Source organism: Temnothorax americanus, unplaced genomic scaffold, assembly GCF_048541705.1.
Source record: "Temnothorax americanus isolate GAGA-0224 unplaced genomic scaffold, ASM4854170v1 Scaffold102, whole genome shotgun sequence".
Taxonomy (NCBI): domain Eukaryota; kingdom Metazoa; phylum Arthropoda; class Insecta; order Hymenoptera; family Formicidae; genus Temnothorax; species Temnothorax americanus.
In genome coordinates this window covers 61663-197500 of record NW_027509234.1, presented here as the reverse complement: position 1 = coordinate 197500, position 135838 = coordinate 61663, and the positions used below count along the sequence as shown (strand labels likewise).

Here is a 135838-nt window from a genome sequence, read left to right as displayed (position 1 = left end):
CCATTGTGGACCTCACCCGTAGCCTTGGGTAAGGCGACTGTGTTATTGTCTACAACACTAGGACTCCGGTACAACTTAATCATTTTATAAAATATCATCTTGTTCTTCATCTTCGTAAAGCATGATGTTTATTTGATTACTTCTTGCTTTCTTCAGTATTTTTCTGTTTCTTAAAATGTTGATGAAGTTGTACTTTTTTGTGGACGACATTAATGTCGGCGGTACTCGTTGTTTTCAAAAAAATATAAGGTTAACTTTAAAATAGCATTTGATAAGATTATTCTTTGAAAAATTTAAGAAATAATGTTTTTAAGAATTTTATATTTTATTAGAATTGCAATAAAATTTGCAATAAAAATTGTACTTCAATAGACAACAAAATATGCATTCTTTAAATATATTTTTAGTAGAAGAAAGAATATCTTAATAATAAATATTGATAAAGAATAAAATGATTCCTATTTGAACGAAGTATTTGACGAGGATTCAACGTATGTACATACAATGAATAATAAATTAAAAACGTTATTTTCGGAATATTAAAAAACTCTTAAATTACAACTTTTTTTCATATAAAACGTCTCTTTTCAAATTGCTTTACATTTTTATTCACAAAATCACATAATTTTAAATAAGATATACCTTGGCAAAATATAAACATAATTCCCTATTTTGTTTTAATAATAAAATTTAATTACTTTTTCTATTTTAAATACTTGCATTATATTAAGTCAAACATGAATTCTCTCTAAATTTCTTGGAATAAAATTTCACTCGAAACCAGTGAGCTTCATTTAAAGCAAATGATGTTATGCTGATAATACTGTCTTCAAACGGAATAACATTTCATTTTTTATATAAGACCAAATATTTAACTACATCCATAGAGGAAACTTTCAATCCATACAAATCAATGTTCCAGTCAATTAGAATGGATTGCTCACTCTTTTTCAAGTAAATTGTTGAATATATCATTTAGACTGAACAAATTCGCTCTTAAAATGAGTATAATTGTAATAAAGAAAGAATTTTACTTTATAGGAGTAAAAGTCACCCTACCTTGAGTGACGGATATTATTTTATTTTTCGAGTGAATTTCGTAAAAATTTGATCCAAGAAATTTAGAGAGAAAAAGCGAATAAATGGAACATTTAATATTTTTAAAATAATAATATGGATATACAAAGTTCAGGTAGTGTCAAAGGTAAAGATCAGGACCCCGTGGTTCGTCACTCCCACAGTATTTTATGACTCCAAACCCTCTCTGTCTGTGTATTCTGACTTTGATATCCATACATTATATATTATATTATATGAATAATAATGTTTAAAAAGAGAAAGAGAGAGAGAGAGAGAGAGAGAGAGAGAGAGAGAGAGAGAGAGAGAGAGAGAGAGAGAGAGGAGAGAGAGAGAATTATTTTTTAAACATTATTATTCATGTAATATATGTATAATAATGTCCAAAAGATAATGTTATTATCTTTTGGACATTATTATTGCGTATCATTAGACGAGGAGGGGCCCGCAATATTTGGATCATCTGCAGCGTATAATGTCAAACTGCTTTTTATTTTTCTTTTTGCAGGAGCATATAATGTTTTTGTTGACATACGCTGCAGATGATCGTCATCAATAATCATATTTAAGGCTGTTTCCCCCCTCGTCTTCAACGCTGATTTAAATACACAATTTGCATTTATCGTGGTCGACGAAAGTCTATTACGTTTCTTTGTTTTCAGACCGGTTAAGATAGAAAATGCCCTTTCGGGATCTGCATTTGAATTCGGAAGTGTTCTTACTGCATTTAAAAGTAATTTTAAATTTGGATACTTAGGATGATTACTGGATGAACGTTTCAAAATGTCTTTCCACATGTTATCAAAATTGAGTTTTGCAAGATTTTCTTTTTCTTCTACAGTAAAATCGGAATGCAGCGTAAGCCATTCTTCTTTTAACCCATTTTCATTAAAGCCACTTAAAGTTTTTGCGATAAAAGTAACATCGTTAAAGGATATTTCTCGGTTAATATCAAATAAAGCTACGTGCGGTTGAAAAACTTGTAATTTATGTAAAAATACGTTATCTACAGGTAATCTGTTTCTAATTTCCTCGGCAGCAGTGACGTAAAACTGCAAACAATTTTGTCTAATAGTTGTGACATCTGCATGTCCTTCTTCCACTAAATTGCAAAGATATTCTTCGCATTCTGATCCCAAATTTATATCAATAAGAGATTTGTGATTCTGTTTTTCGCGAAATGAAATATTTGTAAGCGAATGTTTTAATAAATCCGGCTTTAAAAAGTTTTCAGAAATTTGCATGAGAAAATTAACAGATTTAGATTGCAATAAATGAATTCGTGTCTCATAAGCTTGAAAGTACGCATTAAATGAATTGAAGAAATTTAAAATATATTTTAAAAATAAAAAGTACGCTTTTGTATTTGCATTTTCCATTAAAGATAATAAATATTCCCCAGACTTTGCTTTCTCAATTACGACCATTTCATAAAGAAAATTTTTTAGTGAATTCCATGACTCAAGAACTCTATCAATACATGAATAACGCGAAAGCCACCGAGTTTCGCATAATTTCAAAATTTTGTGACTGGTATCTTGAAAACATTCGCAAAATTCATTAAAAATAGCTAAACGCTTTGGACTACTGTTGATATAACTTGCAATTTTTCGGAGAAATTCTTCGCAGAAATCAGGCATTTTGGCGCATGCAGCGTGTGCAGCCAGTGCAGCGGAATGGCAAGGACATGAACATGTTAATAAGTTTTTGCATTCTGATTCAAGTTTGGTTTTAAAAGATAAATGTTTTCCTGTCATAACAGACGCATTGTCGCATGCTAATGCAATAATATTGGAAAATGGTATCTCATGTTTATACATTTCATTTTTAAATGCATTAAATAACTTTTCTGCACTACAATCTTTGGCATCAATATTAATTAACTTAACTAACTGTGACCGAATGTCTAACGTTTCGGGATCAACATATCGAACAAAAAACGTCATCCATTTGTCATTAGTTATATCAGATGTTTCGTCAATAAAAACAGAAAATTTCGTATTCTGAATATTTTTTATCACGCGTTTTTCCTCAACCGGGCACAAAACATTCGAAAGGATATTTGTGCATTTTGTTCGACCAAGATTCAAATTTTTCAAAACTTTGGGATCATCTCCAATTTTTTGGCAAAGCTTGACAAGTCCATTTGCAATTTGAAACGGAATATTATTTTCCGCAATGTATGCGGATACTCGGATCTCCGCTGCTTTTATTTTCTTGTCGTATGTCAAATTTTGCTCTTCATCATTTTGTGTATTTAAATTTTTGTTCGATTTATTCGCTTCTATATCACTTTTTTTTTTGTGCATTTCGGATTCTGCGTGTCGATATATGTGTGATAGACCGCCAAAAATTGTTCTATCACAAATCAAGCAAAAGAATGATTGGGGATCATTTGCTTCACGTAACCATAATTTAAACTCTGGTATATCGAGCCATTGTGGTCTAAATGTTCTTGTGTACTGTTTTTTCTTATCTTGTACATTTTCATTATTAGTACACAAAACGTTTTCTTTCATATTATTTTTATGACACGCAGAATCCGCATGCCTGGAAACACATGATGAACATGAGAAATTTTTATTGCATATATTGCAATAAAAAAGGGTGTTATCCGATGACACTTGGCGTATCCAAAGTTTATAGCGATCGTCGCTAAGCCAAGCTTGTGAAAACTTTGGCTTCGGCCTTTTTCTCACTTCATCACATGTTTCCATGTTGAATAAGAAATGTAATAGAAAAAGTAGAATAGGAAAGATAGAAATAAAATAGCAAAAGAATTGTGAGAAGGGAGAAAGACAGAGAAAAATGAAAAATACAAGTGCAGAAATATAAACAAAAAAGAAGAAAAATTAAGAAAAGAAGTAAAAGAAACAGAAATTGGAAATATTGGAAAATACCGTGAGAAGATTTGCGAGACTGGAGAAAACCTACAGTACGTGGCGATCAGCAAGGACAGCAAGACAACAAAACGTTCCTTTGCAATGCTACGTAAACTTTGGTTTATTTATATTTTTTTAAATACTTGTATTTTTTCTAATGTATACCAATCAAAACGAGTAACGACAAATAAACATAAACAAAGTCTTTTAAACATTTAACTTAGTGACTTTTTGTTTAATAAATAATAATTCAACTCAAGAGATCAATTTATTACATCATACAATGAAATAGAATTATATAAATGTGATTTAGGCCAGTATTTATAATCTGTTCTCATTTTTAAGATAATCTAAAGTATATCTTTCAGACATTATTATGAAAAGACTATGTTATTGCCTTAAGATTCTACTTAAAATAATTTTAAAATAAGAAACAAAATACGAACTGATCTTTTATATTGTGCCTAAATATACATTTATAAATTATAAATATTGCTGATGACATATTAAAAAATTTGATGATAAAAATTGCAGTATTATAAGCATAAAACTTAAATGTACACATTTTATAAATAAATATTAAATAATTTTAAGAAAAATAAATATTTTACAACTTTCCATTTTTCTTTATTAATTTATTATAATAAACCAAATATAATAAACAAATTATAGTCATTATTTAATTATTTAATTTTTTTATTACAACAATATGTATAGTGTGTGTGTGTGTGTGTGTGTGTGTGTGTGTGTGTGTGTGTGTGTGTGTGTGTATGTATGTATGTCAAAATTAATAACATAATTTTTTTTAGAAAACAGCGTACATATTGGCCAAGAGTGGATTTCAATTATTTACGCTTTTTCTGTTTATTTCTTTACTTAATTTATATTTTATTTACAGAATAAATTACAATTTTACTAATTTATTTAATTAATAAATTTTACTAACAATTTTTTTAATTTTAATTAACTTTATGCTTTTTGTACAATAATTAAGAGACACGATAGTGTCCCGCGCCTAGGATGAGAAGGGATATTTTATTATCATCTGTATTATCATCATTAATATGTATCTCATAATATGGTATTATCATCTGAAGAGATGATACGTCGGTAACGTATTCTCGCGGCTGGCGTTAGCTATAGCTACAGCTCGAGCCGCTCGGGGAAGAAAGAGACGGCAGATATGTATGTCTGCGCTCTTCCAATCGTCCGAAGTCGGCCGAGCTATCCCCTCCACACGTGCTGGCTGCATGCAGAGGTTCGAAATTGGCATCTCTGGCCGGACGTGGTTTCCGGCCGCCCGTTTCTTAAACGGCGAAAATCGCGAGTCATCCTCCCGCGAGAGGGAGCGTCGACCGCGCGCGCTTTTTCGTCCCAACGGGCCGGACGCGGTTTACCGACGTATCGAGAGAGACCGAGAGAGAGAGACGATACCGCTCTCTTCGTTCACCCCGAACCGTACGTTTCGCTAATAATATTTTTTTATCGCGCGTCCGAACTCGCGTTCAAGGTCGCTGTCGACGTCACATCCTCCTTTTGTTTTTCTCATCTCGATCGACGCTGCGAGCGGTCGTCGTGTCCTCCCGCGAGGGGGAGCGTCGATCGCGCGCTTCTTCGTACCGACGGGCCGGACGCGGTTTTCCGACGTATCGAGAGAGCCCGAGAGAGAGAGAGAGAGAGAGAGAGAGAGAGAGAGAGAGAGAGAGAGACGATACCGCTCTCTTCGTTCACCCCGAACCGTACGTTTCGCGAATAATATTTTTTTATCGCGCGTCCGAACTCACGTTCAAGGTCGCTGTCGACGTCACATCCTCTTTTTGTTTTTCTCATCTCGATCGACGCTGCGAGTGGTCGTCGTGTCCTCCCGCGAGGGGGAGCGTTGATCGCGCGCTTTTTCGTCCCGACGGGCCGGACGCGGTTTTCCGATGTACAACGTTAGCGATTGGCTACTTACTTTTTGGTTTTTCCGATGTATCGAGAGAGACAGAGAGAGAGGATACCGCTCTCTTCGTTCACCCGAACCGTACGTTTCGCGAATAATATTTTTTTTTATCGCGCGTCCGAACTCGTTCAAGGTCGCTGTCGGCGTCGCATCCTCCTTTTGTTTTTCTTTTCTCGAGCGACGCGGCGAGCGGTCGTCGTGTCCTCCCGCGAAGGGGAGCGTCGATCGTAGAACTTTGCAAAAACCGGTGTTTAATTATAAAAATTAGAAAACCGATTGTAAAAATAAGCGAACCGCTCGTGAGGAATTGTTGCAGATCGGATTTGTGGAGAGTCGACGTAACGAGATATCTGATCTGTCGCGAAAATCGGAATCGCCGATCTCCAATCGAATTGGAGGTTTTTCTATTGCCAAATATATTTTGGCGTGTTGCTCCTCTGAATTTCATATCATAGCCATTTTTGACGATTGCGATTGCCGTTTTACGCATCGTTCTCTCCGTTTACACCCAGCTCGCGTTGTGTCGCGAGGTTAATATTATTAATGCGATCTCTCATCATTATTATAAATATAAAATCGTTTAATTCTGAATTTTGGTCGCGTCACGCAAGGATCGAAGTGCCACGCGAAATGTCAGCGGATCGGAGATAGGTAATTATATAGTGACTCCTCTTCTAAAAAGGGCATGTCGTAGGTATTGTTGTCACTTTTCCGCGATGCCGATTAGTTCTCTTGCTGCGCTTACTTCATTTGCAGCTGTCATTGTATATTTTGTCAGTTGTGTGTGTGTATCAAGGTGGGTTAATAGTGTAATAGTGTAATAGTAATAGCATAAAGTTAAAGCTAAATAGCGCGCGCGTCTGTAGTGTAATAGTAATAGCATAACGTTAAAGCTAAATAGCGCGCGCGTCTGTAGTGTAATAGTAATAGCATAATGTTAAACCTAAATGGCGCGCGCGTCTGTAGTGTAATAGTAATAGCATAACGTTAAAGCTAAATAGCGCGCGCGTCTGTAGTGTCTAGTAATTATAAAAAGTGGGTGTTTACAGTAAAATAATTTATGTTGCATGTAGTCGTATAAATTTATGTTATAATATCCGTATGCTTCATAAAAAAATTTTCATTATTTATAAAAATGTTATTTTTATATTTATACAATACGTAAAAAAAAAAACATTATTAGAACAACTCGCGTTATCGCTCGTAACCGCACCTCGCGTTATCGCTCACTCGCGCCGCAGCGGCTCGTCGGGTCATTCGCGCTGAAGCGTCTCCGCGTTATCGCTCCTTCCCCGTCTCGCTCTCTCGTCAATCGTTCGCCGTTTCTCTGTTTGTTCAATTAAGAGGTACCGCGACCGACCATTCTTACGCATTTGGCGGTACGCAATGTTTATCGCGTTCTCGCGACCGACCATTTTTGCGCACTCGGTAGATCGTAATGTACACTGTGGAAATTGTGGAATAGGCGCGCGTAAAGAGGAACGACATCGTTCGTTGTTTTGTGGAATAGGCGCGTGTGAAGAGGAACGACATCGTTCGTTGTTTTTTTTTCACGTAGAGAAAAAAATACAAATATGTTGGTAGCGCGGATCGCGACGGCAGTACGAATCGCGGCGCGCTCCCGGCGCCTCCTCGCGCGCGATGTTCGTGAACAAATTCGGCATGTCTCTGACGAATCGGAGCAACGGTGACGGTGCGTCCACGGTGAGATTGCGCTCCTCGATCGAGTCTCTGCGCAATTACGCGCGCAACAACGCGCTCTTCGTGAGCGAGGATTCCTACGACGCGAGGGAGCGCAAGATACGGCGGGTAGCTGCGCCGGAGGACAGCGACGACGCGACGAACAGGAGTTACGTCGAGGACGCGATTGAACGGCTCAGGAAAGTCGTGACCGGTGAGATCGAGAAAAAAAACGCGACGCTGAAGAACGACGCGCTCCGTTTGGACGAGGAATCCTACGACGCGAGAGAGCGCAAGATACGGCGCTTAGCCGCGCCGGAGGTCGGCACCGACGCGACGAACAGGAGCTGCGTAGAGGGCGCGATTGGGCAACTGAAAAGCGTTTTGATCGAAGAGATTAAAAATAACAACGCGATCCGAGAATTGGGGAACGAAATCGCGGCGCTGGAAAGTGTCGCGCTCCGTTTGAACGCTCAGGATTCCTACGACGCGTCGGGACGCAAGATACGACGCGTAGCCGCGCCGGAGGTCGGCGCCGACGCGGCCAACAGGAGCTTCGTCGAGGGAGCGATCACGAAGCTCGGAAAGACTTTGAGTGATGTAATAAAAGAATTTAAAAAAGAGTTCGTTGCTGTGACAGATAAGCTCGAAGTCGAACTCGTCGCGATCAAAACCGTTTTACGGATTATCAAACAAAAATGAGCGTGGAGAAACGAAGACTCGTGGAGAAACGAAGACTCGTGGTGGAACTGCACGCGCCGGCGAGGAAGAACTTTCCCCCGTCGCCGCGTCGTGGTGCGCGGTTACGACGATCTGTGGCAGGCCGACGTGGTCGAGATGCGTCCCTATTCGCGCCAAAACGTGGGTAACAATTACATTCTGACGGTCATCGACGTGCTGAGCAAGTACGCCTGGGCGATCCCGCTCAAGACCAAGAGCGGAAAGGAGGTCGCGACTGCTCTGCGAAAGATCTTTCGCGAGGACGCGCGGTGCCCTGAGAATCTGTAGACGGACAAGGGAAAGGAATTCTACAACGCCGACGTGCGCGAGATCCTCGACGCGCGCAAGGTGAATCACTGCTCCACGTATTCGGTGATGAAAGCGTCGGTAGTGGAGAGATTCAATCGCACGTTGAAGAACGTCATGTGGAAGCTCTTCACGCTTCAGGGATCGTACAGATGGATCGACTCGCTGCCGAGCCTCCTGTCGAATTACAATCGTCGCAGACACAGAACGATCGGAATGCGTCCGGCGGACGTGACGCCCACCGTCGCCGAAAGGCTGCTGCGCACGGTGTACAGTCGCGCGAAGATCGCCGCGCCGGCGAGGTTTCGAGTCGACGACCCGGTGCGCGTGAGCAAATTCAAAACGATTTTTGAGAAGGGCTACACACCCAATTGGACCACCGAGATCTTTCGCATAGCCAGAGTGCAAAGGACCAATCCCGTTACGTATCTGTTGAAGGACATTCGCAGGGAAGCGATAGCCGGAGGGTTCTACGAACACGAGTTGTTGCGCGTCTCCAATTCCGACGTCTATCTCGTGGAAAAGGTCCTGCGTAAGCGCGGCAATCAGGTGTACGTGAAATGGTTGGGAATGGACAGTTCGCACAATTCGTGGATAGATAAGGCATCTGTATTATAACAAAAAATATTTAGACACACAACGTGTACTTTATTAAGGTAGTTCGATGATGAAAGGCTGAGGTCAAAACAATGTTTACAATTTTTTATTTATATGATTATAAAAAGAATAGAATAACGCATCGCAAAGCTTTATGACAACGTAAAAAAAGACCATTAGTAAGTAATTTTTTTAGGTTGTAAAAATAATATTTTACCTAAAACAGATTAAAATAAAGTGTGTTAACGCGTCGCTTGACTAGTTTTCAACATTAATTAAAAAACTGTACGGTGGATCGTGTTCACCTTCAACTATAGGCTTTCTCATTGTGTCCTCTCTTCATCGATATATATCGTTTGAACATTCTTGGCAAAAGATTTTTTTTCGCAGACTTGTGTTATTCATAGAAAAAAATACCTCTTTTTTTCCTATTAGACCAATGTTAAAATCATTAAATGTACATAATTTGAAAGTGAATTATCTTTTCTTCTGGGCTTAAGCGATTCATGAAAGTTCATTCTGTCGATATAAAACATATCATTTTTTTGGCAAAAAGTTGTTTCATCATCGAACTACCTTAATAAAAAATTGTACACATTCATCGGAATTGATTTTTTTACTATACGATAAAACCATTTTACGATAAATGGGATTGAGAGAACATGCGTATGAGAAGACGCGAGTAAGATCGAGAGAGAAAAACGTAGGTGGGATAGAGCACATGGAAATAGGAAAAAATTGACATCGACGCTCATTTTCTATAATATATTTTGTATATATTTATAAGGTAATTTTTTATGAAAATATAAAAAATATTATAAAAAAGTATTATAAATAGTATTATAAAAAAGTATTATAAATAGTATTATAAAAAAGTATTATAAAAAGTATTATAAAAAGTATTATAAATAGTAAGGTTTATTTTGATTCCAATCTTCAGGCTTCTCCTCATAGAGCTGGAGCCCGAAGAGACGCGTCAGGTCAAAAACATCCGCCACGTGGTAAATGGCCGCGATGTCTCGGCGGTACGACGTATCTTACCACAAATAATCGACGTCTTTTCGTTCTTCAGGCTCCTCCTCATAGAGCTGGAGCCCGAAGAGACGCGTCAGGTCAAAAACATCCGCCACGTGGTAAATGGCCGCGATTTCTCGGCGGTACGACGTATCTTACCACAAATAATCGACGTCTTTTCGTTCTTCAGGCTCCTCCTCATAGAGCTGGAGCCCGAAGAGACGCGTCAGGTCAAAAACATCCGCCACGTGGTAAATGGCCGCGATGTCTCGGCGGTACGACGTATCGTACCACAAATAATCGACGTCTTTTTGTCGCCACCGCTTCTCCGCTTGTGTCCACGCTTGTAGGTCTTTATTAACGTAGCCCTTTACACTGATGTGAGTTGAAATAACATGCTGAAAACACACATTATTGAATACTGTATATATGCTTTTAAAAATTATGTATGCTATTAATAATGAACATACTAACCTCCGGCGGGCAAAAGACCAGAGATGTCTTCCCATGTAACTGCATCTCCCGCTGTATCGTATCATAAATGTGTAACATCCCCGTGCCCGGAACGTCTATTACCCACTAAAAATATTTTATAAAAAATAATTTATTAAAAATAATTTCATAAACATTTTTTATCACACACCTTTGGTAGGAGCGTGGCATCTATTGTTTCGTCATATCGGAATATCTATATAAAAAAAACATGTTAAGTGTGAGTTACTAACAGATAATTAAATAATTCTTTTTTCTAATTGTATATTAAACATGAGTCATTCATGTATACGATAATTACAAATTACTTTTTTCCCTACTTATATATTTTAGAAAAAATATTACTTAAACGACTCACTGTTGACGTGCCGAAATGCACGTGTATTTCGGCTGGATTCTCATTGGCACCTTCCTTCTATAAAAACAATTATATATAAATATTTAAAACATCACACGCGCACAAATCACGTACCTCAAATCTAGTAAAATTTTTATATTCGTCAAACGTCCTTTCAAATAACGTCTTCTCATGTACATCATGCTGTAAAAAATTAAACGAAATATATTATTAGAAAAAAAAACACACAAATATAACGTACCTCTGGAATGAAATTTATATACGTCGCCGGAATAGGCTCGCGAACGTCGTCAGGCTATAACAAATTATTTAATAATATATTGGATATACTAAATCGTATACCTTATATAATATGTACTCACCTTCATGTGCACAGGCACCTCAAATGTTATATCGTCAAATAGGTATCTCATTTGCAAAGATTCCTCGTATGGAGTGAACGTAACGTTCATCCCCATTTGCAGAGGCACCTCTGCAATCTTCAATTTGTCAACTTTTATGTACTAAAAATAAAAATATATTACACAAAATTATTACGCAGAATTTTTTTATTATTGCGCAACACAAAACACTTACACCGTCACACGGATACGTTATTTGCAAACGCATCTTGGCACTGTCACTGTTCAAATGTACTTTTTTTAAAAAAGACTTCGCGTCGCTGTCTCAAAAGACTGTGGATTGACTACACCCAAGTCTAGTCGGGAGTTCTTTATATATCGAGGCAGTGCAACAAAAGGAGGATATTGCGGTAAACAAAATATACTAAAAATAGCATTTTGCATAGAGGAAAATATGCGTTTTATTAAACCGACTCATACGCCGGGATCGTCGACGCTTTTTTTCCCAGCGCGAGTGAGCGAACGCGCGTGAGATTGGGTGGGATAGGGAGCGATAAATGGAAACACGATATCGGTGACAGAAGCGTATATCTTTTTTTTTTACATATTACAATTTTATATTTTTTTACATATTACAATTTTATACTTTTTTTACATATTACAATTTTATATTTTTACCGCGACTTCCTCCTCCCCGATATTCTACGCGTCTTTGAGGAATCGTCCACGAATAAAGAAAAAAAGTATGAAATAAGATATATATTTGTCTCGAGATACACATGCGCGTATCTATATGTTTATTTATCCAATTTATAAGAAAAAAAACACGCGCGATATCCGTCCGCGGCGAGCAATTCGTCGCACTCTTTCTGCATGTTATCCAGAAGGGCCTTTCACCCTCGGGAACACAGAATTTCACTCGATCGAAAAGACGACGAGACCCGCAGGTGTAAATCCTACGTAGCTTCTCTCCTCCGAACACCGTCTGATAATAATAATGATGATATTTGAGCGACAATTTACGCGTATAATCGTGCGCCCTAGCGGAATTTACCATCGTCGTCTCTATCCACGCGCGCTCGCGCACAGTTCGCGCTCCGATCTCTCTCCGCAAATGATGAGTCGTCAGATTCCATCGCGCGTCCTCCTTCAACACCACCAACGCACATGCGTTTGACGATAACGATGTTTCGAGTCTCACCGATTCTTCGTCCAAATCCGACGAGAACGCGGGCATGGGCTCGTAACAGCGCGATTCGCCGTCTGATTCCTCGGGACGAGTAATAACGGTGATCGTTCATTCGCGAGTACGCACATTGCTATTGCTACATTATCACCGCTGTCGGGTCTAAATCAATTAGACGTATAAATACCGTCCTCTATTCTTTTCAAATATATTTGGCAATAGAAAAACCTCCAGTTCGATTGGCGATCGGCGATTCCGATTTCGCGACGGATCAGATATCTCGTTACGTCGACTCTCCACGAATCCGATCTGCAACGATTCCTCACGAGCGGTTCGCTTATTTTTACAATCGGTTTTCTAATTTTTATAATTAAACACCGGTTTTTGCAAAGTTCTACGATCGACGCTTTCCCTCGCGGGAGGACACGACGACCGCTCGCCGCGTCGCTCGAGAAAAGAAAAACAAAAGGAGGATGCGACGCCGACAGCGACCTTGAACTCTCTCGGTCTCTCTCGATACGTCGGTAAACCGCGTCCGGCCCGTTGGGACGAAGAAGCGCGCGATCGACGCTCCCTCTCGCGGGAGGACGACTCGTGATTTTTGCCGTTTAAGAAACGGGCGGCCGGAAACCACGTTCGGCCCGAGCGACGCGACAGTACGCGCCTCGCCGCGATCGACGACGCTCCCTTCTCGCGCACCGTCGGTATCGCGGTACCCCCCTTTCCCCGCTCCCCTCCAGAGTACCTTGAGGCAATGAGGCCAGAAGTGAATTTTTTCCCCCACTACTTGTCCCCCCCCACTCTTTTTCCCCCACTCTTACCCCCACCAGCTGCTCCTCCCGGACCCCCCTCGCCCATCTCTTATGGCGTTCTCCCCGCGGGGAACGCGCCCCCCCCGACCCCCGCAATTTGGCCTGAGGCCAGAAGCATATATTCTTTAGCTACTGGGAGCACACACTTCTGCACAACGCATAATGCGTAAGCATAAGAAAATTGATTGGTCTATTTTTTTATGCACATGTATTTGGACCAATCAGTTTTCTTATGCTTACGCATTATGCGTTGTGCAGAAGTGTGTGCTCCCCGCTTTAAATCCCGATATAGATGAAAAAAGAAACAGAGAATCTTCCGGTAGAGGAAGAAGGCCAAGATGCGCTGGTCGACTACGACAGCGATAGTAGCATCATCACGGTAATAGAAAGAGAAAGAGATAGCAAGGAGACAATAAGAAAAGATAGAGGTAAGAGAGTATTTTTTTTGAAAATAAAGTAGTCTAGAAAATAATATATATATGCATTCAGAGAAAATAAAAATAGTAATTTTAAACTTCCGTATAGAAGAAAAAGATAAAAAGGAGGAGACGGAAACAAGAGGTGTAATCCCGAAAAAGAACAGGCCTAAAGTCAGAGAGAATATAGATGTGACCAGAGCATGGGAAGAGAACCGTCCAGTACTGCCAATTGGAACTAAAATGTTATATGAAAGGCAAGAAAAATTGGTCGCAAAAATGGACAATTCGATGCAGATGCTGGACAAAATAATGACGAAAGCCACCGAGATGATGGAGAATATAGTGGAAGTCTCTCGTTTAAACTTAGAGAAAGAAAGAGTTAAACTTAGACGTTTAAAGGAAATAATAAAAATACGCAAAGTTCAGTACAGAATAATATAACAACGGTTAAAGAATTAAAAGTAGAGTCTAGAAAGAGAAAATTAGATGAAGCAAGAGTTTGTTCCGCTGAAAAAGATAGAAGTTTAGAGACAATTAAACGCACTATAGAAGCAGAACTAAGCAGTCAAAGGTTGCATATTAGAAGAGAATATAAGCTGACGCAAAAATCCAATTTTGATCTTTGGATGGATTATTTAAAATCCGAATTAATGAATAACGATTTATTAAATGTAATAGATTCAAACATTAAAAGTCCAGAAAATTTTTCCGAATTAAAAGTTGCTAAGAGAAAAAGTCTAGTTAGAGATATAATAATCAATCATTTAGATGAAAATTATCATAAAAGGATTTTACATGAGAAAAATCCAAAAGAAATTTTGAAGAAATTAAGAAGTTATAAAAAAAGTAAAGTAAACGTTACTCATGCATCGGTACGAACTAGACTCTATTAAATTAAAATGAGAAAAGACGAAAAAATAAGTGATTTTTGCGAACGCTTCGATTCAATAATTAGAGAATATGAATCATGCGAAGATGCGGTATCTCTCGCAGAACAATAAATTAGATCTGCATTTTATCAGGCTGTGTCAGTTAATGTATCAGAACTGAGAAATGTAGATTTGATTAGAGGACAATCGAATCTTAAAGAAATGACAATAGATGAAATAAAGTCTTTTATGATGCAGTTAGAGGCAGAGAAGAAGGGCGAAAAATTAGAGAAAACCGAGAAACCCGAAATCAGGGTGCAGAGGACGGCCGTAGAGGAAATAAAGTGCTACAGGTGTAACAAGATGGGCCACATGGCAAAAGACTGCCCGTTGGCAGCACTAGGGGCCTGGTTTTGTTACTACTGTCAGGAAGTCAGAGGACACAAGGGTGACAGCTGTCCTAATGCTGGAGCCCAGGCGAACAAATTTAGAGGAAAGAGGTATTTAAATAAAACCGTTAATAAAAATATAAACAAAAAGGGTAGATTTGCGCAAAAAAGCACAAAAAAGTAGACAACAAAGGAAAAATAACCAAGATACAACCAGCTAAGAAACTTATATTAACAAAAACAGCAAAAGAAGAAAAATCAGAAGAAGGTAAATTACGCATGATTAAATTAATTAAAGATAGAAAAAGTTCGAAAGAGTTAGTCAATTTTATTGTAGATTCGGGTGCTACGGATCATATTGTAAATAAGAATATTATTCTGTCCAATTTCGAAAAATGTAATAATAGAGTTATTAAATGCGCGAATAAGAATGAGCTTGCAGACATTTTAATAGATGGTAAAGAAGATCTTTTGTTGCTAACAAATGAGAAAGAAAAGAAAGTCATTAAATTAACAAATGTAATTGCAACGAAGGAAGTATCTGAAAATTTACTATCTTCAAGAAAGCTGGCTGATGCGGGGTTCAGTATTTATTTAGATGATAAAGTGTTTAAAGTTCACAATAAACTGACAAATAAAATAGTTTTTGAAAGAATTTATGAGAAACCAAATTGGATTATACAATTTGAGGTTAAAAACAATAATATAGAGGATAATGAAAATGTAGAATGTGTTGTGTACAGATGTAGAGCAGAAATTGTTTTACATAGTGAGCTTCCTGAACAATCGCAGACAAACACACAGAGCAATGAGTTATCAATTTCGGAGAGAGAATTAGACGAAAGAGACAATGTTGGCTCTGCGATTGGGAGGGAGAATAAAGGAGAGCTCACAAATGTGAACGAAAACGAAGATATAGAATACAATAATGCTGAACTCGAACAAGTCATTAAGTTAGAGGATATACAGACAATAGAAAATATAGAAGAAATGTGTGAAAGCTCAGTAATTGAAAAAGTAAAGAAACTAGAGAAAATAAATGAGGCAATGTTATGGCATGTTAGATTAAGTCATGCATCGTTAAACTACCTAAAACAATTACAAAGAGTAGAAAAGAGATTAGAGAATGTGAAGTTTGATAACTTCATATTAGAGTGTGAAGTATGTATAATGGCAAAGATGGCAAAATTGCCGTTTAAAGAAAACAGAGATAGAGCACAGAGACCACTACAGGTAATACATACGGACATCATGGGTCCAATAAAACCTACATCCTATCCAGGACAAAAGAGGTTTATAATCACTTTCATAGAAGACTATTCTAGATTTGCAAAAGCCTACTCTTTGAAGACAAAAGATGAACCGGGAGAGGCTCTAGAGAAATATCTAATATCCGCCAGAAATTTACTAGGAAAAGAGGAAAAGTTATGCTATGTGAAGTCAGATCAAGGCAAGGAATTCACGGGAGGTGTTTTTAAAGAGGTATTAATAAGAGAAAAGATAGAAGCCATATTTGCGCCACCGTACACTCCAGAACATAATGGAGTTGCAGAAAGGTTCAACAGAACATTGCAAGAGAAAGTAAGAACATATATGTTCGACTCGGGATTACCAAAGACTATGTGGGAGTTGGCAGTTGACGCTGCTGTGCATGCGTACAACAGATCTCCACACAAAACTATAGAATACGAGATCCCGTTGAAAAAGTTTTCACCAGAAACGAGTTGTCACTTTGAGCAAATAAAGAGATTCGGATGCATTGGATATGCAAGAGTACCAAAGCCTACGTCGAAATTCGATAAGAGAGCTATTAGAGGTGTGTTGGTGGGATATACCGACACTGGATATATACTCTGGCATCCAAGTACAAGAAAATTCATAGAATCCCGACACATTCGATTTAATGAAAAGATAACATATAAAAATGTATATCAAAATAGTCAAACAGAAGAAGAAAAAGACTCAGACAAAAATTGGATGAAAGAATTCGTAGAAAATGAGAAAAAGGGAGAAAAAAATTAGAGATTCCTGAGAAAAGGAAAAGAGGAAGACCGAAAAAACAAACAACCCAATTAGAAGAACAGAAACAGAAGGTCAAACGAAAGGAAAGTGAAACTCCAATGACTAGAAGTAAAACCAAAAGAAAATTAGAAGATAATGGAGACACTGATGTGCGGAGAATAATAGAAGATATTAGCTTTACTAATTGTACTACTGTGAAAAATATTCAACAGAATATAGAGAATAAAGATGAATTGAGTCGATGTCTTATGGCATCATTACATAGAGAACCCTCGACATATGAAGAAGCGATGACAGGCAGCAAAAAAGAAAACTGGAAAAGTGCTGTAATAGAAGAACTTGAGTCTATGGAAACCAATCAAGTATGGACGCTTGTTGATAGACCGACAGAGATGATGGATGGTAAACGAGCTAACATTATAGATTCAAGATGGGTATTTAAGAGAAAATTAGAAGCAGATGGATCAACCAGATATAAAGCAAGACTGGTGATAAGAGGATGTAAAGACAAAAATGTGTATGATCTGAAAGAGACATATGCACCGGTTTCAAGATTGTCTTTGGTTAGATCCATATTGGCAATAATAAACAAGTATAATTTATGTACCTGTCAACTAGATGTGAAAACTGCATTCCTGAATGGAACCATAGAAGAAGAAATATATATGGAAATTTCAGACGGAGTAGAAGTGGATGAAAACACCAAGAAGACTAAGGTGTGTAAATTAAATAGAGCTTTGTATGGATTGAAGATAAGTCCAAAAAGATGGAATAAGAGATTTTCAGAAGAGGCTAAGAAACTTGGATTAGAGAATGATCTACATGAGCCATGCCTGTTCACGTGGAGGAAAGAAGGCAAAATAGTAATAATATTACTTTATGTAGATGATATGTTAGTTGCAAGCAATGATCTGAAAAAAATTAGAGGAAATCATAGAGAAGTTGAGTAAAATCTTTGAGACGAAGAATCTTGGAGAACCCAAGAATTTTCTGGGAATAACAATAGAACGAAACAAAGACGAAAGATATATGAATATTCATCAGATGCAATATACTGAGAGCGTACTGGAAAAGTTCCATATGAATGAATGCAAGCCTCAGAGTACTCCTATGGTAACCAGAAAGATGAGCAACAAAAACAAAACGAGTAAATTAGAAGAAAAGAACATTGGAAAGGAAATTGTAAGAGTACCTTATAGAGAAGCAATAGGAAGCTTGATGTATCTGGCGAATGCCACACGACCTGATATAGCTTTTGCAGTAAATTATTTAGCAAGGAAACAATTAGAGCCTGCAGAAGAAAACTGGCAAGATGTAAAGAGTCTTCAGATATCTTAGAAAAACTGCGAATCGAGGATTAATATTTAGAGGTAAAACAGACGTGTTAGAGTCACTAACAGACGCTAGTTTCAGAGATTGCATTGATTCTACATCCACTGGAGGATATATAATCAAACTATTTGGAGATGTGATAGCATGGAGAAGTCATAAACAGACATATGTTACACTCTCTACTTGTCAGGCAGAGTATCTAGCAATGAGTGAGGCCTGTCAAGAAATAATCTCGTTGGACAAGTCGCTCAGATATGTTGTTGAAAGAACATTCTTGCCTGTAACAATATGGTGTGACAACAGAGCAGCAGGAAACTGCACTAAGAAAAACGGAAGTCACAAACTTAAAATGTTTGATGACAACTTAGAGGAAATAAAGAAAAACTTAAGAGAAAGAGAAGAAACTGTAAACAGAAAACATATAGCTGACACTCATGGAGATTTTATCAAACAATGTGTTGATCAAGGGAAGGTAAAAGTCGAATGGATTGAGACCAAAGAAAATTTGGCGGACATTATGACGAAACCTTTACCTTTAGAAGCATTTGCATATCTAAGAGATAAGATAATGAATAAAGAGTCTAAACAAAATTAGAGATTAATTTTACTCGATAACTAATTTTTGTTGTGTTTCAGATAAGGACTAAATTTAGAGAAGGACCGCGGATCGCTCGGGAGGGAGTATTGAGAGCTGGGCTTTAAACGAGCGATGCGCTCCCGCCTCTAGAGAGGGCAGCTCCTGTGTGGCGCGCGGACTAAGCGCCACTCGTGCGGTGCGTTTGTTGTCTGCGTGCGGTCGTCACGGTCGTGTGCATAAGAGCCTCGACCATCATTGAGTCAAGACGTGTTGTGTGTTGTTCTTGTGAATTGAATAAAGAGTTCCTATAGCATAAAGAACTTGTACAGTCAGTGTCCTGTCCATCTCTACGCATCTCGCGCATCGTTCCAAGCAATCTAATTACTACAATTCAATTAGTTAGTCCTGATTTTTGTCACTACATCGAAGAAATTGGATCCTATATATGACGTTATGTCGTTGATGAAAATTTTTGAATTAGTTTCTTACATCCGTATTTATGATATATTCTCACATATACATTTAGACATAGTATTTGTACTATTCAGATATAGAGATTAAAATAATACAATGCTTATATGTTCATTGTTTTAAAACAACCTAGCTTCCGAAGCGCGGATTTAGCTCGCGGCCGGTCAGGGTTCGGAGTAGGCGCGAAGGAAGACACAAGACTCGGTTAAAATATAATAAAACAAAATAAAGTATTTATTCAATTACGCGTGGATACATAGAGATGCTCGCGGGAGCGGTAAATATGTACAAAAGATCGCGGTCGTTGCTACGATAGCGCCGGATTACAGCGATCGCGGAGTCGCTGGCTACGTGTGATAGATCACGGGCGCGATTTATAATGGCGGTGAAATGCAGATATCGCGGAATCGCTGAATACGTGTAATGGGTCGCGGGCGCGGTTTACAAGATACGTGTGATAGGTCGCGGACGCGATTACAAGATACGTGTAATAGGTTGTAACCGGACGGTACATGGGAAGACACGAATCAACGCGGGGTGTCCTTGAATCCAACGGTCGCCACTCGGTTTGACCTCTGATATACCGAGAAGGTAAGTATCTATCGAATTTTCAATCAGACTAATTATTCTTCTTTTCAGGTTCCTGCCACATGAGGATCATCGCCGTCGCCGTCCAGGATCGCCGCTGCCACCGTCCTCCAGGATCAACGAGGGACTTCGAGTGATCGACGCTAATGGATCAGGTATGGTACAGAAGGTAAGTCCAATCGAATAATTTTCAAGAATTTTTTGACAAAAGATTGTATAATTTATTCAATTTGACTAATTTTCATTCACAGTTGTTCACAAATATCGAAGTTACACAATCTGTCGGACGATCGCACGTTCGGGCTGACACGCCCCTTTTCGTTACGACGCACAAGATTTTTCGGCACTAATTCGCCGTTCGCTTATGTAAAAGCGACAATTAACGCGTTTCGCGGGCGTTCCCGGTTGTTATGGAAGTTACGAGATTACGATTTGCGCACTCGGATTACGATCGCGGGACTTAGCGCGACAACGAGAGTGTATGCGAAATTACGTGTTGCTCCGTGAACTATCCCCGAGAGACTGCCTCGAGTGGCCCGTCTCGCTTGGCCTCCCTACCATCGGCTATTTGGCCCCCACTCCGGCGCTCTCTACGACTTTCTCCTTCGAGAAGCTTCCTAACTGCGCAGTTTGTCTCGGTAATTTTCCACTCCGATGTTTACGCGGGTCTACATGGAAATTTCCATGGGCGTTGCGCTCGCGATGCCCTGCCGTCCTGACGCCAAGGTAGTGGTTTTCCACTATTTCGAATATGTGTCCGCCGTTGACGCGGACCTGTGCGCCGATGCTTAATTCGCACGCCTTTTATGATTCCGGGCGACTTCCCCGGGGAAGACGTCCGGGTGACGAGCACCACGTCTGCCGAAGTCGCCGACCCATCCTGACGTGTTCTTGGGACCTGGTATCCCGCTCTCCGAGGTCTTTCCTCGGCGATGACGTCCGCGTCGCAATCTACCGGACGGTACTCTATCTCGCGACCCGATCTTCGGACTTCGACGGCACGCGGTACGGCGCTTCTCTTGACCCTCTCCGTTTGTCAGAGCAACTCAGTTCTCGGAGATAGCGCACCTAGTGCGAGTCCGCGGACGGTACGCTAATTTGTCTCCCGGTTGTCTGAGTTCGACGGCGCGCGGTACGGAGCCTAATTTGGCCCTCCCTTCTCGACTGAGTTACTCAGTTCTCGAAGATGACGTAGCTGGTGCATACTTCCGGACGGTACCCTAACTCGTGACCCGGTCGTCGGATCTTGACGGCGATCGGCCCTGTCTCGTCCTTGGGACATCCCCTTTCGCCACGGGCGGTTTATCCTCGCAGATGACGCACCCTGTGGAACCTCGCGGACGGTTCTCTACCTCGCGTATCCGTTATCGGATCGCCGCGATTTTCGGCTATGTGACCTTCTCGTGTCTCGTAGTTTCGTCAGGCACCGCGCGATATCACGCCCCAATCGCTTTCTCGTAGATTACGGACGGTCCGCCATTTTCTATTCTCGCGGTCAAAATGCGATCTTTTCTAGCTACGGTTGCTTCCCGGGCTCCCCGATTCGATCAGGGACCGTTCATTAACGCGAGAATCTTTAATTAAACGAAATTGCGGACGGTCCGCCATTTTGGCTCCCCTTGGTCGGCCCTCGTCGCTGCTGCGTTCTTGCTGTCCTTGATGGTCTGGTTTGTCGTCAGGGGCGGCTTCCACGCCGTACGGGCATCTGGTTCGCTATACTTAAATCTATGATCGCGTCGGATTATATTATGTAGGTAATTTTCGCGCCTGAGTTCGCGTTCCCCTAGCCATAATTTTAATAACGCTTGGGTCCTAGACCAATTGAGTTCCCCCTCCTCGGAACGCGGTGTCGAAATCTTAAATCTAGTTTGGTTTTCGTTCACCGTTGTCTCCCTCGGGTCGCTTGGCAGTCCCAGTGAAGCATACGGCTGCATGTCGCGGACGCGGTTACAATACCGGTATCACAGAGCGTGCGGACGCCTGGTAAAGCGATGATGCACGGAGATCGCGAGGTTTCGCGGATCGGCGGGCGTGCGGGCTCGCTGAGGTATTTCGGCGCGGGTGACGCGGTATCGCAGGTTTGGATATCGCGATTGGGCGTGATATCGAGCGGCTAAGACCCTTAGCGGAGATAGAGAAGTACTCTCTATTTCCTGGCGCCTCGATTCGTGTAGGCGGGAGGCGGCACCGGGTGGCCAAGACCCTTGGCGAGTAAGAGAAGAACTCTCTTACCCTGGTTCACTCCGGTGTCACAGGTGTTCGTATGGGATTTCGAGTCAACCGCCTAGATACTTCACTCGGCAGAGGCAGAGAGCTCTCTCTACCTCCGGGTTGTTCGACTGTGGGATTTCGGGATCCGTGAGCAGCGGAATTGGTCGGATCGGTTTGCTGGCTCACGGCAGAATCTAAAACCTAGCAACATTGCTCGGTTTATATACGCCCGCGGTGGCGTGTCGGCGTGGCGGGGGTATACGCGACGGCAATCGCGCGCGCCGGGATGGAGCGGTGGAGCGTTCGGGAAGTACGGCGCCCCGACGCCGCGATTGCGTTCGGTGGCTCTCGGCCGTTTTCGGCACCGCTCGGCGCTCCGAGTCGGTTGCCGCGCTAAGTCCGTTTGCGGACTGATACGCGAGATGACTAGTTTAAAAAAGGGCACATCGTGCCTTGTCTCGCCCGGCGGGTGTTCGGCCGGGCGGCATCAGGCTGATGCTCGCCGGGAATGATGCGTTTTGGGGCGCATTGTTACAGTTTTATTATATTTGTGAATTCTAGCTTTCAAGCATAGATAAATCATTTGAAACGTTGTATTCGATAACATTTAATTAGCCTATGAGGAGCTGATGAATGCTTTAATTTACATAATAAAAATAATATGCCAATAAAACTTATAAATTTTGTTAAAAATCATTTAAAAATAATAGTGTAATTTGCCGGTTCTGCTTTTTATCGTTACATCGAAGATATCGGACCCCATATTTAACGTTACGTGATTGATAAAAATGCTTTGCTTTTTTATATATGCTATACAAATATATATTTGTGAATCCTAGCTTCTGCAAAGGTATAGCATATATATAAAAAAAAGCAAAACATTTTCATCAATCACATAATATCAAATATAGGATCCGATTTCTTTGATGTAACGACGAAAAGCAAATCCGGCAGATTACTATGGTTATTAGATAATTTTTAATAAAATGTATAAGTTTCATTGGCATATCATTTTTATTATGTAAATTAAAGCATTCATTAGCTTTGTAGGCTAATTAAGTATTATTGAAGTTAACGATTCAAATGATTATCTACGCTTATAAGTTAAAATTCACAAATATAATAAAACAATAAACATATAAGCATTGTATTATTTTAATCTCCATATCTGAATAGTACAAATACTATGTCTAAAAGTATATGTGAGAATACATCATAAATACGGATGTAAAAAATTAATTCAAAATTTTCCATCAACGACGTAACGTCATATATGGGGTCCGATTTCTTTGATGTAATGACAAAAATCAGGACCGGCCAATTAAATTATTGCTTTTATTAAATTTGACCGAGATTTATGCGTCTCATGAACGAATCGTTCTCATTATATGAATTGAAGCGTTCATTGTCTATTCGTAGGCTAGTTAAAAATTTGCAGTCAACATTTTTCATGTAAATTTTTAAAATCTTATCTTCAAATTTTTAACTAACCTACCACCAGATAATGAACTCTTTAATTTATATAATGAGAACAATATGCTCATATGTGTAAACCACATAAATCTTGGCAAGATTTAAAATAATAATAGTTTAATTGGCCGGTCCTGATTTTTGTCATTACATCGAAGAAATTGGGCCTCACATATGACGTTACGTCAGCGTCGTTGATCAAAATTTCTGAATTAATTTCTTGCTTCCGTATTTATATATTGTATTCTGACATATATTTTTAGACATAGTATATGTAGTATTTTTAGATATGGAAATTGAAATAATACAATTCTCATATATTCATTGTTTTATTATATTTGTGAATTCTAGCTTCCAAGCGTAGATAATTCTTTGAAACATTGGGCGCGTTCAGCAGACACAACTGTTGAGTTTGTCTTATTGGTCACGTTCAGCAGACCAAGCCGCTGAGTAGCAGTTGAACGTGATTGGCTCTTACTTTTAGAACCAACTAATCAAGATAGAGTGTTGATAAGACGAACTCAACAGTTGTGTCTGCTGAACGCGGCCATTAACACTCTGCGTTGTTCGGATGATTCTAAAAGTAATAGCGTTTTTCATTTGCAGAACTAGTGCGTACTCAGTGCACATTAAAGCCATTGGTACGTATTCTGAACGCATTTTTATCGCTATATAAATACGCGCATTTAGCATATAGTTTACGTTACATGTACTATAAAATTTCAGAAATAAATGCGCGTATTTATCGATAAAAGTGCGTTCCGAATACGGGCCATTGTACACTGATTTAATTTTTAACATTTAAAGTACAATGCAAATATTTTGATTGGGCGCGTTCAGCAGACCAAGCCGCTCAGTAGCAGTCGAACGTGATTGACTCTTACTTTTAGAACCAACTAATCAAGATAGAGTGTTGATAAGACGAACTCAACAGTTGTGTCTGCTGAACGCGGCCATTGATAAAATACCCAATACATATTTTATCAAATAGTACAATAAAGAATATTGAAGCTTTCGTGACTTAACCTATTTATATTAAACATACATACACCTTAAGGCCATTACACGTAACAAAGTTTTAGTCGTAAGGCCATAAGGAAATAGACCAATCACGCTCGATTATTCTTCGAGCGCAAGGAGAATAATCGACTGTGATTGGTTCATTTTCTTACGGCCTTATGATTATGGCTAAATCTCTATGTTACGTGCACTGGCCTTTACTTTTATTACTTTTGATTTGTGTACGACGACTTTAATGTGCACTGAGTGCGCACCAGTTCTGCCAAAGAAAAACGCTATAAGAGCCAATCATATTCAATTGCTACTGAGCGATTTGTTCTGCTGAACGCGCCTAATCTGTGATTGGAGTAGACCTTCATATTCCTTGGGTCTAGAAAAATGTACATACCAATGACAGTGAGATCTCATAACTTGTGTTTTCTGAACGCATCTCGCAGAGCGGGCTGTGTATAGCTTTTGAAGGGCAATCGGTCGGTTGCAATTGTTTTGATTCTTTTCATTGATGTATTACGTGACCGTTATAACCGTAAATTTTGTGTGGGATTTCATATAATAGAAGATACACATGTGCCGTGGTAAGTATTTCATAATTTTTCTTGCTCTACACTATTTTAGTTTTTATTTTTATCTGACTATATTCTCTTTCAAGTTTTCTGGCTATTAACTTTATTTGATTGAAAACTGTTTTTCACGATGAGATTAGTATTTCATAAAGGTTATAGCACAACTCTCGACAATCTCGACATAATAATTATCTCATATGTAATAATAGCTTATGTTTCGAAGTCTGGCGTAGAATTTACATAGATTTATTTTAAGATATAAGGCATTACGCCTGCGATTTAGACTTATGTGGTCTAAATACACGTTTTATATACCTTTATGTATTATTTTGTGATACATCATAATTTTATTCAATTTTACTTACATGCATTTTTTTCATGAAATTAAAATAATAATTAGATTTTAACATTAATCTTTTATGAGATAAATACAATAAACAACAGAATTCTGTAAACTATATATTTAACATATACTTTCCATAAAAGCTTATTTAAATTATTCGAGCATTTAGAATGTTTTATACCCAAACCTCTTACATAATTTTGGGTACGTTTTTTGGGTTTGGGTACGTTTTGGGTACGTTCCTCAGTAAAAAACGCTTTGTAAGCCCTGCGGGGAAACGCAATAAATACATACATACATACATAGAATGTTTTATTTTACTATAAGTGTAAGAATTTTTACTCATACTTAAAAAAAATTTATATACATATATGTACGCGTGGAAACAATAATGCTTAGCCATCTGAAGTTAGCTATGTTTCAATTTTTGTATACGATATGTCACATGTACTATAGAAATCCCAGAGCTCAAATAACTTGAGACTATTATTGTCCCAGTGTGTACTTTCAATAGACTTGTTTTAGTTATTCAATCAATTTAAAATGGTTTATCTCAACACGAATAAAAATTTGAATATTTTAATCTATATACATATACATACATGTACTAGAAGCAACTGTTATTGTTTTTTAAAACATACAGTAATTAATTTAAAAAATAGTACTTGATTTTTTAGGTCTCCAGTTTGAATTAATAAAAAAATGTTTGGATTGGTTTTATTCTCTGATAATGTTTATTATATCTGCAAAAAAAACAGATATAATAAAAGGGAAGAAAGTTTGCAGAATCAAATACAAAGATGGTAAACGATATGCTGGCAATGTTATTGCCTGCCATGGTATGTAAAACACACATTTTATATATTATACACAATATATTATCTATTAATAAAGCAAGTTTTTTTTTTTAAGTATTGACATGTTTATTTGTACAATAAATAGAATATATGTAATAATGCAGTGTAATCTTAATCTGATGTTATAATTATTCTTATAATATATATTTTTTATGTTGGTTGCATAGCATTTAGTTAATGTAAACTAATATTAATTTAAGCATAAATTTTTGTTTTCTGTAAAGATTATATTTACTTACTACAATGTTAATTGTACTTGACAATTAACTTTAATCAAAGCATTTAAAAATAGATTAAGATGCATAGTTTTTTGAAATGAAAATTCAGTAATGTTAAGGCCATTGCACGTAATAAAGTTTTAGTCATAATTGTAAGGCCATAAGAAAATAGGCCAATTACAGTCGATTATTCTCCTTGAGCTTGAAGAATAATGTTGTGTGATTGGTCTATTTTCTTACGGCCTTACGATTATGATTAAAACTTCGTTACGTGCAATGGCGTTTACTGTATTAAAGTGTTATTTGAACATTTAAAAAATTATTTTATTACTATTTTTGCTGTTACTAGATGAAAAATTACATTAAATATTTGTTCACATTTATATTGAACGTCTTTCCTTTAATTACAAAAAATTATGAAGTATTGGTACATATAAAAACTAAATTTGAGGACAAAAATGAGATGGAAAATAAGAAGCAAGATGGTAAGTAAAATATATTATTATAAATTTAAAAGTATATGTGTAAGAGTTAAAAAGTAACATTAATGTTTCCATTTTTAACTAAAAATACTGTTGATAAAACAAAACTTAAAGAAACTACATTAGAAAACAAGAAAAGTTTACACATTAAAAATATACATCCAAAGGTTACTAAGAAAAAAGGAGAAGTGAAGAAAAAGAACAAATTATAATAAAAGATACTAGTAATATACAAAACCATGTTTGCATTATATTATTATTATATTATTATTTCTATTTACAGTTTAACTGATATAAAGTATGTTTCTTTTAGTATCAAGATGTAATTATAAAAAATTACAACAAAGTACTACTCGTAATGAAAGTAGAAGTCTTTCTAATAATGTGAATAACAATAAATTAGTAGATAAAGATATGTTTAAAATCTCTGTCCAACAAACATCAACTATAACAGTAACATAATATCAATGTTATAATTTCATACTCAACAATATAAACACATATGTAATATAACATATGCTGTATGTAATAATTACATTGTTAAGTATGAAATTAGAACATTGATGGTATATTATTGTTAATTGATCTTTACTGGATAATTATATTGATAGATAAATTATATTAATTTTACTAAATATTTTTTACTATTTTTACACTTTAGTACAATGTTATTTTTAGTTTATATTTATTAAATTCTTTATTTAAACATTATATTATAGAGTAACATTTTTAATTTGGTTTATTTTATAATTATTATATGCTTTTTTCAGTGTCTATTGATAAATGCGACATACAAGAGTTAGAACAAATCGAAACGAATATGGAAAACAATATGGATACAACAAACGAAGAGATTGCAGACAAAGTGCTTGAAGTTTCCCAGAATATTGGTACGAATACTATTAGTCCATTAAATTTACCTTCTATTTAAATTACGCTCCCTAAACTTTAATGATTGTTTTCATTAAAAATAATTGTTCCTTACACTTTTTAAATTATAGCCTTTATTAATGTTAATCAAAAATATTTTTTATTTAACAATATTATTTCTTAGCGTCTGCTGACAAATACGATACGGAGGTCAAAAATTCTCAAGTGTGTGATAATGAATGAATGAATAAATGTTACAACATGTTTCAAACATCTAATTTAATTTTAAAATGATTAGTATTTCAAATGAAATCAATCTGTGCTATTGTTTTAAATAATTAGTATCAACAGAATTAAATTTACACTGTGAGGATATAAGTAGATTGTATAGTTAATATTAAAAGAAAAATTATTATTTTAATGCTTTGTGTACATTTTTTTTACAGATTCATTAGACTGTGAAGAATCTAACATACGTGAATATAGTGAATATACAGATAAAAATATATCTTTATCCTCTCCTTCTCAAATGAATCATGAGGTTAAAAAGAAACGTTCAAGTAAGTGTAATTTACAAAATATAAATATGTCATATTTGTGTTATACGTTTGTTTTTATTATCTCCATTTAGCATCTCCATTTGGAAAATGTGTTCGTCGACGTTGGACAGAAGAAGAGAAAATTATAACCTATGCAGCTTTTAAACATCACATTATTTCTGGAACTCAACCTTCTTTTAAAGAAATCCAAAAACTGAAGGATGAAAACCCCCATGTTTTTGCCAACAGAAATTGTGCGACTATTAAAGCATGGCTGAATAATCAGATGAAGAAGAAAAAATAATAGAAGAGAGAACTATTGTTAGAATCTTTGGATTTTGAAATTTTGGACTGTACATGTAGGAAACACATCGCCTCAAGAACTTATGTCTCTTAATAATTAATCCCTTAGTCTTAGAATATTTCGCAGAAAAGTTGGAATATGGAAATTTTGATTATACATATATTTTATATATGTATATTTTTTTTATATTTGATTATATATTTCATAAAGCCTATTAAGGGGATGCTAAAGCTAAGGCCGAACTTCCTCGACGTCGGTAATGTCAACTCTGTCAACTAAAGCAAAGGCTATATATAATATGTATCTAATTATTATGTGTATGTTTATAATTGTCTGATTACAAATAATAACAGTAGCATAATTGAGAATGTGAATTAGTATACATAGTATGTATTGACGCGGGTACTTATTAGACTTGGCAATTTACTGCATCTCTTGCACCTCTAATAATTTTTTTCTTGTAATGTAAATGAATGATGTAAAATTCTTTCAAAGGATCTATCCATTCTTGATGGGGTAAAATAATAACTTTTATAACACACAAATGCAATAAATATTAAATATATAGTATTAATTTATATATAACTAATTTTATTCTGTCTTTATATAGAAAAATATACCTCAGTCTTAGCATCAGAGTAGAGGGTAACGGCAGCTGATGAACAGTATAGATAACAAAACTGAATAAAAATCTTAATTATTATAACATAATCCCAGTAAACCAGTTTGTAACTGTTATATAACTTAGGGAGCACATGGAACTCTTCATTAGTACCTATACTTTATTCCTGTAAAAAAATTTTGCGATCTATAAAGCCGTTTCAAAAAACGAACTTTGACAGATATATGTCGTATAGATGCCTCGTTATACAAGGACAGATATCTCTCGTATTATTCCTTTCTCTCCTATGTATGTACTTTGCATGCACCCATTTATTCCTCTTTCTCTCTCTTTCTCTCTCTCTCTCTCTCTCTCTCTCTCTCTCTCTCTCTCTCTCTCTCTCTCTCTCTCTCTCTCTCTCTCTCTCTCTCTCTCTCTCTCTCTCTCTCTCTCTCCATCCCTGTCCCTCTCTCTCTCTTAGTACACTGGGTAGCGTACACTTAGTATGGTAAAATTAGGATTTTTTGGAAGTGTGATGTTAGGATTCTAGGGTAAATTTGAAGAAAGAAAAACGATAATGTTATTTAGGACAAGAAACTATATTTATTATATTTCGTTGATAAAATGTTGGGAAATATAAACAAAAATACATATATAAATGAAATATATTATGATATATTATTTTTGTTATTGTTACTGTCTCGAAAGTAAATAATATTACATAAAACCAGTAATGCAATTCAACATAGATATACATACACTCGCACACGCATACGCAATCGCACATGCATACGCACATACAAATTATTTTTATTATTTTTTTTGTGGGCTCCAGGCCCCGTCCACGATGACGATATCACGAACATGGGACGTCTCCAGGATCATGCTCCGATTACTTTGTACTAACAATAAGAATAATTTTGCATACTTTTTTTATTTTGTGCCTTTATATCATATGTATTTTTCAAGCATATAATAGCAACCTCGCAAAAGATGTCTTTTTTTATTTCAATTTCTGTTTCAAAAAGAATGTTTTTTTTCATATATATTTGCTTGTCATAGTGATTGAGATACGCGAGAACGCGCATAACGTGCAGCTTACGCCGAAGTGGCTGTTCGCGAGCGATATGTTTCGTCGACGGATGATTAGCTAATTATGATTGTATACAGAATACTGGATATTTGCGTAAAGTATCGTTGCCTCGCGAATAAAGTCGAAGGACCGTCGAGAAGAGGAAGCTCGCGGTGCTTTCATTTCCTTTACGAGTGCGCTTCAATCCTTTATCCGTTTTCGCCCTCGTCTTCGTTTCCATTGCCAGTATGCGACAGCCGTTACTGCACTCCATGAAGGGTATCCATTGCATGATTTATCGAATAATACATAAGCAAAAGAGATGTCTTTCCTTGTGCTTAGAAATCCAAAAAAATTATTTCGAGAATCATAAAGAAATTGTATTCTGTTACTGTGTCTAATCGTTTTTATACATTTATAAATTTACAAGTATACATAGGACTTGAAAAGAAAGGAAAAAGGTAATCGTCGCGTTTTTTTTTTTCACAGAGACGAGCAAACGTCGACGAGAAACTGTGTTATTCACGTTGCCCGACTAAATCAAACTCGGATGCTACAAGTATCTAGTTTTTATCCAGCGGGACTTTAGGATGCCGCGAATGCTGATATCAAGAATAATTATGATTTATCTTACTTAGTGGAGTACGTACATCTTTTCGGAAACGAAGACGATGACGACGATGACGATCAAATGAACGCTTCCGTTCTTGTCCCAAAATTGTTTTTGTTTTCTCTTGTAGCGAACGTTTCGAGGAATTTGCTTACGACGGTTCGTTAGCATATGTCTCGCGGTAATTAACAATTATACAGAGCCGTCATATTTCCCACAACGCGTAGAGAAAAAATTAAATGGTTTCTAATATGTATTCAGAAAATGTTGATTCATCATATTATTCTTTCGAACTTGCTTTTCTCCTTTTGAAAATTTACACCAAGAGAAACTTTTGTTACATATTACTTTATATTGATTTTTTTTAACATCTCTATTTCTTAAAAAGGAAGCGAAAGCCGCAGAAGAAAATTATTAAACTTATCTTTATTGTGTTAGGAATTCATTCAATTTTATCGCTACGTGTCTCAACTTTTCTTGTTCAAAACAAAAAACTAATTTATAGCTTTTGATTTTACATATAATTGCTAAATTTCAGTTTTGTCACATGCGATTTGTGCGAGCTTATTTCGTGAAGCAAATATTTTGTTGCGTTTTCGAGAAAGTGTTTATCCGATCATTAGCGAAGCGACGCGATGCATTTATATTCGATCACGAGAAACTATGCGCAAATTTTTGCATTGTTTGCAGATTTTATAACTTTATTGACGAATATAAGATCTAAGATCTGTCGCATAATTGATTTACGATTAAACTCGCGCTTTATTGAGGCTCAGATGCACACCCGTCTGTATCACGACAATAAAAATCTGGCAGCAAAACGTGTATGAATTCATTAGTTTAGCAAAGGATGCGCGTCGACCTTAGAAGCGCACGTTGGAATTTCATCCGGAGGGAAAAAAACTTTGTCGCGTTTTTTTAATATTTCTGATTCTCAAAATAAACTCTTCGTGTATATTTTTTCGTGCTCATAATATTATTTGATTTTTTTATGCCGTCTATAAAAAGAAATCTATCACGCACGCACGCACGCACGCACGCACGCACGCACGCACGCACGCACGCACGCACGCACGCACGCACGCACGCACGCACGCACGCACGCACACACACGTACAAACAATATCTTGAGAAATAAAAATAATGACTCTCATAGAAATAATATTTATTTTCAGAAATAAGTAATTATATTACAATAAATATCAACATATTTCGATTAAGCTATTTCTTATTTAAATTATTTATTGTTGTGCATACAAAATATTAAGAATTGCTTATATATATATGTATATATACAGGGTGTTTGAAATAAAAGTAACCACCCAAATAAGGGGGGTGGATAGGGTCAAACTGAAAAGAAAAGTCTCGTACCATTTTGCAAAATTCGCAATAGTTAACGAGTTATTAAATAAAACGTCTGAGCAAATGAGCGCACAGGGAGCGATAGAGGCGGGCCTCGGCGGCTGGCTGGGCTGGCACGGTGCCCGGCGCGCGGCGTGCGGTGGGGGTCGAGAGACGAGTGGCGAGCGGGGCGCGGTGCGACGCGGCGAACGTCGAGCGACAGATGTTATACACTGCGGCGAAAAAGTATTAGAGCCAGCCCATACTAAACTTACGATAATTCCTTCGCGTAAACGGGATTTTGTAGTAACTTACAGTAATTTACTACGCGTAAACGAGTGAATTATCGTAAGTTACTACAGAAGTAACGCGCTCGCGTAAACGTAGTAACAGTTAGGTAGCACACGTATTGCATAGGCATTGCCGTAGCGTCTTACGCCTTAGATAATATTAATTAGTTTAGCTTGAATTATGTGTAATAGAAACATTTAATTTTAGTAAATTTAATTATTTTGCATGTAAAAGTTTACCAGGTTTACCACAAGCTTTACTTTAATTTTTGTTTATGTTAGAATAACTTTAATGGTGCGTGTCCACCTGCGATTAAAACTCTCGAGAGTAGCTCTCGAGATTGATTCTCGCAAATGGACACATTCCTAAAGAGTACCTATAACGGAGAATGAATCGCAGCTCTCGGCGAGCGAACTTTTCAAGACCTACTCGCAAATCGACACGACGTTATTTTACTCTCGGAGATCAGCTCGCCAAGCTCGAACGCTGTTCGTATTTTGAGAGCTACATGATGACACAAAGGAACTTATTGAATAATGCGGAAATCATGAACCATTGTAGAATACTACTGTGACAGAAATAAAAGTTTTTTTAATTTTAATGTTTTGCGAATAAAGTGCGAAAAATTCATAATTTAAAGAATTAGATAAGAATATTTTTAATACATTCTCTGCTTATTACATGGTCAATAATTAATAACACTTTAGTTTTACATACTTTGCACGTTTTAGTTACAGCGTTGAAATTAAATACATTTTTACATCGCAAATTAAGTACATTAAAAAAAAAATTATTAAATATTTACATGTAAAAATCTAACATCAAGGTATTTCGCAAACTGAAAACTAAATAATAATATAGAAACTTTTTATTGTTAGGAGTCTTCAATCTCAAGCTCTCTAATTAAAGCAGATCCAGCACCAAATTTACACCTGCGATCAATCCATTGCTTGACCCAGAAGGTCTTTTTGTTGTTTCAACGGCACTATAGCTCAAGTTCAAACCATAGCCTCCTGAAGTTCGGCCTGTATAAAATCCGAGGCCTCCCTTCTGCTTTCTTAGAGATACACTCTCGGCGGGTTGCCATTAACCCTTCCGAGAGGTGGCGATCAAATAAAAACCGCGGACAATTTTCGGTCGGATTTGAACTCGGATCTTCAGCTCGTTAGAGCAGCGCATATCTTTCTGCGCCATGATCGCCCTTTTCCTTTTTAAAATAATGCTAGTCACTATAGCAGCCGCAAGTTTTTTCGTTTACGCGACATTATGATGTCACCACTCTCAGACATCAACTAAAAAAATACGTAAGTGGATACGGTTTTGAGAGAACTCTCCGAAAAAATACTCTTCGGATTCTCGCGAGATGCTCGCGAGAATACAATGTCAGAAAAATTACTTTCAAATGGACAGTGTCAGAATAACTCTCGAGAGATATTCTCGAGAGTTTTAAGGCGCGTGTCCACCTGCGAGTAAAACTCTCCAAAGTAGCTCTCGAGTTATTCTGACACTGTCCATTTGAGAGTAATTTTTCTAACATTGTACTCTTGCGAGCATCTCGTGAGAATCCAGAGAGTATTCTTTCGGACAGTTCTCTCAAAACTGTGTCCACTTACGTACTTTTTTAGTCGATCTCTGAAAGTGGTGACATTATAATGTCTCGTAAACAAAGAGACTTGCGGCTACTATAGTGGCTAGCATTATTTTAAAAAGAAAAAGGTTGTTAAATAACAACAAAAAGACCTTCTGGGTCAAGCAATGGATTGATCGCTTGTGTCGGATCTGCTCTAAATTAGAGAGCTTAAGATTGAAGATTCCCAACAATTAAAAATTTCTACAGACTTACAAATTGTAAAGTGGAATACATAGTGCGATATTATTATTTAGTTTTCTGTTTGCGAAATATCTTGATGTTAGATTTTTACATGTAAATATTAAATATTTTTTTTTTTTAATGTACTTAATTCGCGATGTAAAAATGTATTTAATTTTAACGCTGTAACTAAAACGTGCAAAGTATGTAAAATTAAGAGTAACTAATTATTGACCAAGTAATAAGAGAATGTATTAAAAATATTATTATCTAATTCTTTTTAAATTATGAATTTTTCGCACTTTATTCGCAAAACATAAAAATTAAAAAAACTTTTATTTCTGTCACAGTAGTATTCTACAATGGTTCATGATTTCCGCATTATTTAATAAGTTCCTTTGTGTCATCATGTAGCTCTCAAAATACGAACAGCGTTCGAGCTTGGCGAGCTGATCTCCGAAAGTAAAATAACGTCGTGTCGATTTGCGAGTAGGTCTTGAAAAGTTCGCTCGCCGAGAGCTGCGATTCATTCTCCGTTATAGGTACTCTTTAGGAATATGTCCATTTGCGAGAATCAATCTCGAGAGCTACTCTCGAGAGTTTTACTCGCAAGTGGACACGCACCATTAAAGTTATTATAACATAAACAAAGTTAAAGTAAGGCTTGTGGTAAACCTCGTAAACTTTGACATGCAAAATAATTACATTTATTAAATTTAATGTTTCTATTACACATAATTCAAGCTAAACTAATTAATATTATCTAAGGCGTAAGACGCTACGGCAATGCCTATGCAATACGTGTGCTACCTAACTGTTACTACGTTTACGCGAGCGCGTTACTTCTGTAGTAACTTACGATAATTCACTCGTTTACGCGTAGTAAATTATTGTAAGTTACTACAAAATCCCGTTTACGCGAAGGAATTATCGTAAGTTTAGTATGGGCTGGCTCTAATACTTTTTCGCCGCAGTGTATAACATCTGTCGCTCGACGTTCGCCGCGCCGCACCGCGCCCCGCTCGCCGCTCGTCTCTTGACCCCCACCGCACGCCGCGCGCCGGGCACCGTGCACCGTGCCAGCCCAGCCAGCCGCCGAGGCCCGCCTCTATCGCTCCTTGTGCGCTCATTTGCTCAGACGTTTTATTTAATAACTCGTTAACTATTGCGAATTTTGCAAAATGGTACGAGACTTTTCTTTTCAGTTTGACCCAATCTACCCCCCTTATTCGGGTGGTTACTTTTATTTTGAACACCCTGTATATTTATATGGATATACATACATTGATAATATTTTTATTATTAACAATAAAATCAATAATACGATGCAAAAATAAAATATATGGATTTGTAGAAAATAGTTACAACAATTCAATAACATTTATAATATTTATATTCAATAATATCTCTTCCTCGTAAAAAGCCTTCAGATCCTCCTTCATGTACCTCTCTTCTCATCCCATTTCACCTTCTTTCCATCTATCCAGATCTTCCTATTCGTTAGGATTACTGATCTTTTTTTCTGCCTTTTCTGTCGCTCTTCTCCATGCATATGAGGCTTCTTTTCTTCTTCTCGGCTCTCTCCTTTTTCTCTCTTTCGTCTTTTCAAAAAAAAAAAAGAAAAATGATTAGTTACGTGACAGAAATAAATTAATTTTTATTAAAAAGTAAAATTAATTTTTTTATTGTATAAGTAATAAGTATTTTGTAAAAAATAAATTACTACTTATTTCAAAATTAATAATTAATAAAAAATAATCACGAATTTTTTCAATAATAAGCAATAATCTCAGATAAATTACTTATTTTACAAATTATTTGTTTGAAATAAATAATTTAATTATTGCATTACGTGCTACACACAATAATTATATGTTTTACATATACATACATACATATATATATATATATAGGTCCGGAAGTATGTTCCGGGACTTTTATTTTTGATATTGGTATATTCCGGGATTGGTATATTTGGCAGTTTCCAGGACTGTCCTGGAAAAAAATGATGTCCTACGGCAATTTTCGGGACAGTTTTTTGAATCTGATTACATATATATGCGTTATATTCCAGGACTGTACATTTCAAAAAACGTAAACAGTCCCGGAACATACCTCTGGACCTACATATATATACGAAAATTGCCGTAGGACATCAATTTTTTCCAGGACAATCCTGGAAACTGCCAAATGTCCCGGAATACACCGATATCAAAAATAAAAGTCCCGGAACATACTTCCGGACCTATATATAATATATATATATATATATATATATATATATATATATATATATATATGTATATATATATATATATATATATATATATATATATATATATATATATGTAGAAACTTATTTCTTACAAATACATATCTATGTATATTTATAAATTGTGATATTAAATATTAAGAATATAAAATGGGCCCCTCCAACGCCCATTTCCGTGAGAACGCAACCAATATCTTTTTTTTGTCTCTCCGATTTTTATTTACAAATGATACATTTGTAAAAATCAATAACGTCACAGACGCTTCTGGCATTAATTTTGTCAGTACCGTCAGAATAAACGAATCTGATTTTTATTATAATCAGTACCGTCCGAATAGACGCTTCTGACATTTACTTTTATTTTATTTTTGTATTATGGGCCTCTCCAACGCCCATTTCCGTGAGAACGCAACCAATATCTTTTTTTCGTCTCTCCGAATTTTATTTACAAATGATACATTTGTAAAAATCAGTAACGTTACAACATACGCTTCTGACATTTTGTCAGTACCGTCAGAATAAACGTATCTAATTTATATTACAATCAGTACCATCCGAATAGACGCTTCTGACATTTATTTTTATTTTATTTTTACTTTTTTACCTAGATGTTTTTGATATTCAAATATCTTTCTAACTATTATTACAGTGTACGTAACTTTCTAAATAATATTAGATCGTATGTTTTTATCTTGTGAAAGGCAACAGTTCATCTCCCTCTACAATTTTCATAAAGTGTTGTCTCATGCACTTTACGTCCTTGGAATATTTTTCATCACAAGGATTGCCTCCTAAGGCTACAGTTGTGGCAAAAGCTGCGGCGTAAATTCCGCAACTTGTACCGTCTGGTTGTGCATCGACTTTCTCAAAAATAATATCACTTTGCCTTATTTTTGGATATCGACGTTTTATGTATTCTCTTTCCTTGAGCACCAATCTGTCGTATGTACAGCCAGGTATACTGTCATATACGAACAGTTTGGTGCCATCACAAAATATACATCGCCAGTGTTGAATTCCCTCTGCAAAGTATTGATTTTTTCCTCCAATTATTTGTAAGCTTAAATCGCTCTTACTAGCGTCAATATAATCAGGCAATCCTTGATACTGTACACTTTGCGTTTCAAAAGGAGTACTTTGTCTCACAATGCGTAAAAATTCATCTATTGATTCGTCCGTTAGTTCGTCTCCGGACAAGACATTTTGTCTCACAATAGAAATAGGTATAATAACTTCATTTAAATTTATCATTCGTCTTGCCTTATCCTCTTCGGTTATATCTCGCTTGTAGCTTGTACCAATATATGTACAATCATCATCCTGATCCATATCTTGAGCAATCATAGCAGTGGTAATTGCTGTTTTCATCGGCGAAATGTCAGATTTTAACGTTTCGTTAATTTCATTAATGATATTTTCGCTCTTTACTGCATTTTGCTCAATAGTTTTTCGACTACTTAATTTTTTACTTGCTTTCTGTGCTTCTTTAATATAACTCGGATCCCTTATTTCCATGTGCCTGTTGTGGCGACTATCCAAGATTTCCGGAAGCATGCATTCGTTATAGAAGCGTATTAGACAAGGCAGCATATGCTTGTCCCAAAAAGCATTGTCTCTATCTACGTGCACTATTTTCATGCTTTTCGGTGTCCATATGGCAAAAATGCAATACTGTCGTTGCGTTATGTTTAATTGGCCTTGAATTTGATAAAAGAACCGATGCTTTTCATTTAATTTACCTGGGTCTTTTGCATCAAAGATGTTTTTCAAGGCGGGTAATGTTTTAATGGCTTCTTCTATTGCTAAATGTTCGGCCGAATGAGGACATTTAATCTCCACTAAGCCATCGTCATCAATGAGTCCATCAGGAGAAGCACCCAGGTATGGATATTTGCGATCAATAAATAAGCCGCAAGGTTTGATGTCTTTGCTAAGTTTTGCGGCTAAAACTTTTTGCTATTGGTTCGTGAACGCGACCATATGCCATGGCGGCGGTATCAACAGGCGAAGAATATAAAATATTTTTCACTGTTGTTACACAAGACGTTGTTGCTCTCATGCGACAAACCATTCCAAAATTGGACGCTGTCAACATGACACGTCTCAATGAACACCACAGCTTGGAATCACTTTGTTGTCTCGTATCGCGTTCAGTTTGTTCCCAATTTTTCCCATATTCGAACAAGTTTTCCATATGCCTTTGTCGATTTTGTTCAAATACATCAGATGAGAAATCTGGCTTTTGCGATTGTGGGCCATAATATTTATCTGTTCCTGATTCTCGTTTAAATTTCTTTTGTTTGCCATCTTTTTGTCGAGATTCTCTGGTTCTCGCAATTTTTTTTGCCGTTGCTCTTCAAGTTGTTTGACAGTAGGAGGAACAGTTTTAGACATGCCTTTATAAACTTCCGTGAGGACTTGCTGCGTATTATGTTGCAGAACTGCTCCCGTAATTCTAGCATTGTACGAACCTCGTTTGCCAAAATGAATGCGTTTTCCACCAATTTTTTTGCAGATTATCGAATTAAACGATTCTGCAGGATTATTGGTTAAATTTAAGAGCAAGCTGTCAGAATAAGCACCGAGATAAATAAGAGCACTTTCTATTCTTTCATATAGACCATGCAGTTTCAAACGTGGTACGTAATTTTTATTTCCGTCAATTTCGCACTTTTGACCGCGTTCCTCACATCGTTTATGTTCACCAAATATGTGACTAGCAATATTTAATATGTCTTTTCGTAGTTCTGTAGCCTTACAATGATGAGGTTGGTCTTGTTTTTGTCGTTCAGAAGCTAGTCGCAACACTTCTCTCCGTATTTTTAAAACGCTATTGTCTACAACTTTTCGCATTTCAATAAAACCACGCATTCTTTTTGGCTGAGTCGTTTCAGCAACGGCTTTCAGTTTTTTACAAAGATTACGCAGTAGATGATTGGTGCATTCTATTTTTTTCACCGTTATCATCTGCTCCTGGTACGGTTTATTATTAATGATGGAGTGATATACGTTACTATCTCCATCGGCGATAACCGTTTTGTAAATAAGTCCGTGCATCGGAAGGCTAAGTTTGAAACCTTCTGCAATAGCATCACTCTCCATGCTTGTAGAGGCTGCGTTGCGATCAAAATTTTTATAACATTTGTGCGTTTTCGCAGCGCAACCCTTTCGTTCAGCCATGTCACATATCGCGCAATATTTATTGCGGATGCCAACGAAGAGAACTTTCCTTGTGCGATAACCAATTATTGCACCTACACCGGAAAGTGAGTCGTAGGCTTTACCGTACGATCTCTTCATCCAGCTGCCATCCGCAACGACAGTTATATATGGAATACCATTCACAGTTTCGTTTCTGTCTAAGGCGAGTTGTTTTTCTTCTTCGCCTGCCTTTATCATATTTTCCATGGCTGTTTTTCCGAATTCTTCGACTAGATCTTCGCGATATTTTATATACGTAACCTCAGACATACTAGGAATATTCATAGCTGCACATTGCTCATTCAACTGGGCATAACCATTTCCAGTTGTGATAGATGCAGCTACAGCAGCTTTATTAATATCCAATATGTCTGGTTCTGTAGGTTCGGACCAGATGTTGTCTTTATAATTGCACATTTGGCATTTGAAGAACAACTGCGTCAATAACCCTTTGCGACGAGCTTTTATGAGTTTCCAATCTTTAAATTGACACTCTATTCCTCGCGCATGATTATCGAATGTTCTGTGGATCTCATTCAACATAAATGAAATGTCGACAATGCTACGGCCTTCAAGCATGCATTCTTGGATACGATTTGTATCTAGAAGGCCCGTATTATCGATGACAAGGTCATAATCATTATCGCACTTTTCGACATTTAAATTGCACATACCTTTATTTTCTTGCGACGGACACTGCGTTACTTCGGTATTGCAGTTTGAATCCATCATATCGGGCAATGTTACCATTGATTCTCGGAAATTGATGGATTCGTTGTCCGTACTTGCCGCAATTTCTGCGTCATTTTCTTGACGCCTCTTCAGAGCCTGTCGCCTGTAAAGAATAATAAAAAAATTAATATATGAAATAACACTTGACAAAAAATTGGTGTAGTCGAAAATAATGTTGAGTCGATATGAAATAAGTTTAAAAGAATAGTGTACATATGACAGCAATCCTTTGTTTATTTTTATTTTATAAAACTAAGTATATAAGAATAGACGCTTCAGGTTTTATATTACTGCAGGTAACTAGCCTGTGTCAAAATAGATGCCTTTGACATTTATATTGTTATTATTAGAGGCCAGTATAATCACAACATATGCTTGTGTAATTTTTTAAACCAGTGCCGTCAGAATAAACGCATCAGCTTTCTGTATTAAAATATTATTATTAATATTTTCCATAAATTTTTTATCGTAAATGCCACTACCGTCAGAACAGACGCTTCTAATTGTTATTAAAATCAATACCGTTGGAACAGACGCTTATGACACTTACTCTGCCAGTACCGTCTAAATAGACGCATCAGCTTTCTGTATTAAAATATTATTATTAATATTTTCCATAAATTTTTATCGTAAATGCCAGTACCGTCAGAACAGACGCTTCTGATTGTTATTAAAATCAATACCGTAGGAACAGACGCTTATGACACTGTATGTACTACCATTACATTACTAATGACTATACTACTAAGTATTATTACACGCTGCAAACATGCACAATTTTTAGTTTAATGTTAAAATAGACAAAGGATTGCGTATTTATCTTTTACAAAGATACTACTTATATTTTAGATTCTAAAAAAACTTTAAAAGAATAAAAATTATTAACATTTTGCAATATTTTACACTATGTCAAAGAACAAAATTTGTGTGTGTGTGTGTGTGTGTGTGTGTGTGTGTGTGTGTGTGTGTGTGTGTGTGTGTGTGTGTGTGTGTGTGTGTGTGCGCGCGTGCGTGCGTGCGTGCGTGTATGTGTGTGTGCGTGCATGCGCATATATGCTAATATGCACATGATGTTTAAAAAAATATTCGTGAAAAAAAAAATTATAGTAAGAAAGTTGACCTAACCTTTATATAAAGTTTTGTATAACAAAAGTTCAAAATGTAAGAAAACCGGTCTGCCTGTCAGTCAGTCAGTCAGTCAGTCAGTCCAGTCTGTCTGTTTGATTAAATTTTTCTATTCGTAAATATCAAGAGATACGGTAGAGCCTCGCGACAAATACACGCGGAGCGAGAGCTCACCGTGACTCTTTTACCCGAACGCACGAGTTGAGAGTACCCGAAATTTTGAGATCTCAATAACGAGTGAATAGATCAAATTCTAAGTAGGCTTGAGGGATTTGTATAATAAATATTCATCAAAGTGTTATCATAAATGCATAATGTATACTAACCTTCGTAACGCTCCTTTCTTCCGGGACCGTCTGTGTAAATACCAAGGCTTCTTCCTCTCCAAACGTTTTACACCCATATTTATTTCCTTATAGTCCTCCTTAGTCTCCAATACTCACTTTACCGTTCACTTCACTGTTCACTTCACTGTATCACGTTATTACACTCGCGTCACTACACTATCGTCGCGACACTCGCGACAGTATCTATCTATCTATCTATCTATCTATCTATCTATCTATCTATCTATCTCACTCCGCGATCGTCGTTGATTTGTTATAAACATATACACACGTAGATCGTGTTTACATTACCAGTACTGAAAATCTGTAGTAGATATATCAATAAGAGATCTAGGCCGGGGATCTCAGGGGGGGTGAGGGGCGGGGGGGGGGAGGCGCCGGGGGGGGACAACTTGGCGGCGAGGGGTCTGCCGGGGGGGGACGACTTGTTGGCGAGGGGTCAGCCGGGGGGGGGACAACTTGGTGGCGAGGGGTCAGCCGGGGGGGGGACAACTTGGGGGCGGGGGGTCAGCCGGGGGGGGACAACTTGGCGGCGAGGGGTCAGCCGGGGGGGGGCAACTTGGTGGCGAGGGGTCAGCCGGGGGGGGGGGACAACTTGAGGCGAGGGGTCAGCCGGGGCGGGGGGGACAACTTGGTGGCGAGGGGTCAGCCGGGGGGGGGACGACTCGTAGGCGGGGGGTCAGCCGGGGCGGGGCGGGGGGGGGGACTACTTGGTGGCGAGGGGGAGCGGGGAGGGGGGGACGACTCGTAGGCGAGGGGTCAGCCGGGGGGGGGCAACTTGGCGGCGAGGGGTCAGCCGGGGGGGGCCGACTTGGTGGCGAGGGGGAGCGGGGAGGGGGGGACGACTTGGTGGCGAGGGGGAGCGGGGGGGGGGTCGGCGAGCGTGTCGGGACATGTTTATTAAATATTAATAAACATATCGCATTGACAAGGGGTACCGCCGGGGGGGGGGGGAGGAGGGTTGTCACTTTATCGGCGCGGGGGTATTACAAAAGCGCCGTCCTCTCGTTCGCGTTCTCTCTCGCGCGCGTTCTCTCTCGCTCCCGTCCCCCGTTTGCGTTCTCTCTCGCGCGCAGTTTCTCTCTCGCTCCCGTCCCCCGTTTGCGTTCTCTCTCGCGCGCGTTCTCTCTCGCTCCCGTCCCCCGTTTGCGTTCTCTCTCGCGCGCGTTCTCTCTCGCCCCCGTTTGCGTTCTCTCTCGCGCGCGTTCTCTCTCGCTCCCGGCCCCCGTTCGCGCGTTTCTTTTCATTATAATAAATAATTGAGAGAAGGAAAGATAATTTTAGATACAGTGATATGCATTTTAATATATATATATATATATATATATATATACATTTATTTCTCATGTAATGCATCATGTACAATATTATCTGCAGCATACGCCAACAGTTCACAATCAATAATTGAATTCTTATCATAAAATTCACGCAAGATTCTAACTGCGTTACATTTATCGGTGATACAATTTTGGCGTAAAATGATTACAAATTGTTTAAATTTTTCACTTACGCCATGAACATTTTGACACAGTTGAAAATACACATTCTCGACGCAATGTTCTAGTTCGAACAAGAAGAGTACGGTTGACGGTTTCATGTACAAGCTGGTGTCGCACGAGGCCAATTTTACAATATCTGCGTCGCGTATTTTAACGAGTTCGAGATCTCGAAACGCTAGCGATGATGGTCCTGCATGCGATGGTGACCGCACGAGTTGCTGAATATCCGCACGTCTTTCGATGAACGTCACCCACGTTGCATGAGGCAGAATTATTCGATTGCCTCGGTTATCGCCAATATGTATATCCACAGAGGACATAGGTCCCACGTTGATCCCAATATCCAAATATTTATAAGCTGTTGCTGTCAATGCGTATCGTCTGCCTAGTATACGAACCGCGCGACGCTCCAACGAAATGCTATAGAAAAAATAATGAGATTACTTTCAAAAATAATACAATTCGCAAAAAAGATATAAAAAAATATAAAGCTCTATAAATTATACAAAACTTACTTGTTTTCACACGTTGGAGTTTCAACATCGGGAATCGGCACGTAATAATTCATACGTCTACTGCCAATGCTGTTACCGCCGTTGCTTCCTTCAGCGGAATACATTCTTTCTCTCGGTTATGAGAAGTGAACACCGTTCGCACAAGCAGTCGATACGAGACTAGTCGTATAAAAAATTAATCGAATATACGCGGCAACTTACAAAACTATGATGAAGGAGGGGGGGAAATTAATGTTTCTGGAACGCCCAATTAGCGCTCTGAATTTTAGGAGAGGGGATTAAGGTAAGATGTTTTTTTCTTTATTAAGACGTATATCCCCCCCTCCCCCCTCCACATGACATCAACCGCGAAACATGTTCAAACATGTTCGTCTAAAACTGATATCGAAGCTATCGAGTTAGAATTCGTCACGATACCTACTTATTTTTTAATTTTTTGTACACTATCAACTAATGGGGGAAAGGAAGTAAAACATTGTAAAATTTACACTGTTTTGTGTTAGAGAACTCTTAGCCTCTCCTTCTAATTTTCGTTGAAAGAGATCGTTGGCTTAAGCTCCTTCCACGTTGCTCTCCGGTGTTTTCTCGGGAACGGTGTGGTCAAGACAATGAGTCTTTTATTTTAAGTCTTTTATTATTCTCGACAAGTCTACTAGCAACTATATGATAACGAAAAATCGCTGAGCTTAAGATAGCCGTGCTTCACGTGCTGCTTGCTTGACTCGCTGCAAGCTTCTGGCGAGAGTTTGGTGGAGATGGCTCGGGTCCGCTCACGTGATCGCGTAGCTAAGCGGGGGAACAACAGGGACGGGATCGTAAGCGAGTATGCCCGAAGCATTAATATCACAATACTTAACAACGCCGCCCGCCTTGAAGGGTCTGCCCTTCAACAATTGCTTTAAATGACAGGTGGCTCGTAGCCATAAGTTGACAAAACAATCGACTGAACTAAATTAAATCATTGTAACATGAGTAATTCAAATTAATACAGTATGCTTAGTTTACGCTGGTACATAAATGAACTTAACTTAAACATTAGATATAAAAAAATTGAAGAATTCACGCAAATAACATGCCTTGCAATATGTTTCATGTTGACAATATAAGTGTAAAGGAATTTACGCATAGTAGCTTACATCTATAGAATTATATCGGTAATATTGCTAACTTTGAAAGCGGTCTAACATAAGATCCTTTCGAAGTTCTGACCTTCGCTGAACGCGCTAATCCATCGGAACCTAGATGTATGTCTTCTATTCGACCAGTTATCCATTGCAATGGAGCTACGCCTTGTTGCTTTATTAAAACTAACTGGTCAAGTTTCAATTGTTGACCTTTTGACATCTTCCACTTATGTCTTTCCTGTAATGAGTTAAGATATTCGCTGCTCCACCTATGCCAAAAATGCTGTCGCATTTGTTCTACTACTTGCCATCGCAACAGTTTATTCGTGTTAACATCTGTTAAATTGCGGGCAGGAAAACTGTTTAACGGAGAGCCAACCAGAAAATGCCCTGGACTTAAGTAGCCTAAGTCGTTAGAATCCGAAGTTAAAGGGACGAGAGGTCTCGAATTTAAAATAGCTTCGATTTCGCACAATACGGTTGACATTTCTTCAAAGGTTAGGTTGGCTGTGCCAACAATACGAGTGAGATGGAACTTGGCGGATTTAACTGCAGCTTCCCATAAGCCCCCAAAGTGGGGAGCGTTAGGAGGAATGAAATGCCACTCGGTTTGTTGATCGCGTAAGAAATGCTCTATGGAGTTGTGCGCTTGTTCGGTTTTGAGAAAATCATAGAATTCCTTAATTTGTCTTTGTGCTCCAACGAACGTAGTCGCGTTGTCGGAGTACATTCGTTCGGGTTTGCCCCGTCGCGATATTAATCTTTTTAGTGATGAGATAAAGGCGTCAGTAGTGAGGTCGCTCACAAGTTCTAAATGTAGTGCCTTGGTGGCGAAACATACGAAAACTGCAATATAAGCCTTATGATTACGAGAGTTTCGGCGTTTACCCTCACGTAAAGTCACAGGTCCGGCGTAGTCGACCCCACAGTGCGAGAATGGCCGCGATACGTTAACTCTTGGTGCGGGCAGAGAACCCATTATTGTTTCGGAAAAGATCGGCTTAGCCTTAAAGCATATTACGCAATTGTTAATGATTTTACGAGTGGATGATCGCAATGATAGCGGCCAAAACCGTTGCCTAACTGCAGCCATAGTAGCTTGCAAAGGAGAATGCATATTACGTTGATGCTCAAATTCTATTATACGCTTCGTTAAAATGTGATTTCGAGGAAGGACTATTTGATGACAAGCGTCGAATGATAGAGCTGAGTTTTTCAGTCTTCCACCGACTCGGATTAAGCCGTCTTCACTCATGAATGGAGATAGTGAAAGGATACAACTAGATTTGCTAATGTCGTTTTGATTTTTTAACGCATGATACTCGTTAATAAAGGCTTTCATTTGAACAACCTTGCATATGATGTTTAAAGAATTTATAATCTCCTTTGGAGAAATCTCGATGGATTGTGAAATAGAATCTTGAGGCTTGGTGAATCTAGAACAATAAGCTAAGATTCGACATATTTTGTTAATACTGGAAAACTTGTTGAGCAAGTCGTCGATAACTTCGCAGTCAATGGATACAACAGCTGTGCAAACGACCCTTTGTTCAGGAATCTCGCCATCAAAGGAATTGTATTCCCCGCTTGGCCAATGGCGGTCTGGCTCTAGTAAGAATGATGGGCCGTGCCACCACATGTGCGAGTCTATTAGATCGTCAGGAAATGATCCTCTGGATAGAATGTCTGCTGGATTATTGCATGAAGCGACGTAGCGCCAACTGCTTATGTCAGTTAATCGTTGAATTTCCCCAACTCGGTTAGCTACGAATGTCGACCATTTGCGCGATGGAGAAGCTATCCAATTTAAAGTTATTTTGGAATCTGATGACAAGAATACTTCTACGTCTATTAAATCGATTGATGATCTAATTTTATCAACTAACTGCGACAACAATAGTGCTGCTTGCAATTCGAGTCGCGGCAATGTTACTGCTTTAAGTGGTGCGACACGAGATTTGGAGCAAAGTAGGTTTGACTGGTATCCTTGATGACCAACTTTCATGCGAATGTAAACGCACGCACCGTAAGCGCGTTGGCTAGCATCGCAAAAGCCATGAATTTGTGTGGATTTTGGATTAGCGAAATTACCGACGCAACGAGGAATATGAAACTGATTCAAACAAGGAAGTTGTAATTTAAGTCTTAGCCATTTTGTATGAGAGTCTTGCTGAATCGATTCATCCCAATCCACTTTCGAAATCCATAAATCTTGTATTATTAATTTCGCGATTACAATTATCGGACCAAGTAGCCCTAATGGATCAAATAATCTTGACACTTCAGACAATATCGAACGTTTAGTTACGACGTTAGGTTGTTGACTAGGCTTATACGAAAAACGAAATGTATCGTCATCTTGATCCCAAAGGATGCCTAAAATACGGAAATCAGAATCTTTATCAAACGGTACGAGACCCTCGCCTTGATCGCTCACGCCATTCAATAATTCGGGACAATTAGATCCCCATTTACTAAGTTCAAAAGAAGCTAGTTTTAGTAATTGTACTACTTGATCTCTAATGACCATCGCTTCTGATATTGTATTAGCTCCCGTAAGTAAGTCGTCGCCGTAGAAGTTACGTATAACATGCAACGAACCTATGGGAAAGACGTGGGCGTATTTCTCCGCTAGGTGCTTAAGGCACATTGTAGCGAGGAAAGAGGCAGCTGCAGTACCGTATGTAACAGTAAGTAATTCATAGATCTTAACATCTAGATCGGACATGAGACGCCAAAGAATACGTTGCAGTTTCGTCTGCGAAGGATGCAGCAATATTTGTCTGTACATTTTAATTATGTCGGCTACTATTACGTAAATGTAAATACGAAAGCGCATGAGTATAGACATAAGGTCTTCTTGAACGACCGGTCCTATCATCATAGAATCGTTTAAGGATATGCCGGTATCAGTTTTGCATGATCCGTCAAATACGACGCGAAGTTTTGTACTTTTAGCGGACTCTTTTAACACGCAATGATGAGGCAAGTAATAGGCTCCGGATTCGTTAGAAGATTGTTCTACTATCGGTTTCATGTGACCTAATGTAAGATATTCATCGATGAAATCCGAATAACGTTTCTTGAGATGGGGATCACGGACGAAGCGTCTTTCTAATCCCTGCAAACGACTTAATGCGATATTTCTCGAATTGCCGATACTAACAATTAATTCTTCCTTTAACGGTAATTTGACTATGTATCTACCCTGTTCGTTTGTCGATACATTTTCTAAGAAATGTTTTACGCAAAAACTCTCTTCGAGAGTATAGTTATTTGATTTGTAGTGAATCTCGTCTAGCTGCCAGAATTTACTTAACTGCTCGTTTAATTCGGAATTGCTGAGAGAAGCGTGAAAAGATTGCATGTTTCGCGAGTTCATTACGGAATTGTTTAAACGACCCGCTAGAATCCAGCCTAATCTGGTTTTTTGCAATGTCGGATGCTTTTGTGAAGGTTTGATCTGTCCTACGCATATGAGGTTCCAGAATGTGTCTGCACCGATCAATATGTCAATTTTAGACGCAATATGAAAATTGGGATCGGCGAGTTCAATATTTCGCGGTATTTCGAAAGCTGTTCGTTTCACGTTAGAGGATGGAATATCATCTGTTACGCGATCGGTTACAATGCAATCAATGATCGTGGAATAAGAATTTAAGCGCGATTGCAACTTTAATTGCACTGCTTGATTTGAACGAGTGGTTGTGCCGTTTATACCTGATATAGAGATATTTATCGAACGTGGAATTAGACCTAAAGTGTTTAAAGTGTCTTTAGAAATAAAATTAGCTTGCGATCCGGAATCTAACAATACTCTGCATGGTTGTAGTGAACCGTTTTTGCTTTGAACGAGAGCTACAGCGGTTGATAGAAGTATGCATTTACTATCAACTGTGTTTGAGGCGTGAGAGACCACAGCGTGCGGAGTACTCGTATTCGTAGACTCTGATGAGCTAGCTTCCTCTTTGTGATCGTCACTCGCCTTGTTCCGATCAGATGATTCCGGGATGTGCAGCAATGTATTGTGCTTGCGAGAACAGATTCTGCAAGTCCCTGAAGTACATTTGCTTGAATTGTGAGCCGTTGAACGAAGACAGTTCAAGCAGATCTTGCGTGACCGAATTTCCGCAATCCGTTTGAGAATCGGGAGAGCTAAAAATTGTTTACATTGGTAAATAGCATGTTCACCTTTACAAAAATCACATTTTGTGCTAACGGATGCATTACATGATGTCCTTTGTTTGTTACTCGCTTGCGAACGCGAATTTACATTTTTCGTAGAAGTATTGGATGACCTACCAGTTGATTCGATAGCCTGACAACGATGGGCTAGGAAAACGTGAAATTGTTTCAATGTAGGTAACTCGGAGTCCTTGAGTGACAGTCGCCATTCTCGCTCTGTGGTCGGGTCGAGCTTAGAGCTAAGAATGTAAACTAAAAGATCGTCCCAATGTTCTGTGGGACGCTTCAGTGCTTTTAATGCTAGCATGTGACGCGCAGAACCATCAGCGATCTGTCGCAATTCTACCACGTTTTCCTTCGTCATAACCGGTAACTCGATAATGGATTTGAGATGCGTTTGTACAATGTCGCGTTTATTATCGAATCTTTCCTTTAATAGGTCCCACGCGACCGCATAGTTCGCCTCGGATATCTCGAGAGGGCTTAGTACATTACTTGCTTCGTCGGTAAGAGTGGCTCTCAGGTATTGTAGTTTCTGAATATCACTGAGAGTTGTATTCGCGTGTATGATCGAAAGAAATGAGTCGCGGAACGGAAACCATTCATCAAATTTCCCCGAAAATTTAGGAAGATCGAGTTTCGGTAATCTGACATTATATGTTTCTCGCATATCAGAGGCATTTGAAAGCGTTGGTGACGCCGTTACCGCATTACGCGAAGTAGACTGAGTTTGCATTAATTCACGCATTTTACTTGACAAATTAAAGAATGCTTCCTCAAAGGCGACTCTATCGTTAGCTTCTGATTCATCGAGCATTTCTAATTGAGTTTGATAAACATTGTAATCGGCCCAATACTGGTCTAATTTAACTTTACGCTCTTCAAGCTGCAATATTATCGACGGAGACAATGAAGAAATGCTATCGACATAGCTTCTTATGCGCGTGCACGACGCCTTTACGGTCGACCGTCGTTTTTTTATGTTGACCGGGTCGTTATCCATGTCGGAATCAAGATTCTATGTATGTTGAGTACAAAATGACAAGGAAATTCTGGTTGGCGACCGTTGAAAACAGCTTTCCTTACCTGAATATTACGGGCGCTAAATATAATGTACGCGTCGAAACAAGAATTGCCTCGTTGTACGGTGGGGGAGGGGCACCGATGTCGCACTGTAATGGCTGCCGGCGTTCCTCTGAAATGAATCCTTGCGCTGCCTTGCCGTTCCTGCAGGGATCGGTCCGGGATGATTTGTCCGCTGGCGCGGGATTCCTGGCTGGTTAGCTGATTCCCTGGGATCGATTCGCTGGTGCAGCGGGGTTCGAAATAGATGCTTGTATGAAAGTAGAAGACAGTGACCTGCCTTTCTTAATGGCGGTGAAGCTTCGCTAATCTCCTTGCGTTAGATTACAGCGATTTTAGAAGTGCAGTAGATGTCGTCGAATTACGGATGGCTTACTGTATCCGGTGGTCCGGCCTTCCATCCGTCTGTATCCGGATATATCAGTCTATATCCGGCTCGAAGGACCAATGTTTTGTGTTAGAGAACTCTTAGCCTCTCCTTCTAATTTTCGTTGAAAGAGATCGTTGGCTTAAGCTCCTTCCACGTTGCTCTCCGGTGTTTTCTCGGGAACGGTGTGGTCAAGACAATGAGTCTTTTATTTTAAGTCTTTTATTATTCTCCACAAGTCTACTAGCAACTATATGATAACGAAAAATCGCTGAGCTTAAGATAGCCGTGCTTCACGTGCTGCTTGCTTGACTCGCTGCAAGCTTCTGGCGAGAGTTTGGTGGGGATGGCTCGGGTCCGCTCACGTGATCGCGTAGCTAAGCGGGGGAACAACAGGGACGGGATCGTAAGCGAGTATGCCCGAAGCATTAATATCACAATACTTAACAGGCGGCATCCGGCGGTCGTTAGCCGGGAACGATGCTTAGCGCACGGGGTGCATCGTTACACCACCCCCCTCTTAGGAATGGCTGAAACTAGAGGCATATCACTCGCCATCTCACTCGGTTGGTCGGAGGCGTCGGCTGGATGGTCGGCTGGCCTCAGGCTGGTTTTCCCCGCGACTTTTCTTTTATCCACCGTACGGAGCCATCTCCGTTAAAGTGGATGTGCCATCGTCGATGCCCGAGCGTGGGCTTGTACTGCCGTGCGACGTGGCATGCGAAGTGGGGTACTTCGACGATTACCCCGGGCTCGACTTGGATCGGGATCGGCGGTGGCGGCAACGGCCCCATTACCCGTGCCGGCTGCAGGGTTGGCCGTGGGCATCGGGGGACCTCGCTCAGCGGTCGTGCTCGTCGTGGTGGTGGCGGCGGTGTGGCCAGCAGCTAGGCTTGCTTGGAACTGTTGGCTGCGTCGGACCGTTGTATGACCGTGCCAACCCGTGGCACGGCCCTCGGCTGAGTCGGCCCGGCTGGCGGCGGTGGTGGCCCCGTGTCGGGCTCGCCCCTGTACAAGGTGGCCCATCCTCGGTCGATCCCGGGGTTGGCCGGGTCGTACTCCTCGTCTTCGCCGAGGATCTTGGCGATTTCGGTCAGAATGTCGTGAGCGGCTGCCGGTGTTTCGTCCGTCATGTCTCTTGATATTCTGACGATCGGCGCTTCCTTCCGCCGTCGCGTCGGTGCTCATTGCGCTTGTTTTTGTTTTCCGGCAAATGTTTAGGTCGGGGTAGGTCGTCGTCGCGTAACAATATTCGGTTCGTCGGCGTTGACGTGTGGACGCACGCTTTCCGGCGGGGTTCGTTTGAACGGCGGTAACGGCCGGTGCGAGCGCGTTCCCCCCCCTCCAGGTCTGGATCAGGCACGGCGGGTGGTATATCGGCCGGGGCGCGTTTTAAATCTTGCACGTGCACGTGCCGGTACCACTTTCCCAAGCGGCTACGGAGATCCACAATGACTGGCGAGATGATGCGGCGAATCTCTAGCGGGCCGATAAACTTTGGCGCGAGCTTCGCGTTAAACGCCGCGCTTTTGTTGGACAACGGGCGGTCCCGCTTCCATACCCATTCCCCAATTCTCGGTCTCCATTCTCGGCGGCGGAGGTTGTAATGCTTCTCCTGGTGCTGAAACGCGCGCGCCAACTGGATTTTTACGAGTCCGTATGCCTCGGTCAGGTGGCGGTGGAGTGTCGACGGCGGGATCGGAGCGTCGCGCGGCGCGTTTTCCCCGGGGCGCCGTAATTCGCGGCCGTGGTTTAGGTATGCGGGCGTGTAGCCGGTCGCGTCGTGCGTCGCGGTGTTGTACGCGAACTGGAGCTCGGGTAGGTTTTCGTCCCAGGTTTTGTGCCTCTTTGCGTATTGTGCGATCATCGTTTTAATTACGCGATTTGTGCGCTCCACCGGGTTGCAGTGGGGCGCGTATGCCGGCGTGAATCGGTGACGAATCCCGCACTCGTCTAGCAGCTTTGCGAGTTGTTGCGATTTCAACTGGGTGCCATTATACGACAGGATTTCGTCCGGGCATCCATGACGGAAGATAATGGCTTCCCGTTTCGTGAATCGGTCTTGCATATTTAAGAGCCAAACATGGCCGGCGGCGGATCGCGGGAGCGGACCGACGAGGTCAATGGTGGCCTGCTGCCACGGGTGATTGAGGGTGGTCGGATGTAACTGGCCGGCCGGTTTCTCCTGCGCGGCTTTGTGCGCCAGGCATGTCGGGCATTCCCTTACGTAACGGGCGATATCGCGGAACATGCCGGGCCAGTAATAGCGGAGCGCGACTCTCGCGATCGTCTTAGCGATTCCTAGGTGGCCGGCGGTGGGTGCGTCGTGGTACCGTTCGAGGATCGCGGCGCGCTGGTCCTTCGGGACGCACTCCTTCCACTGTTCGCCCGCCGGAGTGTCTTTAAAGTCCAGGCTGTGGAGCACGTGCTTCTACAGCCGTCCGTGATCGATTCGGAAGTCAGGTACTTCGTGCGGAGTGGCTTCGGTCGTGTGCCACATACGCGTGTGCCACGGGCATTTCGGTGCGGAGATGCCGAGGCTTTCGGGTTGCCGTGACAGCGCGTCGGCCACCTTGTTGAGGTTCCCTTTACGGTACTTGACGTCGAAATCGAACTGTTGCAATTTGAACGCCCACCTCCCCAGTCGGCCGGACGGTGATTCTATCTTTTGCAGCCATTTTAAGGATTGGTGATCCGTGATCACCGTGAACCGGTATCCTTCGAGGTACCCGCGCATTCTCCTGATGCCCCAGATCACCGCGAGACACTTTAATTCGGTGGCGCTGTAATTTCGCTCGGCGCTATTCAGAGTGCGGCTGGCGTACGCGATCACGCGCTCTCCCTCGGGAAAATACTGCGTCAGCACGGCCCCGAGGCCGGTGGTGCTGGCGTCGGTCTGCAGGTAAAATTGGCGCGTGAAGTCGGGGCAAGCGAGCACCGGAGCGGTCGTCAGAACCCCTTTCAGCGTCTCGAACGCGGCCCGTTCGGTTTCCCCCCAGGTCCACCGCGCCTGCTTGCGGGTCAACGCGGTGAGCGGTGCGGCGAGGGTTGCGAAGTCCTTAACGAACCGGCGGTACCAGGACGCGATCCCCAGAAACTGCCGGACTTGACGGACGTTTTGCGGGGCGGGCCAGTTTGCGACGGCGCTGACCTTTTTGGGGTCGGTTCGAATACCGTCGCGGTCGATGATGTGGCCGAGATATTTAATTCGGTTGACGCAGAACCGGCACTTTTCGGGGTTGATCCGCAGGCTGGCTTCGCGGAGCCGGCGGAACACTTCGCGCATGATCCTCAGGTGTTCCTCGAATGTCTCGCTGATGATGACGATGTCATCCAGGTAGACGACCACGCGTGGCTCCAGCTCGGGGCCTAACACGGCGTCGAGCAAGCGCTGAAACGTGGCCGGCGCCGAGTGCAACCCGAACGGCATTACGGTGAATTGCATTAAGCCTCTTCCCGGGACGGTAAAAGCGGTTACGGGCCGGCTTTCCGGTGAAAGCGGCACCTGCCAGTATCCGTTTTTTTGGTCAAGAGTCGTCAGGTATCGGGCCCCCCGGAGTTTATCGAGGGTCGCGGTGATCTGAGGTATCGGATAGGCGTCCTTTTCGGTCACGTCGTTTACTTGGCGAAAATCGATGCAAAACCGCGGTTTGCCGTCTTTTTTCCGCACGATGACGACTGGCGAGCTCCAGGCGCTGTGCGAGGGTTCGATGATCCCGTCGCGAAGCATTTTGTCGACTTCGGCGTCGATGATCGCTTGCATCGCGGGGTTGCGCGGCCGATACCGTTGCTTAATCGGACGGTCGGTCTTTACGCGGATAACGTGCTCGGCACGGTCGGTGGGGCCTCGCACGGCTTCGAATTTCGCCAGTTCGTCGGCCAAAAAACGGCGGAGGCGTTCGTCCTCCGGCTGCGCGCCCCCCTCGGGTAGGTTCTCTACGGCGGCGGTTCGCGTCTCCGTGCTCGGTGCGGTCGGGGACGGTATGGCGAAGTCCAATTTCATCCATAAGTCGACGCCGATGAGCAGGTCGTACTCGAGCGTTGGCATGATTTGAAATTTGTGCCAGAACATCCTCCCTTGTATTGTTACGGGAAACGTGATCAAGCCCGGAACGGTGGTGCTTGACCCGTCGGCGAGGTATACGCGCCCGTCGACCGGTCGGATCGGAAAGTAACGGGCGAGCCTATCGGCGGTGCGTGCGTTTACGAACGATGCCTCGGATCCGGTATCTAGCAGGGCGTCGACGGGCTGTTTGGCTACCATGACGGTTAGGAACGGGCGCGGTTTGTATACTATTCGGAGGACCGGGGGACGGCCGCTTCTTTCCCGGCCCGAGCGGCATTTCCCGGCGGCGGGTGGCAATCTTTGGTAAAAACGCCATCTCGGCCGCACTGCGAGCAGAACCGGCGCGGCGGTCGTCGGCAATCAAAACGGGTGTGGCCCCGCTGCTTGCACCGCCAGCAGCATTCGCGACGGTCGTAAGCTGCGGCGGCGACCGCGGGTTTCGGCGTGATGAGGATACTAGGACCTGGGACACCCTCCCGGGGGGTCGGCGTCAAGGTCAGACGAGTTCCCCGGGAAACGCATCTTCCCCGGGAACAAACGACGTAATCCGTCGCGAGAGGTCCTAGGACACCCGCCAAGGGGGTCGACGTCGAGCTCCGGCGAAGATAACCAGGAAACGCATCATCTACGGGAACAGTGGCCCGGAACGGCGATACCAGGTCCCGAGAAACCTAGCCAGAGGGTCGGCGTCAACGGCTGACGATATCGACGTCACCCGGACGTCTTCTACAGGGAGAACACCCAAATTCGTCATCGAGGGCATCTCCAAGGAGGTGCGCAAGGATCGGCGCCGTCCGCGTCGAAAGTTAATCGCGAGTGAAAACCTGGTGCAGCGGTGCCAAGGAGGGAAGGTTCTCGCACTGCGTTGCGCGTGGAAATTTCCACGGAAACTTTCTAGAACGAGCGTAAACGGGAGATGCGCAATAGGGCACGCGAGATGGTAGTGAAAATCACCGTGTTCTCGCGGGATCGCGCCAGGGGCTCGATTCTCAAACTCACTCGCAAGTTTGCGCATACCAGCATTTCGAGTGGATAAGATACGAGCACGCTCGTTAGTTGCAATTCTCGAATAGGCGATGCGAGCGCTCGGAACGTGGGAAGGACCAAACGTATGCGCTTCCTTGCGAACACGAATTAGGTTTGGCAACAGCGCAGGAATTACTACTTAACCTACATATATCGAGCTTTCTACAGCTTTGTTATTGTCATCGCAGTTATGAATTATTCCACGGTTTCGAGCAATAATAAAATGATAAAGAGTGAGAAGAAGAAGAGATCGGGCAACATTAGCGAGGAACAGCGTAATTTGCTGACAGAGTACATGACGAATCACCCGAATCTCGTAAGTGGCAAGTTTTCGAAAACTTTCACGGTCGATCATGCTGCAAAGTTGTGGCAAGAAATTGCTGAAATTTTAAATGCTTGTAACGGTGCCGAAAAAAATTGGAAGGCATGGCGCAAGGTAATTAAAATTATTATTATTACAGTACGTAATGTAAATAATACTTTTTGATTAGGAACAATTTGTTTATATAGTGTTGGCAAGATTTTCGGTCCCGAAGCAAATCAAAGCAAGGAGAAATTAACGTTCATAGACGTCAAACAGGAGGTGGAGAACTATGTACAACAGTTCTTACACCGGACGAAGAAAAAGTCATGTCATTGATCCCCAAAAATCTAACGGATGGACATTCCACTTCACGAGAGTCAACTACTGAAATGCAGCTTAACGAAGAGGTATTATGTACACTGTAATATATATGAAGTGTAAAACCATAACTATATGTAGATATGTGTGTATGAATAAATATTGTGGAACATATGTATAGGATGATGATGTAATTATCAAGGAAGTGGAATATTTTGATATGGACAGTACAACCCTAAAAACAATGGCATTTGACAACGACATAGAATTCCTTGAAGAGAACTATGACATCGTGAAAAAATCAATGTTAGCAGACATAAACGATAATAAAGAGAACACATTCGATGCGATGGGAAAAAAGAAAGACAATAATATTGAAAGTGATGCTGTTGTAAATGGTACCAGGGGCCACAGTACGGCTAAATGTACTAAAACACAAGGTAAAAAGCCTTTTGCAATTCGGAAATTAGAACAGACTAAAGAAGCTTCTGATAACCTAGTTGATATTGCTAATAAAGATTATAAACTAAAACAAGAGTATTATAAACAAAAACTCGAATATATAGCTAGATGTGCAGAGGCTAAGGAACGCATTGCCTCGGCCGCAGAAAGATGCCAAATGTCTTAAATTAACATTGACTTCTTTGTTAGCTTGGCATATATATGTTATACAAGGAAAACTCTTTTTATAATAAGTTATTGCAGCTAGTACTACTTTTAATTTAATTTGTTAGAATATTTTCATAAACGTTTATGTTGTGGTTATTAACTGCGATTACAGTTGTTTTATGTGTGTCCAAATAACCACTGTTAAAGAGTATACATTGTGCGTCCTCGATTGCAGTGTACAATTAAATAACATAGTTTATTACCAAAGGATATTATTAGAAAAGTAACAAAAATAGGTTTAGTTGTGATACTATTGCATAAAACTAAAGTGTTTAAGTAACAATACGTACAGCCTTTGTATGTGTGCAATTAATTGTCGTTAAAGAGTAAGAATTTAGTGTGGTCTCTTGCAATAATAAAGTATCACATTGTTTGTAAGGAAACGGTTGCCGGAAAGCACCCCAAAAAAGTTACCATGTTTTGATACTCGTATGTAAGACTGAGATGTGATAATACAATGTGATAAACAATACATACCAGATCATACTTGTATACTCAGGAGAAGAGTTTTTTGTAATTCTCAAAATACATTTTTATTTTAAAAAGGTACTTAACCAGGTGACAAACGCACGTTATTTGACATCAAAATAACGTCATTTGACGTCACAGTGACATCATTCTGACGTGAAATAACGTGTGTTTGCTACCTGGGAATTAAGATAAAACTTTCTTAATATCTAAGTTCACTTAGTTTTCTTTTAGTAAATATATTAAATTTTGTTTCTCTACATGTCTACATAAAAAATATTACACATTTATAAGCAAAAATTGATAAATAGCACTTGTGTAATGAAATGTACATCTTAGAACATAAGCTTTGTAAATAAAATTATTTCTTACAGTAAACTTAACTGCAGTTATTTTTAAGCCTACTACTGCATTGTTTTAATTAAAATAATTTCTAATAATTCGCGTTTGCAGTAGTCGTCCTGCTGCTAACTCTTCATTCACTCTACGAGCATTCCTAATTTCCTCAACTACTTCATTAGCATCTTCTTCGTACATGCCAAAATCTAGTTCGTCGTCTCCTTCTAATGGCTGAGGATCGGGCATGTTATTTGTAATACAAATGTTGTGCAAAATGGCACAGGTATTAATAATTTTAGACGCTACATCAGGAGCATAGTGTAAAACTCGATGTTTTAAACAACAGCGGAACCTCATTTTCAAAACGCCGTTGCACTGTTCGATTAAAGAACGACAGCCCATTTGTCGTTCATTATACCGAGCCTCTGCACTCATTGGCTGTGCGTTAGCAATAGGCGTTAATAACCATGGGCGCAAAGGGTATCCGGAATCACCTGCAAATAAAATCAATAATTATTATAATTTTGAACCAAATATAAGTGACTTATATTTTTCATTTTTTGGTTTCCTACATAAATAAATGGAAAAATCATAGTACTAATAATTCTGCAATTCATGCATATGAATACTGTTCACAATAGACCACATGAAATATGAGAGTACCTAGTAAACAGAAAGTATTTCTCCCAAATCTTCTATAGATCTGTTCCGCTGCTTGCCTAGCATTACAGTTATTCCAAATATACACATCATGCGTGCTGCCAGGAAATCGTGCATTGATGTTCAGGATTTTCAATCTGTGATCGCATATCTGAAAAACAAAATATTAATTATTATTCATTGAAAGAATACATAAAAATCAAAAGTTACTAGACAACAATTTTAGCATGTATGTACAGTTAGTTTACCAATTGTACATTGATCGAATGATATCCTTTACGATTAACGTATGCATGTTCTGGGTAAAGCGGGTCATTAATCTTTGGCGGGTATATTGCAACGTGTGTGCAATCGATACATCTGTAGACCCCTGGGAATCTGTGACTGTGGTAAAATCTGTACAAAAATATTGAGACAATTTGATTTATGCCACTTCATTTCATTTTATATATTAATAAATATAACATATTTAATATTTAATAATAATATTGCAGATATAATATAAATATATAATAATGACATACAAATTTACTAATAACTATTATATAAAACATACTCGTTACGCAAATGATGTAGTTCTGCCACAGTACGAGGAAATTTAATCCATTTGTCCATAACTTCTGGACGGTTTGCGGCATTAATAACTTCGTGTATACTTCGTGACACCGAAGACTGGCTTACAGCACTATTTAAATTTTGGCCAATATCTAATTGGTAACTGCCACTCGCAAAATAACGTAATGCAGTAAGTACCTTTGCAACACAAAACATAACGTACAATCAAAGAAATAAGAAATTAATTAATTGGTAAATATAGTTATGTTGTAAATTTCAAGGCATATGTTTCTTACTTTTCTATTTGTGCTCAAAGCAGATACCCTTGTTCCTTGTATAATAAAAGGCTGCACGTCTTCTATAAATTCAGTAGCTAATCTTTTTGACAGCCGATATATTTTTACAAATTTCTTTTCGCTTAATTGGAAAGGGTCACGTTCTTCGTATATTATACGAGGATTTCTATCTGCTGCAAATTCGGCAGCCTCCAGTTCATTTAAAATAAACGCTTGATTAATAAAGTTCATTATTGAGATAACGACATAAATATTGTTTTTCACGTGTAAGGTTAAGATTATACCACCAACTTTCTACAAGAAACGTATTCGCAATGTAGGAAGCGAATACCTTTACCCACTCGTTGCATTGCGAGTAAAAACTTAAGTATTCGCTCCGTTTAGTATACGCATATTCTTCTCGAGAATATACTTTTCAATTCGAGTACTCGAAAATGGGCACATGCGCATACGCTTCTGCTGCGAGCGAGTTCGAGAATAGCAGCCCAGATGTGCCGGCCGCGAACAATAGACGATCGAGAAAGTTCCGAGGAGTGGGAGCGCGCCGGCATAAGTGGGGAGCCCAAGCGAGAGCGACCGCTCAAGGCAGTCTCTCGGGTATAGCCGTGGCGAACACACGTATCACACTCTGTACGATCGGCATACGCGTTATACTTTACAACCGAGAACTCCCGCGTACTATCGCGTTAAATTACTCGCCTTAACTAACAGCTAGGGGCAATTAATTGCCAAATACAATCGAGTGTAAGCAACAATACGCGAGTTGAAATTCGGATACATTGTTAATTAACGGAAGTGCAATTATCGAGTATATAACAACCACGGGCATTGGGTCACGCGGATACGGAATATTGTGCGGACATTATTAATCATTGTATTTAACCACCGAATACTCGTTCGTTAATACTGCGCACGAACACTGTATAACAGAGTGATGGCCGAGTGCGTGATCATAGTTAACAATCGTGGGACATAGAGTCCTCCAATCGGAATAATTATTTGGAATAAAAGCATCGTGACGACTAAACAAATAAGCCGAAATACGCAAATCGAATAACTGTGCAACTTTATTGAAATAAAGCGACGTTCACACCGAGGCGAGAAACTCGCGTTGTGAGACACCTTTATGATATTGTGAAACGGCCTGTAACGTTGAAATGATGATCTGGAATTAAAGATTAATTAATTCTGAAACAATTTCTCCTGATTAATTATAAAAAATTATCGATACTTACCTTCTACTTACCTTGTCCTTCGGCGATGATCCAACGTTGGCCAGCGGCAATCCGGTATGCGATGTAAAGCGAGGATCCGGGGAAGCAGAGCAGCAACAGAGCAGCGATCCATCCGAGGCAGGAACCTGAAAGAAAAGAAGCGCATTAGTACATAATTAAAACATAATTATCGGGACTTACCCTTATCTGGTATGCGAGGTAAAGCGAGGATCCAGAGACGGGTAACGGCAATGGCGATCCATTCCGGGCGTCGATCTGCAACAAAACCATAAAATAATTATCACATAATTATTTTATAATTACTTACCTCTATCTGGTATGCGATGTAAAACGAGGATCCAGGGATGAGAAGCAGCAACGGTGATCCACCAGGGACATCAGTCTGAAATAAAAATTCAAATAAATAGGTTATAATAATTTTATCCTTAATTACCTCTATCTGGTATGCGATGTAAAGCGAGGATCCAGGGATGAAAAACAGCAACGGTGATCCATCAGGGGCATCCTTCTGAAACAAATAAATCCTATTAGCGTCTTGCAAATAATCGGGGCGTTGAGGCAAACTTACGTTCTCGGTAGACTAAGGTAAAACCGAGTGGCGACCGTTTGATAGGAATATTATCCGCCGGAATCGGGCTCAACTCGTGCCGTCCGGTCACAACCGCTCGTGGAGACCGGAGAAGCGTGCAGTGGGGGTCGGCGTTGAGATCCGACCCGTAGAACGTGAGATACCCAGCCGTCGGCGAGCCCGGTAACTACTCTAGGCGAGCTATTGTCTACTGGGAACGCGGATTTAGCATACGGCTGCAAGGTGAGGTTGTAGCCGGACCGAGAAGTGATACCCCCCTTATGTACAAAAGATGTGTCTCCGACACGGTCGCCACTCAATTTTTACCCAACAAACCGAGAAAGGATTATTTCGGATATTATGAACTTCCCAACCTTAATTGCGCTCCGCTGATTCTTCTTTCCTTTTTTCTGTTTCAGGTCGCCCTTCGCCGCCGGATCTAGGATCGCCGCTGGACCACGCACCTCGGACCATCTCTGGACTGCAGCTGTGCACCGCCGACTTCGCCCTGGACCTTCGCTGGAACGCCTTTGGATTTCCCCGTGCGGATATCGGATCGCCGACAGGTAAGTATCAGGATCAGGTAGGTACGTCTGTCAGGTAAGTTTATCGCACACGAATTAATTCAAGTACTCTGATTTTTTTGAGATAATAAAATACAATCTATTTTATTCTAATTTCTGATACAAGTATTCGTGACAATGTTTCAAAGTGTTAACGCGACTACCGCGGGATGTTCAACTCCGAGAGTCTAAGTTTCTATCGCAAAGCTTTATCAGACCGAATCGACTGTTCTCTACGAGGCTCCGACGAAGAATTCCTCGATCTCGGGGTTCTGCTCCGGCTCCAGGCCTCCGGTTGCATCCCCACTTTGGTATGGTTCCGCCTACTTTTGGGACATCTGGGGCCCAGATGTGGCTTACACCTGCTTCCCAGATGTGATGCTGTTTGACTTCCGCGTTCCTGGTCTTTTGTCTCGTTGGACAGGTGCTCCATGAACAAAAGCCCCTTTGTTCGACTTATTGATTCGCTATGTGTACATTAGAGTAAATATTCTACGCAGCATTCCATGTTTCGTTATCCTTATCTTTAATTTATTATACATTATTGTTAATTACGGATTCTTCTGGAAAATGAAACTTTGCGTGTACATTAATTAACTTAGAATTTGGCGGTGGCCTAATTGTTATCATTTCATCACCAATGTTTTTACTTCGCGAGTTCCGTTTGCAACGTCTCTTATATTTCGTCGTCACCCGTTACGCTCTCTCTGATATACCCGGTGCTCCTACACGCACGCGAGTCCTTGGTAACGCTCTCGCGCCTCCCCTACCTTCGGTCCGCTGACCGTTGGTCGGAACCCGTTCCTGGTAACGCCCCGTGTACGCCCCTGGTCTCCATTCGCCGCCCAGTTGCCCCGTTCGCCTTCGGCCGTTATCGCGCCTTCGTGGTATCGCGATCTTACGTTTCGCTTGTTCGGCACGCCGCTCATCCTTCCGCCTGCGTTGGTCCCGCCAACTATTGCGCGCTCGCATGGTCTGTTCGCCGGCTCGGCCCCCCGCTTGCTCGGATCGTTTACCACTCCGCTTGGTAAGTTGATCTCGCGGTTTATCCAGCGCGCCTATCGATTGCCGGTGTCCGCGGTGTTATCGCGACCTACGCAGCCCTCTGGCATCGTCAATCAGTCATTTGACCTTGTGGTTCGCGCGGTTCCCTTACCATGTCGCATGGTAAGGCAATCTCGTTTCCTATCTGTTCGCTACGTTATTTGTCTGTGGTAATCCTCTTTTTAGGGTGTTCTTATTACCCTCGCGTTGTAAATTTGTCGGTCGCACCGTCCGCTCGCTCGGTTCGCTTACCATTACATATGGTAAGCCGACTTTCGGGTTCGCGCGTTTCGCTGGACCGTCGCTGGTCGTTTTGCGTTATTGACGATTTTTGCGATTTGTTCGAGGTTTTTTTCATCTCGATCCGCACGGTGGTTTAGTTTATTCATTTACCATCTCGCTCGTTATGAACGCGCCTTTATCGTCGATCGCGCGACCGCGGTTCTCAACTTCCCCGGACAATTTTTCCGCGATATTACTCGAATTGGCTGCTGGCTCACTAAACTTGAGTCTCTTTGACTCTGAAACTATACTTGAGCCCTGGTGTTACGCTTCGCGTCATCTTGTTAACTAGCTGAAGTTAATTTACGTTTAATCGTTTTGGTCTATATGACCTTTTTTTTCTCAACGCGCGATTGTGCGTAATTTTTTCCCCTGACTTTTTCTTATATTTCGTCGGGGTTTTTAAGCAACGGTAAATCCGTGTTTTTCAAAACAAAATCAATTTAACTCTTTCGTAAATTAAATAAAATAAACTTAACCTTTTATTCGTAACACAAAATAAATGTCTTTGAACCAAACTATATATATCTAAATAAATTCTTTTATTCCTATAACTCAAAATCCACATAACGGAAGAAACTATACATAATCAAATAGACGAAAGGAAGACTCATTATTATATGTTTAACAAAATAAACTCTTTCAATTGTATATCGCAAATCAAAATACCAAACTAGATCATAACCATATATCTACCTATACGGCGAATAATCTTGTCTACGCATGTTTATTAGAACTTAGCCTTAATCCTAAGAGATTTTTGATCATATGTATATTGCAAGTTAAATACTCGCTCCGCGTTGCATAGTCCACAACCGTTTCTCCACGGTTGCCGCGTCTTTCTTTGCTGCCTGTATGATGCGCCTTTGCGCTCGCACCGTATCAGGACTGGCACGGTCGTCGTCAATCTCCGCCGTTGTCACCGGCTTGCGCCCCTTCTTTCCCTTTTCGCATTTTACCAAGGGGTGCGGCAGGATGAGGTCCCCCGTGATCGTGGAGCGCTTCTTCGCTGCATCTTCCGTCGTCACAATTGCAGCCGCCGGCTACAAGGTGAGGTGAGGTTGTAACCGAACGGAGGAGTGATATTCCTCCCGAGTTATATTTAGGTGTCACCGACACGGTCGCCACTCGATTTTAACCCTCAAAACGAGAAAAGATGACGCTAGATATTAGGATTTTCCCAACCTTTCGACGCCTCGCTGATTCCTCTTTCCTTGATTCTGTTTCAGGTCGCCCCGTTGCCGCTGGATCTTGGATCGTCGATGGACCAAGCACCTCAGACCTCTTCTGGACTGCAGCTGTGCACCGCTGACTGTGTCTCTGGATCTGCGCTCGACCGACTTAGGATCTCCCCGAACGAACTTGGGATCGCCAACAGGTAAGTATCAGGATCAGGTAAGTATGTCTTTTAGGTAAGTTACCCGCACAAGAATGAATTTAAGTTCTCTGATTTTTTTAGATAATAAAATATAATCTATTTTATTCTATTTCAGGTTGTACAAGTTTCTCGTGATTTACTTAGATTTTAACGCGTCTACCGCGGGATATATTACGCAGAGTCTAAGTTTTAATCGCAAGGTTCTCAAGACCGAATCGACTGTACTCGACGAAGCTCTGGCGTGGAATCATCGATGCTTGGGTTTTGCTCGGGCTCCCGACTTCGGGGATGGCTCCCCACTCTGGCGTGAATCCGCCTTTCCGCATCTGTTTCGCACCTGTCTGTCCTACGGTGGCAGGTGTCGCACGTCGCTTCCGCGTTCCATCGTGACAGGTGTTGCCTCGAACAAAAGGCCCATTGTGACTTGTTATTCACATTCCACCGCTTTGATCAACAGTTCTTGGAATACCAGTTTTTCTAAACTTCTCGAATGTTCCTTCGAGCACTTACCCGGTGTCCCGTTTCCGTTAATTAATTATTAGATTTCCATTAATGCGAATCATGTCGTTAATCTTATAATTGGAACTGGGACCCCGCGTTTACATAGTTTTTCTTACAATTAACGCTTCGCTCGCGGTCGTTCGCCTCGTGGTACGGCCACTGGTCTTTTGTCGTATAATTTTGCTAAATATTATATACAGGCTCGACTATTTAGCCCATGGCGGTGGCCTAATTGTTATCATTTCATCACCAATGTTTTTACTTCGCGAGTTCCGTTTGCCAGGTCTCTTATATTTCGTCGTCACCCGTTACGCTCTCTCTGATATACCCGGTGCTCCTACACGCACGCGAGTCCTTGGTAACGCTCTCGCGCCTCCCCTACCTTCGGTCCGCTGACCGTTGGTCGGAACCCGTTCCTGGTAACGCCCCGTGTACGCCCCTGGTCTCCATTCGCCGCCCAGTTGCCCCGTTCGCCTTCGGCCGTTATCGCGCCTTTGTGGTATCGCGATCTTACGTTCCGCTTGTTCGGCACGCCGCTCATTCGTACGCTTGCGTTGGTCTCGCCAACTGTTCCGCGTTCGCATGGTCTGTTCGCCGGCTTGGCCCTCCGCTTGCTCAGATCGCTTACCACTCCACTTGGTCACTTGATTTCGCGGTTTACCCAGTGCGTCTATCGATCGCCGGTGTTCGCGGTGTTTTTGCAGCATATACAACTCTCTGGCATCGTCAATCGGTAATTTGACCTTGTGGTTCGCGCGGTTCCTTTACCATGCCGCATAGTAAGGCAATCTCGTTACCTCTTCGTTCGCTACGTTACTTGTCCGTAGTAATCCTCCTTTTGAGGTGTTCTCATTACCCTCGCATCGTAACTTTATCGGTCGCGTCGTTCGTTCTCCCGGTTCGCTTACCACCACATGTAGTAAGCCGATTTTCGGTTTCGCGCTTTTCGCTGGCCCTTTGTTGGTCGTTTGGCATTGCGGCCGACTTTTGTGATTCGTTCGCGTAGTTTTTATCCCGATCCGCCCGGTGGTTTGGTTTATTCGTTTACCACCTCGCTCGTTATGAATGCACCTTTATCGTCTATCGCGCGACCGTGGTTCTCGATTTTCCCGGACAATTTGTTTACGGTATTGCTCGCATTGGCCGCTGGCTCACTAAACTTGAGTCTCTTTGACTCTGAAACTATACTTGAGCCCTGGTGTTACGCTTCGCGTCATCTTGTTAATTTATTGAAATTAACCTACATTTATATATATATATAATCGTTTCGGTCCATGTGACCATTTTTTACTCTACGCGTGCTTGTGCGTAATCTTTTTCCTTGACTTTTTTCTTTTATCTCGTCAGGGTTTTTTTGTTATTAAATGAAACTCCTTGTTTGTCGAAGAAAATCAATGTAACATAAAATTAAATTTAACCCTTTATAGGTAACCCAAAATAAATCGTCTTTTATACCAACGTAAATCAACTTTTATTTTTAAATACTTGTAAATTGACCATGTATTTCCCGGAATGTCGTTTTTCTATATCTCTCAACATAATCGTTTTCCTATTCGTAATGATAAACTAAAAAATCCATAATGTTAAACTAAAATTTCATAACACAGTATAAATTTATCTCGCGCTAGTCCGCTGACAAAACTTATTATAAAAACCTATATTACGGTTTAACGCATAATCTTATATCTATAATCTTAATCCTAGGTGGTTTTGTACATATGAATATATATATATATATATATATATGGTAATCTAGATTGTCGCTCTGCGTCTTATCGCGCTCAATCGCTCTGCCACCGTTGCCGCATCTCGCTGAGCCGCTTGTACGATGCGCTGTTGTGCTCGCACCGTCTCGGGGCTGGCGCGCTCGTCGCTGCTTTCCGCCACTTTGGTGGCTGCCTTCTGGCCCTGCTTCCTCTTCGAGGCAGGCGACACGCTCGCAGCCGCCGCCCGGCTGCAAGGTGAGGTAAGGTTGTGACCGGACGGCACGAGTTGAGCCCGATTCCGGCGGATAATATTCCTATCAAACGGTCGCCACTCGGTTTTACCTTAGTCTACCGAGAAGGTAAGTTTGCATCAACGCCCCGATTATTTGCAAGACGCTAATAGGATTTATTTGTTTCAGAAGGATGTCCCTGATAAATCACCGTTGCTGTTTCTCATCCCTGGATCCTCGCTTTACATCGCATACCAGATAGAGGTAAGTAATTATAAAATAATTATGTGATAATTATTTTATGGTTTTATTGCAGATCGACGCCCGGAATGGATCGCCGTTGCCGTTGCCCGTCTCTGGATCCTCGCTTTACCTCGCATACGAGATAAGGGTAAGTCCCGATAATTATGTTTTAATTATGTACTAATTCGCTTCTTTTCTTTCAGGTTCTTGCCTCGGATGGATCGCTGCTCCGTTGCTGCTCTGCTTCCCCGGATCCTCGCTTTACATCGCATACCGGATTGCCGCTGGCCAACGTTGGATCATCGTCGAAGGACTAGGTAAGTAAAAGGTAAATATCGATAATTTTTTATAATTAATCAGGAGAATTTGTTTCAGAATTAATTAATCTTTAACTCCAGATCATCATTTCAACGTTACAGGCCGTTTCACAATATCATAAAGGTGTCTCACAACGCGAGTTTCTCGCCTCGGTGTGAACGTCGCTTTATTTCAATAAAGTTGCACAATGGTTCGAATTGCGTATATCGGCTTATTTGTTTAGTTGTTACAATGCTTTTATTCCAGATAATTATTCCCTTTGGAGGACTTTATGTCCCTCGATTGTTAACTATGATCACGCACTCGGCCATCACTCTGTTATACAGTGTTCGTGCGCAGTATTAACGAACGAGTATTCGGTGGTTAAATACAATGATTAATAATGTCCGCACAATATTCCGTATCCGCGTGACCCAATGCCCGTGGTTGTTATATACTCGATAATTGCACTTCCGTTAATTAACAATGTATCCGAATTTCAACTCGCGTATTGTTGCTTACACTCGATTGTATTTGGCAATTAATTGCCCCTAGCTGTTAGTTAAGGCGAGTAATTTAACGCGATAGTACGCGGGAGTTCTCGGTTGTAAAGTATAACGCGTATGCCGATCGTACAGAGTGTGATACGTGTGTTCGCCACGGCTATACCCGAGAGACTGCCTTGAGCGGTCGCTCTCGCTTGGGCTCCCCACTTATGCCGGCGCGCTCCCACTCCTCGGAACTTTCTCGATCGTCTATTGTTCGCGGCCGGCACATCTGGGCTGCTATTCTCGAACTCGCTCGCAGCAGAAGCGTATGCGCATGTGCCCATTTTCGAGTACTCGAATTGAAAAGTATATTCTCGAGAAGAATATGCGTATACTAAACGGAGCGAATACTTAAGTTTTTACTCGCAATGCAACGAGTGGGTAAAGGTATTCGCTTCCTACATTGCGAATACGTTTCTTGTAGAAAGTTGGTGGTATAATCTTAACCTTACACGTGAAAAACAATATTTATGTCGTTATCTCAATAATGAACTTTATTAATCAAGCGTTTATTTTAAATGAACTGGAGGCTGCCGAATTTGCAGCAGATAGAAATCCTCGTATAATATACGAAGAACGTGACCCTTTCCAATTAAGCGAAAAGAAATTTGTAAAAATATATCGGCTGTCAAAAAGATTAGCTACTGAATTTATAGAAGACGTGCAGCCTTTTATTATACAAGGAACAAGGGTATCTGCTTTGAGCACAAATAGAAAAGTAAGAAACATATGCCTTGAAATTTACAACATAACTATATTTACCAATTAATTAATTTCTTATTTCTTTGATTGTACGTTATGTTTTGTGTTGCAAAGGTACTTACTGCATTACGTTATTTTGCGAGTGGCAGTTACCAATTAGATATTGGCCAAAATTTAAATAGTGCTGTAAGCCAGTCTTCGGTGTCACGAAGTATACACGAAGTTATTAATGCCGCAAACCGTCCAGAAGTTATGGACAAATGGATTAAATTTCCTCGTACTGTGACAGAACTACATCATTTGCGTAACGAGTATGTTTTATATAATAGTTATTAGTAAATTTGTATGTCATTATTATATATTTATATTATATCTGCAATATTATTATTAAATATTAAATATGTTATATTTATTAATATATAAAATGAAATGAAGTGGCATAAATCAAATTGTCTCAATATTTTTGTACAGATTTTACCACAGTCACAGATTCCCAGGGGTCTACAGATGTATCGATTGCACACACGTTGCAATATACCCGCCAAAGATTAATGACCCGCTTTACCCAGAACATGCATACGTTAATCGTAAAGGATATCATTCGATCAATGTACAATTGGTAAACTAACTGTACATACATGCTAAAATTGTTGTCTAGTAACTTTTGATTTTTATGTATTCTTTCAATGAATAATAATTAATATTTTGTTTTTCAGATATGCGATCACAGATTGAAAATCCTGAACATCAATGCACGATTTCCTGGCAGCACGCATGATGTGTATATTTGGAATAACTGTAATGCTAGGCAAGCAGCGGAACAGATCTATAGAAGATTTGGGAGAAATACTTTCTGTTTACTAGGTACTCTCATATTTCATGTGGTCTATTGTGAACAGTATTCATATGCATGAATTGCAGAATTATTAGTACTATGATTTTTCCATTTATTTATGTAGGAAACCAAAAAATGAAAAATATAAGTCACTTATATTTGGTTCAAAATTATAATAATTATTGATTTTATTTGCAGGTGATTCCGGATACCCTTTGCGCCCATGGTTATTAACGCCTATTGCTAACGCACAGCCAATGAGTGCAGAGGCTCGGTATAATGAACGACAAATGGGCTGTCGTTCTTTAATCGAACAGTGCAACGGCGTTTTGAAAATGAGGTTCCGCTGTTGTTTAAAACATCGAGTTTTACACTATGCTCCTGATGTAGCGTCTAAAATTATTAATACCTGTGCCATTTTGCACAACATTTGTATTACAAATAACATGCCCGATCCTCAGCCATTAGAAGGAGACGACGAACTAGATTTTGGCATGTACGAAGAAGATGCTAATGAAGTAGTTGAGGAAATTAGGAATGCTCGTAGAGTGAATGAAGAGTTAGCAGCAGGACGACTACTGCAAACGCGAATTATTAGAAATTATTTTAATTAAAACAATGCAGTAGTAGGCTTAAAAATAACTGCAGTTAAGTTTACTGTAAGAAATAATTTTATTTACAAAGCTTATGTTCTAAGATGTACATTTCATTACACAAGTGCTATTTATCAATTTTTGCTTATAAATGTGTAATATTTTTTATGTAGACATGTAGAGAAACAAAATTTAATATATTTACTAAAAGAAAACTAAGTGAACTTAGATATTAAGAAAGTTTTATCTTAATTCCCAGGTAGCAAACACACGTTATTTCACGTCAGAATGATGTCACTGTGACGTCAAATGACGTTATTTTGATGTCAAATAACGTGCGTTTGTCACCTGGTTAAGTACCTTTTTAAAATAAAAATGTATTTTGAGAATTACAAAAAACTCTTCTCCTGAGTATACAAGTATGATCTGGTATGTATTGTTTATCACATTGTATTATCACATCTCAGTCTTACATACGAGTATCAAAACATGGTAACTTTTTTGGGGTGCTTTCCGGCAACCGTTTCCTTACAAACAATGTGATACTTTATTATTGCAAGAGACCACACTAAATTCTTACTCTTTAACGACAATTAATTGCACACATACAAAGGCTGTACGTATTGTTACTTAAACACTTTAGTTTTATGCAATAGTATCACAACTAAACCTATTTTTGTTACTTTTCTAATAATATCCTTTGGTAATAAACTATGTTATTTAATTGTACACTGCAATCGAGGACGCACAATGTATACTCTTTAACAGTGGTTATTTGGACACACATAAAACAACTGTAATCGCAGTTAATAACCACAACATAAACGTTTATGAAAATATTCTAACAAATTAAATTAAAAGTAGTACTAGCTGCAATAACTTATTATAAGAAGAGTTTTCCTTGTATAACATATATATGCCAAGCTAACAAAGAAGTCAATGTTAATTTAAGACATTTGGCATCTTTCTGCGGCCGAGGCAATGCGTTCCTTAGCCTTTGCACATCTAGCTATATATTCGAGTTTTTGTTTATAATACTCTTGTTTTAGTTTATAATCTTTATTAGCAATATCAACTAGGTTATCAGAAGCTTCTTTAGTCTGTTCTAATTTCCGAATTGCAAAAGGCTTTTTACCTTGTGTTTTAGTACATTTAGCCGTACTGTGGCCCCTGGTACCATTTACAACAGCATCACTTTCAATATTATTGTCTTTCTTTTTTCCCATCGCATCGAATGTGTTCTCTTTATTATCGTTTATGTCTGCTAACATTGATTTTTTCACGATGTCATAGTTCTCTTCAAGGAATTCTATGTCGTTGTCAAATGCCATTGTTTTTAGGGTTGTACTGTCCATATCAAAATATTCCACTTCCTTGATAATTACATCATCATCCTATACATATGTTCCACAATATTTATTCATACACACATATCTACATATAGTTATGGTTTTACACTTCATATATATTACAGTGTACATAATACCTCTTCGTTAAGCTGCATTTCAGTAGTTGACTCTCGTGAAGTGGAATGTCCATCCGTTAGATTTTTGGGGATCAATGACATGACTTTTTCTTCGTCCGGTGTAAGAACTGTTGTACATAGTTCTCCACCTCCTGTTTGACGTCTATGAACGTTAATTTCTCCTTGCTTTGATTTGCTTCGGGACCGAAAATCTTGCCAACACTATATAAACAAATTGTTCCTAATCAAAAAGTATTATTTACATTACGTACTGTAATAATAATAATTTTAATTACCTTGCGCCATGCCTTCCAATTTTTTTCGGCACCGTTACAAGCATTTAAAATTTCAGCAATTTCTTGCCACAACTTTGCAGCATGATCGACCGTGAAAGTTTTCGAAAACTTGCCACTTACGAGATTCGGGTGATTCGTCATGTACTCTGTCAGCAAATTACGCTGTTCCTCGCTAATGTTGCCCGATCTCTTCTTCTTCTCACTCTTTATCATTTTATTATTGCTCGAAACCGTGGAATAATTCATAACTGCGATGACAATAACAAAGCTGTAGAAAGCTCGATATATGTAGGTTAAGTAGTAATTCCTGCGCTGTTGCCAAACCTAATTCGTGTTCGCAAGGAAGCGCATACGTTTGGTCCTTCCCACGTTCCGAGCGCTCGCATCGCCTATTCGAGAATTGCAACTAACGAGCGTGCTCGTATCTTATCCACTCGAAATGCTGGTATGCGCAAACTTGCGAGTGAGTTTGAGAATCGAGCCCCTGGCGCGATCCCGCGAGAACACGGTGATTTTCACTACCATCTCGCGTGCCCTATTGCGCATCTCCCGTTTACGCTCGTTCTAGAAAGTTTCCGTGGAAATTTCCACGCGCAACGCAGTGCGAGAACCTTCCCTCCTTGGCACCGCTGCACCAGGTTTTCACTCGCGATTAACTTTCGACGCGGACGGCGCCGATCCTTGCGCACCTCCTTGGAGATGCCCTCGATGACGAATTTGGGTGTTCTCCCTGTAGAAGACGTCCGGGTGACGTCGATATCGTCAGCCGTTGACGCCGACCCTCTGGCTAGGTTTCTCGGGACCTGGTATCGCCGTTCCGGGCCACTGTTCCCGTAGATGATGCGTTTCCTGGTTATCTTCGCCGGAGCTCGACGTCGACCCCCTTGGCGGGTGTCCTAGGACCTCTCGCGACGGATTACGTCGTTTGTTCCCGGGGAAGATGCGTTTCCCGGGGAACTCGTCTGACCTTGACGCCGACCCCCCGGGAGGGTGTCCCAGGTCCTAGTAAGACCATTGAAGGGCTGAGTCCATGGCGAAAATGCGTTTAGCCGGGAGTTCGCCGGACGATGGCGCCGACCCCCTGGAGAAGCTCCTCCGGTCCTGGCGAGTCCGTTGGATCTCTCCTTCCCTGGAGAAGTTGCGTCTCCCGGGGATTTTCACCAGGTCATGGCGCACCTCCTGGAGCTATGTCCCAGGTCCATGGAAGACATTTCGGCCTGGTTGTCCCTGGAGAAGATGGTTTTCCCAAGAACTTGGTCTTTTCCCGGCGCCTACCTCATGGACGCGCGTACCGGGTCCGGAGGATATTCCTCCGTGCCCCCAATACGGGTTACTGCCGTCACTTTATGTCGGCGTTTCGCTTAAACGCGCTTATCGTTATACGATCATTATCGCTTAACCTATACCGACAACCGCTAAATAATATCAGACCTTTTTGATCGGCGTTGGATCAAAGTAAACTAAACTTGGTTTTAAACTTATCGACCGGATATGACTCTTAACCTAAAATTACGCGCGATCTTTGCCGTCTTGCCGAGCCTGTATCTTAATACTACGCGAAAATCTAACTGTAACTGGCCGTATGGGCCTCTTAGCGCAACTTAATCCTATCTCTCTTACGAGTCGCAAATCAATACCGTAAATGTAACCTTAATTAAACTAAATAAACGTGAATGACCGAAATGAAAATCTAACTACATATACTGACTGACCATTTTGGCGAGAAAGTTGTAACGATGCACCCCGTGCGCTAAGCATCGTTCCCGGCTAACGACCGCCGGATGCCGCCCGACCGACGACCAGTCGGGCGAAGACCAGGGCGCGGTGAGCCCACATTTTAAATGTAATTTCAAACGCACCGTGTGCGCGGGCCAACCGCGGCACCAGTGCCTCCCGACGAGCGACGACGGCAGCCGAGCCGCCCCGAGGACGAGCGCGGCGCCGCGCCGCCCGACCACAGCGCGACGATCGGCGCTCCTCGCGAACCCGCCGCGCCGGGCGGGTATATAAACCGCCGCTCCGGCGAGAAAGAGAGACTTCGTCGAAAAGCTCCGCTTCTTCCAGACGAAACCTATCCCGACTCCCAGGGAACACACCAAACGAGGTCCGGTGCTCCGAGTCTCGACTGAGAGCTCTCAGGTGTTCTCGCACTCCTTCAAACCTAACCCCGAAAGCACGGTTACGCGGGGTCGAGCGCGCTCGGCCTCGCAACGAGGGCTCTCGCTGCCGCCGCCCCGGGGTCGGAGCTCCGGAAGTCTTCCTACGCTACGCGTTCCCGCACGCATATTCTCGCGATACCGCGACATCCGCGAGCCTCCAAGCATTATACCGCGTTCGTCGTTAAATACCGCGCCGTTATCAAGTGCAAAAGGCTCTACCTGTAAATATACCGCGTCCGCCTATATGTAATACGTCTATGTAATATACCGAGCCCGTGGAATTCGTCTATGTAACGCTACCGCGTTCGTTGTTGAATACCGCGCCGTTATTAAGTGCAAAGGCACTACCTGTAAATATACCGCGTCCGCCTATATGTAATACGTCTATGTAATATACCGAGCCCGTGGAATACGTCTATGTAACGCTACCGCGTTCGTTGTTGAATACCGCGCCGTTATCAAGTGCAAAGGCACTACCTGTAAATATACCGCGTCCGCCTATATGTAATACGTCTATGTAATATACCGAGCCCGTCGAGTAATGAGACCGCGTTTGTCATCAAGTGCATCCGCACTATCTCTTCGTTGTATATATCGCGTCATTTCGGGTATATAATTAAACTGTGAATAAAACTACTGCATGTCTCACTAAATTGATTATTGTCTCTGGGCCTGTCATCGGACTCCTGATCCCGCACATCAGTCCGCGTTCGATAAAGTCAGGCCGTTACATGGCGCCCGAACAGGGACCGTTTTGATCCGCTCCGAGAGACAGTAATCAAGAGACAGCATGCCGAAATCGTGGATATATAAATTGGCGAAAAGCCAGCTGAGCGCGGAGCTCGCCAAGCTCGAGCTGGACACCGACGGCTCGGTTGACGAGATGCGCCAACGCCTGAGCGCGTATATAACCAAGCACCCGGGATCGGTGCCGTCCACCGTCGCGGGGGATGACCCGCCGCAGGATACACCCCTGATCTCCGTGCACCCGCCCGAAAACCTACGCATACCGACGATCGACACACGCCCACCGCTATCGCCGAACGTGGCCTTTCACACGCCGCCGGTAATGACGACGCCGTTCGTACCCTTTCGCCCGACCGCGAACGACCGGCCCAGCGAGACCCCCGCCCAGGTTATGGATCAGATACGGAAATGGGGATGCCACTTCGACGGGAAAGACCCGGTGACTTCCTCGAGCGGCTCGAGGAGCTGAAAGACGCCTATAGTTATTCCGGCGCGCAGTTACTCATGGGGCTACCCGAACTACTCCGGGGCGACGCGCTTCTCTGGTGCAGGAACAACCGCCCCAACTGGCAGGGGTGGGAGGACTTCTGCGCCAACTTTCGCGAATATTACCTGCCGCGCCGATATCGCGCCACGCTGGTCCGCGAAATCCAAACGCGCTTGCAGAAACCGGACGAGCCATACCGGAAATTCGCGACCGAAATGCTCACGATGATGCGGAGGGCCACCGGATTCGCGGAAGACGACCAAGTCAAGGCGTTGTACAATAACATGCATCCGCGGTACCAGATGTATATTCGCCGCGATACGGTGACCCGTACCACAGTATATACAGTAGCGCAACTCTCGGTCGGCACCTTTGATGTTAGTGTTGGCCAAAATGGAGTGCGCATGCGCGAAATAAAGCAGTATTCTGTCTCACTTCTCTCTTCGTCATCTCTTTCTTTCCTACTCGTTAGCCCATATTGAGGTTAGTTTAACGCAGTTGGCGCGAGATACAACTATATCTGTTTCCAGCAAACACAGAATACACCTTTGATAGCAAATTGTCGCCAAGATAGCATTAAATTTGGAATTTGATGCCATCTTGGCGACAATTTGCTATCAAAGGTGTATTCTGTGTTTGCTGGGTTAGTTTCAATAAAAATTATGCAGAATTATTGTTAACGATGTACAATGTTAACAATGCGCGCAAAAAAAATGAAAGAAATTAAAAAAAATATTGAAAAATATTACATAAATAATAGATGAATTGTTAATGATGCAAAATAATGAAATATAAATACTAATATATGAAATATTATACTAATAATAATAGTATATATATATATATATGTTATATATAAATATATATTATATAAAATAAGTTAGGAATAAATGTAAAATAAGTATATAACACATAATATATATAGATTAATTTTTTCACATAAAAGTATACACACATAGTATACACACAAAGAAATTATGTAAACATTTTAAATTAATATATAACACTTTTTAAATGTATACATTTATTTATTTTTATAAAACATGTCACATTTTACAATATATTATATATTAAATATATATTATATATTTTTTTTGTAGTAATAAACACAATTTTTTAATGATACGATAATATGTAGTTATAATATATATTAATAAAATTTTTACATTTTATATAAATACTTAAATAAATTTTTACAAATAATGGAATACATATTATTGAAAATTTTACTGATAATGCTAAGCTATTGCACAAAAAAAATTGCATGGCTTATTAATATTAAAAACTAAATATATAATTCGCGCATTGTAATACTAATAATAATACACAAACTTCTTCAGCTTCTTTTCACCAACCTCTCTCATCTATTCGTATCTCAGCTACTCGATCCACCTCGATACAAATCGAAAAGAGAGACAGACAAAAAGCAAAAATAATATAATATAGTAATAATGAATATAAATATAAGAATATATAATTACATAAATACTTATAAAAACAAGGCTAGATACAGATATAAAAAGTGAAGATCAAAAAAGTTTTTTTTTATAAATGTAGAATATTTATAAGTTTTCTATTTTTCCTCTTACTTTCTTTCTTCTTACATGATTTGTTATGTTCTGATAATGTATAATAAATACGCATACGCAAAAATAATTTGATAAGAAATATTTTAGGAAAATGCGGACACGGCGGTTCAAAAATTATATTTTGCACAAGCTGAAATAAGTAACTGCCAATATTTTTCTGAAAACAATTTTTTTCAAAATTTGTCACAAATATTTCTTCTAATTTATGTATATATAAACAGAAATCATCGCTTGCTACATTTAAGTTCCCGAACATGTTTGTTTCATTGTTTTCATAAGCTCGAAATGAAGAATATAACGTTGTATCATCAAAAGTAGCCTTGCTTTTATTTACATAGTCTATACATGTATCACATAAATGTATTTCTAAACATTTTCTTGTTAGGTACCCACATACATATTTAAATGCATTTTCTTCTGGCAGATCCATTGTATAATAATCATGATTTGGGATGTCTAAAATTATACGCGTTGAAGATGGAACAGATTCAGATACGGTAGATGAAGTAGAATTTGGTGTCCCAATTAGACTTAACATATCATCTCCATCTGGAGCACAATTTTGCGTATCTGGATGTTTCAGAAATGTTATACTGAACAGTTTTTTGAAAGCGCGTGAAAATTGTATAGGTGTTGGTTTTAAAGAATTACCACCTTGTTGTCTAATCGAACCAAAAAAATTTTCGAGACAATCTTGATTAATCCTACGTGTTTTCAAGTATGGAAAATTGTAACATTTTAATTTTTCCCAAAGTTTTATTATACTTTTAATCGTTATCTGCCAGCATTCAAAACATCTTACTTTTACATTAGTACCCTTTTTATCAATGACTTTAATACTTTTCAAAAAGCATATCATTTCTTCTAAAAACTGTTGTTGTATTTTGCTTCCGGTAAAAACTTTACCATATTTTTTAGGGCTACTTGCAGTAAAAGAATTCAAAATATCAAATAATTTATCAAAATGGTCTATTAAATCAATGGTTCCAACTGCTTCACTTGGAAGTAAACCGTGAGACATTTGTGTACACATGCCTGCAGCGCAACGATTGCTAAATACTTGGCAAGCAAGTTTCACTTTCATTCTTTGAAAACCATTGGGTTCAATATGGCATTTCGTTAATTTAGGTGCCAATTTTATCCATTGTTTACTATCTTTCATATAAAATTGAACAATGTGAGTCCATGATGCTATTTTATTATTAAACTGAAAATCATGCTTTAGGAGATTATTACGTGTTGCTTTTAATAAATGAGGAGTATCAAAAATGTAAAGTACTCCTTCCTCCTCAACTAAAAAGATTGAGTTTTTTGTCGAAATTCCTAGCTCGCGAGATAAATGGATAAAATTAGATCCCATATCTGTTATTAATGCATGTACTGTTGCACCACTCATTCTTAATTTAATTATTGTTTCAAATATTATACTTTTTAAATCATGATTCCGACATGTACTTTCGACAAAACAATAACATAAAGGAAGTTTCCATTTTCCTGCAATGCTACGTGCCATTATAACAAAAACGTTTTTTGCAGGTACAGATGATTTTTCCTTTCCATTATCCTCAAACCCAATAATTTCATCTCGCGATACATTATAAAATAAATGAGATTTTAAACTCATCTCATCCGCGCATAAAATACAATGTCTATCCATCGGAGGCAATGACTTTAATTTTAATGCTAAAGTATCAAAAATTTTATTATTTAAACCAGGTGCAATATTCCACGTTTGAGTCAATGATTGTAAACAACGTATTGAGGGTAATGGAATTGATTTCTTCAATTCTCTATAGTTTCGCGAACTTAAAAAATATAAACATAATGCGAATTTTTTAAATTCAGGATCGTACCTTCTACCACGACTACGTTTTACTTGCGCATCAATTTGTACCGACAACAATCTCGCAAACCTTACAGGTAATAACTTACTTCCTAATGTACGCAGAGTCTCAAACTGATCCGCATCCTCCGCATTTGCTGCTTTTTTTTGGAGTTAGGCACTTTACCTTTTCTTAACCGTCTAATCGTTTCTCGCAGACTTTTAACTTGCGCTTTCAACTTCTTATTCTTCAATCTCAGTTTCGTCTTTCGAGGAGAATTGTCGGAAGACATATTTGCTTGCTGGGTCTTCGTACATGTGCCAGATGTGCTCCTGCGCACACAAAATATTTACATTTCTTACAGATTGCAAAAACAGATGATAAATTAATACAGTAAAGCCCGTATCAGACTACGGATTGGGATTGAGATTGGATTGAAATTTTATCAGAGCAAAGTTTACTAAACTTGAGATCAGTTTTCTCTGTTCTGATTGATTAAATTTTAATCCAATCTCAATCCCAATCCGTAGTCTGATACGGGCTAAAGAGATATATAGATTGAAGTAAAATAAATAAAACTTACGGTCCAGCAATTTCAGCATCATTATTCATTACACGTTCAGGTTCAGGTAATTGCAAGTTACTGCAAAAGGTATAATTAAAAGAATGTTATTTTTATTACAATATTTAAATATTTTCCAAACATTGAAAAAAAAATTATTATATATATTGTTTTTGGTAAGTGTTTATAAAAATAATTACTGGTCTTTTATTATTACCTGTTATTTTCTTCTCTGCTTGTTGATGGAGTTGCAATCTGTACATCCAGATCCATCTCAAACGTTCCAACGTTGAAACATGTATTGCTACAAAAAAATCGAGTTAAATGAGCTATTACAATTTTGGTTTTAATATTTGTATATAAAATGTGTGGTAATTGTGACGATTATTAAACATGAAATTATATTTCACATTGGACAAAATTCACTTGTAAAAATAACTTCAAATAATTAATCGAATATTTGAAGATAGAAATGATACGTAAAATCGATATTATTCAATGTTATTAGAAGATCAACGCGCGTAATCCATTTCCATATATCTAAACCGATCGATTTTAGTTTTCAAACTCAACACGTGCATATTTCGTACATCATATAAGAAAACTTTTCTAAGAAAAAAAGGCTATTGTCCTAGGTCCTTCTCTCCGTCCACCATAAAAAGAATTTATAGTGGAGGGGACAAGAGGCCACAAAAGCCCGCTAGGATTCTGTAAAATTTCAGTCTGCTTCAGTCTGCTAGTAGCAACCAAATGCAGAAGTTGTATATACTGGTGACGATCACGTGTTTGTTTAAGCAAAGCGTTTCGTTTCGAGAGCGTTCGCGATGATCTGCAAAATGAACGAATTGTGGCGATGCTTCCAACGAACGTTTCGTGTGGATTACGGGACAATAATTTCGATGCCGGAACAGACATGTAGACCATTTTATACACATCATTAAAATAATTGAAAAAATATAAAAGAATTCATACATCTTCTTTGAAGTTAACACTATGTTATAAAATATTATAAATTTATAAATAGAAAAAAGAGTTGTAGATATTTCTTATATTTTTTTATATTTTAAATTCTTCATTGATTTTTGAGTATTTCTGCATTTGATTGCTACCAGCAGACTGAAGCAGACTGAAATTTTACAGGATGCTTGCGAACCTTTGTAGCCTCTTATCCTCTTCACTATAAATTCTTTTTATATGATGGATGGAGAGAATTAAGGACCTAGGGGACAAGAGCCTTTTTTTTCTATATATATATATATATATATATATATATATATACATACAGGGTGTCAGAAATAAAAGTATCCAGCCGAATGACTGGGGTAGATTGGGTCAAACTGAAAAGAAAAGTCTCGTACCATTTTGCAAAATTCGCAATAGTTAACGAGTTATTAAATAAAACGTCTGAGCGAATGCGCGCACAAGAAGCGATAGAGGCGGGCCTCGGCGGCTGGCTGGGCTGGCACGGTGCCCGGCGCGCGGCGAGCGGTGGGGGTCGAGAGACGAGTGGCGAGCGGGGCGCGGCGCGGTGCGGCAAACGTCGAGCGACAGATGTTATACACTGCGACGAAAAAGTATTAGAGCCAGCCCATACTATACTTACGATAATTCCTTTGCGTAAACGGGATTTTCCTTCGCGTAAACGGGATTTTGTAGTAACTTACAATAATTTACTCCGCGTAAACGAGTGAATTATCGTAAGTTACTACAGAAGTACCGCGCTCGCGTAAACGTAGTAACAGTAGGTAGCACACGTATTGGCTATTGCATAGGCATTGCCGTAACGTCTTACGCCTTAGATAATATTAATTAGTTTAGCTTGAATTATGTGTAATAAAAACATTTAATTTTAGTAAATTTAATTATTTTGCATGTCAAAGTTTACGAGGTTTATCACAAGCCTTACTTTAACTTTTGTTTATGTTATAATAACTTTAATGGTGCGTGTCCACCTGCGAGTAAAACTCTCGAGAGTAGCTCTCGAGATTGATTCTCGCAAATGGACATATTCCTAAAGAGTACCTATAACGGAGAATGAATCGCAGCTCTCGGCGAGCGAACTTTTCAAGACCTACTCGCAAATCGACACGACGTTATTTTACTCTCGGAGATCAGCTCGCCAAGCTCGAACGCTGTTCGTATTTTGAGAGCTACATGATGACACAAAGGAACTTATTGAATAATGCGGAAATCATGAACCATTGTAGAATACTACTGTGACAGAAATAAAAGTTTTTTTAATTTTTATGTTTTGCGAATAAAGTGCGAAAAATTCATAATTTAAAGAATTAGATAAGAATATTTTTAATACATTCTCTGCTTATTACATGGTCAATAATTAGTAACACTTTAGTTTTACATACTTTGCACGTTTTAGTTACAGCGTTGAAATTAAATACATTTTTACATCGCAAATTAAGTACATTAAAAAAAAATTATTAAATATTTACATGTAAAAATCTAACATCAAGGTATTTCGCAAACTGAAAACTAAATAATAATATAGAAACTTTTTATTGTTAGGAGTTTTCAATCTCAAGCTCTCTAATTAAAGCAGATCCAGCACCAAATTTACACCTGCGATCAATCCATTGCTTGACCCAGAAGGTCTTTTTGTTGTTTCAACGGCACTATAGCTCAAGTTCAAGCCATAGCCTCCTGAAGTTTGGCCTGTATAAAATCCGAGGCCTCCTTTCTGCTTTCTTAGAGATACACTCTCGGCGGGTTGCCATTAACCCTTCCGAGAGGTGGCGATCAAATAAAAACCGCGGACAATTTTCGGTCGGATTTGAACTCGGATCTTCAGCTCGTTAGAGCAGCGCATATCTTTCTGCGCCATGATCGCCCTTTTCCTTTTTAAAATAATGCTAGTCACTATAGCAGCCGCAAGTTTTTTCGTTTACGCGACATTATGATGTCACCACTCTCAGACATCAACTAAAAAAATACGTAAGTGGATACGGTTTTGAGAGAACTCTCCGAAAAAATACTCTTCGGATTCTCGCGAGATGCTCGCGAGAATACAATGTCAGAAAAATTACTTTCAAATGGACAGTGTCAGAATAACTCTCGAGAGATATTCTCGAGAGTTTTAAGGCGCGTGTCCACCTGCGAGTAAAACTCTCCAAAGTAGCTCTCGAGTTATTCTGACACTGTCCATTTGAGAGTAATTTTTCTAACATTGTACTCTTGCGAGCATCTCGTGAGAATCCAGAGAGTATTCTTTCGGACAGTTCTCTCAAAACTATGTCCACTTACGTACTTTTTTAGTCGATCTCTGAGAGTGGTGACATTATAATGTCTCGTAAACGAAGAGACTTGCGGCTACTATAGTGGCTAGCATTATTTTAAAAAGAAAAAGGTTGTTAAATAACAACAAAAAGACCTTCTGGGTCAAGCAATGGATTGATCGCTTGTGTCGGATCTGCTCTAAATTAGAGAGCTTAAGATTGAAGATTCCCAACAATTAAAAATTTCTACAGACTTACAAATTGTAAAGTGGAATACATAGTGCGATATTATTATTTAGTTTTCTGTTTGCGAAATATCTTGATGTTAGATTTTTACATGTAAATATTAAATATTTTTTTTTTTTAATGTACTTAATTCGCGATGTAAAAATGTATTTAATTTTAACGCTGTAACTAAAACGTGCAAAGTATGTAAAATTAAGTGTAACCAATTATTGACCAAGTAATAAGAGAATGTATTAAAAATATTCTTATCTAATTCTTTAAATTATGAATTTTTCGCACTTTATTCGCAAAACATAAAAATTAAAAAAACTTTTATTTCTGTCACAGTAGTATTCTACAATGGTTCATGATTTCCGCATTATTCAATAAGTTCCTTTGTGTCATCATGTAGCTCTCAAAATACGAACAGCGTTCGAGCTTGGCGAGCTGATCTCCGAGAGTAAAATAACGTCGTGTCGATTTGCGAGTAAGTCTTGAAAAGTTCGCTCGCCGAGAGCTGCGATTCATTCTCCGTTATAGGTACTCTTTAGGAATATGTCCATTTGCGAGAATCAATCTCGAGAGCTACTCTCGAGGGTTTTACTCGCAGGTGGACACGCACCATTAAAGTTATTATAACATAAACAAAAGTTAAAGTAAGGCTTGTGGTAAACCTCGTAAACTTTGACATGCAAAATAATTAAATTTACTAAAATTAAATGTTTTTATTACACATAATTCAAGCTAAACTAATTAATATTATCTAAGGCGTAAGACGTTACGGCAATGCCTATGCAATAGCCAATACGTGTGCTACCTACTGTTACTACGTTTACGCGAGCGCGGTACTTCTGTAGTAATATACGATAATTCACTCGTTTACGCGGAGTAAATTATTGTAAGTTACTACAAAATCCCGTTTACGCGAAGGAATTATCGTAAGTTTAGTATGGGCTGGCTCTAATACTTTTTCGTCGCAGTATATAACATCTGTCGCTCGACGTTCGCCGCGCCGCGCCGCGCCCCGCTCGCCACTCGTCTCTCGACCCCCACCGCTCGCCGCGCGCCGGGCACCGTGCCAGCCCAGCCAGCCGCCGAGGCCCGCCTCTATCGCTCCTTGTGCGCGCATTCGCTCAGACGTTTTATTTAATAACTCGTTAACTATTGCGAATTTTGCAAAATGGTACGAGACTTTTCTTTTCAGTTTGACCCAATCTACCCCAGTCATTCGGCTGGATACTTTTATTTCTGACATCCTGTATTACACCTAGACTGACTGAGTTTACATGACAACTTATATAATTTAGATATCATATATAAAATGTTTAATCAAAAAAATTTTTTTTCTTACGATTATAATGCTAAATATGAGCCTCTTTTGACGGTTAAACTATAACTTCTAGTGTACATACATACACACACACACACACGCACACACATATATTAAAAAAGTTTGATTCAAATATTTACAGCGTTAAAATAGCTTTATATATAAACATAATAAAAAAAAACTTTTACATTAAACAGTATACGGTAATTATTAAACAGTCCAGTCAACACCAAGCATCAATTATATTATATATATGAGAAAAACTCCTTTTGCAATATATTGTAGAATATGATGCCTTACTGCTTATGTCTTGCAAGTCTGGAAGATGTAAGCAGTAGGTACCTCTGCAAAGTCTTACGGCTATTGAGACGGCCCATAAAACGATCTGAGCACAAAAATTGTAACTTTTTCCCGATGGTATCGCAAACGTAAGTCAGAATTGGAAGTTTATACCGTGTGTTATTTCTATCGCGTTGCACATGACTTCAATGCGACATACGTTTACGTCAATTCTTGTACGTTGACTTCCGACGCCGATTTGCGTTTGCGACTCCGTCGGAAACGGATATGACAATTTCTATGCTCAGGCCTATGTATAGCAAATACTTTTTTTATTGCGTTGTACTTACGATAACGATTTAGGAACCAGGAAAAAACAGCAAGAAAACGATGTTACTTCCTACCAACTTCTTTAGGATATTAAGTTACACAGTTTAGAATGTAAAGAGAACAACACGAGCAAAATAACTACACACGAGCTGATATACAACAAGAGCTTGACTGATACATGAGCAGAACCAAACGGTACTATAGGATGGTGCGATTCGCGTGGATGTCCTATAAATCAACGGTCGCCACTCGGTTTGACCTCGAATAACCGAGAAGGTAGGTATCTCAGATTTCTCGAATCGTCAATCTAACTAATTTTCCTTATTTGCAGGTTCCTGCCACGGATGGATCATCGCCGCCGCTGCCCAGTGTCGCCGCTGCCACCGCCGACCAGGATCAACGAGGAACTTCGATGGATTGACGCCGATGGACCAGGTAAGTGTGTAAGGTAAGTAGAATTGATAATTCTCGAAATATTTTATGCTATGACTCAACAATTTATTCAATAATCTCGATTCACACAGTTGGTTGTCGACAAATCTTCGCATTGCACAAGTTGCTGTTCACCGGTATAGCAGAGGCCAAGTGCCTTGTCGCTTTACGGCGCACAATGATTCGTTTGGCATTTGTATGCCATTCGCAATTGTAATTGCGACAGTTAACGCTTTACGCGGGCGTTCCCGGTTGTTTCGGATGTCGTGAGAGGTAATACAACGCACCCGATTTACGCTCGCGAAGTTTAGCGCGGCCACAATATATATACGGCGTGTAATAGATCTTACTCGTTCGCCGATCCCCGAGAGACTGCCTCGAGCGGCGAGATGCCAATGATGCTGTTTTGCCCGCTGCCTGCGCGCCTGGTGGGGGACACGCACACAGCTGACGGAGCCGTGTACGTGTGCGCTGGGCGCTCGGCGGCGGCTCGGCCAGCTTCGGGCGGGTAGAAGAGCGCAGATATACACTCGGATGTCTCGTTTTTCCGCGAGTCGTAGCATAGCCATAGCCGGTTCATCGAAAGTCGTATGCGTTAGCGCGTCGACTGACTTGGCTCGTCTATTATGTCTCGCGTATCTTTTCTGATGTTGATTTATGAATAAAATATATATATTATAACATTGCAGATGACAATAAAATATCCCTTCCCACACTAGGCGCGATACACTATCGTGTGTCTCTTAATTATTTAAAAGTAATGAAACTAACAACAAAAAATGTTAGTAAAATTTATTAATTACATAAATAATGTCTAATAAAATTATATTATCTTTATATTCTGAAAATAAACTATATAAATTAAGTAAAGAAATAAAAAACAGAAAAAGCGTAAATAATAGAAATCCACTCTTAGCCAATATGTACGTTTTCTTCTAAAAAAAATCTTGTTATTAATTTAAAAAATAAATTATTGTTAACACAAGAAAAGTGAAATAAAACATTAAATTATGTATTGTTTGTTTTAAAAATATTATTTTGATAGTATAATTACTTTGTTAATAGTAAATACATGTAATATAACATTTAAAAAAGGAATAAATTATTTGTGCAACAATATGATAAATTTTATTGTATTGTTTTTAAATAAATGCATAGATAGCGTACATATTGTTGCTCAACAGAAACCGCAAGAAGGTGGTGGTCTCTTCCGTCAAGAGAAAATATAAAAATTGTTTTCTTTAATATTAAAGAAAACAATTGTTTACATTTCCTACGAATGCAGATGGAACCAAGAGAGAGAGAGAGAGAGAGAGAGAGAGAGAGAGAGAGAGAGAAAGAGAGAGAGAGAGAGAGAGAGAGAGAGAGAGAGAGAGAGAAAGAGAAAGAGAGAGAGAGAGAGAGAGAGAGAGAGAGAGAGAGAGAATAGGTATGAAGGATAGACATAAAATAGATATAAAAAAATAGACAAGAATATAAAGGACAGAACACAAAAAAAGAAAAGATATTAAGAGAATTAGTTTTAAGGTCACTTTACACGATTTATAATTCACGACAGTTTGTGACAAAATTGCATATATAAACAAACATTCAAAAAATTAGAGGTACATATAAAAAAATATTTACATATACAGACATATGTATACATACATACATTAAGTATACATCTTCAAATGTTTTTTAGATTACAAAGTACAAAACATAACAAATAGAATTGTATAATTCTTCTGTCGTGAATTATATATTGTCTAAAGTGACCTTTACACTAGAAATACCAAATAATTTTCTACCGTTTCAATTTTTAAAAGTAATGTTACATTAATCATGTTAAAGACCGAATAAATCAATGAATTTTTTTTATTACAATATAAATTTTCTACTTTTACAATAAAAAATAGAAACGGTCGAAAATAGCTTTTGGTATTTCTAGTGTTAAATCGGAAAAAAAGTGCACATGTTTTACTTAATATAATACTGAAAATGATAACAGATTTATAGTAAACATATTTCCGAAATTATGTAAACTATTACGACAACTACAGCCAATTTTTGAAATTAATAAAAGAAATATGTTATAATAAAATCAAAATAGATATAAATAATGTTATTATAAAAAGAACAGATATAAAACTTAATTTATAAACCACGGATTACATACACATATATGCATATATGTATATAATAAAAAATAATATATATCTTTCTTCCAAATTTTTTACACAGTGGGCATTTAAAATAGGAAAAGTTTTTCGATTTTGCCAAGGAAAACGTTCTATTTAAGGAATGTCGTACTTAAAAGTACAACTTTGTGGGCAAAATTATGTACAGCTATTTAAAAAAAACAACGTTTTAAGGGACTGTTATTCAAAAGCCCTTTTTATCTTAAAAAACTAACATAAAATACACATACGTTACGTCCTTACATTCAACGTACGTTGAATACCTCGTCAAATAATAATTTATTTTCCTCCTTATCAATGACTATTTTTAACATTTTGTAAAATATATTGTAATAAATTTAATATTTATATTTCAATACATTAAATTTTTTTGCAAAAACCTTGCAATTATAAAATAATGTACTTCCTTTTTTCTTGAAATACACATTTATAAATTTTTCTACATTTCTCCACATCGTAAAGCAATTTTAAAGATAACTTTACATTTTATTTTATTTATTATATTATTATTTTTATATAAAGAAAAAAGTACCATTGGATCTAATATGCACTTGATCGGATTTTGGATATGTATATATATGTATCTGCATGTGCGCATTGATATCTTGAATCCAATGTTATTCAGTCCACTTTAATTGACGGAATCCATTCTTCTGCATAATCCAGTGATGATTAAACGTTGAATCCATACTTTTTCATAATGATGAGAAGGAAGACTAAATTTTCTTCAAAATACATTTTTTTGAAATGCATCTATGCTCTGAAAAGAGCAGAGATGAAGAGTCTTCTTGAAATGCATCTATGCTCTGAAAAGAGCTTTTCTTCTAGTTCTTTTAATTTACACAAAAATACGTTATTAACAGGTAATCTCTTTCTAATTTTCTCGGCAGCAGTGATATAAAACTGCAAACAATTTTGTCTAATAATAGTTGTAACATCTGCATGTCCTTGTTCCACTAACTGACAACAATATTCTTCACATTCTGTTCCCAAAGTTATATTAGCTGGTTCTCTATTTCATAAAATAATATATTTGTATCAACCACATTTCTTAATAATTCTGGCCTTAAAAAGTTTTGAGAGATTTGCACGAGGAAATTAACGGATCTAGATTGTAGTAAATGAATCTTTGTTTCATGAGCTTAGAAAAAAGCATTAAATAAATTTAAAAAATTTAAAACATATTTTTTAGAAATAAAAGAAGTACGCTTTTGTATCTACATTTTGCATCAAAGACAATAAATGTATCCCACGACTCAAGAACTCTGTCAATACATGAATAACGCGAAAGCCAGCGAGTTTCGCATAACTTCAAAATTTTGTGATTGGTATCTTGAAAACATTTGCAAAATTCTTTGAAAATAGCTGAACGCTTTGGACTGTTGTTAATATAACTTGCAATTTTTCTCAGAAATTTTTTGCAGCTATTAGGCATTTTAGAGCACGCAGCGTGCGCAGCTAATGCAGAACAATGGCAAGAACATGAAAATGTTAATAATTTTTTGCATTTTAATTCAAGTTTTGTTTTGAAAGATAAATATTTTCCTGTCATAACAGACGCATTGTCGCATGACACAGAGCAATAATATTTAAAAATGGAATCTGAAGTTTATGCATTTCAGTTTGAAATGCATTAAATAACTTTTCTGCATTACAATCTTTTGCATCAATATCAATTAACATAACTAATTGTGACCGAATATCTAAAGTTTCGCGATCAACATATCGAACAAGAAACGTCATCCATTTTTCATTTGTTATGTCAGATGTTTCGTCAATAAAAACAGAAAATTTACTATTTTGTATATGTTTTACTACACGTTCTGTTTCAACCGGACACAAAACATTCAAAATAATCTTTGAGCATTTCGTTCGACCTATACGCAAGTTTTTTAAGACTTTAGGTTTATCTCCTATGATTTGGCAAAGCTTGACAAGTCCTTTTGCAGCTTGAATCGGAATATTAGCTTCAATGATGTATGAGGTTACTCGGATCTCCGCTGATTTTACTTCCTCATCAAACGTCAAAAGCGGATTATCAGTTTGCGTATTTAAATCTGGGTTCGATTTGTTCGTTTCTGTAAGACTTTTTTCAGATTTTTTCTGTGCATTGCGGATTCTGCGTGTAGATATATTTGTGATAGACCACCAGTCGAAATGAAAATTGATCTGTCACAAATCAAGCAAAAAAATACGTTTGCGTTGTTTGGTACTTCGCGTAACCAGAATTTAAAATCGTCTATGTCGAGCCATTGTGGCCTAAATGTTCTTGCTTTTTTTATATTGTAACTTTTTATTATCTCTCAGTACACGAAACATTTTCTTTTATATTATTTTTATGACACGCAGAATCCGCATGCCTGGAAACGTGTGATGAACACGAAAAGTTTTTATTGCATACGTTGCAATAAAAAAGGGTGTTATCAGATGGCACTTGGCGTATCCAAAGTTTATAGCGATCGTCGCTAAGCCAAGCTTGTGAAAACTTTTGCTTTGGTTTTTTCTTCACTTCATCACACGTTTCCATCTTGAATAAGAAATATAATAGAGAGTAGAATAGCAAAGATATAAAGAAAATAGCGAAAAAATTGCAAGAAAAAGAAAAAAACAAAGAAAAATGAAAAGTAATAAATGCAAAAATATAAAAGGAAAAGAAGAAGAAAAATAAAGAAAAGAAGTGAAAGAATAGAAACAGAAATTGAAAATATTAGAAAATTGGGTTTTATACCGTGAAAATAAGCGAAACTGAAGAAGAGCTACAGAACGTGCAAGCGATCAACAAGACAACAAAACGTTCCTCTGCGACTTGCAATTAAACAAATGCGCATCGACTCATAGATCGCTCCGCACCATAGATGGAGGAAGCGAGCCGCATGTACCGACAGATAAGACGGTAACGCAAGGCATGTTGAGAGTGAACAAATAATAATTCGATTGAAGAGGTCAATTTAAAACGTCATATAATTGATATAGTGAAGTAGAGGTATTATATAAATTTGAATTAGGTCAGTCTTAATATAGTCAATTCTCATTTTTAAGATAATCCCAAGTACAGCTTTCAGACATTATTATGAAAAGACCAATATGTTATTACACCAAAATATGCATTTATAGATTATAAAGATTGCTGATAATATATTAAAAAATTTGATAAATATTTTGATAAATAAAAAGTGCAAGATTACGAGCATAAAATATCTTTCATATTGATTGTCATGTAGAAGCGGTAACCAATATACGATTTATTGCTGACATTAATATTACACATTTTATAAATATAGATCAAATAATTCTAAAAAAAATAAATATTTTAAAACTTTCCATTTCTTTATTAATTTATTACTAATAATAAACCGCAAATATAAAATAAAAATTGAAAGTCATCGTTTAATTTTACATTTTTATGAGTCATATTAAGTCAGTAAATGTATTCCAACAATATGTACAGATATTTATTATGAGAAGCTGGGCTTTGAACGAGCGACGTGCTCCCGCCCTTCTAGAGGGCAGTTCCCGAGTGGCGCGAGCCTCGGGGCGCCACGCTTACGTGCGGTCGGTGTGTGACAACAGAAGTGCTCGTGGTGTCGTAGCATTCAGACGTGTACAAAGAGCAAATATATTATATAGAGCATTAGAGAAATACTTGTGTTTTCCTGTCCACCTCGCCACGCATACAGTCGACATTATCGAATAGCCTACAGGTTATGGGCCCAGGGCACGATTCCCCTGCGTGAAGAACGAAGCACGAAAACATCAAAAGTCGAACGTGTAACGTGAAGTGTGTGAGACGCCGGCGAAGGGCATCGAGAAGACGAAAAGCATTTAGAAGAATCTAGAAGATTAGAGGGTAAGTGAATAATATTCCTCGTTGCTGACGAGCAAAACGAGAGAATTTTCAGCATATAAGAACGTTCGTTCGATAAATGCTGTTAGAAGGAGATAGATGTTTTTGCCTTCTTCTTGAGAGATAAAAATAGAGGCAACAGTGACAATAAGAGAATTAGAGATAGATGTATAAGGAGATAGATGTATAAAGAGATAGATGTATAAAGAGATAGATGTATAAAGAGATAGATGTATAAAGAGATAGATGTGTGAGAATTAGAGATAGATGTGTAAGATAGAAAGAGATAGATATATGCCGCTTGGTAACAAGCTGGCGGGAAAAGCGATGTGCCTGTGCAAGTCCAATCGTGAACGGCAAGAGTCATTTTTTTGGCGCGCGAAAGTCCGATCGTGAAAAGTGAGTCACCATTTTGGCGCAAGGGACGCGTTGCCGAGCACGCGCTGACGCATGATCGATTGGAAAACATAGCATCGATGCGACGCCATAACACACACACATATATATATATATATATATATATATATATATATATATACAGGCATGTGTATGGAATAAATTTTCAAAATCGACATGTATCGGGTCGGTAATTGAGCATGACTAGCTGTGCGGTGTAGCTTGATTACTGTACAGGGAGGCCGCGTAAATTTGTATGGGCCCCGTGCGCGTGCGTGATCAACCCGAGCTCCCATAGATCTTTTCAGCAGTGCTGGAGATCGCAACGGACAGTGGTGTGCGCGTGCAGATAGCCCTGCAGAGGCGCGTGGTTTTCTCGCTTTGGGGTTATTGTGAATTGCAGTGCGTTCTATATAGCCTCATAAGCATTAAATTTTTATCGCTGAAAGAGATCTAGTGATAGAAATTGTAAATTATTATCGATCAATATGAATGTTGGTTTATCTTGTCAAAAGAGGAATGCCAATGTTCAATTGATATTTAAATCCCGATTTAGAGGATGGAAGAAGATAAGACGAAAAATCTTCCGATGGATGAGGAAGAAAACAAAGATTCACTGGTTGACTACGATAGTGACAGCAGCGTGGTCACAGTGATAGAGAAAGAAAGAGGTAGCAATAAAACGATGAGTAAAGATGAAGGTAAGAGAGTATTTTTTTTAAATAAAACAATCAAGAAGGATAATATACTTGTGTATTCAGAGATAGAGTAATTAAAAAAAAAAAAAAATTTGTTTAGAAGAAAAAGAGAACAAGAAGGAGACTGAAGCAAAGGGTGCAATCCCGAAACGCGGCAAACCAAAAATAATAGAAAACATAGATGTAAATAGAGAATGGGCTGAAAATCGTCCTGTACTACCTATAGGGACAAAGATGCTTTACGAGAAACAAGAAAAGATGGTTGAGAAAATGGACTCGGTATTAAAGATGTTGGATAAGGTTATGACCCAAGCAACCTCCATGATGGAAAATATGGTAGAAGTCGCCCACGTAAATTTAAAGAAAGAGAAACTAAAGATTAGACGTTTAGAGGTAAATAAACAGAATACGCAAAGTAAAGTAGAAAACGGTATACAAACGGTTAAAGAATCAGAAGTAGAGCCTAAAAAGAAAAAGTTAGATGAAACAGTCTGTTCAGTCGAGAAAAATAGAAGTTTAGAGACAATTAAGAGTGCTTTAGAGGTAGAATTAAACAGTCAAAGGTTGCATATTAGAAGAGAATATAAGCTGACGCAAAAATCCAACTTTGATCTTTGGATGGATTATTTAAAATCCGAATTGATGAATAACGAGTTATTAGATGTAATAGATTCAAACATTGATAGTCCAGAAAATCTTTCCAAATTAAAAGTTGCCAAGAGAAAAAGTCTAGTTAGAGATATAATAATCAATCATTTAGATGAAAATTATCATAAAAGGATTTTACATGAAAAAGATCCAAAAGAAATTTTGAAGAAATTAAGAGGTTATAAAAAGAGTGAAGTAAACGTTACTCATACATCGGTACGAACTAAACTCTATCAAATTAAAATGAGAAAAGACGAAAAAGTAAGTGATTTTTGCGAACGCTTTGATTCAATAATTAGAGAATATGAATCATGCGAAGATGCGGTACCTCTCACAGAACAAGAAATGAGATCTGCACTGTATCAAGCTGTGTCAATTAATGTGCCGGAACTGAGAAATGTAGATTTAATTAAAAGACAAACTAATCTTAAAGAAATGAATGTAGATGAAATAAAATCTTTCATGATGCAGTTAGAGGCAGAGGCTAAGAGTGAAGTTAGAGAGAAACTAGAGAAACCAGAAGTTAGAGTGCAGAGGGCTACCGCAGAAGAGCACAAAGAAGTAAAGTGCTACCTATGCAACAAATTGGGTCACATGGCGAAGGACTGCCCACTAGCGGGATCAGAGGCCTGGGTCTGTTATTACTGCCAGGAGATTAGAGGACACAAGGGTGATAGCTGTCCTAATGACGGAGCCCAGACGAACAGATTTAGAGGAAAAAGGTATACAAATAAAACCGTTAATAAAAATATAAAGAAAAAGGGTAGATTTGCGCAAAGAGGAACAAAAAGAGTAGATAATAAAAGGAAGTATCCGAAAATTTTCTATCTATAAGAAAGCTGGCTGATGCAGGGTTCAGTATTTATTTAGATGATAAAGTATTTAAAGTTCACAATAAACTAACAAATAAAATTGTTTTCGAAGGAATTTATGAGAAACCAAATTGGATTATGCAATTTGAGGTTAAAAACAAAAATATAGAGGACAATGAAAGTATAGAATGTGCTGTGTATAGATGTAGAGCAGAAATTGTTCCACATTGTGAGTTTCCTGAACAATCGCAAGCAAACATTCAGACCAGTGAATTATCAATTTCGGAGGGAGAATTAGACGAAAGAGACAATGTTGGCTCTGCGATTGGGAGGGAGAATGAAGAAGAGCTCACAAATGTGAACGAAAATATAGAACACAATAATGCTGAACTCGATCAAGTCATTAAGTTAGAAGATATACAAACATTAAAAAATATAGAAGAAATGTGTGAAAGCTCAGTAATTGAAAAAGTAAAGAAATTAGAGAAAATAAATGAGGCGATGTTATGGCATGTTAGATTAGGTCATGCGTCGTTAAACTATTTAAGACAGCTACAAAAAGTAGAAAAGAGATTAGAGACAGTTAAGTTTGATAACTTCATATTAGAGTGTGAAGTCTGTATAATGGCAAAGATGGCAAAATTGCCGTTTAAAGAAAACAGAAACAGAGCACAGAGACCACTACAAGTGATACATACGGATATCATGGGTCCAATAAAACCTACATCTTATCCAGGACGAAAGAGGTTTATAATAACCTTTATAGACGATTATTCTAGATTGGCGAAAGCATACTCACTAAAGACGAAAGAGGTTTATAATAACCTTAATAGACGATTATTCTAGATTGGCGAAAGCATACTCACTAGAGACGAAAGACGAGTCTGGAGAGGCTTTAGAGAAATACCTCATACAAGCCAGAAATCTACTGGGAAAAGAAGAAAAACTGTGCTATGTAAAGTCAGATCAAGGCAAGGAGTTCACGGGAGGTGCGTTTAGAGAAGTACTGGATAGAGAAAAGATAGAAACCATTTACGCGCCACCGTATACTCCAGAGCATAACGGAGTTGCAGAAAGGTTCAACAGAACGATGCAAGAGAAAATAAGAACATATATGTTCGACTCGGGATTACCAAAGAGTATGTGGGAGTTGGCAGTTGACGCTGCTGTGCATGCGTACAACAGATCTCCACATAAGACTATAGAGTATGAGATCCCCTTGAAGAAGTTCTCATCAGAAATAAGTTGTCATTTCGAGCAAATAAAGAAATTTGGATGCATTGGATATGCAAGAGTACCAAAGCCTACGTCGAAATTTGACAAGAGAGCTATTAGAGATGTGTTGGTAGGATATACTGACACTGGATATATACTTTGGCATCCAAGCACAAGAAAATTTATAGAGTCCCGACACATTAGATTTAATGAAAAGATAACATATAAAAATGTATATCAAAACAGTCAAATAGAAGAAGAAAAAGACTTAGATAAAAATTGGATGAAAGAATTTGTAGAGGATGAGGAAAAGGGAGAACAAAAACTAGAGATTCCTGAGAAAAGGAAAAGAGGTAGACCGAGAAAACAAACAACACAACTAGACGAACAGAAGCAGAAGGACGCACGAAAAGAAAGTGAAACTCCAATGACTAGAAGTAAAACTAAAAGAAAACTAGAAGATAATGGAGACACTGATGTGCGGAGAAAAATAGAAGATGTTAGCTTTGCTAATTATATTAATGTGAAAAATTCTCAACGGAATATAGAGAATGAAGATGAATTACATCAATGCCTTATGGCATCGTTAAATAGAGAACCTGTTATTTATGAAGAAGCTATATCAAGTAACGAAAGAGAGAATTGGAAAATTGCAGTCAAAGAGGAACTTGAATCTATGTATGTTAATCAAGTGTGGGAACTTGTCAATAGACCATTAGAGAAATTAGATGGAAGACGACCTAATATAATAGATTCAAGATGGGTATTTAAGAAAAAATTAGAAGCAGATGGATCAACCAGATATAAAGCGAGACTGGTGATAAGAGGATGTAAAGACAAAAATGTGTATGATCTAAAAGAGACATATGCACCGGTTTCAAGATTGTCACTGGTTAGATCTATATATTAGCAATAATAAATAAATATAACTTATACGCTAGTCAGCTAGATGTTAAGACTGCGTTTTTAAATGGAATTCTAGAAGAAAAAGATGAAATATATATGGAAATTCCAGAGGGAGTAAAACTGGATGAAAACACCAAGAAGACTAAGGTGTATAGATTGAATAGGGCTTTATACGGATTGAAGATAAGTCCGAAAAGATGGAATAAGAGATTTTCAGAAGAGGCTAAGAAACTTGGATTAGAGAACGACCTACATGAGCCATGCCTGTTCACGTGGAGGAAAGAAGGCAAAATAGTGATCGTATTACTTTATGTAGACGATATGTTGGTTGCAAGTAATGATCAGAAGAAATTAGAAGAAATCAAAAAGAAGTTGAGTGAAACATTTGAGACGAAGGATCTTGGGGAACCAAAGAACCTTCTGGGAATAACAATAGAGCGAAACAAAGAAGAAAGTTGTATGTATATTCATCAGACGCGATATACTGAGAGCATATTAGAAAAGTTTCATATGAATGAATGCAAGCCTCAGAACACTCCTATGGTCACCAGAAAAGTGAGCAATAAAAACAGAAAATTAGAAGAAAAGAGTATTAGAGAAGAAACTAAAAGAGTACCTTATAGAGAAGCTATAGGAAGCTTAATGTATCTGGCAAATGCTACACGACCTGATATAGCCTTTGCAGTAAATTATTTAGCAAGAAGACAATTAGAGCCCACGGAAGAAGACTGGCAAGATGTAAAAATAGTCTTCAGATATCTTAGAGGAACTGCAAATAGAGGATTGATGTTTAAAGGTAAAACAGATGAGTTAGAGTCGCTGACAGACGCTAGTTTCAGAGATTGCATTGATTCTACATCCACTGGAGGATATATAATCAAAATATTTGGAGATGTGATAGCATGGAGAAGTCATAAACAGACATATGTCACACTCTCTACCTGTCAAGCAGAGTATCTAGCAATGAGTGAAGCCTGTCAAGAAGTAATCTCATTAGACAAATCGCTCAGATATGTTGTTGGAAAAACATTCTTGCCTGCAACAATCTGGTGTGATAACAGAGCAGCAGGAAACTGCACTAAGAAGGATGGAAGTCACAAACTTAAAATGTTTGATGATAACTTAGAAGAAATAAAGAAAAACTTAGAAGAAAGAGAAGAAACTGGAAACAGAAAACATACGGCTGACACTCATGGAGACTTTATCAGGCAGTGTGTTGATCAAGGGAAGGTGAAAGTCGAATGGATTGAGACCAAAGAGAACTTGGCAGACATTATGACAAAACCTTTACCTTTAGAAGCATTTGCATATCTAAGAGACAATATAATGAATTTAAAGTTTGAACAGAATTAGAGATCAATTTTACTCGATAACTGATTTTTGATATGTTACAGATAAAGAAGAAAATTAGACGAACACGGATCGCTCGCACAAAGAGAGGGAGTATGAGAAGCTGGGCTTTGAACGAGCGACGTGCTCCCGCCCTTCTAGAGGGCAGCTCCCGAGTGGCGCGAGCCTCGGGGCGCCACGCTTACGTGCGGTTGGTGTGTGACAACAGAAGTGCTCGTGGTGTCGTAGCATTCAGACGTGTACAAAGAGCAAATATATTATATAGAGCATTAGAGAAATACTTGTGTTTTCCTGTCCACCTCGCCACGCATACAGTCGACATTATCGAATAGCCTACATTTATTAAAATAAATGGATTAAAAATATATAATCGTATATGGTAAAGAGAAAATATAAATTACGCAGTGTGCTGATAATGTATAGTAATATATTTTTATTTTAAAAAATGTAAGAATTCAGAAGTCGTTTTTCTAAATTAATAACAAGATTTTTTTAGAAGAAAGCGTACATATTGGCCAAGAGTGGATTTCTATTATTTACGCTTTTTCTGTTTTTTATTTCTTTACTTAATTTATATAGTTTATTTTCAGAATAAAGATAATATAATTTTATTAGACATCATTTATGTAATTAATAAATTTTACTAACATTTTTTGTTGTTAGTTTCATTACTTTTAAATAATTAAGAGACACACGATAGTGTATCGCGCCTAGTGTGGGAAGGGATATTTTATTGTCATCTGCAATGTTATAATATATATATTTTATTCATAAATCACAACATCAGAAAAGATACGCGAGACGTAATAGACGAGCCAAGTCAGTCGACGCGCTAACGCATACGACTTTCGATGAATCGGCTATGGCTATGCTACGACTCGCGGAAGAACGAGGCATCCGAGTGTATGTCTGCACTCTTCTACCCGCCCGAAGCTGGCCGAGCCGCCGCCGAGCGCCCAGCGCACACGTACACGGCTCCGTCAGCTGTGTGCGTGTCCCCCACCAGGCGCGCAGGCAGCGGGCAAAACAGCACCATTGGCATCCGGGGCGGGGCCTCGAGTCCCGCGTCTCGCTGTGGCTCTCCACTTTCGGAGTTTACCCCCACTCCGGCCGTATTGCCCGCTTTTTCTTTCGGTAATTTTCCATGCTACGCAGTTACAATAGGTGTTTACCGCTTTCGCCGCGACAGGTGTTCGCCAGATGTTCGCGGTGGAAATTTCCGCGCCCTTCGTCTTACGGATGACGTTCTCTCTCTTCCCCAGGGTGGTGGTTTTTCACTCCCTTTACCCCGCACGTTACTACGTCGCCGACCCGCGCGCACGTCGCTTTCCGGGTCACAATTGCGGGATCCGGACTAACTTCTCGAAGAAGATGTCCAGGTCTACCTGGTGCTGTTCGCCGTCGACGGCAATCCCCTCTGATTCTGTCTGGGGACCTGTAAACCTGTTCCCGGGTTCGGTTTTCGGCGATGACTTCCGGTTACCGAGATCGCCAACGGTTATGTATCTCGGGTACCGCGCCCCGGATCTTGACGCCGACCCTATCTGTACGCGTACCAGGTCTCCGTGAGTGGTCAGGGCCACTTTACTCTCGGCGATGCCTTGCGGTTGTCGAGATCGCCGACGGTCGGGCATCTCATGGACGTCGGGCGAGCGGAAGGTCCAGATGTTTGGCCAAGGCGCGTAGTGGGGATAGCCCTACCAAAGCGAGGCAGGGCAAACGAGCCCAGCGGTCGAGGATTCGTCTCTCGGCTCGCGATGCGAACGGTCGCATCGAGCCAACTCGTCTCTAGCATCGTAGAGTTTTAGCTCCTTGTAGACAGGGGCAATTGGGGAACTTAGCCTGGGGGTACTCGCGAACGGCAAGCGAGAGCGAGAACAATCCCGCTCAGCGGTGCGTAATCCCGCAAGTTCGAATTGTACGCTTGAATCATCGCGTACCGAGCGAACTCAACATAGTTGGGCACAACGCGTATATCCGTGTGCGGTATTTCCGGCCCATGTAACGTAACTGAAAGAAAAAAATAAATTAAATTTTACCTATTGTTAACGAAATACGTGTGACAAATATTACAAGAATCCAGCGACGAAAACCTGAAAAGACTTACCTATCCCGAATGTACTTACCTGTCGGCGGTCCGAAATCCTCCATCGACGTAATCCCAGTGGCGGTGATCCAGCGAAGCGGCAGTCAACAGGAGAGACGGAAGTCCCTTGCGCAGAGAGGTCCGAAGGTCCAGAGGATCGATCCGGAGACAGATGGAAGCTGAAACAGAGTCGTAGAGAGGGGAATTAGCGAAGTCAGCGAAAGGTTTGTCCTCATTCCAAGTATCTATTTTGATAGGCCGAGGTTAAAATCGAGTGGCAACCGTGATATTTCAAAATTTCGAGACGTGTGGTTAATCTTAATCCTCCGTCCGGCTACAACCGAACATAAGATCGACGTAGAAGGTCACGCGTCGATTAAGCAACGGTGCTACTTAGTGTCGCCAAAAGTGCAAAAGGCCATTCGCGCGGAGGTAACTAAGATGTTAAAAGCCGGAATTATCGAGCCATCATCGAGCCAATAGTCGAATCCCATAGTTATGGTCAAAAAGCCGAATGACAAATATAGATTGTAACGGCCTGTCTTTATCGAACGCGGACTGGTTTACGGGATCGGGAGTTCGATGAGAGGCCCAGAGACAGTAATCAATTTGCCATGGGATAGTAACATGCACTTTATTCAAGATTCGATATTACACGCAAGCTGGACGCGGTATATTACATGCGGAACGCGGCTACAGATATCAGAACGCGCGGCTAGGCTATATGAACCGAATTAACACAGGTGATAATGACGGAACGCGGTATATTACATACGGGACGCGGTATATTACATACGGAACGCGGCTACAGGTATCAGGACGCAGGCGCTCGGCTATATGAACCGAATTAATACATGTGATAATAACGGGACGCGGTATATTACATACGGGACGCGGTATAGTACATACGGAACGCGGTTACAGGTATCAGGACGCAAGCGCTAGGCTATGTGAACCGAATTAATACGGGGGATAATAACGGAACGCGTTATATTACATACGGGACGCGGTATATGACATACGGAACGCGGCTACAAGTATCCGGACGCAGGCGCTCGGCTATATGAACCGAATTAATACATGTGATAATAACGGAACGCGGTATATTACATACGGAACGCGGTATAGTACATGCGGAACACGGCTACAGGTATCAGGACGCAAGCGCTAGGCTATATGAACCGAATTAATACCGGTGACAACAGCGGAACGCGGTACATTACATACGGAACGCGGTATATTCCATACGGAAGGATGGCGGAATCCCGGGATCACGGTCGCGAGAACCCTCGCGGCGGGGCCGAGCACGCTCGACCCCACGGTGCCGTGGCCGTCGGGGTAGTGTTCAGGGAGCTTGGGAACACTCTGAGAACCCTCAGTCGAGAACCAAAACTCTGGACCTCGTTGTGCGTGTTGCCCTAGGATTCGGAAGGTAGCTTCGTCAGGGATAGCGGAAAGCCGTGGTAAAGACGAAATGTCTTTTCGTCGAGCGCGCCGGCTTTGTATACCGCTCGGCGCGGTGAGCTTGGCAGGAGGGAAGCCGATTGTCAGGCGACGGTGCGGTGGTGGGAGCGGCGCGATCCCGCGTGTTCGCTTCGGCGAGGATTGGCTCGCTTCAGCGCTCGTCGGCGTCGTGCGGGATGGCACCGGTGCGGCGGATTTCCCGCGCACACGATGCGTTTTAAAAGATTAAAAATTGTGGGCGCACCGCGCCCGGTCCTCGCCCGACGGAGGATTGGTCGGGCGGCATCCGGCGGGTGGTGGCCGGGGACGATGCCTTGGCGTAAGGGGCGCATCGTTACAAGATTTTGCATAGACTTTCGCGGAGTAAATGAGATCTCAAAGAAAGACGCGTGTCCGATACCGAATATGGAGGACATTACGAACAAGTTACGGAAAACGAAGTACATGTCGACTATCGACCTGAGTCAGGCGTATTTCCAGATACCGTTATCCAGAGAGAGTCGCGAAATCACCGCTTTTAGTGTCCCCGGGATGGGACTGTTCCATTTCTGTAGGATGCCATATGGACTACATAACGTGCCGGCTACATTCCAAAGATTACTCGATGCGCTAATAAGTTCGGAAATGGACCTGTTCTCATTCAACTATCTGGACAATATAATTATCGCGACCGAAACGTTTGAGGAGCACATGACATGGTTGAAACGTGTATTAAACAAAATAGCGGCGGCAAACCTGACAATAAATTTCGAAAAATGCAAATTTTGCAGATCACAGGTACAGTACTAAGGGTTTATCGTCGGAAAGGGGGGCCTAGCGACCGACCCGGAGAAAATACAGCCCATTTTGAAGTATCAGGCTCCGCGAAATCTCAGATAGTTGCGCCGGTTTTTAGGAATGTCCTCGTTGTACCGCCGATTTATACCGCAGTTTGCCTCCATTAGAAAACCCCTAATCCGCCATTTAAAGAAAAACAGGCGCTGGGAGTGGGGAGTTAAACAGTCTCGCGCCTTCGATTACATTCGGGAGCATCTTATGTCCGCGCCTATCCTCGCGTACCCAAATTTCGACGAGCCCTTTATATTGCAAACCGACGTGAGTTCGGTGGGGCTGGGGACCGTACTAACACAGAAGTTGGAGGGCGAGGAGCGGGTGATCGCGTACGCGAGTCGTGTGTTGACAGATCCTGAGAAAAAGCATTCGGTTACCAAGCAGGAGTGTCTGGCAGTAGTGTGGGCCATCCAGAAATTTTGGCCTTATCTGGAGGGGTACAAATTTACAGTAGTCACGAATCACAGTAGCCTGCGATGGCTGCATAACCTGAAAAACCCTACAGGTCAATGGGCTTTTGAATTGCTAGAATATGACTACACCGTTGAATATCAAAAGGGAGCCCTGCACCACGTGCCGGACGCACTGTCGCGGATGTATGAGGGGAAGGGAGAAAAGACTGTAAGCGTGAGCGCCGTGGTAGAGATCCTGGAGTATGAGGATACATCTGATGCCTGGTACCGTAAACGATTCAACGAAGTAGCTACCGATCCCAAGAGGTTCGCGCATTAGAGAATAGTGGAGGGGCGGTTATATTTTTTGCGGCCGAAATTGGTAATCTCAGATATCGTGGAGGACCTAGATTGGTGGAAGTTGGTGCTACCGCAGAAGCTCCGCGCGGAGGCCCTCCGCGAGTCACACGACGCCCCTCAAGCAGGTCACCTGGACGTTGAAAAAACCTACCATCGAATCGCCGTTTCGTATTATTGGCCGAACTTGTTTAAGGACGTATCGAAGTACGTCAGATCGTGTGACGTGTGCCAACGAACAAAGGCCGAACAGTCGAGTCCGGCAGTTGGTGTTGAAGACGATGATTGTCGCTTTCATCGAAAAGGACCATAGGAAATGGGATAAGCATCTGTTGCGGCTACGGTTTGCGTATAATACGGCGTGCCATTCCTCGTTGGGTACCTCCCCAACCTTTTTGAATTTTGGACGCGAGCTGTTACCGCCCGATACACTGCGCGACAGTCGCGAGAACGTTACCGAGACGGAAGAGGGAGACCCGGTGGTGTGGTCACGGCGAATGGCGGAGATGAGCGCGGTTAGAGAGTGGGTGACAGAGAACTTAGAGCGGGCAAACCAACAGCAGGCCGCGAGGTATAATTTACGTAGGCGGTCGCGCCGGTTTTGCGTCGGCGAATTAGTGTTAAGACGGCAGCATGTACTGTCGTCTGCCGCGCAGAACATTGCGGCAAAACTGGCACCAAAATTCCAGGGACCGTTTCGGATCGGGCGAGTGATCTCCCCGGTCGTCTACGAATTAGAGCGGCCCAATCGTCTGTCGGAAAAGTACATGTTCAGGACCTAAAACCGTATCACCTTTCTGTCCCCGATGTATAAAGTTCAAGTTACCGGAAAAAAAATAAGATACCGAGAGCGCCGAGGCAATGGCAAACCTCCAGGCCTATATAATTTGGCAGCAGTTTTACGACGAACACTGGGTGTGGTGGTTCGTCGACTAATTCAACCCGTACTTCTCTGGGCTGACCTGGCAGAGGCGCTGGCCGAGGTACGCGAGGTCCGACAGCAAGACGCGGAGACCCAGGACTGGGGCGTCGAGAGGAGGAACGTCAAGACACAGACGGAAAGGACGCGGGAGAGCGAGCGGCTAGAGAGGGCAATGGCGGACCAAGCCCGGCTCGAAGACAGCCTCCGGGAGGCCAGAGCGGACCTGGCGCGATTACAAAGCCGCCTCCAGGTCGCCAGCACGGAGGTCGAGGTCGCGCGCAAAGGTAAACGTAGGGCGTGAGGCCAGGCCAACGAGGCCCATCGCCTCTTCGAAGCCGAGAAGAGGGAGCGGAAACTACAGGACAGGACCCCGGAGCGACGGGATATCGCGGTTCAGGCGGACTGCTGGAATTGTGCCTCCGGGGGACACACCTACGCAAACTGTCCTCTGCCCCGGCAGCACGACTTCTGCTACGGGTGCGGAGAGCCGGACGTTACTCTCCGGGGATGCCGGCGTTGCGCCCCGGCCTACCTTCGAGCCCAGCCGTACACCGACCCGCGGGGCCCCAGGGACCGCCAACGGAGCCCCAGCTTTTTTCTTTTTATTTTTTTTATACGTGGAGAAATCTTCAACCGCTAGGTTCCCGGACCCAGTCCGGTATGTGCCCCAGCGGCTCCTTCTGGTGTTAGAGGGGAAAGACCCCCCGCTCTTCGGGGAAGGAGCGAGGGGAGTGTGGGATTCTACGGGAGCCCGGCAATGAACCCTGCACTCACCGTAGCCTACCCACTAAAACTCCACGGGTGTCCTTCGATGCGTTATTGAAGAGCGCCCGGGGACTTGTTATAATTGCGTTCAAAACGCCCTCCAACGCCAAGCCCTTATGATTTTTGGGCTTCCTCCTAGAGCTATATAATAGCTCATGGCTTGTGAAGCCTAGATCTTGTGGCGGGATGTGGACACCACCCACCCCGCCACTCCTCCCGCTGTTTTTGGGAGTTTGGGTTCGACGCTCGGTCTCTCGCCGAAGCGCCGAACTTCCCATCCTCCGGATTTGATCCTCTCGTCGGAGGGGATGGACCTAGAGGTGCGGCACCTCTAAGCCTGGTTGGTACGGCAGTTCGCCATCGGTTAGCCGATGGTGATCAGCGAAATTGGAAAAGAAAAAAAAAAGAAAAAAATATTCCCGTTTTGCCGAGAATCTCTATACGCGAGAGGTCCGTTGTTATTGGGGAGGATCTACCTCCCCTCTACGAATCCTCTCCGCCTCCTCTTTGGCGGACATTACCTGGCCGCAAAAGGCCAGGAATGCCCGCCACCTCTATTCATGTCCGACCATAGCCGCCACTATGGCCGGAAAGGAGAGGTCATTTTCAACCTCACCCCTGAGGACACGGCGCTGTTTCGCCCACGCGAGGCACACTTCTAGTGTGTGCTGCGCTGTGTCCTCCTCCTCGTCGCAGTGATGACATTTGGTTGTATCCTCTTTCCCTATTCGGTGCAGGTACCTCCCGAAACAACCATGTCCGGTTAGCACCTGCACCGAATGATACGATATTCCGTATCTCCGACTGTCCAGCCATTCCGCCAGACAGGGTCGGATGGCGTTTACGGTTCTCTGGCCAAACTCGGCGTTGGCTAGCCAAGCTTTCCAACGCTCAACCAGAGTCGTCTTCTCCTGGAGCCTTATTCGCCGACAAGCCCTGGGGATGTCTATCGGTCCTTCCCGGGCTTGCAGCTCTCTGGTACGCCTATGCACTTCAGCATACTGTCGAGCCGCAAGCTCCAAAGGGGGAAGACCCGCCAAAGTCGTCGCCGCCGCATGCGAGACCGTGCGATACGCACGTGACACTCGGAGTGCGATAGTCCGCTGCACCCTGTTGAGCTTCGCCTTTATTTGGCGCGAGCTCTCCATCGCGGACACCCACATCGGGGCGCCGTAAAATGTCGCGGCGTGCACGGCCGCTCGTCCCTCCCATATTGGGCATTAGCCTGGCGAGGCTATTTGCCACGCCTAAAGCCCTGGGAGTGAGGCGAGCAAAGTGCTCGCCGAAACTCCAGGTGCCATCCAACCAGAGGCCCAACACATTCATGTGGGCCTCCTCGGAGACACGGGTATCTGCCACCATAATATGGGCCCCTGGTGGACTCCCCATCGACTTGTCGTGGAAAAAGACGACTTGCGTCTTCTGGGGAGCCACCTTAAGGCCCAGCATTTTCAACTTTCAGCTGCTTTGCGGCTTTGCGCATCTTTTCCATGTTCACCCCGAAATCCTCTTCCCACTCTACGTCGGGAAAGAGGACGTCCACCACTTTTTCAAAAAATTTGGGTGCCATGGTTTCCGTAGCGGGAGGCGCCCAGGTCCTCAGTTTTTTGAAGACCATTCTATAAGGGCGCCCTTACGGATCCCTGTCCGGGACCTGCAGGAGTTCCTGCCACAACTTGTCCTTAGCCTGCTTAATTTCCCAGGAGTAGACCCGCTTGGCGGAGCGGTAGTCTACTCCTGCTTCCTCCATTTGACGCGGATAGAGCCTCTGATCGCGTCTGGCCCTCAGCCAACGACGTCTGGCCCGGACGGAGGAGCGCCTTAACTCGGCAATCTTCTCCGTCCACCAATACGCGGCCCTTCGTGACCAGGGCTTGGACCGGGGCATGCTGGCGTCGCACGCGTTCGCCATAATGTCCCCGATCCTGTTTGCGACCCCCTCCACGTCGTCAGATTTAGACAACACGTCGTCCATCCAGAGCTCCGTGTGGATCGCGGCTCTAAATATATCCGCGTACATTTTACGGAGCATTCATCGAGGAAAGCGCTCTTTTGCTTTTCTCCGGCGGGCCTGGACCTCCGGGGGGGGGGTGACCGGGAGGTTTATTTCTATAAATAAATGGTCAGACAACGTCTCGACCTCCTCGGCCACCCTCCAACTTTGAACTCTGCGCGCAACAAAGGGAGTTGCCCAAGTCAGATCGACTATAGACCCCCCCGCTGCCTCACGCAGGTCTGAACACCTCCAAAATTAAGGAGTGTGAGTCCCAGGCCCGCCGCCCAATCCTCGAGGATTTTGCTCTTCCTGTCCGTGGCCGGGGAACCCCACAATGCCGATTTGGCATTGAAGTCCCCGGCCACCAGACTTGCTCGGGCAGAATCCTTATCAGGTTGACTCTAAGGTCTTCCAAAATTACCTCGTAGTCGGCCACATCCACTGCCGGGGAAATGTACACTCCAGCTACGTAGATGCGGTCCCACTTGACTATGACGAACCCGTCACCCGCCCCAATTCGGGAGCAGGCAACGGGTTCGTCCGTGGGTCTCCACGTGATGGCAGTTTTCCCGCCCCGGCTGCCCGCCCACAATGAATGGTTTGGCGGTATGAAGTACGGTTCTGCTGCCACCCCTAAACCAAAGCCGCGCTCCGCCATGGTATGTAAAAATACGTCCTGCGAAGCGCGACAATGGTTCAGGTTGGCCTGTAATAGCCTCTGGGGGGCATTAGTAAAAGTCCTCTCCGAAGGCCTCTTCTTTCTCTCCATCCCTTTTACACTCTGTGGGCGGTGCGGTGTTTTGCCGTTCTATCTCATTTTGTCCCATCTCGCTGGACGGTTCTGGTATAACTTGTGTCGGAGAGTATTTCCCCTCGTCCGGCACCATTGTTTCTCCAATCTGCTCCTCTCCGTGCTGCGTTATTGCAAGTATGGGCGAGACTACGGGTGGCGGTGGCGACTGAGTTTTTTCTGCTTTCCTCTACCCTTTGTCTCTCTTCTTTCTTTGGGCGAGCGGTCTTTCCTCCGTCTTGCCACAGACATTGGCAGTCCTCTTAACCGGCTGCTTTTTGCTAGTTCCCGGGAGGAAATTTTCTACTACCTCCATACCGGTTATTTTCGGTAGCTGTCGAGTAGTCTTTGAAGGCCTGTCCTCCTCTACCTCCATGTCTTCCTCTCCTTTTTTGAGAAGAGTTTGGGCTTAGGTTGGTTGGTACTTGCCGCCATGCGAGGTTTTGCCTTGTTTTTGGTATTGGCAGAGGTACAAGATTTACCTCCCGCTCGGTGTCCCGCAGGTCTGCCAAGATTTGCGCAGACCGGACATCGAGGGACCGCTTGGCACTCTCGGGCTAAGTGCCCCTGCTCGGTGCATCTGTAGTACAACGAGCTGCGGTCGACTGAGCTTGTGCACTGGGCTCGGACGTGGCCTCCCTCCAGGCATCGAAAACACTAGAGAGGCCTTGGTCCGAGCTCCTGCAGTCGGGCGATAAACCACCCTATTCGTAGTCTGCCGCCCGCGTCTCGGACGGCATTTAGTGCCACGAACGGGCACTTCACCCAATCCGTATTCAAGCCGTTATTTCCTTTCTTTATGGGACCGACCTGAATACTGTCCGGCGTACACCTTCCGATCCCCGCAACGACCTCCGCCAATTTCTCGGCCGTCACGGAGTCCTCCAAATCCAGGACTCTAATCTCCCCGGTTTTTATAGGTCTAGTGACTTTGACCCCGGGGCGTCCTCTAAACAGCTTCGACAGCTGTTCACCCAAGAGATCAACCATAGCTTCCCTATCTTTCCCGGGGATTTCTATTATGAGAGCCCCGGTTTAAGCTCCTTTGGGCTTGAAGCCCGTAGTGACTCCCAGCTCAGCTAGGTTTATCTTGCTACGGGCTTTCTTTAGAAACTCTTCGTACTTTCTTTCCAGGCTGGTAATGGTCACCGCCGCGCAGCGCGGCAGTCTCTTTCTACCAGTCCTGGCCGTCTCGTTCGTTTTTTTAGGACCCTTTGTATTGACGGTTAGTGCCGGCTTACCTTTCTTAGCGGGGGTTACACCGCTATTTCTATCTTGACCGGTCGCCTGCTGCTTTCTGCCGGTACTCTTTCTTCCCTTCCTCACAACCGTCGCCCATGTCGTCGTACCTAGAATATCGGCAGCGTTCTTGGGTTGGGTGGAGGTCTCTGGAGTACTTTTCTCGGCTGGCTTTCTATTACCAGGACCTGGGTTCGCGTTTCCTTTGGTCCTGTTTCTACTGCCAGTAGCGGCGCTTTTCACTTGTGTGACAGGTGTAGGAGCAGGTTGGGACTTATTGCCCTTACCCTTCTTCCTACTCCTTGTCGTAGGGCCCTTATCGTTACCCTTTGTGCTCGTCCCCTTGTTCGGTGCCGCAGGGGTGTTCCCGGCTGCAGGTACTTGTTTATTCCCCGCCAGGGTCGATCCACCATCGTTGGGAGTGGCGTTGATGTTTGCGCCCATACTAGCCGCAAACTTGGCAAACATCTCTTCGATCTTTTTCGTAAGGGTGTTCGCTATCCTCTCTTCCATCGCCTGCTCCCTAGACACGCGGTGTTCGGGTGTCTTTGACTCTGGGTGTTCAGGTGCCATTGATTTGGGCGGAATGGCCTTTTCAAGTACCCTTGACTTGCCGCCTAACTTCGGCCTGGACACTTCTGACAGTCCTTTATCCTCCATTGCGGAGAGCATTTGGAGGCGGTTTGCCTCGGCCGCCTTCCTCTCTTTTCTCTCGTTGGATAAAGAACTCTGCATATGCCTTCGTAGCACCTCTCCTCAACCTTCGCATATCGCGCACCGGCGAGTCTGGGAGCGGGGTGTCTTTAGGCTCATCCACGTCTATTGGCTCCGATCTACTGGGAGGTATCGTTTTCTCGATCATCTCCCTGAGCTTCGTGTTGTCGTCCCGGAGGGCCGACATCTCGTTGCGGAGCTTCTCCATTTCCACTTCTATGGCCAGTCGATCTTGTTGGCCCATGCGACCAGTCAGATGTGTTATGGCCGCCGAGATAGTTGCGGCGGACTCATTTAACTGCTTCTGGTCTTGCTCCCTTAACTTTTTGACTTGGTGCAGACTTTGTCTACACCACGTATAGCCTCTATTATGCGACTAGGAAGGTCGGCAGTCGGAGCCATTTTTAGCTTTTCCATCTTTTCTATCTCCCTAATCTTTCTGCGTCTTGAGAGTTCCGCCGGCACCATAGGGTTTGCCAGATTGCGGATTCTTTTTTCCTCCCTTTTCCTCGCTCTCTTGGCAAGGACGGCTTTCTTCACTTCATAGTCACGTGGTGACTGGCCTGCCTCGCTTGCCAGTGCCAATGCCGGAACGGTTTAATATGTCCGACATTTCCGCGTCTTCTTCGTCCTCGTTAAGAAAGTCCGCGTCACATAAAGTGGCGTCCAAAGACTCTGTCTCCGATCCTCTCACGGTCAACTCTGCCCTCTCCAGTGCCTTCGTAGACTCCTCCAGGATCTTGCTGGAGATCTTCGTTTCCTTCTTTCTAAGAGGAGGGACAGTAACGCCGTCACCTTCCTTCTTGTCTGGCTTCTGAGCGCTAATCACAGGTGTGCCCCCCTGTGAAAATTTAGTGGCTCTATTGCGGGCGCTCTTTGGGCACCCAAGCTTTCTCGTGGAGCCCTTCGATACGCTCGATTCTCCTCCTCTATTACTTACATTGTCTGTGATCGTATTACCGTATTACCGAGCTCACAGTTGACTCGTCGGGTTTTCCGTTGCATGTTGACGACCTGTGGAGAGCCGGGACGTCGCTTTTACTACCCTCCACCTGCCGGGCCCTGGGTTCCGTTCCCAGGGAGTTTCGATCCTTGATAGACCTTACCATTTTTGCTGATTGCCCTCATGCTGGGGTGGTTTCTTTTCAGGGTGACCTTTCCCTAGGCTGGTTGGCTTCCTGGCCTCACAAGCCCAGCCTGCCCAAGCTCGGGAATTTCGGGTTCGCCGTACCCGTATCGAGGATGCCCACCGGAAAGACCCCGGCGACCGCCCCCGACCCCTGAAGCACCGCCCTCGATCGAAGCCAACAGAGGGGACGTCGCCCCCCCCCCCACGCACACGACGAGAGTAACCGGCCAAGCCAAGGCTCGATCCCAGCCCCGGCCGAGCAAAGCTCGATCCCTGCCCCCGCCGCGGAGAGGAGCAAGCGAACGCCCCCCGCCAACGCCACCAGCGGACACTTGTACTCACCATCGGTCATTACGTCCGGTGGCTAGACCCGCCGGCCCCGACCTCGGGATACGTCCGAGCGGCTTGACGGGTCTCCCACCCAGGTCGCCCCGACCCTGGCCTCGAAATACGTTTGAGTGGCCCGGGACGACCCTCCACACCGACGGCATCGTGGGTCCACGATGGTGGTGTGCAAGCCGTCGACGTGGGCTTCTCCTTCGGTTGCCCCGGCACCAAGTACCGGAGCAGCCCGAAAGAGGGTTGACCACCTCGCTTCCCACCGGAGAATGGCGTCAGGAAAGCATTGAGGTGGCCCTTCCCGCTCCCTCAGAGAGACGGCATCTCTGTCCTCCTCAGGAACGGGGAGTACAACCCTCCCCAAGTTCCAGTACCCCAAAGGCTACCCTCTACCCTGCCTGGGCACCGGCCTGAGCAAGAGGGAGCCTTCCCCCCGTTTCGGACCCAAATCCCCCGACCCGCCGGAGCACCGGTGTGCAATGGTCTGGCGATTCAGGCCCACCCCGTGGTTTTTTTATCGAGGTTTTTCTTCTAGGCCGGCAGGAGAAGTAGAAACTCCTCTTTATCGGTCCCGGCCGACCGGGTGATTGAAGTGAGGGCCGCCAACTTTTACTGGCTGTTGGAGTCCGGGTGGCTAAAGCCAGACCCGGGTTCCTAAGCAGGGCAGCCGATCTCCCGGTTTTCTGTCAGGGTTTTCCTTCCCTTAGGTCGGTTAGGAGAGTAAAGGCTTTTTCCTCACGGCCCCGACCGGCCGGACAGTTGTTTATAGAGATAGTCTGCCTTGCGAGTCCCCCGAGGAGAACTCCCCGGTCCACGACAAACCTTACGGACTGCCGTGGGTTACGGTACTGCTGTGCTCGGGCACTCCGGGTTCGCAAAACTTGTAGTAAAAAGGTCCCCCGGGCTCCTAGAGGCTCCGGAAAGACTGGCCACCCCCTGAAAGAAACGGAGCCCCAGCTGTAGCCGACCTGCTAGAAAATAGCCGCCTGCCACAAAGGATCTTTGTTTTTTCCTTTTTTTTTCTTTCTTTTTTCGTGTTTCCGTTGGTCTCCCAGTTACCGGTGGGTCGCCGGTGCCCAAGTCACCCCATGTACTTTTTGTTGCTGGATAAAGGGTGATTGAAAGAACGTTTGCTGTGTTGTCTGTACCCTTCCCACCTGCGGGAAAATACTCGTTTCGCTGGCGGAGACGGCGAAGAGTTGTGACCTTTAGGGAGACGATTGTCGGCGTTCGGTTTGGTTCGAGATTGGTATCGGGGACCCGGGATGGTACGGGCGGGGACGGGCTGTAAGAGTTTTCCGAGTGGGCAAAGAATATAATTGATTTCGTTGATGGTGACATGGTGGCGTTGACCGGTGCCGGAGTGGTGATCGCGGTTGTCGGGGCCAAAATTCCCTCGGCTTTCGTCTGGGAAAGGGGAGTTGTAACGTGACAAAGTCACGTCCTCCGTCCAGACAGTAGCTCGGCCGAGGGGAAGGTCGGGGATGGCGTTTCGGCCCGAGTAGGGGAGGGTCAACTCGCGCTAATTATCTTTTAGTCAGATTTCACAGGAACAACAGGCGGTGCCGGAGCGTGAGATCGAGAACGATGAGGATGTAACGGCCGGAGTGTCGCAACGAGAAAAGGACGGGCGTTTCGAAAACGTTAGGCGGAGTGGTTGGCCGACGGGCGGGTCGCCGGGGGCCCCCGCCGAGGTGGCGCATGGACAGTCTCGCACAGCACCACCGCGACTGCAGCGCGGGTAGACGACCCGGACATCTCCTCCGGCGGTGCCGATGGGCCGAGCCGCACAGCCACGGCCTGGCCAGCCAGGCTGAAGCTGCAATGGGCCCGCATACAAAACAGCAAATTAAACGGACCGCGGGAAACGGCGGACATTACGAGCGGCGCCGCGAGCAGGGCGACACGCACGACCAATCGACGGGGCCGAAAACGATGGGCTGAAAGCGCGCGCGCGGGGCCCAGCGCGGTCCCGCCGGACTGACCATTCCTTACTGTCAAATCAGTCGCAGCCAAGGAGTCATCTCTCGAGAAGTGCCCCGACGCCGCCGAGCAGCAGCGAGCAGCGACTTTGTAAGATCTCCACTCCGGTACTGCAGTGATACTAAGGGCTCGATCTCGGCCGCGGCCCCGTACAATTGAATGCAAGTATCGAGTAGATTACCGTGTAGATCCATCGGATTAACCTCTGCAAGTAGTTACCGGCTCCCGTTGCTGCGGATGCCGGTTAGATTATCGTGGCATTTAATTCAGATTGCCGCGGGGCTGGCTGAGATCGTACTCGGAAAGTTCATAGGCAGGCCCTCCTCGAAAACCGCGCGGCCGACCGTCAATTCGTGTGTATCGAATCGAGTTGCGTATTCGTGCATGTTACTTGTCGTGGATGCGCGGGCGGTGTGTTTCGGGAAGTATTGCGTTGGGCATGGTGCGTTGTCCACGCTCGCGTTCATCGTATCATGTTGCGTATCCGGGAATATTGCGTATCCGTGAATATTAATATTGCGGTGGACATAGGCGTTGTCCACACCGAGAGCCCCGCGGATATTTTGCGTCGTGTCGTGCGAGCAAGTATCGTCGCGCTCTCTCAAAGAGGATTCTCGCGGACGTATTGTTACGTAGCGTTGCGCTTTGGTGAATTTGCGTTGAATGTATTGTACCGTGTTTATGAGAGTCACCGCATGTTCGGATTAATGTAGTGTGTCGAGATTGTGAGAATTGTTGCGTGCTCAGATTTATGGTATTGCGCGTTCGAGTTTGTCTGTACATTTGCGCTTAGCGTGCAGCGTCGTGACGGGGAGAATCGTTGCGTATTTTGGATTGACGATACCGTGTATTTGCTTAGTGCGAACCGAGATTACTCCTACGGATTGAGACCATTGTGTATTCGCGTTAATACGGATCAGAATTGCCGGACTCGCTCGGGAGCCTCGCGGGTAATTTGCGCCGTTGTTCGGGCGGACATCGTCGTGCCCGCTTGAAAGGGGAGTCTCGCGGACATAAAGTCGCCACGTGTTCCGCGCGTGCATTAGCCGCCGATTCGGTTACCGCGTTCATACTTAACATCGGAAATGTACTTGATCTACCGTTGAATTCCTACCATATTCTGCTTATCATTTCTCTGAAAAATATTTTGTTACAGTACTAGACCGGGAGCCAGCGACAAAAAACGTGTATGATCGGCACCACGACGAAACTTTTTGGGACGATAGCCGGTGTCATGTGAAACACGAAAGTGCAAGTATGGCGGCCTGGAGGTGTCGCCTTTGCGCAGCGTAATTTTTTGAATGTGTTAAAAAAAACTGTGTTTTGGGGGAATAAGTACCAATTTAATTCTTGTTTTATATTATTTATTTGTGAGCAAAAGTACGCGGGCAGTATGCACCATACCGATGCCGCGTCGCAAACAGTCCGCCATACTGATAAGAACATGTCGTTTTTTTAATGCGATGTTATTCTGCGTTATTCTTTGACAGATGTACCGCCCCAGTCAAACTCCCCGCCTGGCAGTGTCCTCGAATCGGATCACGCGGGAGTATTAACGGCGATCGGCCGCGAGGCCTCACGCCACTCTGACACGCTTGGCTCTAGAACACCGTGACCGCCGGGGCACGAAACCCTCGGGGCACGCGCTCCGCCTAACCGAGTAAGTAAGGAAACGATGAAAGTAGTGGTATTTCACCGGCGATGTTGCCATCTCCCACTTATGCTACACCTCTCATGTCTCCTTACAGTGCCAGACTAGAGTCAAGCTCAACAGGGTCTTCTTTCCCCGCTAATTTTTCCAAGCCCGTTCCCTTGGCAGATTTCGTATACCAAGCTAATTTTTTGTGGAGAACAAAATTTTAATTGTTTATCAACGAATATGAACATGCCATACCGTTTCGGCGTCTCTGAGTACTCGCTATACTGACGCAAAGACGTCATTTTTTTCACTAGTGCATGTATCTTAGGCACCAACCGCAAAATTTATTTTTAAATTGTTTGTAATGTGTACAGTACAAATATATGTGTGCCATACCGGTTGGATGTCTCTCACGCGTAAAATTAAAGTGCAAAGTAGTAAAATTTTTACAAGTGGGCTGTATAATAAGCACCAGTGCCATACCGATTTTTTTGTAAATGTGTATATGTAAAAAGTGTGACTGCAGAGTTTTAAATCGAAACGTTGTTGCAATGTCCGTTTATAACACAATTTACGTGATATAATTTTTATCTTTGTCTTTTAAATTACATTTTTTACGTATCATCAAAGACAGTTTGCATTTTGGAAACATTTCTTGCTTAACCTTTAGACCGCCGGCATTTGATGAGCTTTAATCCTCTTAGAAAGTCCTCAAATTGTTGTGCTTATATCTTATATATAACATATACAAAGTTCACACGTAGAGCCTATATTTAGGCTTTTTGGCGGTCTAAAGGTTAAACGAAATAATGCTGCCATTGCTAGATTTACAAATAAAACACACTTTTTCTTTGTCTGTACCATTGTTTTCGTCCATGATTAACGTATAATTTCGGCGGCTTGTTATTTGTTACGGACTGAGAGGGTGGGAGTAAAAACAGAAAACTGTCATCCGGCACCGGTCGGCTTACGAATCTAGCAGTTGTTCTTCCGGCTTCAAAGTTACTCATAGACGTTAATCATGGACGAAAACAGTGGTACAGACGAAGAAAAAGTGTGTTTTATTTTTAAATCTAGCAATGGCAACATTACTTCGTTTAAGCAAGAAATATTTAAAAAATGCAAACTGTCTTTGATGATACGTAAAAAGTGCAATTTGAAAGACAAAGATAAAAATCTGCCAGATGAAATTGACGATCGCGTTGGCTATCACGTGACGTGTTATCGTTCTTTTAACGCCATTGGAAAGAAACACAAAGAACGTTTTGAAGAATTGCAAATTTCTGAGCGTATCGAACATGAACATGCAGAGGCACAAGCTTCTGAGACTGTTGAAGGAGATGCTGAGAATAATGCGGCAACAGCACCAAAATCGGTTGAGATAGAAGCGTGTTCTTCGACAAACATAAAGAATGCAGCCAGTCCATCATCCATTTGCTCTCATGAGCAAATATTTGTTCACGATTCAAACGTTGAATAAGTGTAACATGTACAAAGTATAAGTATACCAAACTATTATCATACATGAAAATACGTTTTTTTGTGTACACATGTTATTTTTATGGCACAAATTTTTAAATAAAAAAAAATGCAAAAGAAAATAGCCGGATTGAGTCTTGTCTTGTTTTTTTTTTTATTAGGGCTTCAGAAGTTTTTGACAATGAAAGGGCAGACGAAGAAACAGACCGAGATAAAGTTTGTGAAAATGGCATATGTATAATTTGCAACAAACAAACCAAATTTCACAAACGAAAAAAAGTACAACTAAGCAAAGTCAGGAAAGACAAGAAAATATTAGATATTTTAAAAAAATTGGCCACAAAAATCAACGACGTTATTCTTTTAATCAGAATAGACGAGCATGCCACCAAAAACATAGTCGTGCAGTATCACAGGCCCTGTAGAGCATTGTACAGTTTGCACGTTCGTAAATTACTTCTAACAGACAAAAGCTCCGAATGGCACAAGAAGCGCAATTGTTATGCCATCGCTTTTAAAAGGTTGTGTGCTTTCGTGCAAGATTATATAATTGAGAATCAAAAATGTTTTTTTCTATCCCTTCTGAAAAATATATTTACAGATTTCTTAATAGACGAATATAAAAAACTTGGTATAAATGTAAAAAATATTTTTTATACAAGGCACATAGAAAAGAAGATACTTGCACAGAAATCGTTTAAAAAAAAAATTAATATTATTCATCAAAGCGATGGGAAAACCATTGTTGCTCCATATGATAATACAACAATCAACAACCTCGATGAATTGCAAAGGGAATGTCAGATACACAGAACAGCACTTACTTTGAGAACACTCATTCTTAAAATGGACAAACGCAAACTTCCCAACAAAATGACAACCACCATCTGATTGCGGGGGAATGTGACATTCCTGCATTATTGAAAACCTTTTATCAGACAATTTTAAGAGGTTATAATTATCGGAAAAAAAATAACTCTGAAACGGAATTACGCAGTAAATCGTTAGCATCCGATCTCATTTATGCAACGACAAGAGGCAGAATAAAACCTTCCAAACAAATTGTGCTTGGAATGGCTATGAAAAGCCTCACAAGCAGTAAAAAAGTTTTGAACATCATTAACAAATTGGGGCACTGTGTTTCGTACAGTGTTGTCGAAGAATTAGAGACCGAGGCCGCGTACACCAGCATCAGTAGATCCTTACTGTGTTCAAATAACATCACGCTGAAAAGCGATTTGCATACAGGCGTTGCGTTTAATAACTTTGATAGATTCGTCGAAACTGCTACTGGAAAGCAGACACTCCACGACACAGTTGGAATAATTTACCAGGACATTTGCGAAGACAACGACGGAAATGCTCAAAAAATTGAAATCCAAGATGCAGCTAATCAAAGAAAAAGACGACAAACGTTTGATGTAATAATGCCAGATGTAGAGCCTATCACGAAAAAATTAAAATACGTTGGACAATTCCGGCCTGTGGACTTGTATGGCAACGTTACTCCAGCTAATTTGAAAGAAGTGAAAATGATCGATGCCGCATGGATGATTTCTCATGTCTTAAATATCAAGACACCAATGTGGGTCGGCTTTAATGCCAAATTGTTAAATGATACTTTCAAAACACAGAAAGTGTCGTACTTGCCGCCAATTAATTTGTCCCCGACAGACCCATCCGTTGTTATGGAAACCATGAAACGAGCAATTCAAGTTGCTGATGAGTGCAAGCAAAAATATATATCAGTTACTTATGACCTCGCAATTGCAAAAATGGCAATACAGTTGCAGTCCATGCACGAAGATGATTTTCATCGACTTTTTATTCATCTCGGACCTTTTCATATAGAAATGTCTTATTTAAAAGCAGTTGGCTCATTTACAGAAAATTGCGGACTGACTAATGTTATGGTTGAAAGTGGTTTGCTAGCTGCAGGATCTGTTGGAGGATTTTTGTCTGCCAAAAATTTTAATCGAGCAAAGAGACTGCACGTGCTGGTGTCGCTAAGTTTGAAAATGGAACACTTCAAGTTCTTCCTTAGAAAGAAGCATGTGCAAATTCGCGATTCTTTAATTGTGTATTTAAAGACGCTGCCGTTTCACGGACTAGTTGACGATACAATTGACAATGTAGAGCTGCGGCAGCTCATCGAACAGTACCTCACCTTCAAAGAAGAAACGCTCGCGGGTCTGCATGGGAAAACACCGCAATATTACACAATATACGTGAACCTCATAGATCATTATTTGACGTTCAACAGAAGTATACATACCGGCGACTTCGAGCTAATGAAATACGTTTTGCCAAAGATAAACAATATCTTCTTTCCGTTCAACCACATCAACTACGCTCGTTGGCTCATCAAATATTGTGACAACTTGATGAAGGTAGCAAAAACCCATCCAGATCTTTTTGAGGACTTCAAAGCTGGCTATTTGGGCATTAAGCGAACGAGCAAGAGTTTTTCGAGACAAGGCGCCGATTTGGTGGTAGAACAGACTATTAATGCAGATGCTGGCAGAACATTGACAGGAATTACTCATTTCACTAATTCAATCAAAGCGCGCACGAGGTGAGTACATGTTTTCACTTACGTAAGAAAAATACTAATTGCAATTTTTAATTTATTTGTTGTTAATCACTTTCATGTCATAATTTATTTTGATCGCGGTGTAATTATTGTCAACAATTTACAGGTGGACTGTTGATTTTGCACTTAGAGCTGAAATATGTACAAACCTACTGGAACAGGTGGGATTGTCGAACGTTGAAAGCGTAACAAATGACTTGAAGGAAGATAGAATAAACAGAAATCGAATTCAGATTGCAGAATTCATAAGTGGACTGAACGTTAGGATGAATCCATTTGATGAGAGTCTCAATGAGGAATTATTGTATAATATAGCAATTGGCGAAGCTGCACCCAAAGAAGTCGAACTATTTCTTACTTCTGTTGAATCAACTGGACATGAAATGCGGATAAATATGATCAACAGTTGTGCTGCAAATGAAAATGCATTTCAGACGTATAAAATAAAAAAACCCAGATAGAGAACTTTACTTCAGTTGCAAAGAAAAGAAAGATTTGCGTCGGCGATAAAGTAACAGAAGTAAAGATACAGAAGGATTTATTTGGACGACTTCTGGGAATATCAATTGAAAAGAAAATTGATATAGAAAAGGTATTGTTTAATATAAAGACATTAGAAATAGTTTGGAAATTCATTGGTCAATGTTATCTATGTTTTCTATTACATTTTTCTACAGGTTTTGTCGTATCCACTGACTCCTGTACCATTGTCTATGTGCCACATCGAAAGGATCATCCATAAAACAGATAAAGCTGTTTTAACTGCGACACTAGAGGCTACAGTACAAGTACATGATGAGCCTCAATCGATCGACATTAAAGTTGTTGATGGATTTTTCTTATTCCACGCAATGAAGCAAGTTCCAGCGACTTTTGGGAATGTGTCATTAAAATATCTGTCCACAGTTTGTTCTGGTCACGTTTCTGAAGTAGTAATTGCATTCGACGAATATAGAGAACCATCGATAAAGGTAACGGAGCGTGCGTTGAGAGACAGTTTCTCCAGCAATTTTTTGATACACGGTAGTGAGCAAGTTAGACCTAGCAATTTCAGTTCTGAATTGCGAACTGATAAGTTCAAAACGGCATTAGTCAAGTTTCTGCTCGAACACTGGATGAGCGACATAATGCGGTTGACATAATAGGACGAAAAATTGTATATGTTAACTTTGACAAATGCTACAAATATATTGTAGAAAACAGACATGTCATAAGAACAGTTGAAGAAGAATTGTCTTGTTGCGGCCATGAAGAAGCCGACACAAAAATAATTTACCATTTGTGTCAAGTTCAATCAGAGTCTAATGTCGTTATTCAATGCTCCGATACAGATGTGCTTGTCATTATGTTAGCAAACATGTGTAACTTGAAAACCCAGTTGCATATTTGGTTGCATTTTGGCACAGGTATTCAAAGTTGTCAACACTAATCTGTATGTAAATAATTGTTGCTCATTATTATAACTGTTAATAATTTTGAATCGTTACTATGTTTCAGGAAACACACAAAGATATATCAATGTCAATAAAATACATGATGAATTAGGCGACAAAATGTGCCGATTTTTGGCAGGCCTTCATGCAATAACCGGATGCGATTATACCCCAGCGTTCTATCGCAAAGGGAAAAAGAAACCTTTCCAAATACTTCTAGCGAATAAGAAATATCAGGACGCTTTCATCAACATGTTCAAAAAACGTGAGAAAAGCTTCAGTTTGCTGGAGGAATTCGTCTGCAGGTACGTTTTTTCCCATATAATATGCCATAAAAAACAAGTTTGATAGTACTCGGTACAGAATATGGTAAATTTTTGTAGATTCTATGGACACCAGCATATAAACGACGTGAATGAAATGAGATTGGCTCTATTTTTGAAATCATATATACAGTATGAAGAACAGTAATCAGTCATTCGAAAAAAGCATAAAGAATTTTGATGCCACTCTCATACCACCATGCAAAGCAAAATTATTTCAACAGTTGATGAGAGTTCTGTACGTTAGCAACATTTGGTGCAATGCACATTTACAGTTTCCGTCAACTTTTGGTAATCCTGATAGTTACGGTTGGAAATTGTCGGAAGGTACTTACAGTTTCCATTGGTTCAACGGTAAAGCAATGCCAACTACAATCAATGAAATAGTGATTGAAAATCTGAACGATGAAGAGACAGAGCAACAGGACAATGATCAATCAATTGAAGACGAAAGTAAATATAAAAAGATATTTTCTTATTATTTGGAATTGTCACATTAACTCTTAGATGGCAGTACCTACATTTTATACAATTAAAAAAAAGACCGTTGGAAAAACTATTAAAAAATGTTAATTAAAGTTTAAAATAATACTTAACACTGTTACTTTGACATTCACTCAATAATTACATAAATCAATATCACTGATTCATTAAATTTACAGAAACTTTGAGCTCTGACGAGGACATAGATGAAGATTCTGATAAAGAGAAAGAAATACTAGATGACAGTAAAATCAATGAAGCCACGGATTTAGATAAATTTGACTACAACGTAGAGTCAGATGCAGAAAGTGATGGAGACGAAACATCTAATGAGGATGATTAAAAGAACCTTTGTATTATATACTGAATACTGTATTTTATTTTTTTTAATAAAACATTTTTGATTAGTCTTGCAAACTTGCAAATTTACTTACTTCACTTTTTCATCAATATCAAGAGACACGGTAGTGTCTCGCGCCAAGTATATGCGGAGCGAGACCAACCGTGACTCATTTACGCGAACGCATAACATATTACACTGGTCGACAAAAAATGACTTTTTCTGATTCAAGCATCGGAATAGGCTTATCTTATAGATTTTTCACCGCTGAACACGAATCTGGCCTCGAAAATTGCCCATCACTTCGAGATTTTGAGAAAAACGGATTCAAAGGCTCAAAAAACCCTCTTTTTGCCCGTTTTTGATGACATGTAGAAAGTGAAGCTAAGATGCTAGAAGTCTCTAACTAGGCTTAAATTGAAGCTTGAACTTTCAGCTAAAAGAATCAAATTGAAAAGGCCCCGAATCAATCATAAATTTTCATGTAGCATAACTTTTTCAAGTGCGCGCGCATTCTACTTGCACTTACATAGCCGTGCACAGTGGCACACTTACTTATGAATTTTAATTTTGCTATTTACTGTTTTTGTGGTCGCTGATTTCGAATCTAATGTCGAAATTTAAAAATTCAAAATGGCGGATTTAAAATATAACGGACATAAAATTTTTAATATATATAAAATGGCGGACATAAAATTTTAAATATCTTTAAACGTACGTATTCCGATGCTTGAATTATTTTGCGTGTCGACCTGTGTTATCGAACGATTTTCTAACGCTTACCAATTATAGCTATACGCTTACCAATATTATTATGAAACTAGTAAAAAAAAAAATTTTGTTCAGTATGGCACCACTTTAGGTACTCACTATCAGTATGGCGGTGCACCACTTGTCACGTTTTAGCGTAATCTTTATAAAAATAAACCGCCATACTGATGCCTAAGATACATGCACTAGTGAAAAAAAATGACGTCTTTGCGTCAGTATGGCGAGTACTCAAAGACGCCGAAACGGTATGGCATATTCATATTCGTTAATAAAAAATTAAAATCTAGTTCTCCACAAAAAATTAGCTTGGTATACAAAATTCAACATCGTATTAAAAAAACGACATGTTCTTATCAGTATGGCGGACTGTTTGCGACGCGGCAGCGGTATGGCGCATACCGCCCGCGTACTTTTGCTCACAAATAAATAATATAAAACAAGAATTAAATTGGTACTTATTCCCCCAAAACACAGTTTTTTTTAACACATTCAAAAAATTACGCTGCGCAAAGGCGACACCTCCAGGCCGCCATACTTGCACTTTCGTGTTTCACATGACACCGGCTATCATCCCAAAAAGTTTCGTCGTGGTGCCGATCATACACGTTTTTTGTCGCTGGTTCCCGGTCTATACTGTTTAATTTGTGTTGATTGCGCTACGCCCCTCCTCGCTCCTCCTCGAAAGAACGTTACCAACGCCCTGAGCTCAAGTCAGGGTGGCGGATATTGAGATCGGAGATTAAATTATGAAACGTGGTGCGCGTAATCGCACCTGGCGCCTATAAGGATTGATGTGTCGGGAGAAATCTGTCGCGAGTACTGTTGGGTTACCAGCTATTACGAGTTAATTTGCGACAGCGCCCCTTCGACTAGCGAGACTGAAGGAAAACGGGTCGCAGGGGGAGTATTAATTTATTATGGCTTTATAAGTATGCTCGCATTGAGGGGGAGTGTTAGTTTTTTAGTTTGATTAGTTTCTTCCAGTTGGCAACACTCGCTTACGTAGTTCCCGTTTTCCTTCTCCTTTCGCTTCTCTCTCTCGAAAAACAGACATTGTAACGTGTGCACGTATTACGAAGTTTTTATTATACACAATCTACCGTTGTATATTGTAATCCGGATAAAATAAACTGTTCATTACAACAGTTAATAATATATACATTGCCGGACATTGCTTTTATGTAAAATATGCATCTATATTATGTTGCTAGTATAAATTATTATTTCTTATCAACACTTTTTCTAAAAATAATATATAAATATCTTTAGCACCTGTAGGCCATCGTTTTCTTTCTATAATTTTTCCATCAAATGCAATCCAAAATGTTCTTTCTCTACACATCTATCAGGTGTATGCATAAGTTTTTTCCGGTTTTTTTGGTAAAAAAAATAAAAACACGTAATTATAAGAAAAATTAATTTTTTTTAATTTAAAATATTGGCCATCGGTTTCTACACATTTCGCCCATCTTTCAGGTAATTTATGAATACCATGCCAGAAAAACTGCTTGTCTTTTGCGGCAAACCATTCGTTGAGCCATTTTCCAACTTCCTCGAAATTGTTGAAGTGCTGCTTTGCGAGCGCGTGCCCCATTGATACGAACAGGTGATAGTCAGATGGCGCCAGGTCTGGGGAGTACGGCGGGTGCGGAAGGATGTCCCATTTAAGCGATTTCAAGGTGTTTTTCACTGGTTTTGCTGCGTGAGACGGCGCATAGTCGTGTAACAAAATCACTTTGCCATGTCTTCTGGCCCATTCCGGTCAGGAAAGGTTCACTGGCGCACAGTACAATTGCGCACGTTGCAATTGCACACAGTGTTATTAGACACATAACGTCGCGCACCGTACAATCGCGCACCGTACAATCGCGCACCGTACAATTGCGCACAGTTCGTATGGACACATTTCATTGGCGCACAGTACAATTGAACACCGTTGCTTTTGGACACAACACATATTATTAATTTATTTAAATAAATGAACGTATGTGTGTGTGTGTGTGTGTGTGTGTGTTGGATTGGACACGGTTTTTGCGCACCGTACAATCGCGCATCGTACAATCGCGCACCGTACAATCGCGCACCGTACAATTGCGCATCGTATGTACAATTGAGCATCGTACAGTCGCGCACCGTACAATCGCGCACCGTTACAATCGCGCACTGTTACAATCGTGTACCGTTACAATCGCGCACCGTTACAATAACGCACCGTTACAATAGCGCACCGTTACAATCGCGCACCGTACAATCGCGCATCGTACAATTGCGCACCGTACAATCGCGCACCGTTTAATCGCGCACAGTTAGATCAAGCGTATCTTAAATATTCATACGTTATGATTGGATACATCTGAGAAACGGCAATGAAGTGTAAGGCAAAACTGGAGAATAATATAATGTAATTATTAATAAATATATTATATCGTTCCGTATAAGTTTGCCTTGCATACCACCGTTTTGACAGATTTACTAATCTCTCGTAATGTGTCAGCGCAATAATTTATTTTTATTTCAAAAACATGCTTCTTTGAGCTTTATGTCGAATGCAATGTCAGTAAGTATTGTGTATTTTTATATTTCGTAAAAATACAAGAATGCAGTTCAATAACATTCCTAGCAATATTCGAAGAAGTATTAAATTCCATATTTTCAGTGATGAATTATATTCCATATTTATGTTATAGATAGCATATCACGGTGTTTTGTGCAGCATCTTCATCAGTGCTGAGTTGGAAGAAGTTTACTTACAATACAAATTGCTGTTTCCGTGTCCTTCATGTAAGTTGCTAATTAATAAACTATTCGTACGTATATACTGCAATACGTATACTCATGAGATTTGAATACTATTTATTAACATTTTTAAACGCCTATTTCAGGTATAAGAGAACTGAGAGCCGCATATCATACGCATCTATAGCAATTTGCACAGCAGGCCTGTTATCGAGCAATAAAAAAGAATTCATTAACAAAACACAAGATTCTTTTAAGCGAGAGTTGATTATAATTTTCTCCGCTATTAGAATCCTGTGAAATGTTATGAAAACATCAACGATCATCTTTTATCTTCCTGACTTTTTGGGAAATTGAGGCTTTACTCTCAAAGCGTGTTTGTACAATGCCATTTATTGTCCATCACAAGCAGTCAAAACAAGAATCTACAAAGAGCAACATTATGTATTAGATATATAAACAATAAATGACGTAAATAAATTAAAAGTTTATTTACACAAAATTGTATTCTTTTAATCATAATGATCATTTATATATGAACCTCTGTTTCTTGATAGTTAAACTACACACAATTTCTAGTGTATATACATTAAAAAAGATTGATTCAAATGTTTAAAATATCAAAATGGACTGTTATTCAAATAATCATTATAATCAAAAAATTTTATCGATCAGATGATATATGATAGATACTAAACTGGATTGTAAATCGCTGTATAAACGTAGTCTATGATAATTGTAAAATGGTAATGATAATGGTTTCTTATTAAAACACGTTTTTTTGTTTCTTTACAATTTATATCTTTATTGAACATTTTTATAAAATGTGTGTACTTATCGTTTTGTATAATGTATACGGCGAAACGTTAGAAAAATAATATCACATGGCAGCGCATTATACATTTATACATATACTTATGTATCTATACATAGGAAGACTATCAAATTATCTTTGGTCATGTATCTCTTGCACAAAAGGTAAAATCTATGTATTTAATTACAATGAATAAGGAAAAGGCTGTAAGGGTCACACGCGGTTCTTCAAGCGTAGTCTCAAAGCAATTTTATTCACAATAAAACAATCCGTACGTTTCGACTCTAATTCGAGTCATCCTCAGCAGTAGTTCAAATTAGAATAAACGTTCTCCTTTATACATAGCAAGTTTGCTGTTTGGAAATTTGCAGAAACCTACGACTACGACAGCCAAGTCTGTAAAATAAATTAAATGCAAAAATCCAGACAAGTTCACGAGTTCAGAAAACTTACCCAGTAGTCTGGAGAATATAAAAAACAATAGTATGTGCCACACAAAGGCATGGTGAGAAATTATTTAAGAGCGATCCGGAGATTCTGTCGCCTCGACGCAAACAAACGATATGAAACCGTATAACACGCAGCAAGAAGTCTCAAGTCAAGAGTCGGTACCATAAATAAAAGTGTAGGTCAGGGACAAATAACAAAGGTAAAAATCGATATCTAAATACAGAATATTAAATGCTAATTCTAGTTCAGCTCCTTCCGGAGAACCAAGACGCAGCCGAGCATTATCTGGCGTGAACGACTCCGCGACTAGGAGGAGAAGAGACCATTCGGCCCTTTTCAGGGCCACACAACGAGAAGAATCCAAACGGCCCTTTTCAGGGCCGCCTCCACGGCCCTTCTCAGGGCCTTATTCAGCACACTGACACACCTACATCTGTATCATAAGACATAAAATAAACGACCTATTTATTACATACATCTGTCTCTCAGCTCACTCGGCGATCCCTCTCACGCTACGGCATATCCTCTGCGAAGGGCACGCGACGCCCCAGCGTAAGTGGCTAGCGGCCACAAATTGGTGACCCCGACGTCGGAGAGGAAGACCAATGTCAAGAGCGAACCACACAGTGGAGATAGAGAGCGACGACGAGTACAAAGAGATGGAGGAATTCAACGCGAAGAGAGTGTCAATTCGAATTCCCCCTTTCTGGCCGGAAGAACCCGAGCTTTGGTTCGCACAACTAGAGGGACAATTCGCCCTATGCGAGATCAAAGAAGACGATGCCAAGTACGCATACGTCATCTCGCGGATCCAGCTAAAACAAACCAAGGAAATCAAAGATGTCATCACACATCCCCCGGCAGAGCATAAATACGAGGCAATCAAGATGGCGCTGATCCAAAGGCTCACGGACTCACAGGGACAACGGATCAGACAGCTACTAGAGCACGAGGAGCTAGGAGAAAGGAAGCCATCGCAGTTTCTCCGGCACTTATCGACACTAGCTGGGACCACCGTCTCGAACGAACTCCTACGAACGCTCTGGTTAGGGCGACTACCCCCACAAACACAAGCTATCTTGGCTACACGAACGGAAGATAGACTAGAGGATGTATAGCGGACCAGGCTGACCGAATACACGAGGTCAATAGCAAAGCACTCGTCCTGGCGACAACCGCGCCAACGCCCACAAGTACAACCGCAAACACAGACGAAGCACAATAGGACGCGCTTAACAAACAAATAGCAGCGCTCACTCTGCAAGTGGAGAAGATGGTCAAATCCATTCAAGCACAAGGCAGAAACTGCCAGAGAAATCGCAGCCGAAGCCGCCAACGCAGCACGACACCCCGCCGAGACGGAGTGTGCTACTATCACCGCCGTTTCGGAGCGGAGGCACAGAAGTGTACTCAACCGTGCACATTCAAGGCGGAAAACAAGGAGGGCAGTCATTGAAGGCGGCCAATGACAACAACCCCGGATCCCGCCGCCTGTACGTCACAGACCGCACGACCCAGAAGAGATACCTCATAGATACCGGATCAGACGTCAGCGTATTTCCCTACATCAGTACTCAGGGAGAGAGAAAAGCAGGAGTTTATCAACTCTTTGCGGCGAACGGATCCGCAATTGAAACATATAGATTCACCACTCTACAACCAGATTTCGGATTGAGAAGAGCACACCCGTGGCGATTCATCGTCGCGGAAGTAACAGTACCGATAATCGGGTCAGACTTCTTGTCATACTATCACCTGCTACCGGACGTGAGAAATAAGAAGCTAATCGACGGGCAGACAGGACTCGCGGCGCCCGGATCCACTGGCACGAGCAAACTGACATCAATAAAGACACTGAGGATAGAAACGGGATATCATGATATCCTGGCCAAGTATCCAGGAATCATGAACCCCAGCACCAAGGCCAAGCTAGGAAGGCATAGCACTACACATCACATTAAAACAACAAAAGGTCAACCAGAGGCCTGCCGTCCACGCCGACTGGCTCCGGACAAACTCCAAGCGGCCAAAACGGAGTTCAATCTCCTGCTACAAGAAGGAATAATAAGGCCTTCAAAAAGCCCGTGGGCATCACCACTACACATGGTACCGAAAGGAAACGGCACATGGCGAGCCTGCGGAGACTACCGCGGAGTAAACGCAAGGACAGAGGCCGACGGGTACCCAGTACCTCACATTGAAGATTTTGCGCAAACTTTCCACGGGAAGAGGATCTTCAGCACATTGGACCTTGTACGGGCATACAACCAAATACCCGTAAACCCGGACGACATACCAAAAACGGCGATCACTACGCCCTTCGGCTTATTTGAGTACCTCTACATGCCATTTGGACTTCGCAACGCAGCACAGACGTTTCAGAGGTTTATAGACGAAATACTGAGGGGCTTCAACTTCTGTTATGCCTACATCGACGACATCATCGTAGCATCCGACACGGAAGAAGAACACAGAGACCACCTACGCCAATTGTTCGAAAGATTAGATCAATACGGAATAAAGGTCAATCCGGCAAAATGCGTATTCGGCGCGAAACAAGTAAAGTTCCTGGGATACCTGGTATCAGCCGAGGGTACCAGAGAAAGTAGAGGCAATCCGGAAATTCCCCAAACCTCAGAACATAAAGCAGCTACGGCGATTCTTGGGCACGTCAAATTTTTACCGCCGTTTCATTCCAGGCGCAGCAAAGAATCAAGCCCTGTTGAACGAGATGCTCAAGGGGCCTCAGATGAAAGGCAAAATACCAGTCCCATGGACAACGGAAACAGAGAAGGCTTTCCAGAGCTGCAAGGATAGCCTATCTCGAGCTACCGTACTGGCACATCCGGACCCGAGAGCAGAACTAGCAGTTACGACAGACGCCTCAGAGATGGCAATAGGAGCAGTAATGCAGCAGAGAACGGACAAGGGATGGCAGCCACTCGCGTTCCTGAGTAAGAAGCTCAACCGCGCACAGACAAAGTACAGCCCGTACGATTGCGAGCTTCTAGGGATATACACGGCAATAAAACACTTCAGACACATGCTTGAAGGAAGGGATTTCGTGGTATACACCGACCACAAGCCTTTGACATACGCCCTTAACTAGGATCTTCTACGCAGCTCACCACGGCAGACACGACACCTCAAATATATCGCACAGTTCACCACGGACATACGACATGTGTCAGGAAAAGACAATGTCGTAGCCGACGCATTATCGAGGGTGGATGCAGTACACCAGGCCATCGACTTCGAAGCACTGGCCAGATCACAGAAGGAAGAACCAGAAACAAAAGAGCTAAAAGAAAACAGCAAATCACTTAGGCTCACAGAGATTCCCGTCCCAGGAAGCAAGACGACCATACTATGCGACACGTCCACGCCAACAGCCCGACTTTACGTGACAAAGCCATATAAACAGCAGGTCTTTCAATCCCTGCATGGCTTGTCGCACCCAGGAACGAAGGCAACGGCCAGGATGGTAGCAGAGCGATACGTATGACTGGGGATCCAGAGAGATTGCAAGCAGTGGGCACAGGCATGCACCCATTGCCAGAAATCTAAGATTACCCGACACAACAACTCGCCAGTGGGGAACTTTAGACGTCGACCTGGTGGGGCCTCTTCCGATGTCGAAAGAATACAAGTATTGCCTGACCATCATAGACCGATTCACACGATGGCCAGAAGCAATCCCGGTGCCCGACATAACGGCAGAAACAGTAGCCGAACACATATTTAGAGAATGGATAGCAAGATACGGCACTCCGACCAGGATAACAACGGACCAAGGATGCCAGTTTGAAGCAGACCTCTTCCGGAGATTAACACGCTTGACTGGATCCAATCACATCCGGACAACAGCCTACCACCCAGCAGCTAACGGGATGGTAGAGAGATTCCATCGACAGATGAAGGCAGCTATGAAGTGCTATGAAACCACACACTGGACCGAAGTATTACCAGTAGTACTAATGGGCATTAGGGCAGCTTGGAAGGAGGACCTAAACGCAACACCAGCGGAACTAGTGTTTGGAGAATCAATCCGCTTACCAGGACAATTCCTAAGCACGCAAGAGACAACAAGTAAAGCAGACACAGACGACCTGATAACGAGATTGAAGCAGACGATAGATCGGCTAAAACCGAAAATCAAACGTCATGGTCAGAGGTCTAACTTTGTCTTCAAAAACATGCAAACAACGCCAAGAGTGTTCCTAAGGCATGACGCACCACATGGGGCATTACAACCTCTGTATGACGGCCCATACGAGGTTGTAAACCGAGGTGAAAAAACCTTCAAACTGAAAATTAATGGTAGAACTATCAATGTGTCAATAGATCGCATCAAACCAGCCTACACCTTGGAGGAGGACAGCCACAGCCAAACAGCCAAGGGAGACGAGAAGGCAGAGCAAAAAGATCAACCAACCACAGAGGTCAAAACCAGAGCCGGGAGAACATCAAGGCCTCCGGTCCGATTCAACCTCGCCTAACCCAGGCTCACCTTCAACCAGGGGGGTACTGTGGCGGTCTTCCGACCGCACAATCAAGATGGTACGCGCGGCGCGCGCGCGCCCACCGATCACGCGACGAGCGCGTGGGCCAGACTATAGCCCGCGAAGCTATACGAAAGTGCCGCCGACAGGTGGCAGACTTTCTCGCGTTTCATTCCCCGACAGGGAAGAATAAAAGGCCACACGGCGACGGCCTAGACAGCTTTCGACTGCTCTTCGGCTCATAGCCAAGACCAGGAGAAGTACTTTTTGGTAACCGATCTCGCCGTCACCTTGCCGCCGCCGAAGCTACGCCACCACCGAGACGAGCTACGCCACTTCGCCTGCCGCTACCGCCACAACCTCAGCGGCCCCTGGACTACCGCCCAGGCCAACCGTGGAAGCTCGTCCAGTTCCAGCTCTCGCCGGTGCGACTGACTCGTCCTCCACGTGCGCTCATCTCAACGTGGGACGTAAGAGTTCGGCGCTACACGTCTCCTCGACTATCGTGGACGGTGCCTCCACTCCTGTCGCCTCTGCCACCGTCACCCTCCGAGCGGGTACACCAGGAGACTCAGACCATCCCGCCTGCGCGTGTTCACCGAGGCGTGCAACACCAGCCTCCACGCGACGCTCAGGAAGTGCAGACCAACCCGGAGTGGGAGATCACCTCCTCACAAGGAACGCAGACCGAGGAGCCACCGGCACTCTTATCGGAGTCTACACAGACTGAGGAACCGGAGCAGTCCCTCACACCACCGGGGACACCGCCGGCTTGGCGGAAGTTCAGCTCCTTCCGGAGAACCAAGACGCAGCCGAGCATCATCTGGCGTGAGCGACTCCGCGACTAGGAGGAGAAGAGACCATTCGGCCCTTTTCAGGGCCACACAACGAGAAAAACCCAAACGGCCTTTTTCAGGGCCTTTTTCAGCACACTGACACACCTACATCTGTATCATAGGACATAGAATAAACGACCTATTTATTAAATACATCTGTTTCTCAGCTCACTCGGCGATCCCTCTCACGCTACGGCATATCCTCTGCGAAGAGCACGCGACGCCCCAGCGTAAGTGGCTAGCTGCCACAAAAATAAAAAAATAAAACTATGTAGTCGACCATACAAAGGTATTTGCGTGTGTTTTTTATTAAACAATTTATATATATATATATATATATATATATATATATATATATATTCTATAAAATATATTAAAGAAAAGAAAAAGAAAAGTTATGGCATAAGTAAGCTTTTGTGTTTGACCTGATTCGCACTATTTAAGAGTATAATTTTTTTCAAGTTATTGCAGAAGAAGAAGGGCCATGTATTTTACAAGTTTCCTAACTGCATGTCTCAAAAAATTGAAGATACGTATGAAAAATTTGGAAACTTATATTTTCTATTGTATAAACTGAATCTACACTTTAATATATATTGAATCAAGAATATAAAATTTTTGGCCTTTTTCAAAAAGTAATTCCACTAATATTTAGAAAATTAGTTTTTACTTATATGTACAAAGACTAAATTTAATTATAAATACAGACTGAATTTGTGAGATTGAAAAATACTTGACGTTTTCGGATATTTGACATTCTCTTTACAATAGCTATGTACTAGTAATAATGAAAAAAGTGATTTAAGAAAAACTTAATAATGCGTGCTACGTAATTTCACTAGATTTAAAATATCTGAAATTTGTGTATGTTAAGACATTTCAGAAGCAGACAGCTTCTTACGGTTTTCTAACTATAAGACAAGTTTCATAAGTAGTATTGCATATCGGACATCACTTATGTTCCAAACGTTCGATACATTCAATGCAACAGGCGAGATGACCACAGAGTACAAAAATATGTGTTCGCGCATTTGTAGTACACAGCGTGCAGATATCTTCGGTAGACTTCTCTGTTGATACATTCTGACTGTTTTGAAGATCCCAATTTACAATGTGGAATGGAAGTTCTTCACAGGCATTACTGTCATCCGAATAAAAATATCTATAATCGTCACCTGGCACCTCATATATCGTTTCATCTGTGAAGAGAAAACGGAAATAAAATTTTTAATATTGCTTATATGTCTCTGTGCAAAAAGAAATAACTTTAATTTTACAATTTACAGTAGTACTGTGTACTATTAAATGGTGATAAGATTACCTCGTATTTGAGTTTCAAGTCTTCAGCTTTTGTAATGCTTGCCGTCCATTTGTCTCCAGCTGTCGATTAATTTTACGTAAAACCAATTTTCTTAACTTCGTCACATCAATGTTCCGTACATGCATGTTTCCGTGTTTATTGTAAGAGTTTTCTATTAATAAGAAATAATTCAATAATTAGTATAAAACATTTTTTCATGCAATAGTATAATAGACTTTTTAAAAAGTGAAATTACATAACTGAGATGTTAAAAACTAAAAAATGTATCTGTAAAAATAAAAAAGACAAATTTATGTAATCGACCACGAAGATATTCGTGTCCTTTATTAAACAATACAATATTCCATGAAATACAATAAAGAAAAGAAAAAGAAAAGTTATGGCATAACAGTGTGTATGTGTGTGTGTGTATATATATATATATATATATATGTAATATGTAATTTCTACATATGTATATATAGAAATTATAGTTTAAGCATCAAAAGGGACTCATACTTAAGCATCATAATCACCCAGATAGCAAAATGTTAGCAGGATGCGCGCAGATTGGCAGCAAATTTGATCAGAATCCCACACCAAAACCATAGCCATCTGTCGACAGAGCCTGCTGACAGGCAATGTAAACAAATTGCCAGCAGAAACCGCGCAGAGCCTGCATAGGGCCTGCATACATAACCTGGCAGCATATTGGCAGCAAAAACCGAGCAGAGCCTGCGCGCACGACTTGATAACAGATTGGTAGCAAAAACCGAGCAGACTTTGTCCATAATCAGCTGTTTAAATGACGTGCATCAGCTCTTTAAATGATTCCTGATCTATACTGTTAATTAAGCGTTTTTTTATGAGAAAGGAATGCAAATGTAGAATACAATAATTTAAAAAAAATGGAAAATATATTTTATATATTATAATACATGAAATACATATGAAACATTACAACTCAAAAATTAATATTACAAAGTTTCAATGTGTGTGTGTGTGTGTGTGTGTGTGTATATGTGTGTGTAGAACGCTGTTATAATTAAAATTGTACAGATAAGAAATTTAAAGACCAGAAACAAATTATCATAAATGAAATTGTTATTTTGTCAGAAATAAAATAATAAAAAAATGAGAAAAAATTATAATATTATTCAAGTATATAAAGTTAGTATAAAGGATACACAAAGAAAAATTGTATTAACACTCAATTAATGAAAGATAGTAATAAAGAATAATTTAAAAGAACAATAAAACTTTACCTTTATAAATTATTCCTCACTAATTGGGTTCTACAACTGTTTTTTTGTGAAATCATTTATCACAACCAATACTTACTTGACAAACATTTTAATTTTTCTTATCTTTCTACATTATTTTTTGTTTACTTCTAACAAGATAACAATTTTTACCGTAATATGTAATATATTAATGACATTTGTTACATATGCTATCTCAACATCCTCATCCCGACGTCGTCTTCGTATGGAGAGATGAGGACTGCTGCTCCTCTTCAGATGTCCCTTTGGCTTTGGCACAAGTTTACCTAAACATAGAAAATTACAATATAAAACTAGAAATCGGAAGGACGTGCATTATAATTCGAATGGCGCTAAAAAGGGCCGATTATTTATTGCGAACACGAGAAATTTCCACGTTTTTATCGGTTTAAAAAATAGGCGCTGAAAAGTGCCGTTTCGTCTGTTGACACAGACAGAGACCACACTGGTCTCTCTCCTCCTTCTCCCTTCAACTCCTCTTTTCTTCCTCTCCTCCTCCTCTTTCTCTCCTCCTACTTTTCCTCTCCTCGCTCTTTGGTTTTCCATATAATCGTGCTTCTGCGGAGAAAATATACACATGAAAACAATATATAAGTAATAAACAGAATGATAAATTTATTTTGCCAGTGAATAGAATAACAATTAAAGTAATTTAAATCGACCGTAACTGGCAATATATAACGTCTTTACCGATATGAACATTGAAATACTGTGAGCCAACTTGGTTTGTCGGATTCACACAGCACATTTTCAGATCATCATCGAGACATTATTAATTTCGACCATAGGTTTTGGTCAGTTGATGTAATGTTCATATCGGTAAAGACGTTATATATTGCCAGTTACGGTCGATTTAAATTACTTTAATTGTTAATATATAAGTAAATTATACAAGGGAACGAGCTTTCCAGCTAGCGACATAAATCGATACAAGTATCATTCTGTTCTTGTTCAATATCCAATGAGCAATAAGAACAGTATGATAATTGTGTTGATTTGTGTTGCTTATAGCAAAGAAATAAAAGTTTCCAAAAAAGATAAACACTATATATCAGGGTCATTCTACAATACGTCACAAACACTCCGTCACCAATCGCGAAGGATGACAACTGCTAGTTAAAAAATGTTATTTCCGGTTGCGCTAACAATTACGGTTACCAAACGAGAGTTGGGAAACTTTCTCTTGGCAATCATAACTATCAAGAGCAACCGAAAATAACACTTTTTAACTAATCGTTGCCATTCTTTGTGATTACCAACGGGCCGTTTGCGATATGTTGTAAAATGGACCTAACTAAGTGTCTCATGTCGTTAACGCATAGCTAAACCTAGACATTCTAATCGATATCGTTTTTAATTAAGAATATTTCAACTTTCTACATAAAATACATTAAATTTGTGTATACATATTTTATGTTGAAAGTTAAAATATTAGTATTTAAAAGCAAAAACAATACGAATGTCTAGTTTTAGGTACTCGGCCGGGCATTGATATTTTTACCTTAGAATAATATATAATTCTTAGTCGTTTATCGTTTCTTCAAAGTCGTCTTTCTTTCTTGACCTCTCGTCGCTCCAAAAATTGCAGTTGACTCTTCTCACGCATCTTGCTGCGATGTCTCTCCTTTACAATGCGCACAGCCTCCCACATCTGAACTTGAAATTCAGATCGCGTTGGGTTCTGAAAGTGCCGGTTCCTGCATACAGTTTCTGGAAGAAAGTGTGAGATACATCAGAAACATAATATTTAAAATATGTGTTAGTAAAAATGGAAAAATTTGTACCGTATATTGCCCTAATCAGACGAGCATTATTGTACAAGGATCGCGGCCCTTCCTCTCGGCCCTACCAGGTAAACGACAGCATCAGTCAGTCCTTTCCTTCAAACATAGATTTACGGCTTCCTTTAAATAGAAGCCATCGATGTATTTGAAATAAATTACCTAAAAAAAAGAATAATTAAAATGCGTAGTAAAAGTTATTATTCATTTTATTTATTAATAATGTTTATTGTGCCAAAATTACATAACGGGGTTCTTAAACCAATAAACAAATTTACATTTTTTTTCTCTATATTATCTCGCTGTGGGCTCATTTGAGCTTCTCTCGGGAATTGCACTTTCAGGTAAGTGGTGTTTATCCTTATTCTTTTGTATTACATATATAGATGATCCGCGGACGAATCTGTTACTTGTTACAATATTAATTGTTACCAGACAAAAAATGGTTAGAAAAAAAACTCTGGTCTACCGTATTACTGTGGTTTAACATAATATAAAATTGAAGAGTTACAA

At 41.1% G+C, this 135838-nt stretch overlaps 11 protein-coding genes and 1 pseudogene across 14 annotated transcripts; 7 read left to right on the top strand and 5 right to left on the bottom strand.

Annotated features, from left to right (window-relative positions):
- Window positions 1-10095: 10095 nt before the first annotated feature.
- LOC143902976 (uncharacterized) lies at window positions 10096-12994 on the bottom strand. The gene is made up of 8 exons (XM_077416267.1): window positions 11645-12994; window positions 11431-11571; window positions 11310-11363; window positions 11183-11251; window positions 11069-11125; window positions 10862-10906; window positions 10693-10797; window positions 10096-10616 (listed from the first exon to the last, which is right to left on the bottom strand). The coding sequence occupies exons 1-8, from the start codon at window positions 11675-11677 to the stop codon at window positions 10374-10376; spliced, it is 747 nt and encodes a 248-aa protein (XP_077272393.1). The 5' UTR covers window positions 11678-12994; the 3' UTR covers window positions 10096-10373.
- A 705-nt stretch (window positions 12995-13699) lies between these two features.
- Window positions 13700-16562, top strand: LOC143902732 (uncharacterized; annotated as a pseudogene).
- A 9802-nt stretch (window positions 16563-26364) lies between these two features.
- Window positions 26365-29718, top strand: LOC143902968 (uncharacterized). Its single transcript, XM_077416255.1, has 5 exons — window positions 26365-26520; window positions 27106-27241; window positions 28009-28128; window positions 28555-28668; window positions 28740-29718. The coding sequence occupies exons 1-5, from the start codon at window positions 26482-26484 to the stop codon at window positions 28949-28951; spliced, it is 621 nt and encodes a 206-aa protein (XP_077272381.1). The 5' UTR covers window positions 26365-26481; the 3' UTR covers window positions 28952-29718.
- A 5684-nt stretch (window positions 29719-35402) lies between these two features.
- On the bottom strand, window positions 35403-42530 carry LOC143902956 (uncharacterized). Of its 3 annotated transcripts, XM_077416244.1 has the most exons (3): window positions 42333-42530; window positions 40824-40984; window positions 35403-36277 (listed from the first exon to the last, which is right to left on the bottom strand). In XM_077416244.1, exons 1-3 carry the CDS (start codon window positions 42407-42409, stop codon window positions 36183-36185), a joined length of 333 nt encoding a protein of 110 aa, XP_077272370.1. In that variant the 5' UTR covers window positions 42410-42530; the 3' UTR covers window positions 35403-36182. The 3 variants fall into 3 exon arrangements, with proteins under 3 accessions (XP_077272370.1, XP_077272357.1, XP_077272366.1); XM_077416231.1 differs by lacking the exon at window positions 35403-36277 and having other exon boundaries at window positions 39002-40984; XM_077416240.1 differs by lacking the exon at window positions 35403-36277 and having other exon boundaries at window positions 39002-40984; window positions 42007-42412.
- Window positions 42531-44863: 2333 nt separating this feature from the next.
- LOC143902653 (uncharacterized) lies at window positions 44864-51569 on the bottom strand. Its single transcript, XM_077415753.1, has one exon. It carries the CDS (start codon window positions 50677-50679, stop codon window positions 45514-45516), a length of 5166 nt encoding a protein of 1721 aa, XP_077271879.1. The 5' UTR covers window positions 50680-51569; the 3' UTR covers window positions 44864-45513.
- Window positions 51570-55775: 4206 nt separating this feature from the next.
- On the top strand, window positions 55776-57549 carry LOC143902988 (uncharacterized). Its single transcript, XM_077416292.1, has 3 exons — window positions 55776-56654; window positions 56729-56929; window positions 57022-57549. The coding sequence occupies exons 1-3, from the start codon at window positions 56409-56411 to the stop codon at window positions 57466-57468; spliced, it is 894 nt and encodes a 297-aa protein (XP_077272418.1). The 5' UTR covers window positions 55776-56408; the 3' UTR covers window positions 57469-57549.
- Window positions 57550-71474: 13925 nt separating this feature from the next.
- Window positions 71475-74686, bottom strand: LOC143902951 (uncharacterized). The gene is made up of 3 exons (XM_077416217.1): window positions 72314-74686; window positions 72039-72239; window positions 71475-71946 (listed from the first exon to the last, which is right to left on the bottom strand). The coding sequence occupies exons 1-3, from the start codon at window positions 72557-72559 to the stop codon at window positions 71500-71502; spliced, it is 894 nt and encodes a 297-aa protein (XP_077272343.1). The 5' UTR covers window positions 72560-74686; the 3' UTR covers window positions 71475-71499.
- Window positions 74687-76996: 2310 nt separating this feature from the next.
- On the bottom strand, window positions 76997-85870 carry LOC143902620 (uncharacterized). Its single transcript, XM_077415697.1, has 4 exons — window positions 85095-85870; window positions 79898-79984; window positions 79702-79761; window positions 76997-79450 (listed from the first exon to the last, which is right to left on the bottom strand). The coding sequence occupies exons 2-4, from the start codon at window positions 79951-79953 to the stop codon at window positions 79231-79233; spliced, it is 336 nt and encodes a 111-aa protein (XP_077271823.1). The 5' UTR covers window positions 79954-79984; window positions 85095-85870; the 3' UTR covers window positions 76997-79230.
- Window positions 85871-91305: 5435 nt separating this feature from the next.
- LOC143902932 (uncharacterized) lies at window positions 91306-97808 on the top strand. 2 transcript variants are annotated; one of them, XM_077416200.1, is made up of 4 exons: window positions 91306-91537; window positions 92483-92627; window positions 92725-93994; window positions 97600-97808. In XM_077416200.1, exons 2-4 carry the CDS (start codon window positions 92486-92488, stop codon window positions 97601-97603), a joined length of 1416 nt encoding a protein of 471 aa, XP_077272326.1. In that variant the 5' UTR covers window positions 91306-91537; window positions 92483-92485; the 3' UTR covers window positions 97604-97808. The 2 variants fall into 2 exon arrangements, with proteins under 2 accessions (XP_077272326.1, XP_077272320.1); XM_077416194.1 differs by having other exon boundaries at window positions 91306-91532; window positions 97600-97807.
- A 5158-nt stretch (window positions 97809-102966) lies between these two features.
- On the top strand, window positions 102967-103467 carry LOC143902702 (uncharacterized). Its single transcript, XM_077415831.1, has one exon. It carries the CDS (start codon window positions 102967-102969, stop codon window positions 103465-103467), a length of 501 nt encoding a protein of 166 aa, XP_077271957.1.
- Window positions 103468-117562: 14095 nt separating this feature from the next.
- On the top strand, window positions 117563-118865 carry LOC143902660 (uncharacterized). The gene is made up of 2 exons (XM_077415765.1): window positions 117563-118255; window positions 118380-118865. Exons 1-2 carry the CDS (start codon window positions 117591-117593, stop codon window positions 118732-118734), a joined length of 1020 nt encoding a protein of 339 aa, XP_077271891.1. The 5' UTR covers window positions 117563-117590; the 3' UTR covers window positions 118735-118865.
- Window positions 118866-120163: 1298 nt separating this feature from the next.
- LOC143902993 (uncharacterized) lies at window positions 120164-121124 on the top strand. Its single transcript, XM_077416304.1, has 2 exons — window positions 120164-120482; window positions 120692-121124. The coding sequence occupies exons 1-2, from the start codon at window positions 120164-120166 to the stop codon at window positions 120853-120855; spliced, it is 483 nt and encodes a 160-aa protein (XP_077272430.1). The 3' UTR covers window positions 120856-121124.
- Window positions 121125-135838: the final 14714 nt, after the last annotated feature.

What these genes read in the sequence shown, in the direction of transcription:
- LOC143902988 (XM_077416292.1), top strand. Translation starts at nt 56,409, where the DNA reads ATGAATTATTCCACGGTTTCGAGCAATAATAAAATGATAAAGAGTGAG. An exon ending in ATTGGAAGGCATGGCGCAAG is followed by an intron (nt 56,655 to 56,728) that starts GTAATTAAAATT and finishes TTGTTTATATAG; the next exon opens with TGTTGGCAAGATTTTCGGTC. An exon ending in AAATGCAGCTTAACGAAGAG is followed by an intron (nt 56,930 to 57,021) that starts GTATTATGTACA and finishes ACATATGTATAG; the next exon opens with GATGATGATGTAATTATCAA.
- LOC143902702 (XM_077415831.1), top strand. Translation starts at nt 102,967, where the DNA reads ATGATTGTCGCTTTCATCGAAAAGGACCATAGGAAATGGGATAAGCAT.
- LOC143902968 (XM_077416255.1), top strand. Translation starts at nt 26,482, where the DNA reads ATGGTAAACGATATGCTGGCAATGTTATTGCCTGCCATG. An exon ending in CAATGTTATTGCCTGCCATG is followed by an intron (nt 26,521 to 27,105) that starts GTATGTAAAACA and finishes TGCTGTTACTAG; the next exon opens with ATGAAAAATTACATTAAATA. An exon ending in GGAAAATAAGAAGCAAGATG is followed by an intron (nt 27,242 to 28,008) that starts GTAAGTAAAATA and finishes TGCTTTTTTCAG; the next exon opens with TGTCTATTGATAAATGCGAC.
- LOC143902976 (XM_077416267.1), bottom strand. Translation starts at nt 11,677, where the DNA reads ATGCGTTTGCAAATAACGTATCCGTGTGACGGT. An exon ending in TAACGTATCCGTGTGACGGT is followed by an intron (nt 11,572 to 11,644) that starts GTAAGTGTTTTG and finishes TTTTATTTTTAG; the next exon opens with TACATAAAAGTTGACAAATT. An exon ending in TGCATTTCGGCACGTCAACA is followed by an intron (nt 10,907 to 11,068) that starts GTGAGTCGTTTA and finishes TTTTTTATATAG; the next exon opens with ATATTCCGATATGACGAAAC.
- LOC143902932 (XM_077416200.1), top strand. Translation starts at nt 92,486, where the DNA reads ATGGAAGAAGATAAGACGAAAAATCTTCCGATGGATGAGGAAGAAAAC. An exon ending in AACGATGAGTAAAGATGAAG is followed by an intron (nt 92,628 to 92,724) that starts GTAAGAGAGTAT and finishes AAATTTGTTTAG; the next exon opens with AAGAAAAAGAGAACAAGAAG.
- LOC143902951 (XM_077416217.1), bottom strand. Translation starts at nt 72,559, where the DNA reads ATGAATTATTCCACGGTTTCGAGCAATAATAAAATGATAAAGAGTGAG. An exon ending in ATTGGAAGGCATGGCGCAAG is followed by an intron (nt 72,240 to 72,313) that starts GTAATTAAAATT and finishes TTGTTTATATAG; the next exon opens with TGTTGGCAAGATTTTCGGTC. An exon ending in AAATGCAGCTTAACGAAGAG is followed by an intron (nt 71,947 to 72,038) that starts GTATTATGTACA and finishes ACATATGTATAG; the next exon opens with GATGATGATGTAATTATCAA.
- LOC143902660 (XM_077415765.1), top strand. Translation starts at nt 117,591, where the DNA reads ATGGTTGAAAGTGGTTTGCTAGCTGCAGGATCTGTTGGAGGATTTTTG. An exon ending in TCAATCAAAGCGCGCACGAG is followed by an intron (nt 118,256 to 118,379) that starts GTGAGTACATGT and finishes AACAATTTACAG; the next exon opens with GTGGACTGTTGATTTTGCAC.
- LOC143902993 (XM_077416304.1), top strand. Translation starts at nt 120,164, where the DNA reads ATGAAGAACAGTAATCAGTCATTCGAAAAAAGCATAAAGAATTTTGAT. An exon ending in TCAATCAATTGAAGACGAAA is followed by an intron (nt 120,483 to 120,691) that starts GTAAATATAAAA and finishes TTAAATTTACAG; the next exon opens with AAACTTTGAGCTCTGACGAG.
- LOC143902653 (XM_077415753.1), bottom strand. Translation starts at nt 50,679, where the DNA reads ATGGATAACGACCCGGTCAACATAAAAAAACGACGGTCGACCGTAAAG.
- LOC143902620 (XM_077415697.1), bottom strand. Translation starts at nt 79,953, where the DNA reads ATGGATCTGGATGTACAGATTGCAACTCCATCAACAAGCAGAGAAGAA. An exon ending in AGCAGAGAAGAAAATAACAG is followed by an intron (nt 79,762 to 79,897) that starts GTAATAATAAAA and finishes TACCTTTTGCAG; the next exon opens with TAACTTGCAATTACCTGAAC. An exon ending in GATGCTGAAATTGCTGGACC is followed by an intron (nt 79,451 to 79,701) that starts GTAAGTTTTATT and finishes TTGTGTGCGCAG; the next exon opens with GAGCACATCTGGCACATGTA.
- LOC143902956 (XM_077416231.1), bottom strand. Translation starts at nt 42,409, where the DNA reads ATGGGTGTAAAACGTTTGGAGAGGAAGAAGCCTTGGTATTTACACAGA. An exon ending in AAGAAAGGAGCGTTACGAAG is followed by an intron (nt 40,985 to 42,332) that starts GTTAGTATACAT and finishes TATTCTTTACAG; the next exon opens with GCGACAGGCTCTGAAGAGGC.